Here is a 139,717-nt window from a genome sequence, read left to right as displayed (position 1 = left end):
ACAAACCGCGAGATCATGACCTAAGCGAAAGTCGGACGCTTAACCGACTAAGCCACCCAGGCGCCCCAAGCGTCGGACTCTTGATTTCAGCTCCAGTCATGATCCCAGTGTCATTGGATCGAGTCCAGAGGCAGGCTCTGCAGTGAGCGTGGGGCCTGCTTAGGATTCTGTCTCTGCCCCTGTCCCTTTCTCGCTCAAACAAACAAAAAAAAATTAAGAAAAAAGAAAAGCCGGGGCGCCTGGGTGGCTTAGTCGGTTAAGCGTCCGACTTTCACTTAGGTCATGACCGTGGGTTCGAGCCCCGCATCGGGCTCTGTGCTGACTGCCAGCTCAGAGCCAGGAGCCTGTTTCAGAGTCTGTGTCTGCCTCTCTCTCTGACCCTCCCCTGCTCGTGCTGTCTGTCTCTCAGAAATAAATTTAAAAAAAACAAAAAAAACATTAAAACGGATTCTGTGTCTCCCTCTCTTTCTGACCCTCCCCTGCTCACGCTGTCTCTCTCTCTCCTAGAAATAAATAAAACATTAAAAAAAGAAAAAAAGAAAGAAAAAAGAAAAGCCAAAAAAGACACAAAGAAACACAGTGGAAGAAAGTCCAGTTTTTTCTCATCAAAAAGTCCTGCTTAGGTTGGGAGACATTCCACGTTTTCTTAAGTTTGGAATAAAGTCTACCCACTTGTACATGGGGTCTTTGTGTCATTCCCACTTCAGACACCAATCTAGACCATTGTCACCAGGATGGTGACATGGTCAAGAGAGCAGGGGACAGAGCAGATCTGCCTGGCCGACGTGCACGCCTTGGGATCATAACAACATTTATATACGTCATCAACACAAGAGAAAAGGCACCAATGAACCGTATCCTGAATGGAAAATGGCGCGTAACCACAGATGCAGTAATGTTTTAAAGTAATGGGTATTGTGAGTAACTTTATGCCAATACATTTGAAAGTGCTGTTGATGTGAACAAATTCCAAGAAAAGAAAATGACCAGAATTAACTCAAGAAAAGACGGAGAGTAATCAGAGCTCCTTCCAGACATGCGTCTGCCCTTGTTTCCTGGACCTTCCTCACAGCATGGCCCCCAACTGCCAGTCGTCGCTCCCTGGAAGAAAGAAACCGAGCCCGCCTCCCACCCCCAGGCCGGCGGAGACGTCCACCTCTCAGCACTTGCCGAAGAGGGAAACGGAACAGCAAGAAGCAATTGAACATATTGATGAGGTACAAAATGAAAGAGACAGACTTAATGAACAAGCCACTGAGCCGATTTGGAAAGCAGAATGGAAATGTGACAAACTCCGCCAACCATTTTTTCAGAAGGGGTCGGAATGGATCGCCCAGATCCCAAATTTGGGGGTAATGATGTTTCTCAGCCATCCACAAGTGGGTGCTGCTTGGGGAGGGGACTGAAGGGCACTGCGTTATTTGACAAGAGTTGAAGGACAGAATTCAAAGGTGTTAAATCAGGTTACAGAAGAGATTTTTATTTTGCTGAAAACCCTTACTTTGAAAATAAAGTTCTCTCCAAAGAATGTTATATGAATGAGAGTGGTGACCCAGCTTCCGAGTCCACTGAAATCCAATGGAAATCTGCCAAAACTTTCAAGTCAAATGCAGAGGCGAGCCAGGAGCAAGAGACAGCGTGAGGGACCAGAGGGCTTCGTCACCTGGTTTCCTGACCATTCTGCAGATGAGTTAGGAGACGTCATCCAAGATGCTATTTGGCCAAATCTGTGACAGCGCTACTTGGTTCCCGATCTGGATGATGAAGGAGGAGAAGGAGTGGAAGAAGAAGAAGAAGAAGAAGAAGAAGAAGAAGAAGAAGAAGAAGAAGAAGGAGAAGAAGAAGAACAAGGAGGAGGAGGAGGAGGAGAAGGTAATGATGATAAAGAAGAAGGACCGGAAGATATTGATGAAGAAGGAGACGAGGAAGAAGGCGAAGAAGACAAAGATGACGATGAGGGGGAGAAAGGAGAGGCCGGAAGAAAAGCTTACACATGCAACACGGATGGATTCCAACCTTCCTTTTCTACTGTCCTCCAGCCCCAGCGAGCGAGCGAGCGAGCGGCCATCTTTTCTTTTTCCCTCCTCTTGGGCTCTGACTTGTGAAGTCTCTTTTCTCTTCCTTTGTACCATGGTTCTCAAATTATTCTGGGGGGCGGGGAGATCCCTGGAGCAGGATACGGTGGGAAAAGAATCTGTTTTTCTGTCCCGAATTCATTTTTAGCCCTTCCTGGCTCAACACAAAAGTGTATGGAATCAACACCACCGCGCTCAGTGGGAAAAAAGAAAGCCCTTCTGCTCCCCTCACTCTGCTAGAAGCTGGAGGCTGTGACGGCCTTTGGGGGGGGGGGGGCGGGTATGTAGATACTGGCTTTCCCCTCCTTTCTCTGTATGTTGTGCTCAGAGATTACACTGTATCTCTATGAGAATGTGGACAGTTAGCACTTACCAACATGTATCTGCCTACTGTCTCTTCTTTAAAAAAAAAAAAGAAAGAAAGAAAAGAAAAGAAAGAAAGAAACCTTGGAGAACAAGGTCTTAGACAGTCTCCAAAGGGTGGGCTTGATATGCTTGGGTGAGTTAACTGGGCACTTGGACAGCAGGGCTTATTTAATTGTGATGTTTAGTAGACATCCCTGCAGTCGAAGGTGACACTTTTATTTATTTGTTTGTTTTGAAGGAGACAGAGCTCATGGGGAGGGGCAGAGAGAGAGGGAGACAGAGAATCCCAAGCAGGCTCTGCACTGTCAGAACAGAGCCCAACTCAGGGCTCGAACTCAGGAACCGTGAGATCATGACCTGATCTGAAATCAAGGTTCGGATGCTTAACCGACTGAACCATCTAGACACCCCTGTTCCTGTTTAAATTTAAAATTTTTCTTTTTGTTTCACTGAAAAGGAAAGATAATGCTGTTTTAAATGTTAAAATATACAAGTTGCCTTTCTACAATACAAATGTGCACACACGCACACACACAGACACACACACACAGAGAAAAGGCAGAAACCCTAAAAGAGTCATATAATCATAAAATTATTTTTACCAGTCAGTATCCCCCCCCCCCATAGCAAACTCCAGGCCCAGATGACCTTGTTAGCAAGATCTATCAAATGTTGAAGAAGAAACAGTTCTAGTTTTATACACATTATCTCAGAGAATAACCAAAAAGGATACAATTTTGTTAGAAGGTAAACATAACTCTGACACCAAAATGTGTCAAGGACCTTATAAAGAAGAACATTGTTGGCCAAACTCCCTTGTGAGCATAGATGCAAAAATTCCCAGCAAAATATTGGCAACATATAAAGATGGTAACACATGGAGACCAACTTGGTTTAACAACACAAAATTAGTTACTGGGGCACCTGGGCGGCTCCGGCAGTTGAGCACCTGACTCTTGATTTCAGCTCAGGTCTGCCGGAGACCGAAACTGCACAGGTCATCCCTGATGGCAAGGCCCAGGGAAGAGACTGCAAGGCAGTCAGAAGAACCCCCGGAAGAATAATTCTTCTCTACTTTGTCTGTGCCTTTTACTCTCACTTCTGCTGTTAGTCTATTCTAGGGTTAATATGAAACCAGAATCGCCCAAAGTTCCCCCCTTTCCTCCAAAATGGAATGTACCTAAATATCATGTCCGCCCCCTCAATCAGATGTTGTCTAATAAATATTGTAGCAATTAGCAAAATTGGAGACAGTCCAGTATGCATTGGGTCTATAAAAGACCTAGAATTCGTTTTCCTTGTATGAGTCTAATTGCCGGTAAGAATACATATTATGCCATACGCAGAGACAAAAACAAGACTTACTAGTTGTGGAGGACTTTCTCGAAAAAGTGTTAGAGAAATATTTGCGTGCTGACCTCAAGCCTGTAAGGCAACTTATGGATTGTTCTGGTCAAAGAATAAGATCGGTAAATGCAGAGACCAAATTCTAGTTGATTCACGTAAAACATTTCCATACGTCATCTATGATAAATGTTGACATTGTTCTTTCTTAGTAAGGGGTTGTGAGAGTCTGTTACCTACAACTGCGGGTACATGTATATCCTGTTTTTGCATGCCCACTGAATTTAAACAATTAAAGGGTACCGTGATCTCATGTATTCTGGCAATATACTTCACTTATCCTTAGATACCGTGTCATACGTAGTAAAGAATATGTAAAACTTTGTTATGACTACCTGGTTAAATTTTATTGGTTGAAGTGGAAATTACGTACCATGAAATCACTGTTGCCAAGAAAAACTTAGAAATGTTAAGTCCTATGACTGTACTCAAAAAATGTAAATTGTTTAAGCATGATTGTTTGTGAATTTGCTATATAAAAACCCTAAGCTGAAAAATAAATTTGAGCAGTCCACCTGAAGAGGCTGGCTTCATGTCTTCTTTCGCCGACGCCAACCATCACTCTCCGGGCCAACCCTGGCTTGCAGAGGCTGGTCCCCTGCACACGTCATGATCCTGGGGTCAGGGGGTTGAGCCCCGAGCCCAGCTCCTCACTGAGCATGGAACCCGCTTGAAATTCTCTCTCTCCATCTGCTCCTCCCCATCTCTCTCTCTGTCTCTCTCTCTGTGTCTCTCCTTCTCTCAAAAGTAAAAAAAAAAAAAAATTTAAAAATAAGTTAAAAAAAGATTCCCTCTTAAAATAGAAAATAATGCATTGTATTTAACCACATTAATAGGTTAAGGCAGAAAAATTACATGATCATCCCATTAGGTGCAAAAGAAAGCATTTGATAAAATTCACCATCCATTCATCATTAAAAAAACAACTCAGGAAACCGGAAATTAACATGAGCTTCCTTAGCAAAAGCCCTATAAAAATGATTATAGCCACCAGCACATTTACAGGTTCTAGTCAGGGCAATGGGGCAAGAAAAATAAGTAAAAGCTAAAGGCAAGGAAAGCCTGTCATTATTCACTGGTGATTTGATGTGTATTATGATAACACCAAAAAATCTAGAGGTAAATTATTATAGTTACTAGGAGAGTTTAGCAAGGTTGCTTGATATAAAGTCCATATATAAAAATTATTTGTATTTCTATTGGGAGCAAAGAGTTCAAAAATGAAAATTTAAAAATAATACGCCATTTGCAATAGGATTATATTTTTTTCAATGTTTTATTTATTTTTGAGAGAGAGAGACAGAAGAGAGAGAGAATGAACGGGGGAAGGGCAGAAAGAGGGAGACAGTTGATCCGAAGCGGGCTCTGTGCTGACAGCAGAGAGCCTGATGTGGGGCTCGAACCCATGAAGCATGAGATCATGATCTGAGCTGAAGTTGGGTGCTTAACTGACTGAGCCTCCCAGGCGTCCCTGCAATAACATTTTAAAAAAACAACACAAAATAGGGGTGCCTGGGAGGCTCAGTCAGTTAAGCGTCTGACTCTTGATCTCAGCTCAGGTGGTGATCCCAGGGTTGTGAGTTCAAGCCCTGCATTGGAGTCGGCGCTGGGCATGAAGGCTGCTTTAAAAAAATACTTAGGAATGCATTTATAAAAGATTTGCAAGCCCTTTGTGAAAGAAATTATAAAACTCTAATGAGGGACATTAAGGAAGAAGATCTAAGTAATGAGATGTATACATGACCAGACTGGAAGATTCAATACTGTAAAGGTATCAGTTTTCTCCAAGTTGATTTATTACACATTATTACACATTTGATGCAATGCCTATCAAAAGCCTAAAACGACAAGCCCCTGCTTGCACTCTGTCTCTCTCAAAAAGAAATAAACATTAAAAAAAAAAAACCTTAAAAAAATGCGGGGGGCTCAGTTGGTTAAGCGTCCAACTGCGGCTGAGGTCATGATCTCACACTTTATGGGTTCGAGTGGTGCGTTGGGCTCCGCACTGACAGCTCAGAGCCTGGAACCTGCTTTGGATTCTGTGTCCCCCACCCCGTGCCCCGCTTGAACTCTGTCTCTGTCTCTTTAAAATAAATAAATGTAAAAAAATTAAAAAGAGATATCGTACAGGCATGAAAATCAATTAAGTGCGGCTATATTTCCTAACGTAAACATAAAGGGTAGTGAAAGGAGAGAGACACAAACTGATGTAGACCACATTCCTCCATCCATATAGGCGCAACTAAACTCTGGTCTGGGCAAGCTTCGGGAAAAACAAAGTGATGACTATCACAATGGCGCTGGCTGGAGTGACAGCCAGTGGCAACACCGATCTGCTTCCTGTCACTGCGTGTTCATTTGCCTTTTCTAGGGCTTTCTGTGCACGGAGTCATGCAGTGTAGATCTTGTTCTGTGTGGCTTCTTTCACTGGGCACAAGGCCTTTGACACTTCGTTGACTAGCCTTCCCTCACAGGGGTGTAGCGCGATACGGTTCCCGTTCATCCTCGAAGGAGGTCAGCCCTGTCGCACCTGCTGAGGACACGGAACTTCTCCCTGGAGCAGGAAGATCCTGGGAGTGTCTCAGGCCTGTGTGCTCTGAGCGGAGACGCCGCCTCAGCCCCCAGAGCCGGGCGCCCAGCTGCGGTGGTAGCTGCGCCTTCTCCGGAGAGCTGGGGGGTCGGGGGGGGGGGGACTGGGCTTCGGGCCTCTCCTCCAGAAGCGAAGGCCTGCCGAATGCCACACGCATGGGCGGAAACGGGGACATCCTTCTAGATGCCGGAGGAAAATCACCACCAGCCGGGAATTCGATAGAGTAGCCGAATGATCACTGACATCTGAAGGCAGAATACAGGTTCCGGTTTGGGGGCGGCCGGTCTAGATGGCAAAAGCGTCAGAGAAAAGAGACACGCGGTCCCTGGGCCCCGTCGCAGCCCTGCCGGATGGCCGTCTGGGGGGCCCCGTTTCCCAGCAGCCGCTCCTGACCTTGCCCCCTGGCTTCCCCAGAAAGGAACTCCCAGGGAAGCTGAGGCCAGACCCCCCAGGCCCCCGCCCAGAAACTGCATCCAGCTTCTCTCCGATGATTCCGATGACGAAGTTGCCCTCTCCTCACTCACCACTCAGCTTTTATACTCATCCACCTTCTCGCGCCCCGGACGCAGCAGAGGCCAAGGTGCAGCCCTTCCACGGCCCTAACGGATAAATCCCCCCAAACACGGCAGCCGGTTCTCGGACGCGGCTCGGGCCGGGCGCGCACAGCGGCCAGTCCGGTCCAGGAGCCCCTGCGGCCGGGAGGCCCTGCTGCTCGGCCTCCGTCACGCACGGCCCGCTGTCTGGCAGCCCCGCGGCCCCGGGCCAATGACTCTTCAAACTAGTCCACCCTCAAGTGCTCCGCGCCCGCCGCCCTGCCGCTTCCACGGAAGCCCCAGCGAGGCCTCGGGCCCAAGGCTCCCCGCCTCCCCGCGGCCCTGCCGCCCCCCGCGTGGCCCTGTGCGGCGCGGCGCGCGTCTTCTCTTCGGGTTGCACGCGACTCATGGTCCCGTAAGAAAACAGAACATTCGCTTGTGCCCCTCCCTTTCTTTGCCCCAAGAGTAGGACTGTCCTATTTCCGCCCACTTCTTCGCGCATTTCCAGCGAACGGTGCTTGCGCTGCTGCACTGAGGTCCCGCTCGGTCCGTAAACATTCGTTACGCGGACTTCTTTGATCGCAGCGTGCTCTCCTTACTCACCCAGCGGAGACTGCGTGCGCGCTACTCACCGTTCTCTGAATTCCCCTCTGTCGGAAGCTAATATTGCTCTTTCCATTGATTTCAAGAGGAGGCAGCTGAGAGCACACCCGTCTCTGAAGGGTGCAGCCACTGCAGGGGCTGTTCGGCTTAACGGCCCATGCGAGGGACAGACCAGTGAGCCTTGGCTTTCGGTGCGACGCCCGGACCACGGACAGTGAGCATTAAGTCCCTGATGACCCACAAGTGTGACACACAGAGCCACGAGGGGACAGAAATGAGAGATCAGAGAATGCAACCAAGCGCGGAGGGAGGAGAGGCACCAGAAAGATTCCCAGATACCCCGAGCTCTCAACAAAATTGCTCTTGTCGGTCGATATTGTTCAGTGTTGATCAATCGGGTAGTAAAGCTTTGACTGGATTATTTAAAGGTGTAAATAAAAGCACTACAAGATCTGAAAGCAATGCCATAAACAAAAACGACGGCCAAGCGGCAGGCGGGGAAGGTGCAGAGATGGTGAGGATGATGAGTGTGCTCACTTCCTAGACTTTCATTTATTTGGTTGTTTATTGAGAGAGAGAGAGAGAGAGACAGAGAAAGCGTACGCATGCAGGAGGGACGGGAGAGAGAGACAGAGAGACAGAATCTCAAGCAGGCTCCATGCTGTCAGCGTGAGTCTGATGCAGGGCTCAAACCCACAAACCATGAGATCATGATCTGAGCTGAAACCAACAGTTGGACGCTTAACCGACAGAGCCACCCAAGCGCCCCCACTTCCGAGACTTTTCAAGTTCACCCACGGGCCTGTTTGTCTTCAGATCCACTGTTCACCTCTCCCTCACTCACCCTGTGGGGACAGGCCTTGCTGCCAGCCTTTCCCAGGCGCGGGACTTAGCTGGTTTCTGACAGGGATTGATCATGGGAGGCACGAGCAAGACTAGAGAGGAGGAGAAAGGGATGGTCCTCCTTTCTGTCTCGGGGGCGGCAGCTGCAGCTCTCACCAAGCGCCCTCCTTGATTCCGGGTCTTGTCCCCGTGCCCCTCCAGCCTAGGGGTGGCAGTGACTTCCTACCCAGGCGGCTCTCCAAGCTGCCTGCACATGAGCCTCCCAGTGCTCCTCGGTGCCCCTTTCCCGGCATTCAGTGCCCTCACCTGAAGTGGTTTCCGTTTTCCTGGGAGGAACTTAATGGCTAAAAGAGCCAGTTTGAGATCACAGTAAGGAAAAGCCCATGCTGGGCATCTTGGCGGAGGGAAGTGAGAGACAAACCTCTGTCCACATACTAAGCCAGAAAGGGTCCTGAAGACATTTCAAAAAGTAGAAAAGAATATGAACCCATTGTTAGGATAGAATGTTAACAACTAAAATGGAAAACAAAACAGAAGCCTGCATTTAGCATTTAAAACTCCCTTTAAAAAAATCTTTGAGGGGCGCCTGGGTGGCTCAGTAGGTTAAGCATCCGACTTCAGCTCAGGTCACAATCTCATGGTTTGTGGGTTCGAGCCCTGCGTCGGGCTCTGTGCTGACAGCTACCTCAGAACCTGAGCCTGTCTTCGGATTTTCTGTCTCGCTCTCTCTCTGACCCCTCTCCTGCTCATGCTGTCTCTATCTCTCTCTCAAAAATAAATAAAACATTAAAAATGTTTTAAAAAATCGTTGGTTAAAAAAAAATCAAAGAAAACTTGCAGAATGCCCAGAAAACAGGAATGCTGAGAACAGAAAGTACTGAGCTGGTACCCAGAGAGACCAGAGACCTGATAATCTCAATATGCTTCTTTGAGAACCCAAAAACAAAAGAAAAAGATAAAACAGTAGCCATCCTACGTAAGGAGTAAAAAACAAAACAAAACAAAACAAAACAAAAAAACTAGGGGAGCCTGGGCGGCTCAGCCGGGTAAGCCTCCAACTCTGGATTTCGGCTCGGGTCATCATCTCATGGTTCCTGAGATGGAGCCTCGCCTCAGGCTCTGCATTGATGGTATGGAGACTGCTTGGGATTCTCTCTCTGCCCCTCCCCTATTCAAGCTCTCTTTTTCTCTCTCTCTAAACAACTAAGTAAACATTAAACAATTTTAGAAAGGGGGCGCCTGGGTGGCCCAGTCGGTTAAGTGTCTGACTTCAGCTCAGGTCGTGATCTCACGGTTCGTGGATTCAAGCCCTGTGTGTGGCTGTGTGCTGACAGCTCGGAGCCTGGAGCCTGCTTTGGATTCTGTGTCTCCCTCCCTGTGTCTCTGCCCCCTCCCCTACTCGTTCTCTCTCTCTCTCTTTTTCTTACTCTCTCTCTCTCAAAAATGAATAAACATTTAAAAAAATTGTTAACTCAAATAAAAACACGAAAACAAAATTAAAAGCCCAAACTGGGAAATAACAACAGATACCGATGAAGTCTCTAATCCTCCAAGACCTCTCAGAAGGGCCATCAGCCCCCCGGGGGTCACAAACAACTGGTGTTGGCAACCGTTAACCACAGAGAAACTTCTCCTAAAGGTGTCCCTGATGCCTGAGTGAGCTACTGCCGCTGCGTCAGAGGTCCCCTCCAGACCCAGCCCTGTCCAGGAGGAGCAGAACGGCTGTGGCTTTCCAGAAGGCCCCGGAGGACTTCCCGGAACTTACGGTTGGCCGGAAGTCACTTAGGGGGCACCACAAGTTCCCACAGCAGGTTTTCTTCCTGCATCACACAAGGAGCAGGCAGCCAGAATCTAACCAGGACTCTACAAACAGAGGAAAAGGGGCATCTGTCCCCAGGGTGTCTGGGTCTCTTCAGGGCAGTACTCAGTCCCATTCATCATTTGCCTCTTTCAGCACCAGAGCTGTGCTATTTCATCAGTGGCATTTTGGAGGGCATTTGGATACCTGGTAAGGCCAGTCTTCCCGTGGGTCACCATTTCCTTGGCCCGTCTTGTATATTTGCTCTGACGAACCCTAGAATTGTATTGTCAAGTTCGATGGCCCTCAGGGGAAAATGGACATCATTTATTGGAGCCCCCCAAATCCCAACGTTTCTGTTCCCCTTGCGTCCACGCTTTCACTGTTTGCAGATTATCTTTCCATCTTTATCAGGATGAGATGTAAATGTAAGCTCCGACAGTGCAAAAGTAATGTGAAGCTGCTACCGAGTGGTCAAAGACACATTGCTATCGAAAGTTAAGAAAACAAGAGGTTAGAGTGTATTATTTATACCTATACGCAACTAAAGATAGCAGTATGACTATCAAATCCGGTGTGGCAGGGGTCCCCAGGGCCGCTCTCAGGAGCACCTGGGCCTGCTGAGGTAACCCTTTGCTACACATAAGGAGAAGAGGGCAGTGTCCCATCCTGCAACACAAAGCTATCCCTCTAAGTTCTGTGCGTAGGCTGACTCTACAGGTTGAAAACGAAACACATAAATGCACGTTAGGATGTTTATGTAAATATTTTTTGGTGCCAGATGAAGAACAGACGTGCAAGGATTGCATTTTCCTTGTGTAAGTCAAATCTGACGAGCCTGGGGCCATCGGGAAAGACTTGTTTCAGCATGAAGTTGTTTGTCTCTTCTTCCGCACCATCAGTTGATAAACGTATAATATGATTTGCTGACTTTCTTATTTTGATTGTAAATTCCCCATCACTTCTTTTTTTAACCTGTTTCTAGAGCTTTTTCTAGTTGCTTTTCCTGATTTCCTTGTACTAATGACCATCATCACATTCAGTTTTCTTCCAACTCCCGATGGCAACAGCTAATATGTTGACGTCACATACACACGCTCTTTCTATTTTCAATTCGTGGAGTCCTCTCTCCTAGAGCCTGCCGTTGTCCTGGTCCAATCTGCACTGATTGCCAATCAGGCCTTCTGCCCGCTTGGCATCCCCAGTATTTCCTATCACTGTGGGCCTGGATTAGCTCCACTGGGTTGCAGATCCCACATTTTCCTTTTTCTTGGCTTACACCCTTGTTTTGCTGGAGAACATCCTCAAGTAGATTCCTAAGACACTATATTTGAGAGGCGAGTTTTCTTAGCCCTTCCATATCTAAAAATATTTTACCTCTGTCACACTTGATGGATATTTTGGCTAGAATTCAAACCGAAAATCATTTTCTCTTGGAATTTTGCGACCATCACTCTATTACCTACTATCTTTTTAAAATTGTCGCCCTATTATCTTTTATCGTCCAGTGTTTTCATGAAGTCTGATGCTACTTATTGAGATTCCCGTTCTTTCTTCTCAGTTGTGTCTTTCAAGAACACTTGTTAGTTGCTTCCCAGACTTCCTAGATCATTCTTTGAAGTCCTTATATTTCCTCTCATATTTTTTTCGTCTGTGTTGTTTTGTTCTATTTCCTGGGAGATTTCTTCACTCTTGCCTTTTGATATTTCTATTGGAATTTTAACTTCAACAATCATATTTAATTTCCCATAATTCTTTCTTGTTTTCCACTCCTTTTACATAATATTCTATTTTAGTTTTGTGGGTACAATATTTTCTTTTAATTCTCTGAATATGGTAATTAAATATAAATTTTTCCTTATGTTCCATGCATTTTCTGAGATTCCTCTGAGCTCATTTTTTCCTATAGGTTATAGTTGATTATTTATGCTTATTTATTTCTGAGAAAGGAGAGAGATTCAGAAGTGGGCTCCACACTGACAGCAGAGAGCCCAACGTGGGGCTCGAACTCATAAACTGAGAGATCACGACCTGAGCTGAAGTCCGATGCTCAACCGACCAAGCCACCCACGCACCCTTATGCTTGATTTTTTTTCTTAAATAGTTTATTGTCAAGTTGGTTTCCATATAACACGCAGTGCTCATCCCCACAAGTGCCCTTCTCCATGCCCATCTCCCCCTTTCCCTCTCCTCCATACCCACCAGTCCTCAGTTTGTTCTCAGCATTCAAGAATCTCTCATGGTTGGCCTCCCTCCCTCTCCCCCACTATTTTTCCCCTCCTTCTCCCCCACGGTCCTCCGTTAAGTTCCTCCTAATCCTCCTATACGTGCAAACATGTGGTAGCTGTCCTTCTCTGCCTGACTTATTTCGCTCAGCATAACACCCTCAAGGTCCACCCATGTTGCTACACATGGCCAGGTTTCATTCTTTCTCAATGCCATGTAGTCTTCCATCGTATAGATGAACCACATCTTCTTGATCCATTCGTCCGTGGATGGACACGTAGGCTCTTTCCATGTTTTGGCTATTGTGGAGAGTGCTGCTATGAACATTGGGGTACACGTGCCCCTATGCATCAGCACTCCTGTATCCCTTGGGTAAACTCCTAGCAGTGCTATTGCTGGGTCACAGGGGAGTTCTACTGTTAGTTTCCCGAGGAACCTCCACACTGTTTTCCAGAGGGGCTGCACCAGTTTGCATTCCCACCAACAGTGTAGGAGGGGGCCCGTGTCTCCACATCCTCGCCAGCATCTAGAGTCTCCTGATTTGCTCATTTTAGCCACTCTGACCGGCGTGACGTGGAATCTCAGTGGTAGTTTTGATCTGCATTTCCCTGATGAGGAGGGACGCTGAGCATCGTTTCATGTGTCTGTTGGCCATCTGGATGTCTTAGTGTCTGTTCATGTCTTCTGCCCATCTCTTCACTGGATTATTTTTTATTTTTAATGTTGAAGACCTTAAAATTTCTGATGATCCTTTGTGGTTGGTTTATATTTAATAAAGAAGGGCTGGGTAGCTATTGTGCATTTAATCTGCTTTAGGGCAAATAGATCTGTTTTCCTGCCACGACTCTTCTGTACAGGACAGGGAGCTAAAGAGTAGTGTTCGTGTTCTGAAAATGCTAGAATGAGGACAAAACTGTTCAGGAGTTGCCAACATCCATGCTGGCAGCCCTAGGTCTCCACAGACATTTCATTCAATCTCTTTGGAGAACCGTCAGGTATTTTTCCTGCGGGCCTTACGCCAGCTGCCGGGCCAGCTATCTGGTGGGGGGGGGGGGGGTTCCAACCGTCTGGTAGACAGGAGGAGCTACAGTCGCTCGGCTTTGGGGGCCTCAGTTAATCCCCATGTGTTCGTTCCCGTCGATTTTGCCCTCGCACCACAGCCCCACTGACTCCGAGCCTGCTCTCTGATCTTATGTCTGGCAAACTGGCTCCCATGTCTCCTGGGAGTTCCTTATCCAATACCCTAGGCTAGGATTTTCCCACCTATTTTCTTCAACTAATTCCTACCTGCTTTCCAAAAACATCGTTGAAAGCTGTCCGTTGCTGACAGCCTCCCATCTTCACCACATTCGCTTCACTTTGATGGGTTCGTTTCTTTCTGTTCCTCAATACTTTTCTTATAGCGAGTTTCTTTGGGTAAAGAAGGAAAACTCTGTGTGCACGCACAAGAGTGCGCATGATATACCAGAGTCAGCTCGTTTCTGATCTATTTTCCTATTTTCTTTCTTTTTTTTTTTTTAATGTTTTATTTATTTCTAGGAGAGAGAGAGAGAGACAGCGTGAGCAGGGGAGGGTCAGAGAGAGAGGGAGTCACAGACTGAAACAGGCTCCAGGCTCTGAGCTGGCAGTCAGCACAGAGCCCGACGCGGGGCTCGAACCCACGCACCGCGAGATCATGACCTAAGCGAAAGTCGGACGCTGAACCGACTGAGCCACCCAGGCGCCCCTATTTTCCTATTTTCTGGTACAGGTACTTAAGGTTATTACTTTTTCTAGATGACTGCTTTGGTCACACAGCTTAGGTTTTAACACGTAGAATGTCACAGTCAGTCATTTCCAAGGACTTTATCGTTTTAGTTTTTGTTTCCTCTTTAACCAGAGAGCTGTTTTGAGATCCATTTTAACACTTCCAAGGGGAAAGTGGTTTTTCATTTTGTTTTATTTTACTTTTCCCCATTCTTTTGTTTCTAGTTTTCATTTTTTTAAACATTTTTTTTTTGTTTATTTATTTTTGAGAGAGAGACAGAGCACGAGCAGGGGAGGGGCAGAGAGGGAGGGACACACACAATCTGAAACAGGCTCCAGGCTCTGAGCTGTCAGCACAGAACCCGATGTGGGGCTCGAACTAACAAACCGCGAGATCATAACTTGAGCCGAAGTCGGACGCCTAACCGACTGAGCCCCCCGGGTGCCCCCGTTTCTGGTTTTCATTTTCTTGTAGTGTTGCCAGAGACCAGACTGTGCGCTTTCTACAGCTTGGAATTTACTGAGACTTTTGTTTTGAGGAGTCTAATTCATAAGTAACTTTGGGAAATGTTTCATAGGCTTGAAACAAATTCATGTTTTCAATTTTTTGTGCTATCATCTGAGATGCTAGTTCTAAACTTCTGGACCGTCTGTTTTTATCCTTCTAATTTTCCAGTGTCATTTTGCATTTGCTTTTCCAGAACTACGTACATTCCTATCAGTTCAAGGGATTTTTAGACAGAGTAGAAGTTGGTGCTCTGTCTGTTAGACCAATAAAATCCTTCCAGTTGCTGTTTTTCTGTCAAATGCTATCATACTGTATTTTCCCGAGTTTTATCTTGTACAGTCTGAATTTTAAGGGGACCCATTTAAAAAATAGTGTAACCCAATGTTTTAAATGACACATTTTTAATTCTATCAGTGAATATTTTATTTTTAAAAGTTTATTGAATTTTGAAAGAGAGAGAGCGTGCACGCACACACGTGAGAGGATAGGAGGGGTAGAGAGAGAGGGAGAAAGATTCCCAAGCAGGCTCCACGCTGTCAGCACAGAGCCCGGCTTGGAGCTGGAACCCACAAACCGTGAGATCACAACCTGAGAAAACCTAATACAGTTTTAGTTTTCAATGGCAAAATGCAACCGTATTATTCAACCCTCATTTATTCAAACTAAGGAGTTTAGCAAGAGCCTCTTCATTGATTTTCTCTTTCCAAAATGTCTTGACTTCTAGTCTTGTACACTTACTCTTCCCAATCTTGAATGAACTTGGTACAGTCCACAAAAACTCTCTGATTTTGACTTGGGAAAAAAAAGTCCAGATTAATTTCTGAAGAACTGACATCTTCTTGCGGCAGCAGCTCCAAAGCAGAGTATGAGCTGTGGCGGCCGGAGTCGGAGCAGGACAGGTGCTTAGAGAGTTTCTTCCCCTCTTTGACCGAGTTTTAGTTGAAAGGAGTGCAGCAAAACGAAAGGAGGCATTATACTTCCAGAAAAGTCTCACGGAAAAGTATTGCAAGCAACAGTAGTAGCTGTTGGATAGGGCTCTAAGGGAAAGGGTGGAGAGATTCAAGTAGTGGGTATGAAAGTTGGAGATCAAGTTCTTCTCCCAGAATATGAAGGCACCAAAGTAGTTCTAGATGACAAGAATTATTTCTTATTTAGAGGTGGTGACACTCTTGGAAAGTATTTAGACTGAAATACATCATTACTGAAATGGCTTCAAGTAAAGCTGCCCATTCCAGTGAAGTTGTGAACTCTTTCATCAGGTAAACAATTTTCGTGTCTCTCTCTTTTTTTTTTTTTTATAATAAACTAATGATATCCAGCATCTCTAGAATTTCGTTTTAGGGTACTGTTATAAACTTTACCAAATAAATATGCATAAATGAATGGTTCAAAAAATTGATATATTTATTATGTCGGCTTCCCTCTAGGAGTATGGTAGCTTCTTTTTCTTTTTTTCCAGGTCTTCTTTTATGGTTTTTTTTGGTAAAGTTTTATCGCTTTTGAATGTAGGTTTTTGGTTTTGTTGATTATTTCCTTTGCCGTGCAGAAGCTTTTTATCTTGATGGGGTCCCAATAGTTCATTTTTGCGCTTGATTCCCTTGCCTTTGGGGATGTGTCAAGTAAGAAACTACTGCGGTTGAGGTCAAGGAGTTTTTTTTCCTGCTTTCTCCTCTAGGGTTTTGGTGGTTTCCTTTCTCACATCCAGGTCCTTGATCCATTTTGAGTTTATTTTTGTGCATGGTGTGAGAAAGTGATCTAGTTTCATTCTTCTGCATGTTGCTGTCCAGGTCTCCCAGCACCTTCTGTTAAAGAGACGGTCTTTCTTCCATAGGCAACCGATGGAATGGGAAGAGATAGTTGCAAATGACATATCAGATAAAGGACTAGTTTCACCAAACTCCACACCTGAAAAACAAGTAATCCAGCGAAGAAATGGGCAGAAGACATGAAGAGACACTTCTCCAAAAAGGACATCCAGATGGCCAACAGACACATGAAACGATGCTCAGCGTCCCTCTTCATCAGTGAAATTCATATCAAAACCACACTGAGATACCACCTCACTCCTGTCAGAGTGGCTAAAATGAGCAAATCAGTAGACTCCAGATGCTGGCGAGGATGTGGAGACACGGGCACCCTCCTACACTGTTGGTGGGAATGCAAACTGGTGCAGCCCCTCTGGAAAACAGTGTGGAGGTTCCTCAGGAAACTAACAGTAGAACTCCCCTGTGACCCAGCAATAGCACTGCGAGGAATTTACCCAAGGGATCCAGGAGTGCTGATGCATAGGGGCACATGGACCCCAGTGTTCATAGCAGCACTCTCCACAATAGCCAAAACATGGAAAGAGCCTGCGTGTCCATCCACGGACGAATGGATCAAGAAGATGTGGTTCATCTATACGATGGAGTACTACATGGCGATGAGAAAGAATGACATCTGGCCTTGTGTAGCAACATGGATGGACCTTGAGGGTGCTATGCTGAGCGAAATAAGTCAGGCAGAGAACGAAAGACACTATATGTTTTCACTCATAGGTGGATTAGGAGAAACTTAAGGGAGGACCACGGGGGAGAAGAAGGGGAAAAATAGTTGGGGAGCAGGAGGGAGGCCAACCATGAGAGATTCTTGAATGCTGAGAACAAACTGAGGGCTGATGGGGGTGGGGGGGAGGGGAAGGGGGTGATGGTCATGGAGGAGGGCACTTGTAGGGATGAGCACTGGGTGTTATATGGAAACCAACTTGACAAACTGTGAAAGAAAAATAAATAAATAAACATTAAAAAAATAAATATAGGTTTTTGGCATTTCTTAGGTATTCCCAGCCGTTTTATAATTTTTGTAGCCAGAGTGAGTTGAATCTTTTTTAAATTACATTTTCCAGCTTTTAAAAAAATATTTATTGAGAGAGAGAGAGAGAGAGAGAGAGAGAGAGAGAAACAGCATGAGCAGGGTTGACATAGAGAGAGAGGGAGAGAGAGAATTCCAAGCTCTGCACTGTCAGAGCAGAACCTAACGTGGAGCTCAAGCTCACAAACCGTGAGATCACGACATAAACCAAAATCAAGAGTCGGATGCTTAACCAACTGAGCCCCCTGGACACTCCACATTTTCCAGCTTTTTCTTACTTCCTGGGGTCTTTCTCTACCGGGTCTAATGGGTCTTTCCTCTCACAGTGAAACACGAAGGACGAGGTTTAAAAGCGAATTGGGGGAGAACACATGTGTTTTATTTTGCACGAACGATGTTGCACCATAGATCTGTTCGGTTTTTGCTTTGTTGCCACTTAATACCATTAAATATCCTGTTTCCTCTTAAGTTTTTAATAGATACCTTGGATCAGATTGAGCAAGTTCCCTTCTATTCATAGCTGTCTAGGTTGTTGTTTTTCTCATAAGTAGTTGTATTTTATTAAACATTTTTCCTGTATCTATTGAAACAATCATATAATTTGTTCCCCTTAAATCTGTTAAGGTTGATTTTTAAATTTTATTTATTTATTTTTTTAATATTTTTATTTATTTCTAGGAGAGAGAGACAGACAGCGTGAGCAGGGGAGGGTCAGAGAGAGAGGGAGACACAGAATCCGAAAGAGGCTCCAGGCTCTGAGCTGCCAGTCAGCACAGAGCCCGACGCGGGGCTCGAACCCACGAACCGCAAAATCATGACCTAAGCGAAAGTCGGACGCTTAACCGACTAAGCCACCCAGGCGCCCCTCAATTTTATTTTTATTAAAAAATTTTTTTATGTTTATTTTCGAGAAAGACAGAGCATGAGTGGGGAAGGGGCAGAGAGAGAGGGAGACACAGAATCCAAAGCAGGCTCCAGGCTCTGAGCTAGCTGTCAGCACAGAGCCCGATGCGGGGCTTGAACCCACAAACTGTAAGATCATGACCTGAGCTGAAGTCAGACGCTTAACTGACTGAGCCACCCAGGCACCCCTGATTTTTACATTTTAAACCATCCTTGCATTCTTAGGATAAATCTCAACTTGGTTATTTCATTATATTCTGCTGGATTCTGTTTATTTGTCTAGCATTTTCACAGGTATGTGCACGTCCTGTCGCACATTTTCATTGGCTCATTATAGTAGTCATATCAGTCTCATAAAATAAGTTTAGAGTTTTTTGGTTTTTTTTTTTTTTTTCTGCGTATGATTGGAATTATCCATTCATTAACAGTTTGGTAGAATTCATCTGTAAAGCTCTCTGAGCTTTTTTTTTTTTCTTTTTTTGGCACGGGGTAGATTTCAAAAATACAGTATATAGTCAATTTCTTTGTGGTTATAGAGGGTCTCTCCAGGTTTTATGTTTCTAGGGTCGGTTTTGGTAATCTGTGCTTTTCTAGGCAGTTTTTCATTTTGTGTATGCTTTCCAATGTTCTGACATACAGTTTTCAAAATATCTCTTTAACAATGTATGTTTTATCTATTATCTATTGTATAATCTGTTGTATTTGTGGCTACAGTTTTTTTTTTCATTTCTAATGTAATTTGACTTTTCTCTCTTTATATGTAGACTGTTAAGGGGTTGGCTCTTTTTCCCCAGCTTTTCAAAGGATCAGCTTTTGGTGTTCTCAGTCCTATCATTTGTTCTGTTTCATCCATTTCTACTCATCCTTATTTTCCTTCCTTCTATTTTCTCCAGGTTTACTCTGCTGATTCTTTTATTTTTTTAAATATTTTAATGTTTTTTAATTTCTTTCTGAGAGAGAGAGGGAGAGAGAGAGAGAGAGACAGCGTGAGGAGGGGAGGGTCAGAGAGAGAGGGAGACACAGAATCTGAAACAGGCTCCAGGGTTTGAGCTAGCTGTCAGCACAGAGTCCGACGCGGGGCTCGAACCCACGAACTGTGAGATCATGACCTGAGCCGAAAGTTAGACGCCCAACTGACTGAGTCACCCAGGCGCCCCATCTGCTGTTTCTTTTATAGCTTCTTGAGTCAGATGCTGAACTTGTTGGCTTATTAACCCAAATGCCTACTCAACATCTCCATTTTCACATCTAAGAGGCACCCCAAGTTTACCATGGCCAAAAGAGAACTCTTTTTTAAAATTTTAAAAAAATTAAAAAAAAAATTATTTCTGAGAAAGAGAGACACAGCGTGAGCAGGGGAGAGTCAAAGAGAGAGGGAGACACAGAATCTGAAGCGGGCTCCAGGCTCTGAGCTGTCAGCACAGAGCCCGACGTGGGGCTCAAACCCACGAACCGTGAGATCATGACCTGAGTCGAAGTCGGACGCTCAACCGACTGAGCCCCCAAGGCGCCCCCAGAACTCTTGATCTATACCTCCAAAAATGTGTTTTCCTACAGTTTTTGCCATCATAGTGAAAGGTACCGATTCCTTCAGCTGCTCAGTGAAAACCTCAGGACTCACCCTGCTCTCTTCTCTTTCTCTATGCTCTACATCCAATCTTTTCTGCTCAATTTTGAAAATATAGCTTGACTCTCACAACTTTGCAGAAGCTCCACTGCTACCACACTCGTTAACGCCACTAGTGCCTGTCCTCGACTGTTGTCAGGGCGTCCTGACTGAGCTTTTCCTCTTAGTTTTGTCCCTCCATGGAAGTTCTCCACATTGCACCTGCAACATAGATCTGATGATGTTAACTCTCAGTTCAAAATCTTCCCAAGGTTTCTCATCTCAGATGATCCCAGTTCCCATGGTGGCTCTAGAGGCGTTTCCAGCAGCACACCCTACACTCTCTAGCTACATAAGCTCCCCCGCCCCGCATTCCAGGCGTAGTATCTCCTCAGGGCCTTTGAACTTGCCAAATGGATATCTCTCCCCAGGTATCCATATGGGGGGTTCAAATGAGGGCAAAAGCCTATAGATATCCAGATAGCTCCCCCTTCTCCCTTGTTTTATCTTTCTCAAAGCCCTTATCATTATGTGACATTATATGACATACTTATTTATTATATTACATGTTTATGTATGTATATATGTATCATTACGACATATGACATATTTATTGTATTATATCTTTATATATGTATAAATCTTTGTCACAAGAATGTTAGTTTACTGTCTTGTTCAGTACCGTGGATCCAGAACTTGGCATATAGCAGGTATTTAATAACATAAGTTTCCTTGTTAAGCATAGAACTAGTACAAGGAGCATTGGATGAATTGGAAGATGGCTGGAATCCGAGTAAGGTTGCCTTGAGAAATAGTCCTGTGCTGAACACCCCATTAGATAAAACTTTTCTCATACTCTTAAATGTTTTTCTGACACAGAATTGCTGGATCTTAGCTCCCAAATCAGTTCCTCTAGGACGTCTTCCCTCTCCCTTCCTGGCAGAGCTAAGTGCTGCTTCCTTTGTGCTCCCATTGCCCCTTTTCCACAACTCCAGCAAACCATGTGATACAATGACAGATCTCAGTTCTCGGTGCAGCCCTGGCATGCACCGTCTTCTCCCACCAGAGTTTCAGGAAGGCCAGGGTTGTGGTTTGTTATTTATTCCTTGATCCTATGAGAGCGTGGCACACGGCAGGCTCAGATGAAAGAATACAACGGGCAGGCCCCTGAAACGAAGGTCCCTCGAAGGTCCCTCGTCTGGAACAACGTCAGGCTCCAGGGCAGGCAACTTTGCTGCTTCTACTGAAGGTGGTGATACTGAGAAAATGCGGGTGCGGTGAAACTCTCATGGTAGCGTAGTTTGTGCGTTTGTGTACAGAGGGTCAACGGCCCGGAAAGGCCACGCAAAAAGGCATGCGAAGCCTAGGCCTTCACTTGCCCCAGCATCCGCAAGGGCCTATTAATCCTTAATATTCAAATTCCTCCCACTAAACCAGCCCCTCCGCGCCCAAGCCGCCTCTTTTCCCCAAATGACGGTCGATGGCAACCAATCGGGAGCTTGACAGGGTTTCCACCCCCTTTTCCCTGGCCGGGATGGACACAAACTCCAGCCAATTGGTAGCGTTCTCGCCGAGGCCCCGCCCCACCCCGGCCTCCGCACCCAATGGCGGGCGGGCTTGCGGCGGCGCCGGGGGCGGGGCGCGGGCGCGCAGGTGCAGCAGCGCGCAGGCCGGCCGGGAGGGCGGGGCGCGACGTCGGCCGTGCGGGGTCCCGGCGTCGGCGGCGCGCGCGCTCCCTCCTCTCAGAGAGAGGGCTGTGGTAAAAGCCGTCCGGAAAATGGCCGCCGCCGCCGCTGCCGCGCCGAGCGGAGGAGGAGGAGGAGGCGAGGAGGAGAGACTGTGAGTGGGACCGCCGCGGCCGCGGGCGGGGACCCTTGCCGGGGGGCGGAGGGTAGGGGCGGGACGTGGCGCGGGAGGGGCCCGCGGGGTCGGGCGACACGGCTGGCGGATGGCGTCCCTCCTCTCTACCCTCCCCCTCCCGCCGCCACCGGTGACGGCTGCCCCCTCGGCCCGTCACCCGCACTCGCGGTGACCGTCCTCGGCGCGATCTCCCAGGGCCGACTTCGCCTGGCGCCCTCCTCCCTCCCGCCTCCGGCGCGCATCCCGGCCCCCGGGCCCGCGGGCGCCCCTGTCGCCGGGGTTTTGCCTGTCGGGGCTGTGCGCGCGTCGTGCCCTTCTCGGGGCTTCGGGCCCGCGGCGGCGTCGCGCGCCCGCCGCCCCGGCCTCTCCCTGGATCGCGCTCTTCCCTCTCCCTCCCTCGCGCGCCCCCTCTGCCGTTACTCGGCCCCCCCACCGGCGCGCGTGCGCAGTCCGCCTCCCGTCGGGAGAGTGCGCCACAAGGGCTCCTGCGCTCTCACCCCCATCTCCAGGCTTTGCCTCCCCCTCCTTCTCGCCCATTCCATGACTTTCTGCCCCCATTGCGAGCGAGTCGGTCCACCATCTCCTTTCCCTTCTAGCAGGAGCAAGTAGGTGGGAATTATTGCCCACCCACCAAAGGGACTAGACATTGTGTTCCTGGTCCCACAACTCATCATAAAGAGGCCGTTATAGTTCCCATCAGGAGCCGTAGGTAGGGGACTGCGTGTCCGGGAGCACCAGAGGCTCTTCGGTGGGAGTGCGCCCCCAGGGTCTTTGGGGGGTTCCGTGGCCTCAGAATGTGAGCGCCCTCCCATCCTCCCCGCCCCCCTTCGCCGGAGATCTTCCAGTTACATAAGTGGAGTGGGACATAGTATGTAACCGGCTCCGATGGTCCTGGAGCGCGCCCCGCTCGAGATCATCATTACCAGATGGGGCAAGTTCATTGCATTGCTGTGGTTCCTGTCAGTTACCCCTGAAAGTTTATTTCCTTTTTAGTTTGGTTATAACTGAATCACCCAAACTGAAACTCAGGTGACTTTTTCGCGGTGTGGCAATGTTTCTGTGGATTTTGCCCCGAAGACTTATTGTCATCGTAAAGAGTCTAAAAAAAACTGCTTTCACCGAGAAGACCGTTGATGACCTTGCTAAGTGGACCCGAGGCTGGGAAAGCTTGCTCTGGAATACCTACCTCTGTGGTGGTCGCCTGTGTTGTGAGTGTGTTCGTTGTGGATTGGTCACAGCAGAAATGGGCTCCACCACAAAAGTGATATTCCTGACTCATGGTCAGGCAGCTGTGTGCTTTTTGTTGTTTTTCCAGGAACAGGAATGGACTCTGCAGAGCCATTCACACGTTGTGTCTCTGTCGTGTGGGATCAGTACCCCAAATTGTGAGATGGTAGGCTCGAATTCAGGGGGGTGGTTGGTGATGGTGGAAGCAAATCTAGCAGCGCGTGATGCCAAGTGGCTTAGACTTTGGAAGACTCTCACAAGTTTTAGGTGTTTTGTTATACTAGAAAAATGAAGCTTATTTGTGCCATAGTAGTAAAATTCACTGTTGTTAATGGGCAGTTATTACTTGCGGAGAGATTTGGGGTTCGTGGCCAGAATTTTCATTTGGATCTCAGCGATTTCAGTTAACAAGATTAAGCTGGCCTCTTGGGTATTTTGAAACATGCTGGGTCCTTATGAAAACAAAAACAGCGTCTGGGTTTTTTAGGTGTTTTAGGAATTTCCACCAGGGATTTAGGGAATAGGCTTATTTATGGGCTTTTTAGGACTTCTTTTTCAAACTGCAGCCAAAGACACGGAAGAATCAGTAGAGTATAGTTGGTTAAATAAGTTGCCACAAGATACCGATGTGTGGCATGTCAGCTTCGTGGCTGATCACTGAGGTACATTCCTATCCACACACACAGACACACAAAGATTCCAGGGTTTGTGCATCTGAGCCTCTGACGTGACAGGATGAGGACTCTGTTTTGTTTTGCATCATTGGCAATGCGCTTGCCTCCCCGGCTGCCCCTCCAGTTAGCTGCTCATCATACCCCTAGCCTTCTAAACAGCGCAGGCAGCTTCCAGAGTATAATGTCTCTGAAAAGTGCCTGGTGGCATCTGAAGTCAGAATATTCCAACAGCTTGATTCTACGGGGCTTTTTTTTTTTTTTTTGCTATTAGGAGCCTATCGCACTGTCCTATTTCTTGTTGTTACAAATGTGCCTGGAATGCTTTAAACCTAGAGTAGCAAGTCTTTATTTCACCTGATAGAGCGCGATGTACTCAAACCCTACTCCCACTTTTGTGCTGTTCCCCTATTGGGAGGGTTAGGATACAATTTTGCATTCTATTTGCAGTCTCCAGCTAGAGTCATTGTTTCTTCTTTGCTCTGTCTGTGTAGCCAAATCTAGAGGGCGGGGAGGCCGACTGCTGAGTTTGGCCAGATAAGTCCCATATGTGGATGCACGTAGAATGAGAAGAGAAGAAGTAAAATTGTTAGTTCCTTACTCCAGCTCTGCCTCCACCGCTAATGGATCTGCCTGGCACTATTTGCGTGATAAATGTGCGTCCTGGAACCTGTAATCTTTTCAAAAGGTGACTGTCAGTAGACATCTTTTAATCGGCTAAGAGCAGTTTGTCCTAGGCTGCCTGAGTTCTCTGCGAGAATACCTACCTATGCGGTGGTCGTCAGGAGAAAATCACAGAAAACATTTGTAGTAACTACAGTTGACTTTTGAATGATGCAGAGATTAGGGGCCCCGACCCCCACCCGAAATGCAGTTGAAAATCCGCATACAACTTTTGACTCCCCCAGAATTTAGCTACTAATAGCCTAGTGGTGACCGGAAGCCTCACCGTTAACGTAAAGAGTTGATTAACATTTTGTATGTTATGTGTATCTTATACCGTATATGTGTATCTTATACCGTATTTTTACAACACAGACAAATAAAGAAGACGTTTATTAAGAAAATCACAGGGAAGAGAGAATACATTTACAGGACTGGACCCAAAAAAATCTGCACATAAGTGGACCCGCACAGTTCAAACCTGTGTTATTCAAGGATCAGCTGTAGTGTCCGGAGCGTTTTAAGTGTACGGGATTGGAGGGATGGGGGGAGCCCAGTCCTTGACTGGTGGTGAGTCTCAGGGAGTATGGCAGGACACCTGCTTGTTGTCACCCCCCTCTACTTCGGTGACATGCGTGCAGACCAGCCTTCTGTGGCTGGCACACCCAACCTTTTTTCTTTGCTAGAGCGTTATTGCTGCTCCAACAGAAGGACCTTCTCCAGCCAAACTGCCGTTGTCACCACTGGGCCTTTACCTCGTATCCAGCAGGACAGACGTAAATGGGTTCCTCTTCCTTGGGCTCGCTTACACAAAAGTTAGGCTCTTCGGCCTTTATCTGTTCTCTTCTGCCTTTCTCTTGCAAGGACTTTCTTCTTTTTGAAATCTTGATTGGCATGCCATTACTAAATACTTGGTTCTATCATTTTTGATGGTAGGTAATGGTGTTCGGGGGGGGAACTGAGTGGGAATTTCCTGGCAGGCAGGGCACCCCCACTCCCGTATCAAAGGAGGGGTGGCCATTCTACTCATGAATAAAGCCTTGGCCTTTATAACTTCTTCAAGGCACACTTATGTTGGGTCTGCTGGCATAGGAAGGTGTCCTCACCGTGGCGGTTTTGCAGTTACTACAGATGTCTGAGCTGTCAGGATCGAGCCTTAGGAAGGGTTCACTTGTCTTCCTCGCCTCGGAGCTGGGGCCATCATATACATGCACCTGCAAATTACTGCTTTATTGGGTGTTTGCCTTACTGCTTTCATTTGCTGGCTCTTTTTTTCCCCATTAGAAATAGTGAGTTAATCAAAGATCTTAAAATTTTAGAACTGAAAGGAACTTTAGTCCAGCTTCCTCAGTTTACAAGTAAAAAACAAATTGTGGCTGTGAGAAGTTGTGGCTTTGCCGGGGCCTCCCAACCAGGATACCAGTTTGATTTTTATTATATAGCTGAGTAGTACTGTTACCTTGACTTCTGGATTTCAAAACATTCTGTGACTCGACTATTTAAGGGAATTGTAAGGCCTCACTGCACCTCGACAGATAATTCTAGGTATTATCCTGGTAGTTATAGACCAGAGGTAAGAGACTTGGTTGGTGTTGCCCTTCCTCTGGGTTTAATTACATGAGTGATCGTTTGTGTGAATAGTCTCCAGGTTGTATACTCTAGGCTTTTTTAGCCTAAAGATAAAAGTGCTGCTCTTGGGCCAGTAAGGGTACCAGAGATTAGCTAATAGTTTGGGTTTTAACAAGGAAATGATGGTTATCTTGATGAAAAAAATGTAATGACAGAAGTCTTTGGATATGTTCAAAATCAAAACAGAAATTGTCGAACTAATAACATAGTTTGTTGAACATCGCGATTTACTGATCTGAGAGGCTTGACAGGGATCACTCTGAAGTGCACGTGCGTATTTTGGAGGAGGGTTTTGGATCTCCCAGGGTGCTTGGTTGGTGCTGATCGATCTCTCTCTCTCTCTCTCTCTCTCTCTCTCTTTCTCTCTCTCTCTCGATCTCTCTCTCTCGGTTCAAGCTCCTTTAAGTGATGTTACAGCAGCTCATTTCAAATTCAGCTGCTTGAAAAAGAAGGGACACTTTGCCTCTGGATTTTGCATGTTCTTTTTGGGATGACATTTTGATGTTGCATGTTCTCTTGAACATGTGTCCTCTCCCTGAGTATTTCTGTATGACATAGTGCAAGAAATACTTACTGGGGATCACCACTAACAGTATACTTTATAGTGTTGAAGTGTCCTCAGAGGCGACAAGACTTGTGATAGTGTTGATTCTAACACACATGAATCTTTATTTTAGTAATGTGTGTTATGTGCTGGTAATCGGTTTATCCTTCGTTTCTAGTAGGTAAGCTGGGAAACAGTATAGTACTTTGTCTATATGTTTATCTTCAGAATGTCCCAAATAGCCCTGGGAAAAAGGTCGTGCAGCACAATGGGGGCTTTCAACTTACGATTTTCTTTGTTTTAGGCTCCATAAAAATACAGACTCACCAGTTCCTGCTTTGATGTGACATGTGACTCCCCAGAATACATCTTGCTTCTGTAGACCAGCTCCAACAGGATTCCATGGTAGCTGGAATGTTAGGGCTCAGGTAAGTAACCTTCCTTTTTTTTTTTTTAGTATATGTCCTGGTTTGGCCATCTGTTTTTAAAAACAAAAACAAAAACAAAAAAAACAAAAAAATAAAACAAGGAAAAAATACAAGATGTACTACTCTTGGACAGTATAAAAGTACCCCAAAGACTAAAGATATAACTGTGCCAAACTGTGCCATATAATAAAAAAAAGTCACTTCCCTGAGCCCTGAAAGGTCAGTTTGGGTAGGGTTACTTGGTAGCCACAGCGTGATCTGGGGGCGGGTGTCAGATTAGAGCCGGAACTGGTGATCTGCAACTTCAGTTCACCTTGAAGCAGATCAGCTGAGCTGAGAGCCCTTTGACTGAGCTCTTCACCTGCCACCGCTGCTGTCGCCTAGCGGTCTTCAGCGTGGTGCTTTTTGTGCTTTGGTCCTGGGTAAACGACTTCCTGGTCAGTGTTAGTGCGCAGTGGGAAAACATGTTCAGTTATGGGAACTGGTGAGTGGTCCCCTAGAAGGCCAGCCTCCGGAAAGCTGTCACAGGGCAGCAGAGCCCAAGGCTAGTAGGGTGTGCTTGCTGAGCTCCTCCCACGGGAACTGAAGAGAGCACCCGGGCATGGGTCTGGCTCTTGAGACTCTAGAGCAGAATGAATGCCTTTTGAAAAGCTGAGGATCCAAGCCACGCGAGGTCTGACGTGCAGGTGCTCTATCAGCCACACTTTGGGCTCCTTTGGCGCCATGGTGTGGACTTCAGATTTGTAAAAATGAGTGGTTCCTTAATTTCTCAACTGTCAGGCTCAGTATCTCAAGCTTTTTTAAAATCAGTGTTCACTCCCCGTTTGATATTTTGACACCTGGATTTCAAACATTCCATGTGGTAAGGCAGATCATACTACTTGAATTTTTCCTTTCCGTTCCTTAGGGAAAAAAAATGTGAGTTTACACATACGCTTCCATTGTGATGCCAGCTGAGACCCCCAAGTAGCACTTTGTTGTGGCTCTCTGGTAGTTTCGGACGCCTCAGTCTAAAGCTTTGTGGACATCCATAACGTGGCCTGTTTGGGGACTGTGTAAAGGGTCAGGGCTTTGGTGGAGAGTAGAAGGTATGAAGGAAGTGAAGAACACTGCACTGCCTCCAGGTCCCACATTTGTTCCGCTCCTGATCCTGTGACTCAGATTGTCATTTCTCCTTTACTGCCTGCGGGGTGTGCTCTGGGCCCTGCTGACAGGACGTTCTTTGTACGCCACGCATTTGTGCTGGTGGGAGTTGTGTGGCTGGCGCTTTGTGCATTGTCTCAGAAATTGTGTGGACTAAATGTAATATGGGCGCTGAATGGGTTTCCTCTGGTGGATGTTAGGCCTGGGGGTGGTTTATGTTTTTAATAGTCTTTTTCTCAGATTATGAATGGATTTTATAAAACAGGCAGTGGTCACTCTGTCTAGTTTCTTCTAAGAAATGTAAAAAATACCTCTTATTACTTATGAGTGGGAAAGACACAGCCATTTGAGCTTCAAGAAACTTTGAAGGGAATTCTCTAAGGACAGAACCTGTGTTTAGTAGATAAGTGTTTGATATCTTGCTATTTTCCTTCTCCTTTTTTAAGAAATTGTAAAAATAACGCATGCTTTTATAGAAAACAAACGATTTTGTTTAAAAAAAATTTTTTTTTGTTTATTTTTGAGACCGAGAGAGACAGAGCACGAGTAGGGGAGGGGCAGAGAGAGAGGGAGACACAGAATCTTAAACAGGCTCCAGGCTCTGAGCTGTCAGCACAGAACCTGACGCAGGGCTCAAACCCACGAACTGTGTGATCATGACCTGAGCCGAAGTTGGACGCTTAACCGACTGAGCCACCCAGGTGCCCCAACAAACCGTTTTAAAGCCTACCGTGTAAAAAGATGAAAACTCCCCATTCCTCACCGTGCTCACTACCCAGAGTAACCACTGTGAATGTAGACGCTTCTGAGTCTTCTCAGGCTACACAGATAGGCGCTCTGCGTTTTTAACAGAATGAGGATGATCTACATATTCTGCATCTATCCAAATCCATGTGATCCGTTTCTCTCTGCCTCATTTCTGTTAAATAGCAGTGTGATCCGGTGCCAACTTACGGTCACGCGTTGCCCCCTGTTGGTTTTCCTACTGGTTTGCTATTAAAGATACTACTGGCTTGAACTTCCCCGCGTGCCACTCTTTTTGAAGAATGGCTACCTAGGCTTTGAATTGCTGATGGGTACCCCCGCATTGCCTTCCAAAATGGCTGTCCCTGTTCTCATGACAGTCTGACAAAGTACCACTTCCTATACCCTCCCAGAATTGGATGCCCATCTTTTAAATTTGTGCTCCTTGGGGGCGCCTGGGTGGCTTAGTCGGTTAAGCGTCCGACTTTTGCTTAGGTCATGATCTCGCGGTTCGTGGGTTCGAGCCCCGCGTCGGGCTCTGTGCTGACTGCCAGCTCAGAGTCTGGAGCCTATTTCAGAGTCTGTATCTCCCTCTCTCTCTGACCCTCCCCTGCTCATGCTGTCTCTCTCTCTCTCTCTCTCTCTCTCTCTCTCTCTCTCTCTCTCTCTCTCTCCCCCCCCCCCCTAGAAATTAAAAAAAAAAAAATTTAAATTTGTGCTCCTCGGGTTATTACTGAGGCAGAACCGCAGTAATCATCAGCCATTTGTATTTGGTCTTTGTGAATTGCCTATTCATGTTCTGCATTCATTCTTCTATCAGGATATTTCTTTTACGTTGATTTGTAAGAACTTGTAATGTATTAAGGATATTCTTTTGTCATTGTGCAGATGTTTTTCCTACTTTGTCATATGTCTTTTGATTCTGCTTGTCTTTTTGCTGTATACAGTTTCTGTTACGATTTCTTTTGATTTTGTACTTAGAACGTCCTTTCCTACTTTAAGAAATGTGTCTATATTCATCTATATATTTTTTATTCCTAAAAAACGTGACGTACTGTATTGATATATACAAAAGAGTCTTATAGGTGAGTTGTCCCATGTTTTTCATATGGTGATTAAAATGCCTGGTTTTATATTGAACTTGGGGAAGGGATGAGATCTAGAGCCCACCTAGCCACTTGTGTCATAGCCGTTTGGTGATTCAGTCGGTCATCTTGTCTTCACCTTTATCATGTCGATTTCAAGTAAACAAACATCTTGTACATTTTTCTTTCTGAAGTTTTTCTTTGTGAGACTTGATGGCAAGCCTCTCAGCAGATAATCATTTATTCATTCATCCAACAAATATTTGAGCCCCTGATTCAAGGCATGGGCAGTATTGGGCCCTGCAAGTGCCCCTTCTCCTTGACGTGGGGCAGGGCTACAGGGGTGGCAGTGCCAGTGGCAGTGACTGCAGTGCTCATTCCTGAAGACTCGAAAGGACAGTGGATCTTCACAAAGTAGGTTTTGGATAAACTAGGAAGAACCCAGAGGGTGTGTGTGTGTGTGTGTGTGTGCGTGTGTGTGTGTGTGTGTGTTTGTGTTTTAAATTCTGACATAGAAGTTAGAGCTTAGGGTAGGACAGAACCATAAGCATGGTTTGTTTTCTGTCTCATGTAATTGCAGGCTGATTTTTGTCTTGAATTATGATGAGGGCTTTTTGCTTTTGAAACAGTTCTATATTCAGCTATCTCGGTTGTGATGGAATAAAAGTTGTGTACTGATAAAAATGGTAATTTTCTTCTATGATGATTTTGAAGCATTTCTGTAATAGCTGATAAAAATAAAGACAGGGTTTTGGTGAATATATTCTTAGGGGGAAAAGTGTACTTCTTTGCAGCTTGCATCATTTAAATCTAATAAATAACCTTAAAACTGAAGTGGAATCCTGGTTTGGAATGAGAAATAATTTTTACTTAGAGAAGGGATATGAATGACTTATGATTAAGGAAAAGGCTTCTTGTATGAGGCTGTTTTTTAAATGAATTTTAAAAATAGGTGTAAGATACAGAATGAGAAAGGTTGTGTGAAAGGTTATATGGTTAAAGAGCTCCTTGCCACCCTGTCCCCAGATACTCATTTCTCTCTTTGGAGGCAGCCGTCGTTCCCCGTTGTTTCTTATTAATCTGCGAGTATGGGGGCGCCTGGGTGGCTTAGTCGGTTAAGCGTCCGACTTTCGCTTAGGTCATGATCTCGCGGTTCGTGGGTTCGAGCCCCGCGTCGGGCTCTGTGCTGACTGCCAGCTCGGAGCCTGGAGCCTGTTTCAGTCTGTGACTCCCTCTCTCTCTGACCCTCCCCTGCTCACGCTGTCTCTCTCTCTCCTAGAAATAAATAAAAATATTAAAAAAAAAATCTGCGAGTATGTACATGTATATGTGTGCGTGCGCAGTTTTTAAATTGTGGTAAAATATACAGAACAGAAAGTTTGCCATCTTAGCCATTTTTAAGTGGACACTTCTGTGACACTGAGTACCTTCCTGTGCAGCCACCCCCGTTATGTATCTCCTGTGCATCTCCAGGACCCTTTTTGTCTTGCAAAACGGAAACCATCTCCTTTAAACCTCGGCTCCCTAGAACTCCCTACCGTCCCTTTCCCAGCCCCTGGCAGCTACCCTTCTCCTTTCTGTTTCTATGAAATTGACTATTCTAGATACCTCATATTATTAAATATTTTATAGTTGTGTTTATATATTTTGTGGGGGTATACACACAAATAAGGGTGTGTGTATGTGTGTGTTTACACAAACAGTGAAATGCCGTGCACATTTCCAAAATTTGCTCTTTTTAGTGAATGTGTCTTGGAGATTGGTTGATACCAGTTTCTGTAGAACCATATCATTCTTTTTAAGGGTTGCTTTACTAGTATAGAGGAAATTCCTGGAGGTGGGGCTTGCTGGGTCAAGGGGGATATGCATTTGAAACTTGGAGAGAGATTGCTAAATCAAGGGGGAGTGACTTTTTAATTGCATAGTTTTAAAAGGCTACGTAGGAGATGAGCACAAGAATTTATGTCTGCAGTGCTGTTTGTAGAGACTGGAGAACTGTTAATTAGGCTAGGAAAAAATACTTTTTAGAAGTTAGCACTAGAAAGCAAAACTTTGGAAGCTTCCATTTCGTCAGACGTGACCTTATGTGAGCTGAGCCTGTGAGACAGGACCCTTTACTTGGCAAAGGGAACTTTAGCCCGTTCTCATTTGTGAATATTGAAGAAAATGGAGCATTTTTATTTTGCTACTAAGTTGCAGTGGCCCCTTGGGACTCAGAGTTAGTCTCCTGAAGCTGCGGGCCTTCGGTCCCCCTTGTACGGGAAGTATATGCATAAGGGGCGTCCTGGAAGCGTTCGGCCCCAGGTTGCTGTTGCTTCATTTCTCTTTGACTCTTGTGTTCTTTATAGAGCAGCACTTGATTAATTTACCCTATACCAACTGAGTGTTTGTTAGGTGTCACTTACTGTACCAGACGGTACAGACTGCCCCTGTCCTCAGTGATCCTCTGATCCAAAAGAAGATACAAATAGGCAAACAGACCGTTATTTACAAGGGGCCAAATACTATGATGGAGGAGTGCTAACCACCGAGGGAACACACCAGTGTTAGGGCTCGCCTAGACTTAAAAGTGAGGTCAGGGAGGAGGACTTCTTTGAAAAGTGACCTCCACAACCTGAACCATAAGGCAACATTAGCTAGTCTGGGAGAAGGTGGAAGGTGTGAGTGGGGGAGAGACCAGCATGTACAGAGGCTCAGACAGGAGAGAACTGTTGGGCTGGGCCTGGGGCGTTTGGAGTACAGAGATGAGACAGGTGCAGCAGGCCAGGCCTGAGGGCCAGGAGCAGTTTGTTTGCAGAGTGTGCTGGTAGGAAATCAGACCCACCTCACCAGCTGTGCCAAGTAGGCTCTGCTCTCCTTCTAAGTTACATCACATTCCGAGATGTTCCCACGCCCCCCAAGGCAATGTAAGGAGCTCTGGCCATCCGTCCTGTCCCCTTTCCATCCGCACGGCTCTGGAGGCCATCTGCCCTGAGCTGGTTTCCCACCCACCCATCAGGGCCCAGGGCTCTCACTTCAGGTCTCTTTATGGAACCTTCCTTCCCTTTACTTCTGCCGCAGGAGACCCATGAGGAGAGGGCTTCCCCCTTCTCCAGCACACTTCGTTCTCTGATAGTCCTGAGAGGAGGGCAGCAGGTTGCGTGGTGTGAGAGTCCCCTCTGATGCCAAACTCACTGCTTAGTTCTTCTGATTATTTATTTATTTATTTTTTACCAAGACTTTCATGGGGAAGAAAGCAGCACGTAATCAAGCTCACTCTGTCTTGTCAAGGGCCAGGTCCACCCTGATGAGCCACCATGGACGCACTGCTGTAATCCCCACAAGCCTGAGCTCAGGAGGCTGGATCAGAGCCCTCTTTACCTCTTCTCTGTGCGGCTACTCCTCTGCCCTCCCTTAGGCCGTCCTGACCCTTCCGTCCTTGAGCTCTTGCCTTCCTGCACTCCTCCCTGCCCTCTTCCTCCCCAGCCTCTGCGCTCTGTGCTGAGGCGTCAGCTACTCAGGTGCTTTCCGCTTGGACCTCGGGAAGGTTAGAGTCTGCCCTGTTCACATCAGCCTCCTTTATGGGACTCCATGTGACGGCTCCCATGGAATCCCAGGCCCGGTTGTACTTGCTTGCCCTGCTTCCCTGAGGTGGCCTGCCCTCTGCTTTATGCTGTGTTACACGTGATCGTATATCACGTTCAAAGCTGTTCTTACAGGTTTGCAGGAGGTGATCCTACTGGATGTAACGTTCCGCAGCTCGCTCTTTTCACTCAGCACTTGGCTTTTGAGTTGGGTCCATGTTGCTCTGTACAGACCTTCATTCAATATGTCTCCCTGTGCTGTAGAAACATCTTTACAACAGAAGCCCCACCAGAGCCCAGAGGGAGAATGGAATTTAGAGAAACGGGGATTGACATCTGGTTTATGTTTACATCCTTTGGTCCTATTAACCAAGAAGATATTTTTATTTCTTTGTTTGTGAAAGCTTTCCACACAAAAAAAGGCATCCATTTTCTAGATTTATTAATAGGGCAGTCCAAAGGTTTTATTTTTAGATTTGAAAGAAAGCAAAGCAGGCTTCTGATACACACGTTTCCCTTTGTTCCCGTCTTCTTGCAGCATTCCACATTGCTGCTAAAACACAGACTTGAGCACTTTAAAGCACGAGCTAACCTTCTCTACATACGGATTATTTTTGAAAATATTAAAGTATTTTGGTTTTTCTGGGGCCTCTAGCGGTACTCAAGTTCTGACAGTACTTTGATAAGTTATATTTAAAATTTGCCTATACATGTTTAATAATATAGTTTTAAAATACAAATTTCTGTGTGTTTCTGGTTTTTGTGTTTTTGTAAACAGCAGAAGGTATCGGTCCATATTAAGTACTAATTTGCTCTAATATTTTCAGCTGTTTTTGGAATTACACTTGGCAAAAAAAACCAAACGTCTGCAGTTGTGACAGTTTGTCTTTTTGTTCCACTTAACTCCAGAGTAAATAATTCTAGTGAATTTTTTTCTAGGCTCATAAGAACACGGGAATGATTAAAGTCGTCATAATACTTAAAGGAGTTAGGGGAAATTGAAAGGTCTTTAAGTGGTCACCGTATAAAAAATGTTAGTGTAGCTTGTAAGCAGCTGTCTCAAATTGCTTAGCCACTCTTCTCAGTTGCTTAAGACTAACAAAAATGTAGTATATATTAAACTCTTTATTTTTTAGTTCCACAAGTAAATTATCGTTGTAGAAAATGCATGTGGAAATCACTCTGGAAATTCCACCACGCGGAGAAAACTGCTCTTACCGTTTGGTCTGTATGTTCCTAGACCAAGGGTTCTGACTCAGGGTTGAAAATCCACGGGTTTCATGACCTTGGATGGGAAAAAGACTTCATCTTGATCTTCACTAACCTCTCACTGAAAATTCCGTTTTCCTTCGATGACAAATGTAGGCCACAGACCATGGTAGTATTAGGTGAACCTGGGACTTTGTCACCAGGAGAGATGAAAGATGCTTTCTTACCACATTACAGTCACAGATATTTTGGAAACCTCGTTTGTCCTTATCATACTTCAAACTTAGGGTAGTTATTAGACCTAGTTGTTTAATGGTTTCCTAAAGAAGCACAGAATACTCTAGCACCATCTCGATGTGCGTTATTCGTCAGTTTCTATGCATTTAATTTTATGCATTTCAAAACATTCTTCTGAGGAGGGTTCCAGAGAGCCAGAAGGGCTGGTGGCGGTAGGAGGTTCAGAACACCCAGTGTGTCCAGTGCATCACGCCACGCAACTACAGGTGTCAGACCCGCCAGGCCTGGAGTAATCAGTGTGGGGGGGAAGCGTAAAGAAAGCCCTAGAGCACAAGTGCCAGAAAGGGAGACAAAATGACATTTAAAGCTTACTTCAGACTATTCTGCCAAATATTTTTATGAACCCATTTAGTGTTTTTACAGAATCCATGCAGAGTGAAATGCAGCTAAAACTGTTTAAGAATACTTAATACCACATAAATTTCTTGATAAATACAGTCTAAAAGTTACCTTTGCTGTTGGCCTTTTAAACATTCTCCTTGGGCTGCCTGGGTGGCTCAGTCGGTTAAGCATCCGACTTTGGCTCGGGACATGATCTCACAGTTTGGGAGTTCAAGCCCCGCATCAGGATCCGTGCTGACAGCTCGGAGCCTGGAGCCTGCTTTGGATTCTGTGTCTCTCTCTCTCTCTCTGCTCCTCCTCCATTTGCACTCTGTCTCTCCCTCAAAAATAAACATTAAAAAAATTCTTCTAGCGTCTTCCTTATGCACCCTTGTGTATATATACATATTGTTTTAAATAAATGGGATCATATCATAAATGTACTGTTATAACTTGCCTTCTTTTCTCAGTGATATGTTGTAGGTATCTGTCCGTGTCAGTAAAAGTAGATTGATAACACCACCTTTCTCTAAGGTGAAAATAACTTGACTTATAATTTATTATAATTACGCTAATTTACTAATTATAAAAATAATATCAGTTCAATGGATAATTTTTTAGAAAATAAAGAGGAAAATTAAGAATTGCTCATAAACCTGGCATCTCCAAATAACGTCTGGATAATGTCTTCACACCATCATTTTTGATGATCACATGACATTTCATTGACGCCTGTGCCTTGATTTAATTTGGGACATATCCATTGTTTATTCGCTGGGTTCAGCTGTGTGCTGATGATTCCACTCTGTTTTTGCCTCTCTAGCCTCCCTCTTGAGCCCCACATTGGATGGCCTCTTCAGTACTTCCACTTGAGTTCCTCATAGACATTTAAAACTTAACAAGTCCCAAACAGTTCCCTTGCTTCCCCACGCCCTTCAAATCTGCTCTTCCTCCTGTCTTTTCTAAAAATTTTTTAATGTTTATTTTTGAGAGAGACAAGAGACAGAGCGTGAGCAGGGAAGGGGCAGAGAGAGGGGACACAGAATCTGAAGCAGCTCCAGGCTCTGAGCTGTCAGCACAGAGGCCGACGCGGGGCTCAAACCCATGAACTGTGAGATGGTTAGCCGAAGCCGGACGCTTAGCCCACCAAGCCACTCAGGCGCCCCTTCCTCTTGTCTTTTCCATCCCAGTAAATCGCATCAGTATCCATCGGTCAGTGGTGCAGACTTCCAGGAGTTGTGCTTTGATTCTGCCCTTTCCCTTACTAGCAACTCCTGTGAGCGTTCACGTTTGAAATGCGCCTCGCGGCCGCTTCGCACCGCCCTAGTGCTAAGGCCTCAGTCCAAGCCACAAGTCACCTCGGTGGATGAAGCAGGACTCTGGGTGACATTGAACAGCTTCCTCACTGACACTCATGAAGCACCACACATTTCATAGGACTATTTGTTATACTGACACTCAATTCTGAATGATAGGATTGTTCCATATTTAGTAACTTTGTCATCTGGCCGATACAGTTCAGTTTAAATACTGAATTCCTTGCTGCTCCATGCTAAAGGATCTGCACTTCGTCAGGCTGTCCTCCGGCCGCCCATCCCATGGTGGAGTTAGGTGTCTGCGGTGCCTCAGGCACTGTAGTAGGCAGGCTGAGACAGATTGGTACCTTTCTTCGCAGAACTTAAGTTTGGCGGGAGAAACAGACTTAAATAACTCACAAGTGATTATGTAATTATAGCAGGTTAAGTGCTCTGAAGGATGAGTGGCGTGGGGGGAGGGGGGTGGTTACTCACCATGCTCACAAGTGACAAGTGACGGGGGAACAGTTAAGCCTTGGGAGGGATAAGGAAACCGGTGCTAGGGAGGCAGTGCCGAAGCCAAGAATTGAGGGGTGAACAGAAGTGGGCAAGACACAGAGTGGAGGAGGGCTTTCCCAACTGAAAGGAGCATGTGTGACGGCCCCGAGCCTGGCAGGAGCTTAGCCCACTAAGGCCCTCATGCAGCCCTGTGCGGCCCTGTGCAGCCCTGTGCGGCTGGAGCAGAGTTGGGGGTGGGGTGGGTGACAGTGATGCAGGCAGAGAGGTTGATGGGCTGGGTGCAGGGTTTTTCATGTTAATGTCGGAGCAATAGGAAACTGTTGCAGGGTTAGGTTGTTTGGGGTTTGAGTTTTTATCAAAATATTACAGCCGCTAACTAACGATACAACTCCTCAGAAGAGGTTAGGGTGAAAACAACAGCCTACCCCTCCCCCTTCCTGTTCCACAACCCAGATATGACCGACAGCTTTTAACTGTTTCTACTTTCACTTTCTTTGATGGTTACCTTCAAAATTAAATCATATGGTTATACATCTTTCTTGATTTACCAACTTCGGGGAATTATATTAACTGCCTAAAATGAAAGAGAATGGCTTAGCTTACATCACCTCCCATATTGAGATTCACATTCACAATCTCTCTCTGACTCCAAACAGTGGTTCCTCTTCTGTCAGCTTGAAGCCATATGGCACTTCCCCTTAGGGTGAGGACGCTACTGACCCTGCTTTTCCTCCCACCTTTTCCCTGCTTTTACCTCCGAAAGCCATACTTGACCTGGGCACCTGGCCGGCTCGGTCGGGGGGGCATGCAACTCTTAATATTGGGGTTGTGAGTTCAAGCCCCAGAATCTCGAGTGTAGAGCTTATGTAAAAAAATACACATTAAAATAAAATAACCTATACTTGACCATATTGATTCATACAATTACTGACATTTGTGCTCTGCCCTACAACCGCATGCAGGTGGTGATAGATTAATTCTAAAGTTGAACACCTGTCAACATCCTTGACACTGTTACACATATGTGAATATTGTTACCCTGAGGCCAAGTCACAAATGCTAGGATTACATTTCCTTCTCTGTAGGTCTGGATTCACAGTTGCGAGGCCACTCAAAGGAGAATGACCAAGCAAGATAAAAGGGATTCTCCTTTCTTACACTCTCATCACCTGCTTAAAATCCTTGCCAGAATTTAACGTGCTTCATATTTGGACCTTGGCTTCCTTGTACAGATCTTTGTTTTTCCCACTGTTTCTGATTGTCATTTGCTCTTCCTTAGTAGTATTTCCTGGTCTTGTAAAATCTTTCCAGCCATGCTGTTTCTCTCCTGGAGTTCTGCGTCATCCTCTCTCCTGCCCCCCTTGCAGAGGCCTGTCCGCTCCGAGCTCCCTGTCCCCCTCCTGCAGTGTGGATGAGCCCTTGCCACCTGGCTCTTCTCTTCACTGAGCTCTCGGGGTGGAGCCACTGTTTCTCAGAAGCCATGTCTTTTACATGGTTTATTCCTTGTTTTCTGGAGTATGGCTTTAAATAACTTACTAAGATAGGGTGTGTGGGTAGTAAATTGTAATGGACATGCTTGTTCCTTAGCATATCCGTTCCCTCTTTCCCATTCCTAATAGAACCCTGATATCATTTACCTTTCTACCTCGCTCCCACCACCAGCAAGGATCCTTAAGTCGTTCCACACATTGCATTCCCTTGGCAACTGTTACTGTTTTTTAAATTTTTTAAAGAGAGAGTGAGTGTAAGCGGAGGAGAGGGGCAAAGGGGGGGAGGGAGGGAAGGAAGGAGGGAGGGAGAGAGGGAGAGGGGGGGGGGAGAGAGAGAGAGAGAGAGAGAGAGAGAGAGAGAGAGAGAGAGAATCCCAAGCAGGCTCCATGCTCAGCGTGGAGCCCACCCAGGGCCCGGTGCAGGGCTTGATCCCATGATCCTGGAATCATGACCCAAGCTGAAACCAAGAGTTGGACGCTTAACCGAGTGAGCCACCTACATGCCCTTTGGCAGCTGTTATTGATCCAGCTTAGACCTATGTTCTCAGTCCCCTCAGAATGAAGGGAAGGGCTTTGATGACATGTTCAGGGTAAACTGTCTTTCCCTCACTGGATGTAAATAAGATGCTGTTGGCAGCTCTGGTGTAACCTCAGACTGAGGGACCACGCCTGAGGACGGCACTTCCTCACCAAGGATGGTGGACCAGACGGACAGGAGGAACCTGCGGCCTGCCCCAGCTCTGGGCTTCCAGTTGGAGGAGAGAATACATCTTCTTATTGAGTAAGCCAGTTTGAGTAGGCTTCTCTGTTCCTTGCAGCCAAAAGCGTTATAACAGGCAAGTCTTCTGAGTCCCTGCACATTTGAAATGCCCTTCTGCTCTTCTACTCAATTGACTGAGCATAGAATTCCAAGTTGAAAATCATTTTCCCTCCTAATTTTGAAGGCATTGCTTCCATGGTCTTCTAGCATTCAAAGTCACTAATGGAAGAAACGTCTGATATCAGTCTGATTGTGGTTCTTTTGTAGGTGGCCTTCTTTTCTCTTCTTCCCTGGAAAATTTTTAGGATTTTTTTCTTTTTCTTTAGTGTCTTGAAATTTCATGATAATGTGTCTGCAGCTGTATCTTTTTCATTCATGGTGCTGGGGTCATTCAGTCAGAATACTTTGGCTATTGTCAACTCTTTTCTAAAAAATGTTTCATTTTTCCATTTTCTCTTTTTTATGGAGATTACTCTTAGCTTAATTTTGGACTTCTTATATTGGTCTTCTCTCTCAATCTTCTCTCATATTTTCTTTTTGTTTTCTTTCACTCTGAATTTTGGAAGGTCTCCTAGACTCTATTTCCATCCGTTCTGTTAAATTCTTTATTTCAGCCAAACCTTTTTTTCTACTTACTGTGAAGCCTGTATGCCCACTGCGTAGATTCAACAGTTGTTAACATTTTGACATATTTGCTTGGCCTGTTTAGATATGTGCATTTTTAATGGCGCCTGAGTGGCTTAGTCAGTTAAGTGTCCGACTCTTGATTTCAGCTCAGGTCCTGATCTCATGGTTCGTGGGATCGAGCCCTGTGTCGGGCTCTGCGCTGACAGTGTGCAGCCTGCTTGGGATTCTCTCCCCCCTTCTGTGCCCCTCGCCTGCTCATGTGTAGGTGTGCTCTCATAATAAATAAACGTAAGAAAAAGATATGTACATTTTTATATCTTTTTGCTGACCATTTGAAAGGAATTCTCAGACATCATGACATTTCATCCCTAAGTACTTCTGCATACATCTCCTCAAAGTAAGGATATTTTCCAGTATGACACAGTGCCCTTAGCACACCTAAAAACATTAACAGTTGTCTGATGTTATCATCAGACAGCCATTCTAAATTCTGATTTCTCCCCAATGTCTCTTATAGCTCTTTGGGAAGAGGGGATCTAGAGAGCAATTCAGATTTATACATTACATTGGAGTATGTTTCCGTTTTCTCTTTTAAGAAGAACAGCCTCCTCCCCACCTCCAGTCCACCTATGACATTGGCTTTATAAAACAACTAGCCCACTTGTTTTACTGAAAGGCCACACTCTAGATGTGTCCTTTTTCCTGTTTATCTTTCATATTGATTATAAGTGAGAGGTTAGATTTTGGGACTTACTTAGGCAAACATTTTGGGCAAGAGTATTTTGTATTAGTATCAAGTTGGGAGGCACACTCTGGTTATTTCTCCTGTGGCACCTGATGCTGTGCTTTAGCGCTCGGCTGAAGAAGCGGCCGGCTGCCAGGTCTCTCCATTGCAGGCGTGCAGCCGGCCTGTTGTAACTGATGAGTAATGCGGGGGGCACTTTGACACCGTACAAAGGTCCTGTTGCCCAACAACTCACCGACGATTCTAGCATTCGTTGATGATTCTTGCCTCAATCCATTACTTCACTGGCAGTTACGAGATAATGGATTTTCTGATTTTGTCATCTCTTCTACATTTAGTATTGGCATTCTTCTGTAAAGAACTTTCCCTTGTCAAGTAAGGGGGAACTATATTTCCTCCTAAAAAGATAGCATAAGTGCTAAATCTTTGCCTTTAATTACTAAATTAATTACTAAATTGCAGAGCAAGGAGTTTGTGTCATAGCCTCCCCCAGGTGGTGGCAAACTCTTCGCTGCTGTGTTTTCTCTGCTCTTTTATGTCAATACGGACTCATGGATTTTTATTGAATGTTTTGCAGTTCAGCCACAGTCACTATCTTTTTAATAAAATCATTCCGGATTTGGTCAGTGGGAGTCCCTTCATGCTGGCGCCTGTGTCCTCTTGCCGTACTCTTGTTACTTAGTCTTTGAGCGATCCTTTGCTTTCTGGCACAAGACATTCCATGTGTGCTTTTCCTGACCCAGAACTGGTTCCAAGAGCTCTGATTCTCTTTAGTGGAAGATGGTATTTAGGAGCCAAGCTTTGGGTGCTAGATGTGCTCATTCTTACTGGAGTGACATTCTGTCTAGGCTCTCTCAATGGACAAAGCTAAAAGATCACGCTGAAAACAATTCTTAAACTCATGAATACAAAATGATGTCTTTAATGGAAATTTAACATTTGAGAGTTTGTATTTATTTAACTTTTATTATATCCTTATATAGCAGCTGAAAATGTTAATTCCTAATGAACATACTTGTTTGTTTTATCGAGTAATATAGGTAGTTATAACATTATAATACCAATATTACTACTAACCTGCAGTCTCAAGGGCTGAAGAATCACAGGACAGAGTTCACAGCAACCACGGCAGCTGAAAACCAAGAGCAGAAATCCTGGAAAGCAGATAGCCACAGGCAGGGGGCCCAAATTCTTCATATAACTCTGCTAAATTCTAGCTAAGGCAAAAGAAATGAACAGAGATTTCAGATGTTGCCCACCATAGGGAAGACAGTTTGGAGTTTGAATTCTACTGAGTTGACTGCCTGTTAAATCTGTACTCTTCATTGCGAGATAACCGAATGCAGAGTCTGACAGTGTATCACTCACGATGTCTAGACATTTGAAAAAATAGGAGAATGTGACCCTTACTCAGTAGCAGGGGTAAGCAAATTGTTTTCTGTACATAGTAACTGTTTTAGTCTTTGCCAGCCATATAGTCTCTTAGAACTACACAACTCTGCTGTTGTAGTGTGAAAGCAGCCATAGACAGTACGTAAATGAATAGGCATGACCACATTCCAATAAAATTGTACTTACAAAGATAGGCAGTGAGTCAGATTGGACCTGCAGGTGATAGTTTGCCCACCCCTGTTCAAGAGAAAAGGCAATCAATGACCACCTACCCCAAGGTGACCCAGGTGTTGGAATTAACAGGATTTTATTTTATTATTTTTTAAATGTTTTTCATTTCCTTTATTTATTTTAGAGAGAGAGTGCATGTAATGTGGGGAAGGACAGAGAGGGAGGGAGAGATGCTGTCTCTCTGTCAAGCCCCTCACTGTCAGGCAGAGCCTGATGCAGGCCTCTATCTCAATGACTTGTGAGATCGTGATCTGAGCCAAAACCAAGAATTGGATGCTTAACCAACTGAGCCACCCAGGTACCCCTAGCAGAGAAGGATTTTAAAGCAGCTGTGGTAAACTGTGCTCAGGATGTAAAAGAAAATATGCTTGTAGAGGCGCCTGGGTGGCTCAGTCGGTTAAGCATCTGACTTCGGCTCACGTTATGATCTCCCGGTTCGTGGGTTTGAGCCCCGCATCGGGCTCTGCTGACGGCTAGCGCAGAACCTGGAACCTGCTTCAGATTCTGTGTCTCCCTCGCTCTCTGACACTTCCCTGCTCGTGCTGCCCTTCTCTCTCTCTCTCTCAGATGTAAATAAAAACATTTTTAAAAATTAAAAAGAAAAAAGAAAACATGCTTGTAATGAAAGGACAAACCAGTAGTCCCAAATCTACTCATATCAATAATTACATTAAATGAAAGTAGATTAGACATTTTAGTTAAATGACAGAGATTGTAGGCTGGATTAAAAAGCGAGGGCCGGCTATATGTTGTCTATAAGAGTAGCATTTTTTTAAGGTTATTTATTTTGAGAGAGAGAGTGAGCACACGCAGGTGCACACGTGCATATGGCAGGGGGAAGAGAGAGAAAGAGAATGAGAATCCCAAGCAGGCTCTGAGCTGTCAGTGCAGAGCCCAATGTGGGGCTCAATCCCATGAACCACGAGGTCATGCCCTGAGCCAAAATCAAGAGTTGAATACTTAACTGTCTGAGTCACCCAGGCACCCCCGTAGGAGAAGCAGTTTTAATATAAAGACACAGCTAGATTGAAAATAAAAGGATGGAAAACGATATACCGTGCAAACAGTAAGCATAGGAAAGCTGGAGTAGCAACACTACTATCAAAAAAAGAGACTTTAAAACAAAGGATATTACCAGAGATAAAGAGACACATACTTCATAATGAGCAAAGGGTCAGCTCATCAGGAATACATTAACAGTCATAAATGTGTATGTGCCTAATTATAAAGCTGCAAAATACATGAAGAAAAACTGACAGAATTGAAGCGAAAAAGACAAATTTCATAATCATACTTGGCAATTTTAATGCTCTTCTTTCAGTGATTGTTAGAACTAGACAAAAGAATTAGGATATAGATCTGAACGTTACCATCCATATTGACCTAATTGATATCTATAGAATAACACACTCAACAACTGCAGAACATGTAGTCTTTTCAGATGTACGTAATATAGTTCAACAGTGTAACATTTGCTGGACCATAAATAAGTCTCAATAAGTTTCAGAAGTTTGAAATCCTACAGATGTTCTTTGATCAGAATAGGATTAAGTTAGAAATCATAACAATAAGATCTAGAAGAAAACCCCCAACTATTTAAAAAATTAATACATTTCTGAATAGAAATAGAAATCAAAAGAAAAATTAGGGAAAATTTCAAGCAGTAGCAAATTACAATGAAAATAAAACATGTTAAGATTTATAGGATACAACTAAAGAAGTACTTAGAGGGAAGTTTATATGAGATGTGAATGGCCAAAGAATAGAGATAATAAAGCAAAAAGTTGGTTCTTTGAAAATATCAACAGATAATCCACTGGCCAGACTAATCAGGAAAAAAAGAGAAGTATGTAAGTTACCTACATGGGGCATAAAAGAGATGTTACTGAAGCCTCTTCAGATATTAAAAGGATTATAAGGGAATGTTATAAACAACTAAAGTTGGCAAATTGGATGAAATGGATAAATTCCTTGAAAACCAGGACATATCAAACTGACAGAATATGAAGTAGAAAATATTTAATAGCCCTTCATCTAGTAGAAATATTTAATTCATCGTCAGGGCGCCTGGCTGGCTCAGTCAGTAGAGCATGTGACTCTTGATCTTGGGGTTGTAGGTTCAAGCCCTACTTTGGGCGTGGAGCCTACTTAAAAAAAAAAAAAAAGATTCAATTCATTATTAGAAAATTTTCCCACAAAGAGAATTCTAGACCTAGATGGTTTCACTGGTCAATTTTACAGACATTTAAGAAAAAATACCAATTTTAACATAAACATTAGCTTTTAGAAGATAGAGGAGGAAGAAGAAACACTTCATAGTTTTATGAGTCCAGCATAACCCTGGTACCAAATCTTACAAAGATATTACATGAGAAGAAAATACAGACCGATATCCATCATGAACATAATGTAAAAATCTTAATAAAATATTAGCAAATCAAATCCATCAGTATATAAAAAGATAACGCATCACAACCAGGTGAGGTTTATCCCAGGAACACAAATATGATTTAACATTCAAAACCGGTCTGGGGCGTCTGGGTGGCTCAGTCGGTTAAGCGTCCGACTTCAGCTCAGGTCATGATCTCACGGTTCATGGGTTCAAGCCTTGCGTCGGGCTCTGTGCTGACAGCTAGCTGAGAGCCTGGAGCCTGTTTCAGAGCCTGTGTCTCCTCCTCTCTCTTACCCTCCCCTGCTCACGCTGTCTCTCTCTCTCAGCAATAAATAAAAAACATTAAAAAAAACATTCAAAACCAGTCTGTAATTCACCATATTAAGAGAAAAAAGGAGGGCGTTGCCTGGCTGACTCAGAAGAACATATGATTCTTGATCTTAGGGTTGTGAGTTCAAGCCCCATGTTGGGTATAGAGATTACTTAAATAAATAAAACCTTTTTGAAAAAGAGAATAAAGGAGAAAAAATATAATTATCTCAGTAAACATAGAAAAAACATTGACAAAATTCAGTGCCCATTCATAGTAGAAACTCACCAGATTGGAAATAGAAGAGAACTGTCTTATTTGATACAATGCATTTATGAAAGCTATAGGTAAACTATTTAATGGTAAATTATTGAACACGGTACCCCTAAAATCAGGAAAAAGGCAAAGATCTTCACTCTTTTTTTTTTTTTTAATGTTTTACTTATTTCTAGGAGAGAGAGAGAGAGACAACGTGAGCAGGGGAGGGTCAGAGAGAGAGGGAGTCACAGACTGAAACAGGCTCCAGGCTCTGAGCTGGCAGTCAGCACAGAGCCTGACGTGGGGCTCGAACCCACGAACCGCGAGATCATGACCTAAGCGAAAGTCGGACGCTTAACCCACTAAGCCACCCAGGTGCCCCAAAGATCTTCACTCTTAATACTTATGTTCAATATTGTACAAGAGATTTAGGCCAGTATAATAAGACAAGAAAAAAGATAAAAAGCATTAGTGTTAAAAGGAAATAAAACTGTTTCTTTTTGGCGGTAATATAGAAAACTTGAAAGTCTATAAAAGAAAGAAAGAAAAACTTTTACTAAAACTAAAAAGTGAATTCAGCAAGGCCTGAGGACACAAGGTCAATTATATAAAAATTAATTGGAAAGTGAAATTTATAATGCAGTACCTCTAGGAATAATTTAATGAAAGGTGTACAAGGTCTATACACTGAAACTGAAAAAGTTGCTCAAAGAAATTAATGACCTAAATAAATGGATATACTATGTTCATGGATTGAAAGAGTGATTGATCTTTGCAATGTTAGTTCCCCCATATTGATCTGTAGATTAAACATAATTCCAGTCATAACTAAAGGCTTTTTTGTAGAAATTGACAAGCCAATTCTAAAATGTATGTGGAGGGGCGCCTGGGTGGCTCAGTCGGTTAAACATCCGACTTCGGGTCAGGTCATGATCTCATGGTTTGTGGGTTCGAGCCCCGCATCGGGCTCTGTGCTGACAGCCAGCTCAGAGCCTGGAGCCTGTTTCAGAGTCTGTATCTCCCTCTCTCTCTGACCCTGCTCACGCTGTCTCTCTCTCTCTCTCTCCTAGAAATAAATAAAAATATTAAAAAAAAAATGCATATGGAAATGCAAAGTACCTAGAACATTCAAAGCAGTCTTGAAAAAGAACAAAATTGGAGCATTTATAGTACCTGATTTTGATTTACAATAAACCTACAGTAATTAAGACTGCTTGGTACTTACATTAGGATAAACACACAGTTCAGTGGAATAGAATAGAAAGCCCAGAAATTGACTGGGGTTCTATGATTATTTCATTTTAACAGAGACACCAGAGCAGTTCAATGGGAGAAAGGAAAGCCTTTTCACCAGATGGTTCTGGATGATAGCCAATGACATTTATACCAGACAAAAATGAACCTTGACCCTATCCATATTAGTTTCCCAGAACTGCTGTAACAAAATACCACAAACTGAGTGTCTTAAAACTCAAGGTGTCAGCAGAGCCATGCTCCCTCTGAGACCTGTAGAGAAATCCTTCCTTGCCTCTTCCTAGCTTCCGGTGGTTTGCTGGCAACCTTTGACGTTCCTTGACATGCAGCTGGATAACTGCAGTGTCTGTCTTCCATATCACGTGGTGTTTTCCTCATAATATCTGTCTCTTCACATGGGTCTTCTAATAAGGACACCAGTTAGGGTGGACTAGGGGTCCACCCTGTTCCGGGACAACCTCATCTTAACTGACTGCATCTGCAAGGACCCTATTTCCAAATAAGGTCACATTCTTAGGTGCTAGGGGTTAGGAAACTTTAACGTTAAAATTTAAAACTTCTGGGGCGCCTGGGTGGCTTAGTTGGTTAAGCGTCTGACTTTCGCTTAGGTCATGATCTCGCGGTTCGTGGGTTCGAGCCCCGCATCGGGCTCTGTGCTGACTGCCATCTCAGAGCCTGGAGCCTGTTTCAGCCTGTGACTCCCTCTCTCTCTGACCCTCCCCTGCTCACGCTGTCTCTCTCTCTCTCTCCTAAAAATAAATATAAGACATTAAAAAAAAAAAAATTAAAAAAAAAAAAATTTAAAACTTCTGTTATTCAAAGGCTACCATTAAGAAGATGAAAAGACAAATCACTGAGAAAATCATTGAGACAAGTCACAGAGAAAAAAGAAAGTCATACATTTGGCAAAGGACTTGTGTCTCGAATACATAAACTACAGTTCAATAATGAAAAAGGGAAAGATTTTAATAGATACCTCGCAAAGGAAGGCATCTGAATGATGACAATGAGAAAGTGCTTGACAGTACCCATCAGAGAAATGCAAATTAAAACCACAACGAAGCACCCTTGCACACCCACCAGAATAGCCAAAATTGAAAATTGACAGTGCCAAATGTTGAAAAAGATATTGAGTGTACTGAATCAGAAGTGGAACCAGGGAACTTTCTGTGGCCATAGTGATGTTTTTTATCTTAATAGAGGTTTGGCTTATACAGAGGGATGTACTTGACAGAACTCATTGAATGATTTTGTCATTTCACTGGATGTAAATTTTACCTAAAAAAATGAAAATGAGTTTTCAATTCTAGTTAATGATATGCATGCCAAAGTGTTTGGGTGTACTGGTGTGAGAACTTTGAAATGCATCAAAAATAAGCCGGATTGATGGATAACTGAAGGATGTTAACAACAGAAATGAGGTGATGAGTATATGGGTGTTCTTTGTGCAGTTCAATTTTTCTGTATAATTGAATTTTTTCTTTATAATATGTTGGGGAAAAGTCACTTGGCATAGTTCTTTTCTGTGTGGTTATACTATTGATTTGATATACAGCTAGGTTTATTTGTTTGGAATGTTGGTTGCGTTTTTCTCTGTTTTTGGAATATGTAAAGTATTTAATGGTTCAGAAGTCAAGCCCAATTTATTATGAGGATTGCTGCTTTACTGAATGAACCTTGTTTAGTTATGGTTGTAGAATAACAAAAAGTTACGGTTGTAATAGTGATTCTTTACATTAAGGGTTTATATGCACATGTGTTACGTACATGTAAACAACATTAAAATGCAAGGTGATGTCTGTTGAATCTAGTAGAATAGAGTTGAATTTTTTTTAAAGCCAAGCCTATGTAAGAAACATACTCAGAAGTCATATTTCCATTTTATTCCCTTGATTCCCTTATAGGTGATCATTTTTAAATTAAAAAAAATTTTTTTAATGTTTGTTTATTTTTGAGAGAGAGACACACACAGAGCCTGACGCAGGGGTCAAACCCACGAACCACGAGATCATGACCTGAGCCAGAGTCGGACGCTTAACCGACTGAGCCACCCAGGCGCCCCTAGGTGATCATTTTAGTAGTTTTTTGCTCATCCAACTAATGCTTCCTTTTACAAAGATAAGTCAATGGACATGTATACTTATTTCTCCTTTCTTACACCGAAAGTTAGCATGATGGATATACCATTTTGCATTTTGTTTTTAGTTTCCGCTTGGTCTATCCTGGAGGTCAATCCCTATCAGTGTAAATCCCCTCCTTTTTTATGGCGGTGTGGTGTTTTCCCTTCATTATTCTTTTTGTTCCTGCTGCATGGACTCCGTTGTATAGATGAACTATGCTCTAGTCGCGCAGCTCCCTGTGGATGGACATTGGGATCCTTTCAGCCTTTTCCTATTGTAAACAATGTCACACTGTTGTTTTGTATTTGTAGCTCGTCCGTTTTTAATCTCTGAACTCCTTTATTGTCTGTTTCTTTGTTGTTTGCGGACACTTCTGCTCTGGTTTTATGGCTGTATTGTCTTCTACAATTTCCCCCAGAATATTATATTTCCTCTAGGGACAGAATTGGTCTCTCTTCCATGTTGCTGGATCTCTTCCCCTGGCCCTGGCCAGCTACTCAGGTAGGGGACAAGAGGCCTGGGTAGCTGGCATGCTGCCTCTGCTCTGGTGGAGTCCCCCATTCCCCGCCGGGTCTCTCCCCCAAGGAGGATTTGGAGCAGGAGTTGTGTGGAGGCAGGTGGGGCCGGTTAGCCGGCAAGGTAAGCAGGTAGGAGTCCGCCCTCATGCCGTGGACTCTCAGAGGCCAGATAGAGGCAGGCTTCACCTGGGCTGCTGTCAGCCATACTGGGAGCCTTGATGGGTGGAAGGGAAGGTTCAGGCCACAGATTTAGAAAAGACCCTTGGTTTCTTCCGCATGGGAGAAAGTGGCACCTTGCCACTCAAAGTGTGCTCCACTGACCAGCCCCAGTATCATTAGCCTCACTGGGAGCTTTCTGGAAGTGCCCTGCCCCAACCTTCTGGATCACAGTCTGATGCTCAACAAGCCCCCTAAGTGATTCATGTGCGTGAGAGTTTGAGGGACACTGCTTGTCCCTGGTCTGCCCTGCTCTGAGAGCCTCTTTGGGGTTCTGACTGGTGCATGAGCACCCGTCTTCTTTGCAGTACATTCTGCTCTGTCCCATTAGTCAACACATTCCTTCTACTTCCAGCACTTAGAAATTTGTGAAATGTATCTGTTCAAAAGCCCTTTCCTGCTATCATCTCCGTTGGAGGTTTCTTTCTCTTCATACATCTGTACTTTGTTTCTTCAAGGTTTGAAGGGCTAGGTAACAAGTGCATGTATGTAGTTGGTTATTCTCTCGGAGTGAAGGATTTTAGGCAGGGACCTAGCTGCAATATGGTGAACTTCATCAGAGGTGATGGAGACAGAAGCCAGATTGGAGTGAGTGGGAGGTGACACAGTAGAGAGCAAGCATAGACAACTCTTCTTGAGCAGTTGGCCTATGGTGATAACCAGAGAAATGGGAGTGGGGTTGAGGGTGATGGGGTGGCAGGGGGTCTTTTTCAGGTGGATGGCTATGAGAGCACGTTTGCATGAGGAGAAGACCGAGCCCTGGAAGACCAGAGTCCTTGCACGGAGGGTGGCCGTTGGAGGGTGGGCTTTGGGTGGGAACTTACTCTTTGGTAAGAGTGGGGAGAGTGGAAGTCACGTGGATCCTTGGTTAAGGCTCAGGGGTCTAGTGAGACTTCCTAGACTAGAGCTCACACAGTGCTAAAGGCCAGAGGTCCAAACTTGCAGTGTCGCAGGGCCGCACTCCTTCCTGAGGCTCTAGTGAAGAATCCTTCCTGCCTCTTCCAGCGGCTGGCAGCTGCCTGGCAGCCCTAGACTTTCCTTGGCTCGTGGTCACATCACTGCAACGGTACTTGCATTCGCACTTGGCTTCTCACCCTCATCCAGGAGGAGCTCATCTTGAGACCTTTCACTTAACCATGTCTGCAGAGACCCTTTTCCCAGATAAGGTCACATTCACAAGGTCCAGGGGTTAAGATGTGTACATACCTTTTTTTGGCCACCCTTGAACCCACTATAGAAGCCTGTCCACCTCCAGGGCAAAAGGGCCCAGGGAAGGCCAGGAGTCCCCACAGAACAGTTTTCACTGGAATCCAGGCTATAAGCAGAGGGACAGTGGCTTTTCAGTTCTGTTTTGTGTAGCATGACCCACAGTATTTTAGCTAACGGAGTTCATGGTATACTTAATGAGATGTTTATCTTGTCCTGAGTAGTTTTCACAGGGCACCCATGTGACTCTCCCGACTGTCTGGAAGCCACAGTTTGGGAGTTGTAATGGGACAACCTTGTTCACTGGAAAGTTTGTGTAGTTACAGTCAAGGGTCCCTTTAAGTCTGTTCTCATACTCCTGTGCCTTGTGCTGTGACTAGACATGGAGATGGAATATAAAAAATGAAAGTGCTGGAGCACCTGGGCGGCTCATTCAGTTAAGTGTCTGACTTTGGCACAGGTCATGATCTCACCACAGTTTGTGAGTTCAAGCCCCACGTCGGGCTCTGTGCTGACAGCCCGGAGCCTGCCTCGAATTCTCTGTCTCTGTGTCCCTCCCCTGCTCATCTCCCCCCACCTCCAAAATAAATAAACATAATTTTTTTTTAATGGAAGTGCTGGGACACCTGGCTGGCTCAGTTGGTAGGGCATGTGACTCTTGATCTCAGGGTTGTGAGTTTAAGCCCCACAGTGGGCGTAACACTTACTTCTAAAAAAAAGCGGCTGGAGGGGTGGCGCCTGGGTGGCTCAGTCAGTTAAGCATCTGACTTCGGCTCAGATCATGATCTCACGGTTCGTGGGTTCGAGCCCCGCGTCTGGCTCTGTGCTGACAGCTAACTCAGAGCCTGGAGCCTGTTTCAGATTCTGTATCTCCCTCTCTCTCTGACCCTCCCTGCTCACGCTATCTCTGTCTCTCGCTCTCGCTCTCTTCAAAATGATTTTTTTTTTTTAGTTTATTTATTTTGAGAGAGAGAAGGACTGTGTGAGTGCATGGAGAAGGGATAGAAGAAGAGGGAAAGAGAGAATCCCAAGCAAGCTCCATGGTGACATGGGGCTCAGTCTCACAAACCGTGAGATCATGAGGTGAACTGAAATCAAGAATCTGACACTTAACCTAGGCAATCCTAAATGACCTTTTAAAGATGCATGTGCTCTGAAGGATAGCCACACCTTTTTGTTCTTTCTCAAAGTCAGACAACTTTTACAGTAACTGTTGGTGCCAAAAAATGTAGCCCTAATCCTCTCCATCATCTGCAAAAACAGAGATTCTTCTATGTGTCCAGCCGACTGCCTCTGTCCCTAGCTCCCGTAAGCCTTTGTCTTTGCAGGCACGCAGACGCCAGTGAAGGCCCCATCTGTTCTCTGGCCCAGGCCTCCCTCGCATCTTCGTTCCTGTCCTTCCTGGCGTGAACAGCACAGGCAGCCATCATAATGCTCTGGCACACCACCTCCACAGCCGCGCTGCTTTTGTGCTTTGCCATACTCTGTCTCGAAGCCTTAGCCCTGCTGAAATGTAGTCACCCCCTGCCCCACACCTCTTCTGCCATGCAGCTGAGGACAGCCACCCGACTCCTCCAGCCAGCGTACTGCAGTTCCCTAGTCTCTCTCCCTGCCTTCCCCCCCGCCCCCCCCGCCCCATCAGCTTTCTCACCATCTCGAAGCTGATACCTCATTTCCTAGTTCCTGGAATGCAGGGAAGCAGTCCAGAGAGAATCAGTGGGCCCTGCATCTCCTCGCCGGCACCCACCCCCTCCCACCCCCACTCCCCTTCTGGGCCCTCGCTCCTGCTCGGGTTCTGGGCCACCTCTGCAGCCCTGTCCTGCGCCAGAGATTCCTTTCTCAGTGCTGGAGCCTTCCCATCCACCTTGAAGCATGTGGCTACTTCTGTAACTTTGACAGAAGCGGCCCTCGACCCCACCATCCTTCCAGGTTTGCTTCCATGTCCCAGCGGGACTCCACTTTTTCTGTCTGCACACTCTTTTGAGCTCTCTCAGTCGGCCCTTTCCTGACATGAATGATGACCTTTGTGTTGTTAAATCCAGGAGCCAGTTATTACTTCTCTTCCCTGAGCTCCGGTTATCCACGCCAGTCGTTCCCTTCCTTCCCTTGAGGCTTTGTGCCAATGTGTACTTTCTCCGTGGGGCCTACTATGACCGCCTGCTTTTTCCCCCAAACCACAGCTTTGGTCCCTTTTTAACAGAATAGGTGACTGACCATATTTGTCTGTTCTCTCTGCTGGACCAGAATTGTGCAGGGCGAGATTGTCCACTGTATTCATTAGAGTCCTCAAGAGGTCCTCGATGAGTATGTGCTGGGTCTTCCTCTGCACCCCATGTGATACTGGAGGGCCTCGGGCTCATACTTCTCCACCTTCACTCCTGAGGTGAGCTTATCCACCCTTGGGGTTCCCTATCCATTTGCAAACTTGTGGCTACCAAATTTATGTCTCCAGGCTGACCAGGTCCTCTGAGCTCCAAACCCATGCTCCCGGTGCCAGCTTAATACCTGCTCGTCTTCTAACGAGTCTCTCTAGCAGCACTTGCTCAAGACTGGGCTTTGACACCCACCCCCGTGCATTCATTTTCCCTGTTCTTTCCCTTCCTCGTATACAGCAACTCCCATCTTCTTGCTCCTTAGGCCAGAAACCTGGTGCTAGTTACCCACAGTGCTTTCACATTAGGTCCTCTTCGTCCACAGGCCCCATTCGTTCTCCCTGACGAGTTCTCCCCAGCTTTGCCGCTCCCATCCTGGTCCAAGCTCCCAGCCCTCCTGCTTGCTACCTGCATCTCTGTTCAGTCCTGCAACGTGCAGTCCAGAGTGTGGCCCTCTTCTGTTAAACACCCACTGCAGGCTCCCCTCTCACTCAGAATCAGAGCCACAGTTCTTACAGCCTGATCACCTCTCCTGTCAGTCATCCACTGTGGCCTCCCTGACCCCTCCCCGCCGGACCCTCTGGTGATTGCCTCTCTCGGGGACATTCTTCCCCCAGGTATCACATGGCTCCCTTTTTGGTCTCCTTCAAGTCTGCTCAAGTGTCACCCTCCCAATGTGGCCCTCCCTGAAGGTGGAAGGCTGCCTCCACCCCACCAGTTCTCCCTGCATAGCCTAGCACTTGTCACCATCTGCTGTATGCTTCTTCACTCATTGGTTTTCTTTGTGTTCTGTCTCTCTCTGTCTCTTCCTCTGTCCTTCCCACTAGAATCTAAGCCCAGGAGGGCAGGGATTGTTTTGTTTTGTTTTGTTTTTTGTTTACCTCTTTCCCTGCTGTATCTCCAGTGCGTAGAATCCTGCATACTTCTTGCATGGATGGATGAATGGATGAATTCTGTAGTGAGACCCTGCCCTCAGATTTCATCTTCTGCTAAGAGGGGCAGAATAGAATGCAGGCTGCTCTATTATCTTCTCTGTGGCCAAGAGGAATGATTTTGTTTATGGGTTCATCAAACCTGGAGTCAGAAGGGACACATAAAGGGCAGGTGTGTGGAGTGGTTAGTTTGAGTTACTTTTTGGGGGGTTGCAGTTATCAGAAACTTGGAACAAGTTGGTGAAAGTCTACTGAACACCCACACAGTTCCCCCGCTTTATAAACATACATCTTCTATGAGTGTACAATTTAATAGCATGGTTTTCCAGCGCAGCTTTGCAAAACAGGAGAAATGAATTTTAAAGCCTGTCAGGTATCTTTGCAACCTGTGGCTTCGTATTTGTGTAACAACATTTGTGTTTTACCAACAGATGTGCTGCTTAAAGTGCCCATGAGAATGGCCTTTATGGTTTTCTGCCTGACTAGATGGAACTGATTCCTGAGGCTGACCCACCCCCCCACCCAGGCTCCCAGGCCTCAGGAGCGTGGCTGCTCCCCTCCTTGGGTCCTTAGCGACCCCTGCAGACATCTGATGCAGCGCACATAGCTGAAGGAGACCGTGGTTTCCTGGCACGTTGCTCTTTCCCTAGTGGGCTTCTGGAGCAGAGACCCCACGTGTAGCACAGCGCCGGGCATGAGCAGCTGGCAGGGTCACTCACATCTCCCAGGGGCGGTAAGGGGCAGAGTTTCCGGCTCAGCACGTGGCCTCTGGGCACGTGTGCGTGTATGACTGCTGCCTGGGTCTGGTGTCCAGGCCCACTCGGGAGGCGAGGCTTGCTCCTTTTCCTGCTCGGTGGCTGTAGTTTGGGAGAGCGGCATGACCCAGCTAACTGCACTTTCTTGAGTGTCGGCAATTTGAACAGTTGTTTTTTTTTGTTCTGGTCAAGTTCTGGCACCCACTACTCTGAAGGCAAGGCAAGGAATCTGGTGTTGTAGGAGGTAGTATGTTTTGTCATTAATTGTTTTACTGTTAGGTTTTTGATATTTTTTCAATGAAGCAAGTTTTCTTTGAATAAATAATGCTGAGAGCTTATCACATAGAAAACACGTGTGTGGTCCTCGGTACATTCTCAACTATTTGGGTTTATTTTTGTCTTTCGAATTCACTTATAAACAAATCAAAGGCTGCATTTCTAGCCAACAGGAATAGGAAGAATCTCAGCATTTATTTCATCAGTTTTCAGTAGCTTGAATTGATAGTGATTATAACTTCAGTGAAAAAGCCATGTAATGAGTAAACCTCACATATGGCTTATTGTGAACATTTGGTTGTGGGTTTTGTTTGTTTCTAAGCACCTCGATACCTTTTTTGGTGTTACATTCCCTCATTTTGTGGATCTTGGGTAGAAGTAGACCTGAGTTAGCTTCTACTTAAGAAAGGGATTGTCTTCTCTCCTGTGCCCTGCAGTCTGGAGGCAGGTTGCCCACGGCCATTGCAGTGGCCCCAGAAGTATCTGGGATCCCTCAGTCGTTTTCCTCCATCGCCCTCAGCAGGTGACTTCTGTCCTCGGGGTTGCCTGTGGTCACAGGGGGGCAGCTGCGGTTCTAGCCGTTGCATCCTCCTCTCCAGGTAGGAAGGAGGAGGGCCTGGAGGAAGGATAGAAGAGCAGCTGCAGACTCACCCTCTGGTCCTGTTTAGTGACTTCTGTCTCCATCTCCACATCTGTCAATTTTCACCGAAGAGTCAGCGGCGCCTGGAACAGCAGTCATTCCTTTCTCCCTCACAGGCCCGGGTCAGCTGCCAGCTAGGGTTCAGATCCGTTCCCAGGCCTATCGTTCCAGGACCCGGGAGGGAGAAACAACTGCCAGGGACCGTCTCTTCTCAAGTAGATGTCATGCCCAAAAGGAATGTGCAGGGACACAGAAGCCGTTTAAAGTCTCTTCCTCCTCAGTCTCATCAGTGGAAGCCAGACATGTGAGCAAGTGCAGAGCCACAGTTCACGGGACAAGGGCAGGCATGAAGAAGAGGATGGGCAGTCTCGTGGGCCAGTGTGTCATCCCAGCTCTGCCAGGAAGCTGGAATAGGTCTTTCCCGAGCACAGGGTCCTGTGAGGAAGGCTGATGACCAACCTGGGTGTGGAGAGGTGGCTGGCAGTGCCTGCTGCAGGGGACAGATGTTCCCTCTCCTTGCTCCCTGGAAGCTAGGGGATGGTCGCAAGACCTAGGCTTGGCCAAACCCATACTGCCCTCGGGCACTTCGACTCTTGAGGGACAGTGAGAGATAAGTCATGGTGGTGGCACATGCATCAGGAAGCCAGCACGAGGGGTAGTCCAGCGACGAGGTGGTGGTAGCGGTGCCCAGGGTTGGGGGGTCCCAACTGAACAACCCCTTTAGTATAACTGGCTGTGTTTTCAGTTCTACAGTTACTTTTCTGGGCTTGGTTCTCTAGTCTTCAGTTCCAGATCTGCCAAAGAACTCCCTTGTGATTGACATTGACTAGAGTTAGTTTCTGTTGCTTGCAACACAGGACCTTGATGCAATGCATGGGGTCTAGGCAAGGTAAAGTATAGTAGACAAGCGTAGGTTTTTGAGCCATATCACCTTAGGATTAAATCCCAGCTCTCACCTACTAGCTGTCAAGTCGCTTCTCCCTCCTTGAGCCTCAGTGTTGCCTTTGGTAACATTGCTTTGCTGTGTTGCTGAGCATACGGTGAGATTGTAAAGTGATGATTGTGGAAGTATTGGGAAAATGTCCTGGTCTGAGCTTTTCGATAGACTACATATTGTCTGGGTAACGGCCTGGTAACTTCAGAGTACTGGCGGCAGGTCAAAGGGCCCTTCTGGAAAGCAGGTGAGGAGGGGTAGGAAGCACCAGTGGTGCCCACTTCAAAAGGCCCTGGCCTTCATCAAAGCACAGTGCTTGACACACAGAGGCTAGTTGGTGAACGGATGCATGTGTGCCCGTGTGTCTGGGTGCCATTTTATGCGATCTGGGGGAGTCCGGAGTGCTGGAAGAGGTCAGCTGCAGATCACCATCCAGTGAATCATCGTAGGCTCTGTGCTTCCAGCTGGACACTGGGAACAGTGACCCTGAGCTAGTCCACACAGCTGCTTATTGTGAGTGCACTTGGGGAGATTTTTAAGTTTCCTTTCCAGTCTAGACTTGAATGCAGCAGCTCTTATTACAAACTTACAACTAGTCGCCACTAACAGTGAAAGAGTGTGAACAGGACATTTATAAAAGAAGAGGCACAGGGGGCTCCTGGGTGGCTCAGTGAGTCAAGTGTCCAACTCCTGATTTCAGCTCAGGTTGTGATGTCACAGTTCATGGGTTCGAGCTGCATGTCGGGCTTTGCACTGACGGTGCGGAGCCTGCTTGGGACTCTGCCTCTCCCTCTCTCTCCTGCTGTCTCTCTCAAAATAAATAAACTTTAAAAAAAAAAAAAGAGGTACAGGTGTCCGGTGAAGATAGGAAAAGAATTCTACCTCAGTTGATAACCAGAGACACAAGTGAAAACAAAGAAGATGCCATTTTTACCTACCAAATTTGTAAAGGTGACAAGGAGCAAGACGACCTAGTGCCCCCTAATATTGGGGGTTTGCTCCTGCCACACAGCTCACTCCCCACCAACCTGCACACTCAACCAGGCGAGGCCTTTCCCTGTCTCCCGGCGTGTTTGGGTCCACTATTGAGTGGGTGACCCATTCACACCGTTCATAACTCACAAAGTGCACGCTCTAGGGTGACCCTTGGTCTGTGGGTGTCCCGGCTGCCACCCTGGCCCCTCTGCAGGGAACAGCTGCTTCCAGGGTCTGATAAAGTTCCTGTGAGGTGTTCTGTGCACGTACACACAATTTGAAACCTCATTTGATTTTCCCTGCGCCTGCTCGGGTCAGTGTGGCTAAGGTATATTTTTGTTCATTTTGTCTATTGCTAAATTTACTAGCATGAAGTTGTGCATAACTTTTATAAACTTCTGTAACATCTGTATTTATGTCCCCCTTTTTTTTTGTTCTGGTATTATTTACCCATTCCTTCTCGGTTTTCCCTGTCTTGTGGAATTTTGTTCTATTGCTTTTTCAAAGAGCGAACTTGTGAGCATTAATGCCCTGTATTGCCGCATGTCTATAGTTCATTACATCCTGCTTTTATCTCTGTATATCTCTGACCTTCATGGAGTACATTCTCTGGTTTTCTTTTTCTTGCTTCTCAAATTTAAACTTCGTCCACTGATTTCCTTCTTTCCAAATACAAAAATTTGAAGCTGACCTGCAAATGATCTCACCTGTATGCATCAAGTTTTGATATGTATCACTTAAAGTCAACTAAAAGGGTTTTTTAATTCCCTTTATGATTCTTTATTTGACTCCCCCAGATTATCTTTTAAAAATTTTAGGGGTGTCTAGGTGGCTCAGTCGCTTCGGCTCAGGTGATGATCTCACAGTTGGTGAGTTCAAGCCCCACATCAGGCTCTGTGCTGACAGCTCGGAGCCTGGAGCCTGCCTTGGATTCTGTGTCTCCCTCTCTGTCCCTCCCCTGCTCATGCTCTGTCTCTCTCCCTCTGTCTCTCAAAAATAAACATTTAAGTTTTTATTTAAAATAAAATTTTTGAGAGAGTGAGTGAGCACACACAGGCAGGGGAGGAGCAGAGAGAGAAGGGGAGAGAGAATCCCAAGCAGGCTCCATACTGTCCACACAGAGCCGGACGTGGGGGCTCAATCTCATGAATCCATGAGGTCATAACCTGAGCCAAAATCAAGAGTTGGATGTCTAAGTGACTGAACTACCCAGGTGCTCCCCTCCCCAAAATTATTTAGACTATTTAATTTCCAAGCATGTGGTTTTGTGGGGTTTTTTCTAGTTGCTGTTGTAAAAAAAAAATCACGTTCTAGCTAAACTGCACCATGGTCTGTTTGCTGGGTGCCCCGTAGTCAGTGGCCCACGGCCTGGCAGTCTGCTGAGAAGCACATGGCTGCCCAAATGGGGTGTGGGGCTCCCAGGTGGGCGTGCAGGGCCCCTCTGAGCTCGTCTCCTTGGTCTCGGTCATTGGCTTATGAAGGTATCCTCTCTTCTTACTGTCATTTTGTATGCCTGATTTGCCCACCGCTGGGGACTGTGTCTCAGTCTTCTGCTGCGCCGGTGGACACATCAGTGTTTTCATAGGCTTTGTTAAACTGCGCTGTGTTGTTTATTCTGAGGCCAAGTTTTTAGTTTTAGAAATTGTTTTATCTTCCTGGTGAATTGAACCCTTTGACAGTATGAAGGGACTGTCTTTACAATTAAGAGTGCTTCTGGCTTGAATTTTACTTCATCTGACGGCAGTAGCACTGCACCACCTGTATTTTCAGGCAGCACTGCCGCTTTCCATTGCCTTCACTTCTGTGTCTTTTTTTCAAATTTTTAAAAAATTTTAATAGTTTATTGTCAAGTTGGTTTCCATATAACACCCAGTGCTCATCCTCACAAGTGCCCTCCTCCATACCATGACACCCCTTCCCCTCAGCCCTCAGTTTGTTCTCAGCATTCAAGAGTTTCTCATGGTTTGCCTCCCTCCCTCTCCCCCACTATTTTCCCCCCTTCTTCTGTGTCTTAATGGGTTAGATGTAGCTCTTGAAGAAGGCACATAGCTGGATTTTTACGAAGTCTGTTTCATTCATTAACATCTATTTAATTGCTAATGTATTTAGGTTTATTTATGTCGTTTTACTTTGTACATTCTGGTTTTTACACATTTTCTGTTCTTTATTTTTTCTTTCTTTCTCTTGGATTGAGGGTTTTTTTTTTTATTGTGGTGAGATACATATAAGATCATCTTTACCATCTTAACCGTTTTTTAAAGTATTTATTTATTTGGAGGAGAGCACAAGCAGCGGGGTGGGGAGAGGGACAGAGAGAGGGTACAGAGGACCCAAAGCGGGCTCAGCGCTGACAGGCTGATAGCAGCTAACCCGATGTGGGGCTCGTACTCCTGAACCATGAGATCATGACCTGAGCTGAAGTCAGACGCTCAACTGACTGAGCCACCCAGGCGCTCCCCTCCCCCCCTTAGCCATTTTAAGTGTACCATTCAGTGGCATTAAATACATTCACATTGTTGTACTACCATCTCTCAGATTGAGCTTTAATTGATGTCACACAGTACACATAGTGCCATACACTACCTTCTCATCTTCCATTTAACAATAGGAAATATCCCCATTGTTATGGACTAAAGTGTCCCCTCCCCCTAGAGTTCATGTGTTCACGCCCTAACTCCTAATGCGATAGTATCTGGAGGAGGGACGAGGGACCTTTTGGAGGTAATCAGGGTTAGAAGATGGCTTGAGGGTTGGGCCCTGTGATGGGGCTAATAGCGCACTCTTGCTCTTTTGCCATATGAATATGCAGCAAGGCGTGTAGCTCCTTCTGTCCCCAGTGCTAAGACTTTTCACTAGGAGATTGTTTTTTGCGTTCCCAAGTTTATAAACCTAAACCTAAAGGTGGCACATGAAACACAAGAGCTCAGCTAAGCTCAAGTGCCCCAGAATTTTTGTCCCACCAAGTAAGAGTTTCATGGATGACTACATGATGGTTCCCGCAGTCTACTTCAGTTTGATAGTTGATCCTGGGAGTACAGAGAAGTCAAGGTCAAAGCATGTCTGGGAAACGATCATAGGTTGAACATGGTATTTCTAATGAATGAGTATCTCTGTGAGCTCCAGGAACCTCTGATCTTCCAGTCGGGGGTCCCATGGCCCCTAGACGTGTTGTTACACATCTAGAGTTAGCCGGGCAGGCCCTTTTCCACCCAGATGCTGTCCCTCCCCCCAGCCCTGCTTCAGGAGCCTCCTGCTGCCCACTGGTCACTCTGCAGGGAAGTCTCTGGGTTTCGGTTGGCATCCCATTAGGTGGCGACAGAGGGCACTTTAAAAAGAAGTATGAAGGAAATAGAACTTGTTTTGCTTCATGTTAGAAAAGGTACGTGGGGTGTTTTTGCACATTAGTCAGATTTTACCACACAAGACATTTGAAGTTTTTTTGCCCTTTTTTCGCCCTCCTATTCTCAACGCACTGCCTGCCCCGCCACCTCCCCCCAAATAAAGTGGATAGATCAGAAGACCAGACAGCCAGATCCCATGTCACGGCTCATAGCAGCAGCAGTCATGCAAGCTGGGACCGTGCTCCACCCTTCACTGTCCACATCCAGGGAGTCAGCCCACCCTTGCCCGTTCCGTTTTTTCTCCCACCTCTGCCTTCTACATCCCTTCCTCTGCCAGCCCGGTGCCAGCCGTCTCCCAGGACTCCTGCGGTAGCTTGCCGACTGTCCTGCACGTCTGTCTTCCACGAGGCCCCGAGACCCAGATCTCACTCCCCTGCTTTAAACCCCGGAACAGTACCATCGCCTTCAAATGGCATCAGGGCCCCTGACACGAGCCCTGCCTCTTTCTGTCCCCTTCTGTTGCTGTTCTTTTTCTCATACGTGTACCCTTCAGCTGTACAGACCTGCTCTCATACTCCAGGCTGTGGCCATGGTTCCCTTGCCACATTTACCCCTCTTACTTTTTGAAGCTTATTTATTTATTTTGCGGTGGGCGGGGGGGGAAGCGCGCGAGTGAGCAGGGAGAGGGCAGAGAGAGAATCCCAGCAGGCACCACACTGTCAGCACAGAGCCCGACGTAGAGCTCCATCTCATGAGCTGTGAGATCATGACCGGAGTCTAAATCGAGAGTCGGCGGAGCGCCTGGGTGGCTCAGTCGGTTGAGCGTCCAACTTCGGCTCAGGTCATGATCTCGCGGTTCGTGGGTTCGAGCCCCGCGTCGGGCTCTGTGCTCACTGCCAGCTCAGAGCCTGGAGCCTGTTTCAGATTCTGTGCCTCCCTCTCTCTCTGATCCTCCCCTGCTCACGCTCTCTCTCTCTCTCTCTCTCTCTCTCTCTCTCTCTCTCTCAGAAATTTAAAAAGAAAAAAAATAGAGTTGGATGCTCAACCAACTGGGCCCCCCAGGTGCACCCTGCCCGCTTACTCTTGAAGACTCAGTTCAGGTGTCTACCCTGGGGAGCCCTTACTCAGCCCCCAGGCCTCATCTGGGTTACACCCTGCTCTTGCAGTCCTGGCTCCCTGCCAGTACCTCGTGCTGAGAGAACAGACTGTTGACTGCACATGGGGGTCAGTCGCATGGGTCACAGCCCATAGACCCCAGGGCGAAGGAGAGGCTGTGTCCTCTGTACTCAGGACCCATGCGCTCATAAAAAGCACGCTGTGATACTCATGCCAGTCCGCTTTCCAAGCTCACACACTCCCTGTCGCGGGCTTGTTCACTGCCCCCGTCTCCCTCTACTGAGGATTTGATGCCAGGCCCACAGCCTTTGTTCCTCTGTCCCAGTCCCTTCCGTTCCACAGGTGAGTTAAGTGTGCATGGAAGATGGCCCTTGACCTCCTCTGTTCCAGTGACTTTGGCCACCCACTGCCATAATCACAGCCTAGACGTTGTCACCACTGGAAACTCGTCTACCCACAGAGCTCTGACAGCTCTGCTGGGAACGAAGACTTCCTGTGCGCCCGGCTCACGGTCCCCACTGTCCCTAGGACCCTGTCAGTTTTCTCTCTCGTGACTCGTGCCTCTTGCCATGCAAACGTGTCTTAGAATTTCCCATCTTTACTTCCCATCTTGCACTCCCTCCGCAGCTCCCACCCAGTTTTCTGTTATTCCTTTGACCAAGCTCTCCAGCCTTGGCTACTCGCCTTCCCCCTCTTCACTTGCCACTCTCCGCAGCCCAGGCATGGAAGTGTTTCTTCCCCCACAGTCCACGGAGCAGTCGTCTTAGCCTCCAGTGGATGTCCCCCCGTGGGTGTCCATGTTGCCGTGGCCCGTGGCGAGTCTTCCTCTTGACATGGTTGTTCCCTCTTGAAAACCCTTCCGTCCTTGTGTCTCTTTGGGGACGCCGCTCTTTCCTGGTGCAGCGTCACTGGCTTAGCTTTATTTTTTAGACACCTTACCTCACATCTGAGCCCCCTTCTTTGTTTGAGGGACCTCTCCCCACACCTTATGAGTTTGATGGAAGGCCAGGTGACCTGACATGTAGTAGTCACTAAAATGCCAGATGCTTCCCTTTTTAGTTTCCCTTTCAGCCAGGGCAGCAGTCAGCAAACTATGTCCCAAGGTCAAATCTGGCCCACTGGCCTGTTTTTATAAATAAAGTTTTTTTTGCAACTCAGCCCCACCCCTTCCTTTATGCATTGTCTGTAGCTGCTCTCCCAGTATACCAGGCAAGTTGAGCATTTGTGACAGAGGTCATGAGGTCTGTGAAACAGAAAATATTTATTATCTGGCTCTTTACAGAGAAAATGGCCTTAGCCGTGCACAGAAGTACAACCGTGTGCCCCATACGCTGGTCGGACCTATCCTCAGAGGGGATCAGCGCCAGGACAGGAGCCTTTGCTCGGCATCTGGGCTGCAGAAAGGACAAGTCCCTGGGCCACGCATTGGCCGTGGTGCTGGTGGTCAGTGCTGCCCTGCACCAGCCTGGCAGCCCCGGGACTTGCAGTGTTGTTCCTGGCAAACTAGACTCCGACATGTGCCTCCAGCCTTCCAGGGATAGTCTGACCTCCCAGGAGCCTTCTTTCCTTAACTTTTATTATTGTGGTAAAATACACATAACAGAATTTACCATTTGAACCATCTTTAAGTGTATACTTGTGTGGTATTGAGTACATTCTTGTCATGGAAACGTCACCACCTCTGTCTTCCAGCAGCCTATTAATCAAGTCCTCGTCTGCATAAATCAGCTAGAGCTGGTCTCTGTCTTTTGCCACCAGTAATCTGGGAAGGTACCCCTAATCGTGCTTCTTCCGCCTTGGTTCTCTTCCTCGGTCTCCTTTGCTGCCTCCTTCCCATCACAGCTACAGATAGGAGGAGGAGGGTCGTCCACACTTGGCGTCCAGGGTGCCCCTTTCACTCAGCTCCTCTTCACACTCTGTGCCGAGGACCCCCAGGTGATGGTCTCCAGCGCAGACCTCTCCCACAGACTGCAGACTCACATATCCAGTTGCCCTTTAGATCTTTAGAAGGCAAAGTGCCTCGATGTTGAAAACCTCAAAGTTGGAGGTCAGAACCCTGGATCTGTGCCCCCCCTGCCCCCAGCACACACATGCCCTCTGCTGCCCGCGCCTACACCCCACAGGGGCCCCTCAGCAGGTGCAGAGGCCACTACAGGGGGCGCGGTCCGTAGGCAGCTCCTTTGGGCTCTGCTGGGCCTCAGCCGCAGAGGCTTCCTTGCTGAGGTCCTGTCGCCGTTTCCAGGGCAGCATTGAGGTGACTGAGCGAGGCGGGGATACAGCCTCCCCTGCCCACCCCTGCCTTCTCTGTCCATGGCGCACAGGCACTTTGTGGGCCTGTGGTGCACTTCGTCTTCTTCCTCTGCCCAGGTCCACTTCCTGCCCCCATTTTTCACAGCTGTCCGTCCCTAGTAAACACTTACTATGCCAGACTGTGAGCTCGCCCCACAGCACCTTGTGTCTCACTGTCCCTGCACCTCCCCTTAGCACTCTCTACCTTCCACATCATTAGAATGATTTTTATTTTTGAGAGAGAGAGACAGCGTGAGCAGGGGAGGGTCAGAGAGGGAGATACAGAATCTGAAACAGGCCCCAGTCTCTGAGCTAGCTGTCAGCACAGAGCCCGATGCAGGACTCGAACCCACGAACCATGAGATCATGACCTGAGCCAAAGTCGGACGCTCAACCGACTGAGCCACCCAGGCGTCCCTACATTTATTTATTTTTGAGAGATAGAACATGAGCAGGAGAGGGAGACACAGAATCCAAAGCAGGCTCCAGGCTCTGACTTGTCAGCACAGAGCCCGATGTGGGGCTCGAACCCACAAACTGTGAGATCATGACCTGAGCCAAAGTCAGACGCTCAACCAACGGAGCCACCCAGGCATCCCTGACCAGGCTTGGTTTAATGCCATACTGTGGCCATCTCAAAATTCTCCATTTTTGAACAAGAGGTCAGAGTTTTCATTTTGCATTGGGCCGTACAAATTAGTTGGGCCAGCCTGTTTCATTTTGAGTTCATTTTCTCCTCCTTGCTCACTTGGCTCCAGCCCACCACTCTTGCTTTTCCTAGAACATGCCAGATTGTTCCTGGGTCAGGGCCTTGGCTCTTGCTGCTCCTTATATCTGGGCCCCACTTTATATGACTCACTCCCTCATCCCTCACTTCCTTCCAATCTGGGTTCAGACTCCCCTCAGAGAGGGGCCCATCTCTCTGACCTCACCTCTGACCCCTGTGCTTGGTACCTGGGTACACACATGGACACAGCACAGAGGGCCGTGCCAGGATTTGAGCTCATTGCAGGCTGCCCCCCAAGCCTGTGCTCCCACCACTGCACCGAGCCACCTTGGGATTGTGTAGATGGTACGTGTTCCCGGTCTGCTGATGTCTGCCCCTTGGAAGTCGTTTGCTTTTTCTTTTTCCCTCGGGATACCGGAAGCATTCTTTCTTTCATCCTTGAAGTTGAGGAGGTTGAGCAGAGTCTGTCTCACTGTTAAGTGTTCCTTATCACGTTTTCCGGGGAACACGTTGTGTTCTTTCAAGGTGCAAATGTAGCTCATCTTTGTTTCAGGTCTGTTCTCTTACATTTTTGATAGCTTCTTCTGTTCCATTTTTTTGGGTTCCCTGCTACAGTGACACAAATTACCCTTATGTTGGATTGTCTTTGTCTCTCTTCCAATACTGTTCGCTTTGCTCTAATTGCTTTAGCTCTTGTTTTTTCCATCTGCGTTCACTTTTGTCTGATTTGATTTTCAGCTATGTATATTCTATTTCTGGCTCTTTGTGAATGTATTTATTAGTTCTGTAATGGTGTGTTTTAGTCTGCAGTTTGTCTAGGTTGGGAATTTGTCCCTTTCATATTACGGTGTTTTATCATCTCATCTTTGACTTCTCATTGAGAACATGTTCTTACAAAGTTGTGAGGCAATTCCTTCTCTTCCTTGCAGTGTGTTCTCTTCTTGGTGGGAGATTTTGCCTTTCCTGAGCCATCTCCCTCCCTATTCCTTTTCTCCCCCCTCTTTTGGCCACAGTGTGTTTGCAGAGTTACCATGTTGTTTCCAGATATTCTGTTTGCTTTGGTACAGTGGGGGAGCTCTTGGCTGTTTCTTCCTGGTCCCTTGGCACCCTTTCTCACTGCTTTCTCTCCTCTGGGATGTCATGGGCCCAATATTGTGTGGTCAGCGAGAAGTTGCACACTGGGGGAGCTGTGCCCTGGGGTACTCTTTGGCAGTGTCTAGATTCTTCTCTCTGTCCTGAGAATTGTGTTAAATGTCTTATACCAGGGCACCTGGGGGGCTCAGTCGGTTGGGCATACAAGTCTTCGTTTCAGCTCAGGTCATGATCTCACAGTTGTGAGATTGAGCCCCGTGTTGGTCTCTGTGCTGACAGCGTGGAGCCTCCTTGGGATTCCCTCTCTCCCTCCCCCCCCCCCGCCCCATCCCACCTGCACACGTGCACTCTCTGTCTCTGTCTCTCAAAATGGATAAATTTTTTTAAAAAGTCTTATACCAATATCAAGGTTCACTGTAGCTGCTAGAGAGACATCTATGCCATTCCTGCAGGGATGCACGAGGGGCGCGCCTCAGGCTCTGGGGAGCTCCTTGGGTTTGTGTATATTCAAGAGCAGGTGAGCCCCCACCCGCTTTGCTGGGCACCTCCCAGCAGGAGGTTCTGTGGTTCCCTGGGTCTAAAAGGAAAAGTGACAGACTTCCACCCAGTTGCTTCTCTCCAGCTTATTGGCTAAAGTCTCTGGGTGTTTGTGGCTCCCCAGCATGGCCTCTGGGGTTGGGGCAGGTTCCTGCCCCCCCCCCCCCCCCCGTCCGAGGCTGCCTGCCTGGCAGGTTTTCTGACCCTTTCCTTTGTTTGATGGAGTCTTCCCTTCACCCCTCCTCCCACCTTTGTTTCTCCATGGTTTTATTCGAGATTGGGAGAGAGCAAGTCTGTTGTAACCAGCCATTTGACGCTAATTCTCTAATCCACGTGGACTTGATCCTGTGGTGTGGTATGGTGATGCGGTGGTCACAGGAAGCAAGTCCCAGCCCCGTCCCTTGTTCTTGCTCTGGCTGTTCACAGGTGCTCGTTCCAGGTAAATGCCAGGCTCCAAGAAGGGAGTTCCGGTGGGCTCTAGACTGGAAGAATAGTATTCAGTCTTCCCATTGTATTTTCTCCCTGGTTAGTGTTTAGACACAGGGAAGTGACTGAATTTGCTGGAATTTTTCTTGTCACCAGGTGTGTTACTTTTTTAGCCAGTACCCAGAGTTGTTTGTGGGATAGAGGTTTAGTCCCTGCTGCTTGCCCCCTGGTTCCCCATGACTTTGAATCCCTATCATCCAAAGCCAGGGTCAGTGTAGGGTGGGGGCCCAGGCTGCCACTGGGGAGGTTGCTGGGAAAGGTGGGACCTCCGTCCGCATCTGTGTGTCTCTTTCTGGGCGTTCCAGCAGTGCAGGGTCACTGCGGCCCTTCCCTGCAGAGCCCGGGGAAACCCCGCAGCCTATTACCTTTCCGTGTAAGGCACTAATGGTATTTCAGGCCCTTCCATTTGCCCCCAGCAAACTGCACTTGAGCCAGCCTGCCTCCGAGGCCCTGTTGTTCTGACCTTGAAGACTTCTTAGGGCTGTTGGGGAACGCTGTGTGCAGACCTCCATGGCCAGTCCGTCCTGCGCCCCTGTATCTGAGCAGGGCAGAGCCGTGCAAGCAGTACCTTCCTCGGCCAGAGCGGTCGGCGTCGCATCTGCCAGTCCCTCAGGGTACCTCAGCCGCTGCTGGCCCCCTTCTCTGCCAACACTGATAGACAGGTTTCCCTTCTGTTTTCTGTTTTGCTGGCCATTTTGGTGGGCTCAGATGTCATCACTGGGAAAAAGAAGGTTGTCAGGCATGCAGATAGGACGTGACCTACCCTAGTGAGATGCACAATGAGAAAAGCAGTGAGCTGGCTCTTAGGCAGGGTTCTCTCATCCGTTACTGGAGCCCTCCTTTCTGCCCTTTTTACCCCCAAACGTATATTGCTTCTGTTGAAAATTTATTTTGGCAGATATTCTATTCTTCAACAAAAGCAGCCAACATTCTGATAAAAGTCTGTCAAACTTAAAGTATACAAAAGTAAGACGAAAACAGTATGAACAGAGAGGTGGGGGAAGAAGTAGCTGTGGGAATGCACTGCTGGGGACAGTGTGACAGTGTGTGCAGACTGGCTGCTGCTGTGTGAAGACTGGATATTGTTGGGGCACCTGGGTGGCTCAGTCAGTTAAGCATCCGGCTTCAGCTCAGGTCATGATCTCGCAGTTTGTGGGTTCGAGCCCCGCATCAGGCTCTGTGCTGACAGCTTGGAGCCTGGAGCCTGTCTTCAGATTCTGTGTCTCCCTCTGTCTCTGCCCCTTTCACTCTGTCCCTCTCTCTCTCTCTCTCAAAAATAAACATTAAAAAAATTTTTTTAAAGACTAGGTATTTGTCATGGGGCCACTGGAGGCCCAGGGTCCAGCCACTCGTGCAGAGGGTCACCGTGAGCACCCTGCAGCATGTAGGAGCAGAGGCACTGGGGAGCACGATGGAAGAGAAGTTGCAAGATGTGGAAGCTGGAGAATGGAGAGCAAATTCAAACAATATGAGCTTTCCAGGGGAAGAGACAAAATAGTAGAAACATCAGTAATGAGGATTGGGTTCTTGGTTTTCTCCTGTCCTTATCTCCTCTGGCCAGCTCCCTAGACGGTTGCCCTCATGGGGACAGCTGCTGGTGAAGCCACCCTGCTTGGTTTTCGGTCCTGATCCACCAGCTCTCCCGCCTCGGACCCTGTCCTCCCCCCACCGCCAGCAGGCTCACATCCTCGGGTCATAGTGTTGCCATTCCATCCATATTCTGGAGTTCTTCCCCTCCCTCCCAGGGTCTCCCCTTTCACAACACTCCTGATTTCGGGACCATCTGCTTAGAAGATGGTCGGCACCAGGAGAAAGAGGAGAAATGAATGCAGGTAGAAAGCTTGTCTTTTGCTGTAGCACCCCCAGCCCTAGCACAGCTCATCCTCAGTACCTAGAAGGGGCTTGAAGGATGTTAGCTACTAAATGAGTGAGCCGGTGAGATGACACCTTCCCCCATGCCACTCCCAGCGGTCTCGCTGTGACGACTTCTGTTTAGAGCTTGCCCCCACCTGCTAGGCATTCCAGAGTGGAAGCAGTTTCTGCTGCCCTACTTTACTCCTGTCTAGTTCCAGACCATTGTCATCAACTCCAGAGGAAACCCTGTGGAAAACAGCCCGGCAGTTCCTCAAAAGGTTAAGTGTAGAATTGGCACAGGACCCAGTATTTCCACTCTAGGTATAGACCCAAGAGAATTGAAAACATGTACCCATATAAAAATTTATATGCAAATGTCATAGCATCACAAGGTGGAAATAGCCCGTGTGTTCATCAGCAGACATATGGGGTACGCAAAGTGTGGCATTCCCATACAATGGAATGAGACTTGGCCCTCAAGGGGGATCAAGTCCTGAGACGTACTGCAGCGTGGATGGGCCCAGAAACCATGCTGAGCAGAAGGGCGGCCGTATGCTGTGTAGCTCCAACTGTGTGAAATGTCCAGAACAGGTAAATCCATAGAGACAGAAAGCACATCAGTAGTTGCCGAGTGCTGAGAGTAAGGGACCTGGGGGATGATGCGTAATGGGTGTGGGGCTTCCTCAGGGGGTGATGGAATGTTCTGAGACTAGATAGTGGTGAAGGTTGCACAACACTGTGAATGTACTAAGTGCTGCTAATGGTAAATTTTATGTTACGTGTGTTTTACCACAATAAAAAAAAAAAAAATCAAACACCTTCAGAATATTTAGCCAACAACCTTCGACGTGCCTAAATGCCTTGGTTCCGTGCTGGCCTCTTCCTCAGCGGCCGGCCAAGGTTGCTCGGAGACAGCTGCAGGTCCAGAGTCCTGCTCGGGCGTCAGAAAACCTGCCTTTACGATGTGGGGTAATAGGCAAAGCCAGCTATCGCTTTAGTGGGGTGTTGTAAAAATTGGGCTATAATTCACATACCATGGAATTCACCCATTTAACGTGTACAATTCAGTGGCATTTAGTGCATTCAGTGTTCTGCAGGCATCACCTGTCTGGTCCCAGAACATTTTTTATCCCCCCTAAAAGACCCTACCTGAGGAGTCACTCCCTATTACCTACTGTTCCCAGCCTTTGGTAGTGACTAATCTACTTTCTGTCTCTGTCTCTGCATTTACCTGTTCTAAGCATTTCATATACATGGACTTGTATAGTATTTGTCTTTCTATGACTGGCTTATTTCACTCACCACAGTGTCCCCAAGGTTCATCCATGTGTCACAGTCCCTTTTTTTTTTTTTTAATGTTTTATTTATTTATTTCTGAGAGAGAGAGAGAGACAGCGTGAGCAGGGGAGGGCCAGAGAGAGAGGGGGAGACAGAATCTGAAGCAGGCTCCAGGCTCCGAGCTGGCTGTCAGCACAGAGCCCGACGTGGGGCTCAAACCCACGAACCGTGAGATCATGACCTGAGCCGAAGTCAGACACTTTAACCGACTGAGCCACCCAGGCGCCCCACAATCTCCTTTTTAAAGGCCGAATGACTTTCCATTGTATGGTATGGATAGACCGCATTTTGCTGACCCGTCCATCTGCCAGTGGACATGTGCGTTGCTTCTACCGTTGAGCTACTGTGAATCGTGCTGCTGTGAACGTGGGCGTATAAATATCTCTTCCGGTCTCTGTTTTCAGCTCTCTTGGGTCCGCACCTAGAGTGGAATGGCTGGGCCCTATGGGAACTGCATGTTTAGCCTTCTGAGGAGCTGCCTGCCTGGTATCCGCAGCAGCAGTGTTCATGGGGCCCTGCATTTCTCTGCCCGCGGGTGGTGGGCTCGTGCTACGAGGAGGTCTAGTGTGCGGCCCCGGGGGCCTTCATCTGGGGAAGGCTCCCCCGTTGACTGTGAAGACCTGTATTTTGTTTAGCTGTTCAAAACATAGTTTCTCTTGCATCTTCTGAAAACTGGATTCAGAGCCGCTGAACTTCAGGTTCTCCAGCTATAGCCTTTGAGCGGAACCCCATTTGCCCTTTGGCTCCCCGGACACCACTGAGACTGTCTTCCAGGGCCCGTGTGACTCTTCTCAGATCTCTAAGGGGGCTGAAGCTGGCGTCTCAGAGTGCTGTTGCCTGTATCAGTCTGCGCAGAGAAGCCTCCTTGCTGCTGAGATTCGGCAGCTCAGACCGAAGGTAGGAAGGATTGGAGGCACCAAGTGAAGGACGCCGCGGGACAGAAGGGCCACTGCAGGAGGGCCGTCTCTGTCTCCTCTGCTCCCTGACCGGTCGCCTGGGGCGTCGCACCCCCTGGCCCTTAGTGGTCACGGCTTCCCTGTGGTGCTTGGGCTCCATCTGCAACTCAGGGGAACGGGTGACTAGAAATGAAAGGTGCTGAGAAATGCTATATCCTGACATTGGCTTCATGCGAACATGACTTGAGATTGGGCCAGGATGTTACTGGGCCTCTGGAAGTTTCCCTGGAGCTCCCTTAGGAGGGGGTTGAATTCCATTTCAAGTGAAAAACAGCTTTCAGCTGCTGCTTTCACCTGGCTTCGCAGCCTCTTTTTTTTAATCTGAAAGCCTCGGGAAGTGGGAGAGTAGTCCCTCCTCAGGCAGAGTCGTTGGGCCAGCTGCGCCTGCCAGCTGTGTCTTGGTCACCGGCAGCCCTGTTGCGTACAGGAGCCTGGGGTCACGTGAGCGCCAGGTACAGCTTCTCAGGGCTGCCTTCTGCAGGATTCCTGTAGGTTCCGTTCGTTATGAGCGTACAGGCGCCTCTGTCCATCACACCCCTTGGGATACAGTGCTTTGGCTGGAAAACGAGATTCCTAAACTCTGATTTTCCTTCGCTCGATCGGAGAAAAGATTAGATCTGATGTTAGCGTCCTAGCAGCAAAATTACTAGATGATGTTTTATTACTCAAGAGCTTTTCATGCTTCATTGATACTTAAGGTTAGTGAAGGTCTTTGTGTTTCAGTGTGATATGTGCATTTCTGAAAAATCCCGTGTTCTACAAATGACATGATAAAGAGAGTTGTTATGGGAAAATGGGTGGGGTAGACCACGCCACACCTGTGCGATTTGGTAACCAGAACTCGCTAACAAAACCAGGGATGATTCTGGTTAAAATTTTCATTAAAAGGCAGAACACCAGGGCACACCAAGGTCTCCGTCGGCGTTGGTGCCCACCATTGCCGTCAGCCAACCCTTGTCGCTGTAACCTCCAGATCTGTGCTGCTTTCCACATGAGGATTTTTTTTTTAACACAGGAAACTCTCTTGACACCTTCCCTTCATTCACACTCACAGCTTCACCGTATAGAGCAGAACACCGTGGGAAACGTCGTGGGCCTTTGAGCCACTAAGCGAAGGCACTTCCACAAGGATTCCAGCTGTCCCTCTTCATGTGTTTGTGTAATGTGACAGTGTTCCCTTTGATTGTTAGAAAGCTCGCCCGAAACCACTTCGGGACATTGCTGTCGACATTCCAGTGACATGGACGTCGTCCGCACACCCTTTCTCAGCCACGCTGCCCCGTCGGTGCCATGCATGTCCCCGAGTCCCGGCTGCCGCACCACGCTGCCGAGAGCACGCGGGGCCATCTCCCATTCCCCCATGCCCCGTCGCGGCCCGCTCAGTGTCCTTGAACCCGGAGCCGCACTGCTTGTTGCCTGGCGCCGTCCTCTGGAGCTGGGAGCAGCTCGTGAGCTTTGTCTTCTGTGCCACAGACACTTCTGAAGAGTCCGGGCCCACAGTTGGCCGGAATGCCCATCCCTTTGGACTCTTCCAGTTGTTTCCTGCTGAGCTCAGTCAGCCCTTCTGGCAGGATGGGACAGTGCTGGCGGTCCTCACGCACGGCTTCTGCCATGGTCTGTGGTGCTCAGTTTGATCACTTGTTAAAGGGGTCCCTGCCCGATTTCTCCATACATCAGGATCCCCTGCCTTCCTTCCCTTACTCTTTAAACTGTGTATTCCTTGCTTTTTCACCAGCTTGTGAGTGCAGGTCAAACTTTTTAAAGTGTCTTCTATAGTACCTTCTAGAAGATGTTCGGTCTAGCATTTTTCATAGTTCGCACAGGAGGAGTCCTGCAGACCTGATGCTGATCCTCTGAAGCCTAGAGCCTGTCCTCCCCGTGTAGCTATCCTGCACACCACTGCCCCTGTGACCCTACCCTCCCTGTCACCATAGACTGTCACTGCTTGTGCTCCCAGGCCCCCACTGACCGCCCCAGCCTCCTCTCCTGCCAGCCCAAACCCACCAGCGCTCAGCAGGCTACAGTAGCACCCAAACTCATCGTTTATTCACTTACTCAGAGCGTGCCTGCTTTGGGTTCTAAGCTAGCCTGTGCTCTTCAAAGCTGTGGGTCGTCAAAGGGATATGGCCACCAAAAGAAGCCTAGGTAGTACAGCATCTAGGTTGTGATTGTCACTTGGCACTCCTGTGCCTGGCCCTGTGCATCACGTGGAGAGGTGACAGTTAAGAAGGCACACACTGTCACGGGGCGGGGTGGGGGTGGGGGCAGTTGACCTACATAGTGGTGTATTCCAAGTACACTGGGGTGCGTAGGGTGCTCTTGCTCATGAGATGGTGGGGGGGTGTGCAGGAGCAGGGAAAGCTTCTCAGAAGTGCCATCTTAACTGAGCCCAGAAGAAGATGGGAGAGGGGCCAGTCCAGAGCCACTGGTCACACGGGGAAGGCATCGTTGGTCGCACCTCCTCCTAGGGACGGGGCTGTTGCTATCACTGGCTGCTGTCACTGCTGTCCTGAGCCCTCCTTGCCAGCCGGTGGAGCCCCATCAGCCCTGAAACCCAGCTCAGGCCTTCCTCCTCCGGGAAATGCCCATCTCTGAGCTGCCCCTGTGCCTGGAACAGGGAAAGCTGTCACTCATTTTTTGTTACTTCTTTGTCCCCCTGACTGAACTGAGGGCTCTTAAAAGACCAAAGAATGATGTTCGTTCTGCCCTGGCATCCCATCCTCTGGCAGAGTCTCGCTCAGGGCAAGGGCGGTTCATGAACACATGTCACTTCACGTGTGACCTCAGATGAGTTCCCTTGTGTGGTTGGACTTCCTTTGCATCTGCAACACTGAAGAGTTGGATGGGTGGCTTTTCTGAGGATACTCTCAACTCCAGAATATATGAACTTGAGAACTAGGTGCTCGCTCAGTTCTCATACCTCAAGGTTGTGTGTGCGCATGCATATATATGTGGTCTGACTCAAGGGACAATGAAGAGGGCTGTTTGGTGTCTGAAAAAGTGTGTTTCAACAAACTCATAAGCCCCTGGAGGGGAAGCCTTCAGGAGTTGGGGCTCCCTAAGACTGGGCAGGTGGGTTACTTGTTTTGCGTTTTTACCTCCAGTCCACGCCCAGTGGAGTGGCTTCCAGGCTTCTTTGTGGGCTTTTGTCATTTGTTTTTGTAGAGAAGTAGCAGTCAAACTAAAGTAACCAACACCCGAGTGCACCTCACTGCACAGAATTAAAAATCACCGTATTGTCATAGCTGCTTCACGTAATTTCAGTTTAAAAGAACTAAAATAGGGGCGCCGGGGTGGCTCAGTTGATTAAGTGTCCAAGTTTGGCTCAGGTCATGATCTCACAGTTTCTGGGTTCGAGCCCCTGCTTCAGGTTCTCTGCTGCAAGCACAGATCCTGCTTCAGATCCTCTGTTTTCCTCTCTCTGCCCTTTCCCTGCTTGCAGGTACATCCTCTCTCTCTCTCCCTCTCCTCCCGCCCCTCAAAAATAAACATTTTTCAAAAATAACTAAAATATTACAGATGGAGTTAGAGGCCATTTCATTCCTCATCTTGGGTTGCTATTAAAAGTTCGTTTATGGGGTGCCTGGGTGGCTCAGTCAGTTAAGTGTCCAACTCTTGATCTCTGCTCAGGTCTTGACCCCAGGGTCCTGAGTTCAAGCCCCCCCACTGGGGCTGGGCGTGAAACCTACTTTTAAAAAAATAGTTTGTTTATTATGCGTTTACATAGGATTTAAAAGGTAAATTTTATGTTATAAATGTTTTATCACAATAAAAAGCTTTTTTAAAAATCCCAAACAGTTCTCTTAGGCCCAAGTCAGAGTCTGGGGACAGCTGGGTCTCCCCTCTGTGACTAGTACCAAAGAGCTACATTCTTCTCTCCTTGAACCTCCAGCCATCAAGGTGGCTCCAACCCCCTGATCCTGGCCCAGGATTTCCTGTCCTCAGTCAGTGGCACCACCTTCCTCCTAGGCATCGGCTGTGGTCCTTAATTCATCCCCTCTCCTCCCCCACACCAGCCTGTCTGTCAGCACTGTCACTCCACCTCCTGATCACATCCCAAATCCTCTGCTATCCGCACCCTGGGCCACAAAAAGACACTGCAAGAGGCAGGCTTCTTGGGGCACCTGGATGGCCCAGTCAGTTGAGCATCCGACTTCAGCTTAGGTCATGATCACTCAGTTCATGGGTTTGAGCCCCAGGTCAGGCTCAGCTGACAGCTCGGAGCCTAGAACCTGCTTCGGATTCTGTGTCTCCCTTTCTCTCTGTCCCTCCCCTGCTCACACTCTTGTTTCTGTCTCAAAAATAAACAAACAACAGAAAAAGACACAGGCTTCTCACGGGTCCTCCCTGCTTTCCTCTCTGGCCTCGCAGCAGTCGGCTCTGGCCCGGAAGTAGAGTGATCCTCTGAAATAAGCACCCTCGTCCCATCCCCCAGCCAGGGCTCCCCAGGAGCAACCTGACAAAGGCCTCCACATCTCTCTTGAGACCTCCCTGCTGCCCAGAAATTTCTTTCTTCTGCACTACAGCCATATGACTTGCCCCCTTGCTTCCTATAGGCTCTTCTCTCTCTTGTCCCTCATTGTGTCCCAGTCAGTTTGTTCTTTTGGATTCTCCCCTTGTCACAGTGTCGTCTAGTGCAAGGAGCCCTTCCAGCTAGCCCCTGTGCCTTTTGACTTTCCCTTTCTCCTTTTAAGCACTCCCCTGCCTTTCCACCCCCACAGGCCACCTCAGCACCACAACGACCCGCTTCTCCTGGGGGCCAGCCTCGTTCCCTCCATGGACACTGGGTATGTTCCCTGCCCCTGGGGTGTCTCACTGGGTCTTAGATATGTCCCATCAAGGACGTGCAGAGCACTGTGGTCAGAGATACTTGAAATAAATCTTTTCTCTGTGGTATGTTGTCAGTTTGATACACAGTTAAATTCATTTGTTTGTGTTTGTATTCAATATAGTAGGGTTTTGTCACCTTTTCATTTTCATTTTGGTTACGTAAGCTCGTACATGACTCAGAGAGGTCTTACCTTATGCCTCCACTTCCTCACCCCCACGTGCCCGGGGACTGGGAAGCGCTTCTTCCCTTGTGGCTCACACGACAGGTGGCCTGTGATCTGTAGGTGGTCCGCAGGTGCTCTTCTTCCACCCTCTCCGCGCCACGGGCATGGTGTCGTCCACCCCTCAGGTCCTTGCTGGCAGCTCTCGAGGTGTCTGCAGTATCAGGCCAGGAACAGTAACGCCATTACTAGTAACATCCTACACCTATGGTTTTGCATTTCTGGGAGTGTCTCTTTAGGGTAGAGTTCTAGAAGGGATTGCCATTGATGGCATTGACACCCTTGATTGTATCTAAGAGGCATTCTTGGGACATGTGGTTTGTACTTGACCTCATGGTGGTTAAACTATTTGGGGCATATACAGGAGCATCCTGAAGAAGCCAGACCTTTCCCACAGGTGCTGGCCTCTGACTCCAGGACTGTCCTGGTGCCAGGGAGCAGCCCTGGCCTTCAGCGGTGCCCCTGTAGACTGCGTGGCAGTGACTGTCCCAGTCCGTCCACCACTCCGCTGCTGGCAAGCTCCCCTTCTCCCCTCTGCGATGACGATGACAGGCTGCAGGCCACACCCAGCTTCCCAGGGTTCTTCCTCATTTCCTTCGGGGAAGCTAAGACTGTGAAAATGGAAAACTAAGCTCTGTGCTGCAACAGGCTAGGGACCTCACTTTTCAGCAAGAAAAAGTCTCCTACGGGCCTTGGACTGAATCAGGGTGACCATGAGAGCCAGGCTCAGAGCCCTGAACTGCTAGAAAAGACCCAGGATAGGGAAGAACGCAGGGGTGAGTCTGTCTCCCCACCCCTGACCTGAGCTGTTCAGAAAAGCCATGTCCTAATGGTGCCGAGTCTTGATGCTGACGTGCCTTTGGCAACTTCCCCGCATCATTTGAGTCTGGTTTCCAGTGCACACCACAGTGCCTTCACTGGGGTCTCCCCAGTGTGAACAAGGCGGGGTGTTGCTTGGGGTAGACCCGCCGTGAGGCAGTTGACCAGTGCTGACACAAGCCGTGTGGGACAGGGCAGCTCTAGGGCTGAGATACTGAGGACAGGAATAGTCCAATTCTTTCCTAGAACGAATTGCTGAGAGACTGGCAGACAGCTGGTTCCGAGCCCACAGTTCCTCCCAAGACTCCCGGGCCCGGGTCGTATTCCTGGGCTCGTACCGCCGCCCAAGAGCATCGTGGCCAGGCTCCGATTCCAGGGTCCACACACAAAAGGAAGGGACCCTGCCAGGTGGACCCGAAATATAGGGGAGGAGCTGCTCTGTCGGGGTGAAAAAGTGGGGAGGCGCGGGCCCCGGAGCGGGGAGGGCGCTCTTCTGCGCCTGTCTTCGCTCTTCCCTTCCGGTGGTCGTGGTCGCTGGTGGAGGCTGAGGTGGTCACGTGTTGTAAGGGAACGGCTGCTCATACAACGTTCGCGGACCCGGGATGGCTTCTCTCCTCACCCTAGAGCCCGGCAGTGGTTTCTGATTGCCCGAGTTGGCCGCTCTTTATTATAGTGCCTTTGTAATCTCTCTCCGTCTGGGGTGTCGGTACCTATTGTCAAGATGAGAAAACTGAGGCACGGGATGTTGAGGTCACTTGCTCAGGTCCATGTTTAGAAACTGCAAAGTCAGGATTTGAGCTCAGGTTGGCTGGCTCCAGACCCACGTGTTCTGTCCACAGCACTGTGCTATGCGCCCCCTCCCCAGGGAGTAGTGCTAGGCTGTGTTACCATCAGTGAGGCATCCTGTGCCCCACAACAGCTTTTTATCAAGCACACGTTGGAGAAAACCTAAAATACAGAAGCCGTAGTAACACCCAAGCCCGGCCTGCTCAAAGAAAGCCCGGCCCACGTTTTGGGGGTGGGCAGCTCCCTCTCCAGCAGTGAAGGGCCTTTTGTCAACCAGCAAGCCCAGAGGCCCTTGGGCACAGCTTGTAAAGTGGCCTCTTCCAAGGCACTGTACTAAGAAGCCACATGGTGTTTCTATCCAGAAAAATGCCACCTGTATAGGCTGTTCAGTGTCCTGCATGCTAGGGGTGGGACTTGGGGCAGAAGGACTCAGAGTGGTCACAGGCAGGTGGGGCAAACCCCAAAGCCCAAAGCCTCTAAGGAAATCTGTGACGGGGAAGGGCATCGAGATCTGAGCGAGCAGCGGCCGGGCAGCCCTGTCTCTCAGAGCCCTACTCGGGCTGGGATGCTCCAAGCCTGCCACTGCTCACTCTTTCTACAAACTGGTGTGTGTTCCCTATGATACTTACATGCTTATTTAACACTTCAGGGAAGAAAAGTCAGAAGACCAGGATCTCCAGGGCCTCAAGGACAAACCCCTGAAGTTTAAAAAGGTGAAGAAGGATAAGAAAGAAGACAAAGAGGGCAAGCATGAGCCCCTGCAGCCACCAGCCCACCACTCTGCTGAGCCAGCAGAGGCAGGCAAAGCGGAGACCTCAGAAGGGCCAGGCACAGCCCCCGCCGTCCCGGAAGCTTCTGCCTCCCCCAAACAGCGGCGCTCCATCATTCGTGACCGGGGACCCATGTATGATGACCCCACTCTCCCTGAAGGTTGGACCCGAAAGCTTAAACAAAGGAAGTCCGGCCGCTCCGCTGGGAAGTATGATGTGTATTTGATCAAGTAAGTAAGGGTGGCTTCTGTATCCACAGAGCAGGGAAGGCTGAGTAGGCAGGAGGTCGGGGACAGGTGCTCAGAAACTCCTGGGGCCCCCTTCGGGGGGAAGCTCTTTGTTGCTTGTCGATCCGGGAAGTATGTGTGCATAAGCCTGTCGTGGATCTGGGGGGACGTCCCTAATGAACACCACTTGCAGGCCCAACCAGGTAGGTTTGGAATGACTGTGGCCAGAGATCACTGCCCCGAGTGAGACGTGCGCACAGTAGCAGGGCGTGACTCTATCTCACCAGCCCTTGAGGTCTCGTCTGGTGATGGTGATGGCGTCGCAGTAGGGCGTGCCCAGGGCCACAGTGAAGGTCGGAGCTCATGGGGTTCGGTCCGCACTGCAGACCACATCAGGAAAGCTGGGCGCTCTGACAGGGCCTCCGGGGAGAGACACAAATGAGCACCATGTGCCTTTCCAGCTGTCCTTTGTACGTTTGTCCGGCGTTGGGCTGGTCCCTGGGCATTTTCTGTTGAAACAGAGTAATTCCAAACCAGAGCCTCAGGGGAAGACTGAAGAAGTAGTGCATTTGAGTTCTGGCCCTTAGATGATCCAGAAAAGGTTAGCAGTCTTTGAAGGACATTTGCAGACAACCTCATTTGATCCCAACAACTCTGAGAAGGGTGAGCAAAGCATTATCCCATTGACAGATGAGGAAACTGATCCCAGAGAAGCTAAGCAGCACGCCCAGGTTCAGACAGAGGAGTGCTCTTACTGACTGAGCCCGGGCCCCGGCTGGCAGAACGGGCCCCAGCCTGGTGGCTTGAGAGGCTCCCTAGGCGGGGCCCCTTGGGGACCAGAGGAAGGGCCTTGGTGGCAGACAGACCCTCAGGCGTGTCTAGGCAACAGCTAGAGAGCAGCCAGCACCGAGCTTTTCGGTCATTGGAGCACGCCCTCACGGTGGCCGCCACCACCCAGCGACCGGACCATGTCATGTGTGGCTGTGGCTGCACCCCTCTCTTTTAACCCGTTTTGGCTTTTCTCTAATGTGAGTGGACCCTCGCTTAGTAGTACCACCAGGCAGGCCCTAGCGGCAGAGCGTCCCGTTGGAGAGTTCACCGCCTCCTGCTCTGCCCCATATCTGACATTACTGGGGAAGCTTCTAATCATCCTTTGTGTCTCTCCGTTTGTTCCCACAGTCCCCAGGGAAAAGCCTTTCGCTCTAAAGTGGAGTTGATTGCGTACTTCGAAAAGGTAGGCGACACCTCCCTGGACCCTAATGATTTTGACTTCACGGTAACTGGGAGAGGGAGCCCCTCCCGGCGAGAGCAGAAACCACCTAAGAAGCCCAAATCTCCCAAAGCTCCAGGAACTGGCAGAGGCCGGGGACGCCCCAAGGGGAGCGGCAGTGCGAGACCCAAGGCGGCAGCATCAGAGGGTGTGCAGGTGAAAAGGGTCCTGGAGAAAAGCCCTGGGAAGCTGCTCGTCAAGATGCCTTTTCAGCCTTCACCGGGGGGCAAGGCCGAAGGGGGTGGGGCCACCACGTCCGCCCAGGTCATGGTTATCAAACGGCCCGGCAGGAAGCGAAAAGCCGAGGCTGACCCCCAGGCCATCCCCAAGAAGCGGGGCCGAAAGCCAGGCAGTGTAGTGGCGGCCGCCGCCGCGGAGGCCAAGAAGAAAGCGGTGAAGGAGTCTTCCATCCGGTCCGTGCAGGAGACTGTGCTCCCCATCAAGAAGCGCAAGACCCGGGAGGCCGTCAGCATCGAGGTGAAGGAGGTGGTGAAGCCCCTGCTCGTGTCCACCCTCGGCGAGAAGAGCGGAAAGGGACTGAAGACCTGCAAGAGCCCCGGGCGGAAAAGCAAGGAGAGCAGCCCCAAGGGGCGCGGCGGCAGCGCCTCCTCGCCCCCCAAGAAGGAGCACCACCATCACCACCACCACTCGGAGCCCCCGAAGGCGCCCGCGCCGCTGCTCCCGCCCCCGCCCCCGCCCCCGCCGGAGCCCCAGAGCTCCGAGGACCCCGCCAGCCCCCCTGAGCCCCAGGACTTGAGCAGCGGCGTCTGCAAAGAGGAGAAGATGCCGAGAGGAGGCTCGCTGGAGAGCGACGGCTGCCCCAAGGAGCCAGCTAAGACTCAGCCCGCGGTCGCAACCGCTGCCACGGCCGCAGAAAAGTACAAACACCGAGGGGAGGGAGAGCGCAAAGACATTGTCTCGTCCTCCATGCCGAGGCCAAACAGAGAGGAGCCTGTGGACAGCCGGACGCCCGTGACCGAGAGAGTTAGCTGACTTTACACAGAGCGGATTGCAAAGCAAACCAACAAGAATAAAGGCAGCTGTTGTCTCTTCTCCTTATGGGTAGGGCTCTGACAAAGCTTCCCGATTAACTGAAATAAAAAATATTTTTTTTTCTTTCAGTAAACTTAGAGTTTCGTGGCTTCAGGGTGGGAGTAGTTGGAGCATTGGGATGTTTTTCTTACCGACAAGCACAGTCAGGTTGAAGACCTAACCAGGGCCAGAAGTAGCTTTGCACTTTTCTAAACTAGGCTCCTTCAACAAGGCTTGCTGCAGATACTACTGACCAGACAAGCTGTTGACCAGGCTTCTTAGGGTGTGCCTGCACCTCCCCTCCCACCCAGACCTCCCCCCTGTGTGGTCTTTAGGGACAGAGAGTGCTTGAGAGGACACGCCCGTTTTTGGTGCCATTGGTGCCCCAGTCTGCCCTCTCGGCTCCCCCTCCCCTGCCCCACCACTACCCCCCAGCTCCCCCACCCACATTGGGACAAGGAGGTGTGAGGCAGGAGAGACAGTTGGACTCTTTAGAGAAAAAGACAGAGATGGCCAGTGGCTACAGCCCGTGTGAACTCACCCATGGTGGCACAAATCTGGCCCCACGCCAGCCCCAACCCAAAACCGACTAGGACATTTCACGGGACAGGAAAGCGAGCACCTGTTCGCTCCAGTTCTGGCATGGCTAGGAGGGAGTCAGTCCTTGAGCTGCTGCGTGTAGATTGGCCTGAGCCAGAGGAGAGGACGGCCCGGGGCCGCGCTCCAGTGGGTGGAGCTCGAGAGAGGCCGCGGAAGCAGCGGGACGAGGGACGAGGCGCGGGCAGGCTGGCCCCGGCTCCTCCGGGTGGCAGAGAGCGGTGGGGCCGACAGAACTCCTAGTCGCTCAGAGCAGTCTGTGACTGGTAGATTGAGGCCTAGTGGACAGGTTGGGGGGCCAGGGGAAAGGAGGGGAAAATGTTCTTCCAAAACTTTCCAATTCTACTCCTTTAGGGACAGCTTAGAACTATTTGCACTATTGAGTCTTCATGTTCCCACTTCAAAACAAACATGCTCTGAGAGCAAACTGGCTTGAATTGGTGACACTTTGTCCCTCAAGCCACCAGACATGATGGTGTTTAGAACTACCTGGATCTGTATATACCTGCGCTTGTTTTAAAGTGGGCTCAGCACATAGGGTTCCCACGAAGCTCCGAAACTCTAAGTGTTTGCTGCAATTTTATAAGGACTTCCTGATTGGTTTCTTTTCTGTCCTTCCATTTCCGCCTTCTTTCATTCACCCTTTCATTTCTTCCCTCCTCATTCATCCCTTTTGCACCAGGCACCCACAGTTCCCAATTTACCCAAGCTGATGCTGGTCAGCTCAGGCCCCCACCTCTCACCCTGCCCTTGGCCTTCCCACTGCCAGCCCCGGCCCCCTCCGCACCTGTTCTGAGCCCTGAGGAAGCCCCGGGCTCTGCCAAGTCCACCTGGCCCTAGCACCTTGGCTTCTCGGCAGGGCAGGAGGGCAGCATGATCTTGCTCTCTTAGGGAGCTCCCTTCCCTGGTTAGACCCTGGATTCTGGGCCTTCTGAACCTTCTACTTGAGAGAAATGGGCAGGAGAAGCTGGGCGGATTTGGATTTGGGAGCTGAGGGTAGCATAGAGGCCCCCTTGGCCTGCCAGAGTCATTGAGTAACCCAGGCCTGACCTTGGCCCCTGCCAGACCCAGCTAGCACAGTGCAGCGCGACAAGGCAGCAGGTGGGAAGGAATGTGGGTGCCCCAAGCCCGGGCTGGGACCAGCACCTGGGCCCCTGGCCCCTCTGCTCCTCCTTTAAATTAACCACGAACTCTCTTCTGATGGAGAAGGTGTGGCCTTTGCTTGCCGGAGACTGGGCGGGGCCAGTCTACTCCCTGTGTCCACCTCTGCGCCAGGGCCACGGTGCGGGGGGCTTAGAGGCTTGGCTTTGCTGCGGCTGTTCCTCGATCAGTCTCCATTTAGGGCCCCATCCCCTCATTCTCTGTTCAGGAAGTCCTTATCTAGCTGCGTATCTTCATCATATTGGTATATCCTTTTCTGTGTTTACAGAGATGTCTCTTATATCTAAATCTGTCCAACTGAGAAGTACCTTATCAAAGTAGCAAATGAGACAGCAGTCTTATGCTTCCAGAAACACCCACAAGCACGTCCCATGCGAGCTGCTGCCATGAACTGTCAAGTGCGTGTCGTCTCGTGTATTTCAGTTATTGTCCCCTGGCTTCCTTACTGCGGTGTAACCATGAAGGAGTGAAACATCCTACAAACCGTCTAGCACTTCCTTGCCAGTCCTTAGTGATCAGGAACCATAGTTGACAGTTCCAATCAGTAGCTTAAGAAAAAATCGCGTTTGTCTCTTCCGGAACGGTTAGAAGCAAGGGAGTTTGCCCCCATTCTGTTCGCAGAATCATAGTTGGCTTTTGTAGCGCTTTTGTACCCATTTCCCTATGCTGCAAAAGCAAGTCCCACAACCAGGCCCACTCTGCTGTCGACCCTCTGGGCTTCCCTTCTGACTCCGCCCCAGGAAGGGAAGGGGGGTCGGAGGAGGAGGAGGCGAGTCCTTCAGGACCCCTCTTCCTTCAAGGACAAAAGGCTCCTGACCCCAAACTAGCCTCACACTCCCGGCACCAACGAAGGATGCCTATCCACGCGATCATAGCGTCCGGCCAGTTTGTCATGGAGACGCCTTCCGTTCTGGTCGGTCGGGTTTTTATGCATTACACTTAGTCCAGTGGGATGTGACTCCTGGAACCAGAGTCAGGGGCTGGCCTCCCCATCAGCTTGGTACCATCTGGTCCTGGGGAGACGAGTGCAGGGCCCGCCATACCCCCCTTTCACCCAGGACCGTCCAGGGACTGACTGGGCATTGGTGGTTGAGGGCACAGCGTTTCAAGTGTCGTTTTCCTTCGGCCCGGCCCGACCTGCAGCCCCTCGCTCCCCAGCTGCTGCTCCGTCCGACTCCAAAGCTGCAGGCCACGCCTGAGGCTCCCCAGGGTTTCTCTCCGTCCCCGTTGCCTCCGCTTTCCCTCTTCTGCGCCTGAGAAAGGCACTGCGAGGCAGTCACCATCAGGCAGGCCGCCTTGATGGTTTGTCGCCCTGACCGGCCGGGGCCCTGCAGCTCCCACACCAGCCCTGTCCTGGGTCAGGTTGGCAGGAGGTTGGAGGGAAAGCCAGGCCATGGGATTCTCACCAGCTGTGTCCAGCCCAGTTTGGGGATGTGACCTCGATTTTGTGTGTACTTGGCCACCCCGAAGATTGGGGGCATCTTTTAGGGACTGTGTGAAGAATAGAGAAATTAAGCAACGGCTTTTAGATACCTGTTTGTGGGGCTAGGTCGCAGAGTCCCTTTCAGTCACCCCAACCCTCGTCCCGGTTGTTAGTCACTACCTCCTCTCCCAACAGAATGCCGGAGGCCCTCGAGCTCCTCCCACAATGCCCAGCCCAGCTCCGCCCCGCCCTGCCCATTGGTGGGCCTGCCCTAACCAGTGGAATTTCTGGCCTTGCCACTGTAGTGAGGCAGGGCACCGAGCCACAGCCGGGCACAGCTCCCTTCTGCCGCTGCTGAATTCCCACATCAGAAGACACAGGAGACACCTAGACATGCCCCGTTCCCCAAGTCCATCAGTGCCAAACTATCCGAGACCCCAACCCCCCAACTCCCCGGAAGGTGAAAGCCGTGGTGGTGGCCTGGGGATGCTGGCCGCAGCCGGCACCTGGCTTCTACTCCCGAGACCCCTGCAGGTGTGGGCAACAGTCTGTGCAAGGGTACCATTCCAGGCTAGAGGCCACCAATGGTGGCACTAGGACCTGGAGCAGCCCCAACTTGTCACCTGCTCCTCTGCCCAGCTCTTCACCGCTGTGACAGGTTGTGAAAGAGGGTAGTAGCCTGAAACAAACTGCCGTGTTTGGAGGGAAAGGAGTTTGTTTAGCTGACAGAACCTGTGCATTTAAGTAATTTTTAATAAAGCAGCTGAAGCGCAGGAAGGAGCACAAGGTGGGAACTGAATTCACCAGGTGGGGCCGGCTGGGTCTTGCAGGGCCCAGGAGAGCCTGGCCGCCGAACTCTGTGCCCCCTTTCCAGAGCATTCCCGCCCGGCTCTCTGGGCTGATGGAGCCAGGGAAGGTCGCAGGGGCCGGTTCTCAGAGACGCCTTCTGTGCACCCGTTCCTAGCCAGTGTCCCCCCAAATCGTTTCCTGGTGGGAGCTTCACGCACAGATTGTAGGACTGATGGCCCAGAGACCTCAGGAAGCAAGCTATGTCCAGAGCCCCGTGGGCCTTTGCCCAGCCAGTTCCCCGAGGCCTGGCTCATGGTGTTGGGGGGCGGGGGGGGGGGGGCAAGCATGGCAGTGTCGCCCAGCCTGTGGTAGAAGCCCTGCTCCTGTGCCCCCGCAGCCCCACCGTGTCGCGTTCCTGAGCTTGCTCTGTTCTCTGTAAGGACCCCCCTTGCTCTCTTCATCAGTAAACTCGTCCACTCTGGAGGGGTTTGTTGAGTCTCCATTTTTGCGTCTTTCTCTTTCAGATACTCTATCCATCTGTACAAGAGGCATAGTCTCATTGTTATACATCGCTAGGATACTGCCTCCCCCAGGGTCTGAAGTCACATATTAAATGGGGGGGAAAAGTGAACACTGAAACCTGTTCTTGACAATTCAGAAGGAAAACCTAGAAAACATTTGGCAGAAAATTGCATTTCGATGTTGCTGAATGAATAAGAGCAAGCTTTTGCAAAACTGCTGATCTAAAAATACCTGGAGCTCGGCCTGACACGTGGCGAGTGCCGCAGGAAGGGGGGGGCCGGCCTGAAGCTGCTGGGTCTGAGACTTGGGGCTGGCCTGGCACTGGACAGCCCCCTGTCCCGTGGGGCCGCCCGCCTGGTCCCAGGCCCGTAGGAGCCCGACGCTCCGTGTGGGAAGCAGAGTGGCCCCAGTGACTCCAGAGGCCTGCGACGTCCGCACCGCCGAGCGCCACCTGTACCCTGCTCCTTTCTCATCTCAGCGGGGCCTTCCCCAAGTGCTCATTTTTCAGGAAGAAGGGAGTTCTGACTAGAGCTCAGGCAACTAGGAAGGTGAGGGGGAGGGGTCCCTTTCGGCCTCGGCCGGTCCCCTGAGGACATTGCCCCCCGCTCCGCTCTCCCTGGGGCCCAGGGCCTAGGTGAAGCGGCGCTCCCTTCCGCGCTCAGGGGTGAAGCCGGAGGCCTGAGCAGCCGTCGTGGTGTGTGTCCCCCTGGCCCCCCACCAGCGAGAGCCCCTGGGCCGGAGGGACAGCAGGCACAAGAACAGATGCCAGGCAGAACCGAGACCCTCCCAAAGGGAAGTCCGGCCATGGAGTTCGAGAGCATTCGGGAAACCTGCAAACTGCCTTTGCTCCCCAGGCCCCGCCTAGCTTCCCTTTCCCCAGGTCCTCGGCAGCAAGAGGCAATGAGGTGGAAAGGCCAAGAGGTTTGGCTCCTGCCCGCTGGCAGTCCCTCGCCCTGTGTTTGTGTGTCCAGTGACCGAGCTGTCCTTCCTGGTGACCCTGATTATACCAGTATCTTACGAACTAGACGCATAGGCCTGCTTGGTCTCTATCCTGGGCTTTTGTTTTGCTTTTTAGCTTCGCTTTTAGTTTTTCTGTCCCTTTTATTTAATGCACCTACTAGACACACAGAGCAGTTGAATTTTTATATATATATATCTGTATATTGCACAGTTATAAACTCATTTTGCTTGTGGCTACACACACACACACACACACACACACACAAGACCTGTTAAAATTATACCTGTCGCTTAATTACAATATTTCTGATAACCATAGCATAGGACAAGGGAAAATAAAAAACAACAACAACAAAAAAACACAAAAAAAACAAAAACAAAAAAAAAAACCCCTACAAATCTGTCTGCTGGTCACTTCTGTCCAAGCAGATCCGTGGTCTTTCCTCGCTTCTTTCAAGGGCTTCCCTGTGCCAGGCTAAGGAGGCCCCAGGCAGCACCCGGGTTTTGCACTGTTTCTCCCATGCTCGTGAGAGAGGTCCCAGGATGCTGGTGCGAAACCGTTCCCGTCAGCGGGTGGGCGCGTGAGCGCTTCCTTGCCCCGGCAGAGCCTGGAATGTAGTGGGCACCGCCTGGCCCCCTTTGACATCTGGGGGGACAGCTGGAGTCCGCGGGGAGGGGGGGGGATGACCCAACCCCCACCCCACCCCTCCCGGTAATGCAGTCAGAGTGATCCTACGGATGGTGAGCTCAACAGGCCTCCCCACCAGCAGGGCTTCCACTTTGCCGAGGCTGGAGGGGAACGGGGAGGCCCGTCACGTCTCCGAATGTGTGAGCTGCATCAGGTAGCGCACCAGGGACCCCAGAACCACATACGAGAATCCACTGGGTCCCCTCTAGGAGGTGGCAAAGACTCCCAGAAACATCCCTTTCTCTTCTCCCCCATCCTACGAGTAACTGCATTTGCTTTTGTAATTCTTAACGAGCAATATCTGCTAGAGTTTAGCCGTAACCATTCTTTTTGATCGTTTTTTTAAGTAAAAAACACCAAAAAAAAAAAACAAAAAAAAAAAAACCCACAAAAAACAAAGAAAAAAAAACAAAACCCAGAAACTTGTTCTTCCAAAGCAGAGAGCATTATAATCACCAGGGCCAAAAGCTTCCCTCCCTGCATCAGTACTTCTTCTGAGGCCTGAACCAAAAGAGAAACGCTCAAGGCCTTCGGGTGGCCAGGCTGGCTTGTGGCCCCTCGGACGACCTGGGCCGCGGCGGCCTCTGGGCCCGGCGCGGGGCCGCTCCAGCCTGCGTTCAGTATTAGCGGTGGGTCACAGCGTCCTTTCCCGCCCAGCCCGGGATGGGGGCGGACGAGGCGAGGAGGCCGTCGCTGCCGATGTCTGCCACTAACAGGTGGGTGTCCACGTGCGTCCACGCATGTGCTTTCTGACTGAAATCGGAAATCAGCGCCCGAGTTAGCCTCACCCGGTGACCTCTCGCCCGCCCGGATGGAGCGGGGCCCATCCAGTTGAGTGTTTCTGGGGAGCCGGACGGTGGAGTGCAAAAGGCTTGCAGAACTTGAAGCCTGCTCCTTCCCTTGCTACCAAGGCCTCCTTTTCCGTTTGATTTGTCACTGCTTCAATCAATAACGGCCGCTCCAGAGTCAGTAGTTGATGAATATATGACCAAATATCACCAGGACTGTTATTCAATGTGTGCCGAGCCCTTTCCTCGCGCTGGGCTCCCGTGTACCCGGACACTGTAACGTGTGCTGTGTTTGCTCTCCCTCCTCCCCCCCCCCCATCGTTCTGGGGTTTTTCTGTTTGGGTTTGGTTTGGTTTTTATTTCTCCTTTTGTGTTCCAAACATGAGGTTCTCTCTACTGGTCCTCTTAACTGTGGTGTTGAGGCTTATATTTGTGTAATTTTTGGTGGGTGAAAGGAAATTTGCTAAGTAAATCTCTTCTGTGTTTGAACTGAAGTCTGTATCGTAACCATGTTTAAAGTAATTGTTCCAGAGACAAATGCTTCTAGACACCTTTTCTTTACAAACAAAAGGATTTGGAGGGAGGGGATGGTGACCAAGATGAGAGGGGCTGTCCTTTTTCCCCAGGAGGGGAGATCCGAAGAGATGACCCCTGCCCAGATCAGCCAGAAGCCACCCAAGGAAGTTAAGCCTAAGCCAACGGACCAAATAGCTGATGTGTTGCCATTTTCAAAGTCAGAGTAAAACCAGGTTTCGTTCCACCCAGTGGATTCTGTTGCCTTTTTTTCCCCTGAGACTAATTAGCATCATCATTACTTTTAAGGACAGACAAAACTGGTGTCCCTCTGAAGGGAGACAGGAGGGGTGTGAGCAGAGCTGACCTCGAGTCGTAGGGAGGAGGATAGGGCAGGCCGGAGCAGCACAGCTCAGATGAAAGGTGGTCACCTCCCCGGGGACCTCCGCTGTGGCCACAGAGTCAAGTGTGTGTTCGCAGGGCAGATGGCCATTCTCCGCCCGGTTCGGCTCTTCCTGGACGGGCCAGGTGGTGGCGATTACCATTCGGGACACCTCCATCACATCCCACCCTGTCCCAAAGTCCACACCACTTAACGTGACCTCTAGATTCTTCAGCATCCCAGGTGATCTGACGATGGGGGAGGGGGTGCACTCTCTTCGCCATCATCTGATCCCCAGCAGAATTTGGGCATGAGAAACCCCACTTCCCTTTCCTTGGCAAAACCAGATCCTTCTGAGAAAAGCCGTTACCCACACCATTGTTCTGGGCTCACAGAGCAGGGACAGATGTGTGCTCCCTTAGCACCCAGCCCCCCCACCCCGAGGCGAGGACAATGCTGACTGTCATGACTATTTGCACATGGGTTTAGTATCGGGAAGAACCAGGCAGGGTGGCTGCCCCCTCCTGAGTCGCAGTGACACCTGTCGCCCTAGACAGAGGAGCTCCAGCCGGAGCCTCGGCTGAGGATGGGAGAGAGGTGGGGCGGGGGGAGGGGGGGGGCGGGGGCATGGAGCAGCCCGGGACAGACTTGGCTAGAGATGTCTCTAAAAGCCCTCCATCACATTCACCTTTGGTTTTTGTGTTTTGGGACAATTACTTTAGAAAATAAGTAGGTCGTTTTAAAAACAAAAAATATTGATTGCTTTTTTGTAGTGTTCAAAAAAAGGTTCTTTGTGTATAGCCAAATGACTGAAAGCACTGATATATTTAAAAACAAAAGGCAATTTATTAAGGAAATTTGTACCATTTCAGTAAACCTGTCTGAATGTACCTGTATACGTTTCAAAAACACCCCCCCACTGAATCCCTGTAACCTATTTATTATATAAAGAGTTTGCCTTATAAATTTACATAAAAATGTCCGTTTGTGTCTTTTGTTGTAAAATCAAGTGATTTTTTCATAAGGTTCTTTTACTATTTGAAAAGATGGGCAGCACGCAGTTTTATTTTATTTTTGTAAGTTTTTTAATACGTGTGAAAGCAAAGAATACTCAGCATGCCTTTCTAAGTGACGCGTTTGCACCTTTTGTTGGGAAGTACTGTATCCTGTGCTGTTAGCATTCTCGATAAATCTCTCTGTGAAAGTGACTCAAGGTCTGGGCTTTCATTATCAGACAGCTCACAGGACAGTGGCTGGTGTGTCTCCTGACTCCATCCGGCTGCCCCTGAGCACAGCCGGCCGCTGTCAGGACTGCCTCCGGGGGCAAGCCCAGCCTCCTCCCCACACGGCCTCCCCTTGGGCTCCAAGGCTACACCTACCAGGCACACTGCTCCTGCGCCTGATGGGAAGCTCTGGGGTGGCAGGCCGGGAAGGGCCCGGCCCCGGGGTGGCCCGCCGTGCCCCAGGGCCAGGGACCAACTTCCCTGCTCCTGAGGGCTATGGCGGCGGCGCCTTCTCTGTCCAGGTGCTTTGGGGAGCACCCAGCCATTTCCCGCCTCCGCCTCCCCCCCCCCCCCCCCCGGGCCCCTGCCCGCTCGCGCTCCTCCCGCGCCTGCCGCCTGAGACCCCCCCGAGGCCTCTGCAGACCTGGCCCCCAGCCCAAAGGGGCCGCTGTCATCGCTGTGCGGTCTGCAGACCTTTTGCAAACCCGGTCCGGGAGCTGCCTGCCCGGCCACCTGCCACAGCTGTTCTCAGCAGGCTGTTGCCGGGCTGGAGGGAACGACGGCGCAGGCCCCGACTGCACACGCAAGTGTGGACACAGCTGCTAGAAGGCGCGCTCGAATATCCCGGCCTTGAACGTTAGAACAAAGGGTTGAAATTCAACCTGGGTATCCGGGGCACTTCTGGCGTGCGAGCCCGCCCCGGGAGCCGCTGTCCAGCAGCGAGCGAGCAGCGAGCAAGGAGCTCGCCGCCCTTCCCTCGGGGCTCCCTGCGCGTGCAGGCGGCTTTCCCCGCGCTGGCGTCGGCGGCCCCCAGGAGAAGCCGCCGGGGCTCAGGGCGCGCCTGGCGACGGCCGTGGCTTCTGGGAAGAGGCTCCCGTTGGAGGCCCTCGTCGGGAGGACAGCCTGGAGGGGAGCCCTCCAGGGGCGGGACTGAGGGGGGCGCGGGCGGTTGGGGAAGGAGACCTGTGGCCTCTCAAGCACGCATCCATCTGGCGAGGAGAGGAAGGCGCGGCTGCTGCCTGCTGGGGTCTTCCCCCATCTAGTGGGGGAGCCCGACACGCGCGGAGGCTCGGAAAGGGCGCCCCGCACGTGCCAGGCCCAGCAGGGGCCGCGGGCAGCTCTGCCCAGACGGAGCCAGGGGCCCCCGGGAAGGAGGGAGGAGCGAGGCCGCTGGGCCTGTGGGGAAGAAGTGGACTCCGGAGTGTTCAGGGAAACGGCCGGAGGACAGTGGCCACGGGGATGGAGGGAGCGCCAGAGAATCCAAGGAAGCCACGGCTGCAGAGCACTGTGGGAAGGGGCAGGGAGCCTAACGTGGCGAAGACATCGAGGAGGCCTGGAGCCGCGCCTGGTGCCCGGGAGAGGCTGGACCCGGCCGCCCTCGCTGGGGGGAGCGCCGAGCGAGCCAGAGGCACGGCCACCAGAGGGAGGAGGGACAGCGGAAGCTGAAGGCCTGTGTTTAAGAGGCGTAAATACGTTTTATGGGCTAGTGGGAAGAAGCCAGCAAAGGAGGAAAAGCTGCAAACAGCGCAAAGAGCCAGCGATTGCTGGAGCAGGTTCCCGAAGGAGCGGGAAAGATGGGCTGTAGGGCAGAGGAGGTGGGCAGCAATGCCCCGAGCTGGCTAGGCTGCCCCGCAAGCTTCCAGACGCTTCTCCCTGCACCCAGCCTCCCGGCCGCCCGACGAGACTCGGCGGGGGTCCTCTGTGTGGCCCGCAGCTGCCCCCGCCCTGCCTGGATCTCTGACGACTCTGCACTGCCTCCCACGTAAAGCCCGAAGTTCCTGAGGGGCCCTCCCGGTGACGCTCCCAAGGCCCGGCTCTGGCCCGGTCTGCGGTGTCCCGGGCCGTGCCTCGCCCTTCGTCCCACGGCTCCGAGCCGCGCTCCCGCATCCCTCACGGCCCCACTCAGGCGGCCCCTCCTCCGGGAAGCCCGCCCGGACGCCTCACCGTGCGAAGGGGCGCGGCCTCCGCTGGGAGACACCACGCGCGGCGCCCCCGTCTGGCCGAGGGTCGCGGCGGCGGCAGGCAAGATGGCGGCGGGCCCGGGCCCCGCCCCTTCCGGCCCGCCGGGCGCCGCACGAGGCCGGCTTAAAGGGGAAGTGAGTCAGTGTCCGCGGCCCCGGCCGGCCAAGGCCCGCGCCCGCCGCGGCCCCGAGAGGCCCCAGGAGGCCCTGGCCCGGCGGCGGCGGCGGCGGCGGCGGCGGCGGCGGCCATGGCCGGTGGGCCGGGCCCGGGGGACCCCGCGGCCCCCGGCGCCCAGCACTTCTTGTACGAGGTGCCGCCCTGGGTCATGTGCCGCTTCTACAAAGTGATGGACGCCCTGGAGCCCTCCGACTGGTGCCAGTTCGGTGGGTGGCGGCGGGTGGGGTAGGCTGGGACGGGAGGCGCGCGGGCCCCGGGCGCCCGGGCCTGATGCCTCCCGCCCCGCAGCCGCCCTGATCGTGCGCGACCAGACCGAGCTGCGGCTGTGCGAGCGTTCCGGGCAGCGCACGGCCAGTGTCCTGTGGCCCTGGATCAACCGCAACGCCCGCGTGGCCGACCTTGTGCGCATCCTCACGCACCTGCAGCTGCTCCGCGCGCGGGACATCATCACAGCCTGTGAGCGACAGGGCCCGGGGACCCCGGGGCCCCGGGCTGGACCCAGGACTTCCCACGGGGCTCCTCCCTCCTCCCCCTCCCTCGCCTGGGCCCAACCGCCCTTTTCTTCCCTGGCATCCCAGGGCACCCTCCAGCCCCCCTTCTGCCTGCCGGCACCAGCACCCCGAGGCCCAGCAGTCCCCCTGCACCCTCCGAGGCCCAGGCCCCCCGCCCCCGGAAGTTGCAGACGTCAGCCTCCACACTCCCCTCGCCAGGTAAGAGGGCCCGGGTGTCGGGCTTGATGGTCTTTTGGAAAGGTCCGTCTTGACCATGGCCACTGCCGTACACTATGCCGCCGGGCTCTCCCTGCCTCTCACTGGTGTCTTTATGAAGTTCTTCCAGGCTCCCAAACCCACTCTGGGGCTGAGCTGGGTCCTGTCCCAAGCCCTGCTGCCCTCCAGCCACCACCAGCGTATCCAGACCCTTCCTCTATCAAGGTAGGTGGGTCCTGCCCCCAGAGAAAGAGTCAAGACAGGGAGCAAACAAGGTGGCCTTTCGTACACCTGTGAACCCGGGCAGCCAAGAGGGCGAGCCAGGAGGCAGCTGGGGGGAGGGGGGGCAGCTGGGGGAGGGGGGCTTGTGAGTTTCGGGCCCGGGGGAAGACAGAGGACTGCACCCGACCCAGGATGTCTCCCCACAGCCTGCAGAGAGCCCAGTGCCCCTCCTGCAGGGGCCCCCCCACTCCCCGTTCTGCTGGCCCCTCCCGGAGATCTCCCAAGGCACCCACAACTTCTCGGAGGAGCTGAAGATCGGAGAGGGCGGCTTCGGGTGTGTGTACCGGGCTGTGATGAGGAACACGCCGTATGCTGTGAAGAGGCTGAAGGAGGTGGGTGTAGCGTCCCCGCAAAGGCCCTGGCGACTCGCCAGCAGACCCTCGCTTTTCTGGGCCTTCCCCCGTGCTTACCCATGGACCTCCTTCAGCCCTTCGATTCCCCGGTTCAAGGTCCCCAGCCCCTTGGTTGTTCTGGGCGCAGGACAGGTGGCAGTGAGAGTGGCCATCAAGCCTTGGCTGCCAGAGCTTCACGCTGCCTCCCTGCCCTCGTTTTCCTTGGGGGCCGCAGGGGGCAGACCTGGAGTGGACCACCGTGAGACAGAGCTTCCTGACCGAAGTGGAGCAGCTGTCTCGGTGAGCCTGGGGCCATCCCTCCTGGATGGGGGCAGAGGGAGAGACACGCCGGGGGCCCCCTTGGCCTCCGGGACCGCAGATCGTGGCGCCTGGCTCCCTCCGGCCCCCAGAGCCTTGCCGGGCCCAGCCAGGACTGCCCACCGCCACGATGGCCAGGTGGAGCGGGCGCTGGAGGCCGGAGGCCAGAGCACTCAGGTCCCACTTTTTCAAGCAGGTTCCGTCACCCAAACATTGTGGACTTTGCTGGCTACTGTGCTGAGAGTGGCTTCTACTGCCTCGTCTATGGCTTCCTGCCCAATGGCTCCCTAGAAGACCGCCTCCACTTCCAGGTAGACTTCCTGGCCTGGCACACTTCCCCGGACCCGCATACTCTCAGCACCGGGGCGTTCGGGCTCCGCCAGCGAGTCCCACCTGCCGGCACCCGTGCCCAAGGCCTCTCCCGAGTTGCCCCCTGGGTGCCTGGGCCACGGTGCCTCTGAAAAGGGGGTCACTGGGGCACCCAGGTAGCTCAGCAGGTTAAGGATCCGACTCTTGATTTCAGCTCAGGTCATGACCTCACGGTTCGTGGGTTTGAGCCCCGAGGCAGGCTCCGCACTGACAGCAAGGAACCCAATGTTTGGGATTCTCTCCCCTCGCCCTCTGCCCCTCCCGTACTCGCTCGCTCGCTCGCTCGCTCTCTCTCTCTAGCTAACTAAATAAATAAACTTTAAAAAATAATAAAATAAATAAAATCAAAAGGGGGTTACTGATGCAGTGAGTGGAGTCAAGCTTCTCCCTTTTGCAAGCAGAGTAGCTGAAGGGTCTCGTCAGCCTTGCCCCTGGAGAAAGGGGACCGCGGGCAGTGACGCGCCCACGAGACACACGTGCTGACGGCACATGGGGCACTTCAGCTCCGGGGATTAGCACACCCCCTCCCTGCTGTGCTTTACAAAGCGCTGGAAGAGCTTGGTCCCGACCGTCTTGGGAAGTAGCTCGTGGACATTTGGCTCCTGATTTTCCAGAAGGGGAAACTGAGGCCCAGGGAGTGAAGCGGCTTGTCTGGACCCCCGCAGTGACAGGCAGAGGGAGGGTCAGGGTCAAGGACGGCGGCCTCCCAGCCTCTCCTGCGCCCCTCTGCTTCCTCGGCCAGGCCTGCCCGCCCCTCTCCTGGCCTCAGCGACTGGACATCCTCCTGGGCACAGCGCGGGCCGTTCAGTTTCTACATCAGGACAGCCCCAGCCTCATTCACGGAGACATCAAGAGGTGAGGAGGGGACGTGGCCAGGCCCCGCGGCCTCTGAGAGCTGCCCGAGTGGAGTCCGCGGCAAGGGAGTGACGCTCCGCAACCTTCATCCGGCAGGGAGCGGTGGCACTCGCTCTCCGAGTCCCAAGGAGCCCTGCTCGGGGTGTCCCCCATGAGAATAGGCCTGCCCTCTCCTGCTTGAGGCTGAGGTGAGGGACGGGCTGCAGCCCTGCGGCCCGGGCCATCAGAGCTGGGGGCCCTGGGTCACCGCGTACCGTACCGGGCACGGGCCAGGCGTGGAAGCAGGGGCCGACCGGCGCGCGGGAGCCCCCGGGTAGCGGTACCGCCGGGCAGCGCCGGCCGCTCTCTGCGGGCCAGGTGCGAGCTGGTCGCGCCGAGTCCTGTTTCCTCGGGGCCAGGCAGGTGTCGGGGTGCGGAGCGGGCTGGTGCCGTGCTGACACTGCTCCTCCCCTCCCCCCAAGTTCCAACGTCCTTCTGGATGACAGACTGATGCCCAAACTGGGAGACTTTGGCCTGGCTCGGCTCAGCCGCTTCGCGGGGGCCAGCCCCGGCCAGAGCAGCACCGTGGCCCGGACACGGACCGTGCGCGGCACCCTGGCCTACCTGCCCGAGGAGTATGTCAAGACGGGGAGGCTGGCGGTGGACACCGACACGTTTAGCTTCGGCGTGGTGAGCGGCCAGCCCGTCTGCGGCTTTGGGGGACGGGGCGGCGTGGGGCTGGGGAGGGGGCGGGACACTGGGGCCCAGCAAAGGCACCAGGGCCTGGAGAGCTCCGCGCGCCGCCGGGCCAGAGGCCAACCTGGCGGGAAGCTCTCGGGGCTTCGGCTCCGGGGCCCCTCCCTCCCTGCCCCGGGCCCCTCCCACGGCCCTGCACCTGACTCCGGGCTGCGGTTCCTCCTGGCTCCTCCGGAGCGCTGGTCCCATAGCGTGAGGCTCTGTCCTTGCCGCCAGCCAGTCCCCATCTGCCCTTCCGAGGGCCAGGCCCCTGTCCGCCCGGATCCGTGCCTCAAGCAGCCTCCCTGAGCCGGGCCACCTCGTCCACCCCACGAGCCCCCCTGCGTGTGGCCCTCCCTGCCATCCCAGAAGCCACTGCCACACTCTCCGTCCTGCCCTCTCCAGGTAGTGCTGGAGACCCTGGCCGGCCAGAGGGCCGTGAGGACGCATGGTGCCAGGACCAAGTATCTGGTGAGCCTCCCGAAGTGGGGCAGCGAGGGGGGCAGAGGAGGGAGAGAGGGAGAGAGGCGAGGAGACCGCAGGGAGGGAGGGAAGCGCTACTCCTGGTAACCAACAGGTGCAGCCCTGGAGGGTGGAATGATCTGGAATGCAGTGCACCACAGAAGCCAGCCTCTGCTACTGCTGACTCATCTTTGAAAGTAGGCAGGGCTCCAGACAGCTTCCCTTGACCTTGCCGAGGAAAAACCTGTCTGTCTTCTGGAGATGCCGCGGGCCTCTGCAGACCCCACCCGGGCTGGGAGCGGGGAAGGGGCCTCCCAGCAGGACAGCCCCAGCGCTCTAGGACAAGAAGCTGTAGTGGGAAGAAGAACACGGGGCCCCAGGGGAGGCAGCGGCGGGAAGTCGGGGAAGCCGCAGGGGACAGCAGGCCTGCCTTCTAGTCCCGGCTCTGTGGTCTCGGAGCAAGTCCCTGCTTCTCGCTAGGCCTGTCTCCCCACCTGCAGAGAGACTTTTTTTTTTCTAATTTGAGAGAGATAGAGACAGTGCAGGGAGGGGAGGGGCAGAGAGAGGGAGAGAGAGAATCCCAAGCGGGCTCTGCTCTGTTAGCGCAGAGCCCGAGGAGGGGCTTGAACCCACGAACCCGCAAGATCCTGACCCGAGCCAAAACCGAGTCGGACGCTAAACCGACTGAGCCACCCAGGCACCCCTCACGGGCGAACAGACCTAACACACGGGCCCAGAACGTGTCCCATCCGAGTTTGTTCTGTGCGTCCTGCCACTCCTGTTTCAGACTGTTACCCAGTTTCACCGGGTCTGGGCTGGCACCAGGGGACCGGACATGAGCCGTGCTTGCTTTGCCGGGGCACCGTGCACAGCGCCAGCCCCAGCTTGGGCTGCCCTCCACGATGTCATCACTGCCTGGCCTTCTTTGGACCGTTCCTACCTTTTTGTCCTCCGTGCCACAGCCAAAGCGATATTTCAGAAACAGAAAGAGATCGGGGAAGCCCCTTTGTCTCCCTACTGTGCTCAGCGTAAAGGCCCGATCCCTCGCCACGGCCACAACTCCCCAGAGCTTGCTAGCAGCAGCCTTCCCTCTGTCCTCCAAGCTCAGCTAGCTCCTTGCTCTCTGCCCCGGGGCCTTTGCAGGAGCCCTTCCTTCTGCCTGAAAGACCGCCCCTCCCCAGGTGCTTCCTTCTGGTCCTTCCCATGTCAGAACTCAAGATGGCCTCCAGTCCTGTTTGCACCCCTGGGTACCTCTCTGTGGGCTACTCCCTTCCCTTCTTGGCTCTGACCTCTGGCTCGTTCGTGCCTTCAGATCCTAGCCCGAGTGCTGCTTGCTCAGGCCCTGGTCAGCAGCCCCCTGGGCCTGTCCACTGAAGCGTTTCCATTGCTTTGTAGGCTTGCTGGTGTCTCCCCCACACCAGGAAGTCAGTTCTGTGAAGGTGGACCCAGAGTGCTCCGCTTGTCACTGTGTCCCTAGGGCCTCGGGCAGTGCTGGGCACACAGCGGGTGCTTATTAGTAAGTCTGAAGAAAGACCGCGGGAGTCAGTAAGGAGAGCCTGGGGCATGGGGCTGAAGGCATGACCTCCCCCCAGTGGCCACACTCCTAGTATCTGTCCCACAGAAAGACCTGGTGGAAGAAGAGGCCGAGGAGGCCGGGGTGGCCCTGAAAAGCACCCAGACCACACTCCAGGCGGGTCTGGCCGCGGACGCCTGGGCTGCCCCAATTGCTGCCCAGATCTGTAAGAAGCACCTGGACCCCCGGCCCGGGCCGTGCCCCCTCGAGCTAGGCCTGGCGCTGGGCCAGCTGGCTTGCTGCTGTCTGCACCGCCGGGCCAAGAGGAGACCCCCCATGACCCAGGTAGCCCTGCATGGAGGTGTGGCGTGGGGAGCTCTCGGGCTCTGGCTGCCCGGGGAGGACAGTGGCGTGTCGTACTCCTGGTGGGGCTCCGCGGTGGGCCGGACGTCCTTCGATGCCGCCTGGGGTGGCTGGAGTCCTACGGAGCCCCACCTGCTAGACAGAAGCGAAGGGCTTTTGCTGCGCCCCCTCCTGGGCACACTGCGCCACTGCATCTGCCTTTTCCCGTCCCCTCCCTGGCCCTCCCCTTTCCCCCTGCCCATTTGAGGGCGGGAGGGCCGTGAGGTTTGCTTCGTAGAAGAGAGCGAAATGCTGTTCTCGGTCCTTTGTTTTAGGGGCCATGACTTCGTGGCATCCCTTGTGACAGGGACAAAAAGGCAAAAGACAGACAGACGCCGGGCACGCCAGTTCAGTGGTCCTCACGGCCCCCTGGGAGGCCTGCGCCCCAGGGCAGGGCCCTCTTACGGGAGGGCTGTGACTGGTCCGCGTGGCCAGTCCTGGCCCCCTGCAGAGAGCCATGGAGACACCCACCCAGGCCACCCCCTGAGAGCGTCCCTCTGTCCTCACAGGTGTACGAGAGTCTGGAGAAGCTGCAGGCAGCCGTGGCAGGGCCGGCGCGGGCGCCCGAGGCTGCGGGCCACAGCCCCCCTTCCCCGCAGGAGAACTCCTATACCTTCATGACCGGCAGCACCCCAAGCGCTGCCGGCCCCCTGCGGCCCCTGGCGGTTCCCCCGGGAGCCCCAGCCCAGCCTCTGGACTGGCTCCAGAAAGGCCCCAACCAGCCCGTGGAGAGTGACGAGAGCGTGTCCGGTCTGTCCGTGGCCCTGCAATCCTGGCACCTGAGCCCAAGCTGCCCCCCAGGCCTGGCTTTGCCGGGCGGCCCTGGGCAAGGGGCCGCCGGGTGGGGCCCGAGCCCCTCCGGAACGGCCAGCGGGCCTCAAGGGGGTGCCGCCCAAGCACCGAGCTGGGGGAGCGGCGCAGGGCCCCAGCTGGCAGCCATGGAAGGTAGCTGGGGACAGGTGCCCAGAAGGGGGACCGGGGGCCTCCTTCGGTGACAGTTCCCCGTATTCCCCACCCCCAGCCTTTTAGGAGGACAGATCCGGGGGCCTGCTCTTAATCTCACTCTGCCCTTAGCAGGCGCCAGGCTGCGACCGCCGGGTGGGCGAGAAGAGGCCACGAGCTCACTTCCTGAAAGCCGCGAACAAGGCACGCTTTACCCGGGACAGGGTTCCGGCCCGGCCAGGCCTTCCCTCAGAGGTGGCGCTGAGGACTTGAGTTCCAAGGGGCAGGGAACTAAGCTAGGGGCTGGCCCGAAGCGTCACTGACGAGGCCCCGGGGACGGCAGCCCCCGCAGCTAAGAGGTCGCTGTCTCCACCCCAGGATCGCTCGTGGACAGCTCTCTGTCATCGCAGCCACCGCAGATCATCATCAACCCAGCCCGGCAGAAGATGGTACAGAAGCTGGCCTTGTACGAGGACGGGGTCCTGGACAGCCTGCAGCTGCTGTCATCCAGCTCCCTCCCAGGTGCCTGCTCCCCGGGGTGGGGGGCGGCCCGAGGGCAGGCCCCCCCTCGTGACGATGGCTCGCGGCGGGCCTGCCCCGCACGCCTCGCTCGGGAAGTTGGGCGTGCTGTGCCTCGTCCCAGCCCCCTCACCTTCTCCTGACCGCAGCCCCTTCCCTCAGCCTGGGGGTGCCGGCCCCACCCCATGCTTCCAGAACATACGAGGCCCCAACGCGTATGTTCCGGTCCAGGTGCCATTTGAAGAAGTACTGCTTAGGGCTAGAAGCCCCTATAGCTGCCGAGGACGCCCGGGAGCCGAGATGGGAGCGCGGCCTGGCCCTCGAGCCAGGCCTTCTGGCGGTTGGAGAGCCGCCCCCGGTTACTAACTGCCATTTCCTCCTTCTGCAGGCTTCGGCGTGGAGCGCCCACACACGCAGGGGCCGGAAGAGAGTGATGAGTTTCAGAGCTGATCTGTTCACCTGGCACATTCCCCAAACCTGGAAGTCAAAGTTCTCATAGTTAGAAGTTCTCATGGCTCTCGAATCCTCAGCAGCCCGTGGGCGGTGGGCGGTGGGGGTGTCCTCCTCGCAGGGGACGGCAGGCGGTGGCCCCAGCTGCTCTAGAGGTGTGGGCACAGGCTGGGCTCGGAGCCTCCCGGGCCGGCTGCTGGAAGCCGTCAGCGGGGCAGGGCACCACCAAGGCCCGCCTTGATTCCGGCATCTGGGGGTCAGGGCAGCTGCTCTCACCGGAGCGGTGCAGGGGTGTGGGAGGAAGGCGCGTCCGAAGGCTGCCGGCCTCGCAGGCCGGGGAAGAGACGCGAGTGGGGTTGCCGGTCCGATCGGACGGAGCGGGAGCTGGCTCCCCCCAGAACGGGCCGGGGTGGCCCTCAGCCCTTCCCTGCAGACTCTGCGAAGCCCTGCGGGGGACGGGGCCACTCTGTGGGACAGAGCAAATGAGGCCGGCCGCCCCCCCCGCCCCCCAGCACTTGTGATTTGGAAAAGTGAGGCGTGGCCGCCCCGAGGTTCAGTTCGCCAGCTAGAATGAGAGTTCAGAGACACCCCAGAGAGCCCGGCAGCGCTCCTCCCCCATTGGGCTGGGGGTCTGTAGGCTTCACCAGGGACCCGGGACCCAGCCTAACACGACCACCTGATGGCCCAGGGCACTCCCAGGTGCGCCCCCCGACGGGCTCCAGAGGCCACGGGCTCGGCCTCAGGCCCGGGCACCGATGGTGACAGAGGGGCCGCTAACCCAAGACTGGGCTCAGCCCAAGCCCTGTGTGACCCAGACGGTGAGGAGCCCCAGGAAGAGGGGGGCGTTGGAAGCAAGGCGGGGAGGCAGGAAGAAGAAAATGGGGACGTACGCTTTTAAAGGCAAGACAGGTTTCATGTAATCGCATGTCTTTGAAGGTAGCACAGGCTTACCGTGATCTTGTGTCCACAGTCATGAGCCACACTACATGCCCCACAAAGCTAGGCACTGGTGAAGTCCAAGTTGTCCTGGAGGAATAAAAGCTCAAGTTTTGATCTCTGCCTGCACTTGTGCCGTTTTTCGCCCTGATAGCCTTGCGTTTTTCCGATGCCTTCCTTTCGTCTTGGGGGTTCGTAACTATCCAACCCGGAACGTCGGACACACTCCCCTGCCCTCCCCACCCGCCAGAAGTCCCCTGGAGCCTCTGGTTTCCACTCTGGTGGATTTTATGGGGTTTGATGCTACTGTAAATGGCATCTTCATTCCGTTTCTAATTGATCATTGATAGTTTCTGGAAATGCAATTTAGTTTTGAATAATGGCTTTGTATTATGAGCTTTGCTTAAACACACTTATTAGCTCTAGTAGGCTTTTTCTTTTCTGTTCTTTTGGTCCCAAAGCCAAGGAATGAACCAAACTCCAGTTGTTTGGTGGGGGTAAACACCTTGCAATGGTCTACAGACACAGTCCGTTCTTCTGGAAGTAAAGGCAGTTACTGCTGCTTTTCCAATCTGTGTGCCTTTCAATTCTTTTTCTTTCCTTGTTGCACTGGTTAGGGCTTCTAATCAGATGTTGGATAGAAGTGGTGGAAATGGACACCCTTGCTTTGTTCTCAAACTTGGGTGCAAAATACCATCTTTCACCACTGCTAATATTTATGCTGATGAAAGATACTGACCTGCAGTTTTCTGGGTCATAAAAGAAATTGGAAAGTGTTCCCTTCTCTTATGTTCTGAAAGGGCTTGTGCACGCTTGGTGTTACTTTGGTCAGTAACTGAGGATTCACCAACGAAGCCATCTCCACCCGGGGTTTTCTTTGTTTTTAGTTACAAATTCAATTCCTTTAGGGGCGCCTGGCTGGCTCCATCAGTAGCGTGTGTGACTCTTGATCGCAGGGTTGTAAGTTCGGGCCCCATGTTGGGGTACAGAGATTACTTTAAAATCTTTAGGGTGGCTCAATCGGTTAAGCATCTGACTCTGCATTTCCGCTCAGGTCATAATCTGACTGTTTGTCGGTTCGAGTCCCAGGCTGGGCTCCATGCTGACAGCATGGGGCCTGCTTGAGATTCTCTCTCTCCTTCTCCCTCTGCCCTTCTCGCCGCTTGTGCTGTCTCTCTAGAGAGGAAGAAAAAGGCAGGGAGCCTGATGGAGGGCTCGATCCCACTGCCCTGGGATTGTACCACAAGCCGAAATCAGATGCTCAACCGACTAAGCCACCCAGGTGCCCCAATCTTTTCCAGCTTCTTACAGTATAACCTCAACTCATTTATTTTAAACCTTTTTTGGGGGCGCCTGGCTGGCTCAGTCAGTGGAGGGTGTGACTCTTGATCTCAGGGTCGTGAGTTTAAACCCCATGTTGGGCACAGAGCCTACCTGAAAAAAAATTTAAAAATTTCTTTTTCTAACCTAAGCATTTAAAGCTATAAATTCCCGGGGCGCCTGGGTGGCTCAGTTAGGCATCCGACTTCGGCTCAGTTCATGATCTCACGGTTTGTGGGTTCAAGCCCCGTGTTGGAGTCTGTGCTGACAGCTAGGTCAGAGCCTGAAGCCTGCTTCTGATTCTGTATCTCCCTCCGTCTCTGACCCTCCCCTGCTCACGCTGTCTCTCTCTCTCTCTCTCTCTCTCTCTCTCAAAAATAAATAAAACATTAAAATTTTGAAAAACAGTAATAAACTAAAGCTATGAATTCCCGTTAAGAACATCTTTAGCTGCATTCTATGCACTTAGATATGTTCTATTTTCATTATGATTGAATTCATAATGGTTTTTTAACTTTTTAAATGTTTATTATTTTTTGAGAGGCAGAGCACGTGCAGGGGAGGGGCAGAGAGCGAGGGAGACACAGAAGCAGGCTCCAGGCTCCGAGCTGTCAGCACAGAGCCCAACGTGGGGCTTAAGCCCACCAACCTTGAGATCATGACCTGAGCCGAAGTCGGACGCTTAAGTGTCTGAGCCGCCCAGGCGCCCTGAGTTCAAGTTTTCTGATTTCCCTTGCGATTACTTGTTTAACCAATGACTTCCTTAGAAGTGTATTTAATTTCCTGCCTATATCTTTTAGTTATGTGATTTGTTTTTTGGTTTTTTTGAACATGTATTTCTTTTTTTGAGGGAGGGCGACAGAGTGCGAACAGCGGAGGGGCAGAGATGCGCAGTTCTCATTGGCTGCATGCACATTTAGGACGATGCTATGTTCTTGATAAGTTGACCCTTGAGTTATCAGAAAATGCCCATCTTTTCCTCCTGGTAATGTTCCTTCTTGTGACATCTGCTCTGGTGTGGCCGCTCCGATTTCCCAATGCTTAGTTTCTTTCTTGGTGTAACTTTTTCCAGTTCTGTTCTTTTAACGTGTCCGTGTCTTCATTTAAAGTGCGCTCGCTTTTGTAACCAGTGTCATAGTCTCTGCCTTTGAATTGCTCTGTTTAGGGGCACTTGGGGGGCTCAGGCAGTTGAGCATCCTACTCTTGATCTTGGCTCTGGTCACCATCTCAGAGTTTGCGAGTTCAAGCCCCAAGTCAGGCCCTGTCCGCGCAGAGCCTGCTTGGGATTGTCTCTCCTTTTCTCTGCCCTGCCCGCCCCCCCCGACCTGTGCCCTCACTCCCTCTCTCTGCTTCTCTCTCTCAAAATAAATAAATAAATAAAAGAAAAAAAGAGTCAGATGCTCAACTGCCTGAGCCACTCAGGTGCCCAACCATTTACACGGAAGGCTTGGGTGAAAGTCCACCATCTTGGCACTTGTTTTCCATTCTTCCCATCTGTTCTTTGTTCCTTTTGTCTTCCATTCCTGAGTTCTTCTGGGTTAATCAAATGGTCCTGGTCTTCGAGTTTTTCTCCACTATTGGCTTGTTAGCTTTAGTTACGGAGACCACCGGGCCTGCTCTGGATACGCCTCCTGCACCGTGATCTGCAAAGTGCCTTGAGGCAGAAGTCCAGGCCGCTCATATGGGCCACTGCATTCGGGTTCCTTGTGATCACAGCCTGGCACAGCCTGTGGGCTTCAATATTTTGCCTAGTTTTCTAGTTGTTTACAGCCAGAGGGCTATTCTGGTTACCCCGCCACGGCCAGAAGCACAAGGTTCTCCTCTGTTCTCAGGGATTCTTCCTCCTCCTGCAGCCTCGGAGATGTCCCAGTCGCGCGTCCGTTCTTGACGAACTTTGAGCCAACACCTTTCTCCAATCATAGCCCCAACGCCTTTTTTTTTTTTTGTTAACAAATAGCTTATTGTCAAGTTGGTTTCCATATAACACCCGGTGCTCATCCCCACCAGTGCCCCCCTCCACGCCCATCTCCCCTCCCCCCCGCCACCCCCATCAGCCCTCAGTTTGTTCTCAGCATTCAGGAGTCTCTCATGGTTTGCCTCCCTCCCTCTCCCCCACTATTTTCCCCCTTCTCCCCCCTCCCCCATGGTCCTCCGTTAAGTTCCTCCTAATCCTCGTATACGTGCAAACATGTGGTAGGTGTCCTTCTCTGCCTGACTTATTTCGCTCAGCGTAACACCCTCCAGGCCCATCCACGCTGCTGCACAGGCCCGATTCCGTTCTGTCCCACTGCCGTGTAGGATTCCGTCGTGTAGATGAACCGCGTCTTCCTGATCCATTCGCACACCCCAGCTCTTTGCTCCTCGTTACAGGCAAGCCCTCCACACGGCCGGCTGTTCTTTCCTGCTACTGCCTCTGCGGCCCCTTGCAACCCGGCTCCTCCCCCGCCGCTCTGCCAACCAGCGGTCATGTCGCCCGCTCCCTTTCTGACTTTGTCCCACGGGCCCCTCAGACTGCTTTCCTCGTCACCTCTGCAACACTGCCCCGTCTGTCTCTTCCACGAGGTGGCAGTCCCTGCGGGGGAGGGCCCGGGCCCCCTCCACTACCTGCGCGCACTCCTGTGCCGACCTCACTCACTCCCGTGGCTCCAAACACCACCTGTGTGTTCCCAAACGGCACCTCCAGCAACGAACTCTCCCCCGAGCGCTTCCCCCGCGCTTCCAGCTGCCTGCCGGACAGGTCCTCCGTGCTGTGTCACAGACCTCACGAGCCCAAGTGACAAAATGGAACTTTGGCCTCCCGGTCACCACGAGCTTCCTGTCTCAGTGTGTAACGCCACCTTCCATCAGCTGTCCCAGCCCGGCGCCCCAGAAGTTAGGCTTTGTTAACAGACTCCACTAGGGAGGTACAACGTAAAGGCGGGAAAGTACTCGAAGTCCACCTGCACGACTCAGTGACTTCTCATAGATGATGTTACACAGCCGTGTGACAGACAAAGCCTGGACCGTGCTACGTGTGCTCCGTTGTCTTGCTATGTAGCAGACCACACCAAAACTCGGGGGTGAGGCAATGGCATGTATTTTGGCCACAAACCTGCCATTTGGGCGGGGCTCAGGCGGCGCAGCCCGAGGCTCCACTCAGTGTCAGCCGTCTGGAGGCTGCCTGCCTGAACCACCCGGAAGGTGATGCCGGCTGTCAGCAGACGACCCACCGGGGTAGGACACCTAGACATTCCATGTGGCTTCTTCCTGAGGGAGCTTCTGTCACCTCTGGTGACCTGAACTGTGCTGCAGTCCCTTCATCGGAAGCAAGTTGCTAAGGCCATCTGTACCCAAGGGAAAAGGAATTAGTGTCGAACTTTGGAGGGAAGAGGCCCAAAGAATTCACCAGCATGTTTAAAACCAGCACAGGGGCACTTTTGTCATTCCAGAAAGATCCCTCACACAAAAGAAGCACACACATAGATTGGTTTTCCATGTTCTTAAGCTTCACCTAAATGGAATCATGTCACGGCGCCTGGGTGGCTCAGTCGGTTAAGCATCTGACTTCAGCTCAGGTCATGATCTCACGGTTCATGGGCTCGAGCCCCGCATCGGGCTCTGGGCTGACAGCTCAGAGCCTGGAGCCTGCTTTGGATTCTGTGTCTCCCTCTCTCTCTGACCCTCGCCTGCTTGCACTCTGTCTCTCTCTCTCTCTCTCTCTCTAAAAGATAAATAAACATTAAACTGTTTTTCATGGACTCATGTAGCATGTGTCTGGCTTCTTTCACTGGCTGAGGTGCCAACTACTGTTGGTTTTCACTCCCGTGTAGCGGCCACTGTGTGACTCGGACACGCTGTGTCCCTGCGTTGTGTTCAGCTGCGGCTGCTGTGAGTACAGCTGCTGCGGACATTCTAGTGCATGGTGACGGCCGCCCTCTTTTCTTTCAGGTGCTTTATCAGGCAGCACTCGCTCTGACAAGTGGGGCCGCACAAGAATAAACACGGAGAGGGTCAGACCTGGTGGGTCGCCTCAGGCTGTGACTTCCACACCGCCGGTGGGCCATGGGTCAGCAGCGCCGGTCCCTGGAGGGCGGAGGCCTCCAGCAAACTAGCCCAGGTCTCATCTGACGAGCAGGCACCTCCATGGCAGACCTGCACACGCCTCGGGCCCGGAATTCCAAGCCGCTGGAGTTGCTGCTGGTGGCCACCACCCAGGCCAGCGTCACATCGGCCCGACACCGGCCTCTGAGGCGGGAGAGTGTGCGCTATGGCGCTGTCGCTCGCCAAACCCCACACGGATTCGTGGCCGTCCCTGCCCCAGGGCCACCCGGGGAACAGGGTCCGGAGGAACGGGGCTTCAGCTCAGCTAAACCGACACGGCTTAACGGCAGCACAGGCATCTACACCGGCAGTGGGAATGCTGGTCATTGGGGCGGCCCGGCGGGCCCCTCCAGACCCTTCCCTGTTCCCGCCGCTCCGCACCCTCAGCAGCACTTGGTAGCGTCAGCGTGGCTGCCCTTGGCATCTCTGTGATGAGCGGCGACTGTGAGCAACGCCGCTTGGCCGTCGCTGTGTAGTGAGTGACACGGTCATCCTGGCTAGTACGGGACACAAGGCTCGGACGATGTGTGTACTGTAAACGTCTTCTGTCGCTCTACAATTTACCGTTTCACTCTCCTAATGCTGCCTTTTGATGAATACTTAATTTTAGGGAAGTCCAATGTATCAATCTTTTCCTTTTTGGTTAATGCTTTCTTTCTGTTCTCTCTTTAAGAGGCCTTTGCCTATTCCAAGGTCATGAAGATACTCTTCTTTGACTTCTAGATGCTGCCTCACTTTCCCTTTCATATTTAGGTCTATGCTACATCTCCAGTTGATTTTTGTTTCTGGTGGTAGGCGGGCAGTGAGATGCCTCCCCCCCCCCCCACCCCGCCGACGTCCAATTCATCCCATACCAGCTAGTTGAGCCCTGCAGCTCTTCCTGAGCTCTGTTGGCCGGTCCGTTCTTCTTTATCATCTTGCCTATCATGGGCCTTTTACACCTGCGAGCGGATCGCAGAGCAATCCACTGCCCGTGGGAATGCTAGAGGGTTTGGCCACTTTGGAAAATGGTTTGGCAGTGCCTTAAAACGTTACCATCCACCCCAAAATGTTACCATCCACCCTGAAAGGTTACCATTCACCTATACTATTTGATACAATATTGCACTTGCAGGACGTGTGCCGGAGAACTGAATTCATACAGGCACACAAAGACCGGTGCTCACAGCAGCTCCCTTCACAACAGCCCGACGACAGAAAGGACCCGGATGGACGTCAGGTGCCTGGAGAGACAAGTGGCGAGGCTCGCACAACGGAAGACTGCTCAGCAGCACGAGCGGAAGGGCTCGTGCTCTCAGCATAACGACGCTGAGTGAAAGGAGCGAACCAAAGCGCACACACACCCGGGTCCGTCCGTTCCTGTTGCTCTTGTAGGCGGTGCACACTTATCTCTCGGGACAGAACGCTGGTCAGTGGCGGCCTCGGAGTGGGTGGGGAGGGAGGGGCTGCAGGGAGAGGTCTTGGCTTGGAAGAGCCTCGAAGCTTATTTTGTATCCATTCTACCTCCATAAGGCTGGTTTTCAAAACTGCAGTGTGTCTTTCAGGCAGCATTTTGTTTCTTTTTCCTCTTCAACCCAGCCTTGCAATCATTGTTTCAATTGACACGTTAACACATTTACGACTTGGTTGTGCCCTGTGTTTATTGTGGCAAAACATACACACAATACTTATCATTGCAACTATTTGTGTACAGTTCGGGGGCTATATGACTGTAGCCTCTGCCTGTGAGATGTTGCATCCAAGCAGGAGCCCTCCCCCCAGGCAGGAGTCTGAGCAACCCCCCCCCCCCCCCCCCCCCCGGCAGCGGCTCCTGGCTCCCTCTTTTCTCCTTTTTCATCGGCCTCCAGTTACTCTCACACACCCGCGTCTACCCCCCCTGCCTTTGACACTGGTGTTTTCATATATTTTAAACCCCCAAAGATATTACTGGTGTTGAACACTCCACGTTTGCTTACATTTACTCACAGATATGTCCTTTCTGGGGCCCTCCGTGCCTTCCTGGATCCCGCCCTCCTTTTCTCTCTCAAATTATTTCATTTCTTGGCAGCGACTTGGGTCAGGAAGAGAACGGGACGGCAACCTCAACTAGAGGGAACACTAACGAATATTCTGGTCTTGACGACTCCTACAGGAGAGAGAGCGAGAGCATGAGAGTGGCAGAGGGGCAGGAGCCGGACGTGGGGCTCGATCCCACGACCCTGGGATCACGACCTGAGCCAAAACCAAGAGTCAGACGCTCAACCGACGGAGCCCCCGGCCCCCCTTGCCTCCGCGCGCAAAGGTTCCTCTGCTGGGTACAGAACGCCGGCGTGGCCGCCTTTCTGTTCCAGACACTGAGCCATCGTGTTTGGGTTTCTTGCGGCATGTTGACAGGCAATGTCATGTTCTCCTCTGGCTACTCTGAATGGCCCTTCTCTGCCTGGGACCCCCCACACTTTAATCCTGTTGCAGGATTTTTTACCTCAACACCCCGGATTCGTTGTCTCACAGCTTCAAAGGCTGAAGAGACACAGAATGAGCAGCAGGCCAGCTTCTCCGAGTATAAGATCAGGAAGGCGGAACGGTTGGAAAGCTCTCTCTACAGAGAGGGGACATTCGAAAGTGAAGACCAGCGACAATAGGCATGGGTCCCTGTTTTGTAAGGTTCTGGCCGGCCCTCCGCCTTCCCCTTCCCTTCATTCCTTCTCTGGTTCCACCCGTACTGGCTCCAGCGCCCTAGAAGCCGATGGTCCATTCCCGATGGGCTTGTTGGGGGGGGGGGGGCTGTGGCCCTAGCTTCCTTGTGGGTCACGTGGTCTATTTATTTTTAGTCAGGTCTTTGGTTCCTGAGGGGAGCCTGAGGGGAGTAGGGGTGAGTCTCTTACGTCCTTAAGAGGAACCTGAAACCTGAGGGGTCTGCAGACGTCAGGCACTCCCAGCCTTGTTCCAAGACCATTGTCCCCCCCTCCCCCCCCCCCCCCCCCCCCCCCCCGCCAGCGGACCTCAGGTCCTGCCCCTGCCCTCTCTGCCTACTGAGTGTAGCGCTTCCTTTCATTTCTGTGCATCTGAGCTGTTTGATATTTGTGACATCGTGACCTCCTCAAGTCTGGGGTTTAGGAAGGTTCGCAGACATTCTCTCAAGTCCTTATCTCAAGGGTCGTAGTTCCTCAAGTCATGCTTCCTCGGCCTGTTCTCCAGAACATACGCTGTCTCTGCCTTTCGTAACTGCTTTCTGCGAGGGCGCGTGTAAGACGCTCTAGCGTGGCCTCCGGATACTCAGAAGTATCCACAAGTGACTCTTCACGCCTCCCACAGCAAAGAGCCAACACATCCCGTCTTCTCCCACGCGCCTCGCCGCCCCTCACCGCCCCCGCCCCTGCCCGGGGCCCAGGCCGCCATCCCCGGGGAGCTCCCCAAACTAACACGTTGCGCTCCGCCCTCGGTTTACCCGCGTTTAACCCAGATCTGGGCCTGGCTGCTTTATGAACCAGATTAGGCGGGTGGGTTGTCTCGGTTTGCTTTCGATTTGGTTTTTTTGTTTTTTGTTTTTTGTTTTTTGACGGTCTCCAAGGGCCAAGCCCACGAGCCTGGGGAGCCTGGGGAGCAAGCTTTGTGCTGACGGCCTCGGCCTCGAAGGCAGCGCCCCGAGTCAGGGCCCGGGCTAAGTACAGCCGCTGGGCGGCACCGAGCAGGGACAGTGGTCCCCCCCGCCCCCGAGGACGGGACAGCAGACACGCGACGGTATCCCCTCACGACACTGCCAGTGTGATACCGGAGGTGCTCGCCAGCTGCTGTTTCCCTGGAAGAGACTAAGAACGGAGACCTCCCTCTCGGGTCGGGTTTTCTGCTGAGTCACTGCCTCCAGGGCGGCCGAGATCACCGCTCGCCCACTTCGCCCCGGTTTCTAAGGCAACCGGCGCGCAGGCTGGGAGCGGAGCCAGCCCGGGATCAGACGGAGTCCCGCTCCCGGCCACCGGGTGTCCCCCCCGCCCCCCCCCCCGGGTTTTTCCCCTAGCCAGAACATTTTTCGAGAACGTTTTTTTAAAACAAACTTTTCCTTTTAAAAATGCCTGCCCGTTACAAAGACAGGCAAACAGCGCAGAAGTGAGTGTACCGTGCGGAGCCAGAAAACCGTTTCCCCCCCCAAGGTGGCCCCACAGACCTCCCCTCCCCTCCCAGGACTCACGCTGCAGCACAGAGGGACCGCACTCTCCCAGACGCCGTGCGAACGTGCGACACACACATTGCGCGGGAACTCTCCAGGCGGTCACCCAGTTTTTGTTTCTCATAAATAATCTGGAATCCTTGCACGTGCGTTTTTGCACACTCAGGCACGGGTATCTTTAGCGGGGACTTCGAGGAGCCGGATTGCCGCATCATTTTGCCATGTGTAGCCGAAGTGGCCTGTAAAACAGCAGCTTTGGCCAAAAGTTTCACCTTTGCAAATGTCATCAGCAAGAAAGCATAGCTTGCTTTTTATTTGCATTGCTTTCAGTATGAATGGGAGACATGTCTTTATTATCTTCATTGGCCTCTACATTTCTTTTCTGTGCCCGATCTAGTCCTATCTGTGCTGAGACTTCCACGACTTTTCCTTTTTTTAAGTTTATTTATTTATTTTGAGACAGAGAGCACGAAGAGGAAGGGGCGGGGTGAGGGCGGGGCCGGGGGGGGTGGGGGGGTGCGGGAGAGAGAATCCCAAGCAGGCTCCACAGTGTCGGCGGCGGCGCCGAGCCCTACGCTGGGCTCAAACCCATGAACTGTGAGATGGTGACCTGAGTCGAGCTGAACCGTCAGAGCCCCACATAAGCCCATAGTCAGGATCACAGCTGTGATCTATCCCCATATATGTAGCGAATATTCTATCCCGCTTCAGGATGGAATAAAGTCTTTGACTTTGTTCATGGTAGTTTCCACGCACAAACTTACTAATGTTTTTCTTTATGGCTTCGGGCTGGCCGTATCAGGCTTTAAATGGCTTTCCCACTTCGTGATCATTTTGAAATGTCACTCATGTTTCCTTGCTATGACTTTATCTTTTGATGTGTAAATGCTTTATGCAAAAGACCAACATTGATCTGATACACAGGATACACACTTTTCAAACATGTACAAAACATTAAAAAAAACTACCGTGCTGCGGGCCCCAGAGAAACTGTCAACTGATAGCACCTCTTTCCTGTAAAATCTCCCACTGGAAATTCTTAAAAAATATTTTACTTACTTTAATAGGCTCTGCGTGTAGTGTAGGGCTCAAACTCAGGACGTCAAGAGTAAGAGTTGTGGGGTGTCTGGGTAGTTCAGTCGGTTGAGCATCCGACTTCGGCTCAGGTCATGATCTCACGATTCATGGGTTCGAGCCCCGCATCAGGCTCTGTGCTGACAGCTCAGAGCCTGGAGCCTGCTTCAAATTCTGTGTCTCCCTCTCTCTCTGACCCTCCCCTACTTACACTGTCCCTCTCTCTCTCAGATGAATAAATAAAACATTTTTTAAAAAATTTTTTAAAAAGAGTAAGAGTTGTGCGCTCTACCTGCTGAGCCGACTGGATACGGTAAAACAGCCTTCTCAGTAAAGTTCAGGTTGAAGAAGAAATTCAATACTAAAAAATACTAAATACTAGTGATACCCATGCCAATACCTTTTAGATGAACGGCTTTCTTTGCAAAAGAGAGATCTCCAAAATTGTCTCAGAAAGAAGTAGAAAAATCGAACAGGGCAAAAATCAGTTCACTTGCAGGCCCTGCCACGTGACGGGCACAATCTCTGCTCGCGGTGAGCCAACTGTCCTTGCCTTTCAGACGACAGACCGTCCACCAAGGATGGAGAGCCCAGGAAGAAAGGAGCTCTTCCCACACTCACAAAGCCCGCGCACAGGCGAGGCGTGCAGGGATCGGGGCCACGTGCGGTCCCACCCAGGGCACCCAGCTGGCCTCGGACGCTTTTCCTGCGTCTTTGGCTGATTGACTTGGGGACCAAACACAACCTAATTTGAAGACGTGTGTGGTCTCTTTCTACCTTGTGCACAGCCACCAGAGCCACCAGGCCCATCAGAGGTAACAAAGAGGATCCCCACGTTTCCCAGTTGTAGCTATTGGTCATGGGCCCCCCGAAATGACCACCGGAAAACCCTGTTGAGCAACCAAAGCTGAGCCTTCTGGAGTCAGTGCCGTCGAGACACACAGAGCCATAGAGCCCATGGCGATTTCAGGGTGGGGACCGGAGGCCAGGCGGAGGCTACGACGTCAACACCCTGGACCGGTGGCCACAGACGAAGGGCATGACTCAGGAAGGGCCAAGATGGGGCTCCACGAAGTGTTGGGTCACACTCTTACCTTCCGGGAGTGAGTGAGTATGTTCTGGGGCCAGAACTTAGTTTTCTTTGGTCTTACCCAGTTTGACGCTGGAATGAGAAAGGACACCCCGTCCCGGAACTGTTTCTCGTGGGGACAGGAAGTCAAGTCTGCCGCCAGTGTGGTTTGACACGGGGCTAGGAAAGGATGTTGGTTTCAGATTTCCCGGCCAAGACCCCTACACCCATGGTGGCTCCCACTCCCCCCAAAGTCAGGAAAATCAAGCTTCTTAAAAGTGCGGGGTCAAGGGTGGAGTGTTTTCAATTAGGTTTGTGGAATCTGGTTTAAGGCAGGACTTTCGAGGATGACATCTGATGGGGGTTGAGCGAAGTTGTTTACGATCAGTGGCCGCCTCAAAGCACAGGCCTCGGAGGGAAGCTTCGAGAATAAATGGCGCCCCGAACAACGCACAGCAAGCCAGTGTTCTCAGGCGGGGGCTCTTGCCCTGATGACGGCTAGCTAGTTGGCTAATTCAAATTTCGTGTTGGGATAAATGGACTTTGGGGAAGTTCCTGAAATAAACAATCAAGTTACTTGCAACTTCCTCTTCCTAGACAAGAATTTCCTGGCAGAGTAAAGACATGTGAGTGCTGGGACCCCAGAAGCTGGGTGACTCTCTATGGTTTCGGTTCTCTGCTGAGTAGCTCACATTCTGAGGTCAAAACCTGCCACGTGCGGGGGAAGGCACCGCTCCCTGGAGCTTGCTGGAAGACGTACTGGAGCAGAACCGGCCCTCCCCGAGACCGCCCACCGTCACACTCGCGCCCAGGCAACAAGGGGCACCGGCCAGCGTGACATTTGAGGGGGAGGCCTGGGGGTCTTGTCCTGCACTCATCTGGACGAGGTGGAGCCCCCAGCGGGCGGGGCCGGAGCGAAGAGTAGCCAAGGAGGGCCCGGCCCGGGCAGCCTGCTTGCCAGCATCGGGCACAGCCAGGAGGTGGGCCTTCCCGGGGGCTTGTCTTCCTTCCGGCAGGAAAGTCTTGTGGGCTGCCGGCAGCAAGGATGCTGCGGTAGACAGGGCTGAGGGGCCGCTCGGGAGCCCTCGCGCAGGGGAGCACTTGAAGTGGGTACAAGGGTCATGCTTGAAAATGAACACCATTGTGAGTAAGAGCTAGAAGGATAGTAACTACAGGAGTCCTGGAAAACCATGAATTTGGCCTCCGGTATGGTAAGGGGAACTTGGTACCACCGAAGGGGGGCGGGGCGCAACTGCTGGTAGAAAGAAAATCACTGCGTGTGTCTGTTTCCATGGTGTTGAGGCCGCTCCCGGGACCGGTTAAAGGGATGAGCCTGATGCTACAATCAGATGAGCCCAGAGGGAAAGTGGGGCCAGTGTCCAGCGAGGATGGCCAGGCCGCTCCGGCAGACGAGACCGCAGGACCCTTCCCTGACTGGCAAAGGGGCCGGCTGGGCTCTCGGCCACCATGCTGTCTCCCTACAGTCAGAGCTGGGGCCAGGGACGAGGCCTCTTTGGGGTGGCGCCTGGTCACCACAAGGAACAGTAACCGACATCTCAGCAAATGACACTTTTCCCCGGTGCTGATGTCGTTACAGGAAGTGGGTACCAAACAGGGCTCTCCACTGCATCTTCTAACTTGACCTGGAAACCCGCTGTTTGGCACGGTGTGACCTCTGACTGCATTCGCTTATTTCTTGGAATTCTTTCGTGCTTGATTCTCTTGGAATTTTCAGTTGTACAATCATCTTACTAGCAAATAATAAGAACTTTGCTTCGTCCTTTCCAACATGTATTCCTTGTATTTCTCGTTTTCTTTTCTTTCTTTTTTTTGTTTTTTAAGTTTTTTTAATGTTTTATTTATTTCGGAGAGAGAGAGAGACAGCGTGAGCAGGGGAGGGGCAGAGAGAGAGGGAGGGACAGAATCTGAAACAGGCTCCAGGCTCTGCGCTGGCTGTCAGCACAGAGGCTGACGCGGGGCTTGAACCCACGAGATCATGACCTGAGCCAAAGTCGGACGCTTAACCGACTCAGCCACCCAGGTGGCCCTCGTTTTCAATGTTAATAATGACACCGTGAGGACATCATCTTGTTTCGGGCTAATGAAAGTGCTCCTGGTGTTTCACGATTCGACATAGCACTGCCTTTTGCATTGTGGCTTGAGATCTATTTATATTTGAGGAGAATATGGCTGGGATAATATTTCCCATCCCACTTGCTCTTCTAGAACATTTCCACTACCCTATCACGTGGTGGGGCGTCCTGGACCCTGGGTAGCCCTGTCTGTGCCGTGACTGGATGGGGTCTGGGAACAGGGGAGCTAGTGGCCTCCAAGGCCGGCCCCCTCACACGGGAGGCCCTGCCTGGGAACCGAACACCATGCTGTGAGGAAGGCGACGTGGAAAGGCCCATAGGCAGAGGAATCGGTGCCCTCCGCTCGCGGCCCCAGCCGAGCTCCCTACCGACGTCCAGCACCAACCTTTTTTCTTTTCTTTTTTGTTGTGGTAAAATATGCATATAAAATTTACCGTCTCGGGGCGGCTGGGTGGCTCAGTCGGTTAAGCGTCAGACTCTTGATTTCGGCTCAGGTCATGATCTCACGATCGTGAGACCCAGCCCGCGTCAGCCTCCGCCTTGGGCATGGACACTGAAGTTCAGATCATTTGTATTTTGTGACCACCGCCACCATCCATTCCCTGAAGGTTTCCCACACTGAACGGTGTCCCCATTAGAGACTCATCCCCCAGCACACACCCCCGGCCCCCCTCCACGCCCACCACCCTGCTTTGTCTCTCTGCCTGCCTACTGCAGGGATCTTATGGAATGGAGTCATACTCGATGCATCCTTTTCTGTCTTGCCTTATGTCACTTAGCAGCCTTCCAAGGCTCACCCATGTTGAAAGATGTATCAGAATTTTAACCCTTTTGGGGTGCCTGGTGCCTCAGTCCGTGGACCATGCAAGTATTGACCTCGAGGCTGTGAGATTGAGCCTCATGCTGGGTTTGGAGCTTACTTGAAAATAAAATCTTTTAAAAAGTAGAATTTTAGTCCTTTTGAAGGCTGGAGAACATCTCGTTGTTTGTCACAGTTTATCCATTCATCGGTGGATGGACACTTGGGGGGCTCCTGCCTTTTGGTTGCTTGGAACCAAAAGGCTACCCAGGTCCAGGGCGCTCCACCACGTGATAGGGAGGAAATGTTCTGCTGTGAACCCTGGGGTACAAATGTCGGTTCCAGTCCCTGCTTGAGATTCGTTTGGGTTTACACCCGGATGTGGAATTGCTTCAAATACCTTTGAGACATCTACTGATGTCATGTTTTCCTCCTGTGACACGTTAATATTACTGATTATAGCAACATAATTCTTACTTGAATTATCTCTGCACTCTTGAAATGAACTCCACTTGATTCATTCTTTCTCTCTCTGTCTCTGTCTCTGTCTTCTTTCTTTCTTGCAATAGGGCCCTTTTATTATTCTTTTTTTAAATGCCTACTCACTTATTTTGAGAGACAGCATGAGCAGGAGAGGCACAGAGAGAGAGGGAGAGAGAGAATCCCAAGCAGGCTCCATAATGCCCAACACAGGGCTCAATCCCACAAACCAAGAGATGATGACCTGAGCTGAAATGAAGAGTCAGACGCCTAACCGACTGAGCCCCCAGCCGCCCCCCGCCTTTTATTACTTTTAAAATTGTCGTTCTGTAGATAAATTATATGGGCACAGTTCAATACAATGAAGCTACAGTTATAATTTCTGTTGTGTAGGTGAAAAGGGGGAAGGTTCACAGAGGTTAGCTGACCTGCTCAAGGTCACATCGCTAAGTGTGCAGAATTTGCCCACGTAAAACACAGGTGCATAGTGGCGCCTGGGTGGCTCAGTCACTTAAGCGTCTCACTTCAGCTCAGGTAGTGATCTAGCAGTCTGTGAGTTTGAACCCTGCAGTGGGCTCTGTGCTGACAGCTCAGAGCCTGAGGCCTGCTTCAGATTCTGTGTGTGTGTGTGTGTGTGTGTGTCTCTTGCTTTCTGACTACGTATTTGTGTGTGTGTGGTTAATTATTTTTAAATTAAATGCCTCTCCTTGGGGCACCTGGGTGGCTCAATCATTGGAGCAGTTGACTCTTGATTTTGGCTCAGGTCATGATGCCAGGGTTGTGAGTCGAGCCCCACGTCCACACTCAGCGTGGAGCCTGCTTGCTCTTTCCCTCTGATCTTCTCTCCTGCTGCTCTCTCTCTCTCTCTCTCTCTCTCAAATAAAATTTAAAAAGTTAAATCCATCTCCTCTATTGGATCAGGAGTGCCATGGGAGCCCAAACCAGATGGGTCTCATTCACGACTGTACTGCAAAGTATATTCATCTCTTGATCTGCTTTGGGGTTATATTAACCAATATTTTTATTTTCAAAATGTGCATTAATGTTTATCGGTGCTAATGATCTGCAGTTTTCCTTGAGGTGGGTAGGGAGGTTGTTACCTTTGCCAAATCTGGAAATCCGTCAGGTCCATTCGTCAGCCCTTGGAACAAACCCACAGACAGAACATCTATGCGCCGCTAACGTTCTCCTGAAAGGCCTGAGGCTGTCGCAGGGGTGGCTGTCCGACGTCTCTCCCCATTTTCTTCTCGGCTCAGCTCTTCTCCTTATTCTGGGGCCAATGTCGGCCATGTCCATTTCCTTGCGTCCCCAACTGTCCCACTGTGGGAGATGCCTTAAAACCCGTGGCCCCGAGCCCCCCCCCCCCCCGGGGCCATCAAGGCCCTCCCTCCAGGGCCAGGAAGCCCGGAGCAAAGCCACAGAGGCCTCGCCCAGAGCCCGGGGCTCTACGGTTGCTCAGACCCAGAAAGCATCTCTCCTCGGTTTAGGCGGATCAAGAGTGAGGAACCCGGCCCCTTGGCCCCCTCGGGCCCCCAATACTTCTCCCAGCTGGTCTCTGGCCCTCCCCCTCCCCATCTTGCCCTGCCCTTCCGGCACCCGTCTTCTCCCTGTCGGCTGCCCTTGCCTCTGGCTCTGCCCACTGAGGCGGACGCAGAGGAAGAGCTGGTCTACCTCCTGAGTCAAGGGGAAATGCGAGAGAAGCCCACAAGACAGTTCCACACACCCCCTGGGATGACTGGCACTAGACGGACCGCTCGTACCGAGTGTCGGTAAGGACATGGACCCCGGGGGCTGTGAGGTGGGACAGCTGCTGTGGATGCCTGTCAGGCAAGTCCTTATGAACTTGAACTTCACCTATCCTAAGCAATTCCACCGCTAAGTTAGACCAAAAAGACACGAATGCATCTGCCCCTACAAAGACCTGTGTGCGACTGTCCGTAGCAGCTGCAAAGAAAGCAAATGTCCGGAGCGCCGCAGGCGGGCTGGGTCCGAGGACTCAGAGGGGCTCCCGCCGCAGCAGCCGAGGCGTTCCTTGGTTTCGCACAAGATAGAAATGAAATGAGAGGCAGAGGAAATGAGAGTGGACTTGATGGAGAGAGAATGTAGACACAGACAGAGTGTCTGGGACACTCGGGGGAGGGGGGTCTCATCTTTGCTTGGGGCCTGGCCTTTCCACTGAGGAACAAAGGTGAGTGTGGCCGTGTCCTCGAGAAGTCACCGGTGGGTGCCCCGGCGCCAGGGGTCTTGATGAGTCAGTGGTCTGGGAGAGCCTTTGTGACGACCCTGCCCGGTCCCTCCTTAGATGTCACCTGCTGTGCTGGAAGACTCCAAAGAAAGCATTAGCTGTTGACTTTCACCAGGAGGACGCACACTGTCTGTTCTGCAAGGCATGTGTGAGGTGGGGGTGTCAGTCCCAGCAAGAACAGGAGCAGGGAAAGCAGGAAAAAGAGAAAAAAACCCCCAGCAGTGTGTCCCGGGGTCCCTCTAGTCCACCTATCTCGACATCCTGGGACGCCCCTCACCACGAGGAGGGAATGGATGTGCTGTTATAAGTACGAATGTCACAGGTCATGTGCTTCCATTTAGATGCAGCTGTCACACATGCAAAACCAACATGTCGGGATAGAGGTCACAACGGTGTTTTCCTTCAGGGGCTGGTGTGACAGGGTCTTGGCTGGCTGCGCCCGGAAAGGTCAGGAAGCACACTTCATAAGCTTCCGCTCAGTGGAAACACTTGATGTCAGCTTGTAATGCCGTAAGCCCCGCCTGAAGCACCGTCACGCACCCGTTGCTTTTAGTAATGGGGTTCTAAGTATTTTTAAATTCTCATTATGATCTTTAAAACTTTCCAACGTATGGCAATCGTGTGCGTGTGTGTGTGCGTGCGTGCGTGCGTGTGTGCGTGCGTGCGTGTGTGTGTGTGTGTGTGTGTATGAAACTGAGTCTGCGAACGTACTCGCTTCTTGCTTTCTGACCACAGTGCTGTCACCGGCTCCGGCTGCTACTCGTAGACATGTGGGGACGTGCAATGACAGCAGCCTCTCAGAGGGCCCCAAGTCACAGACTCGTTCACATTTTCTGCAACGTCACAGACGGTTTCCTGTGTGACCTAAATACCTTCAAAGGAAGTGGAGTTCTGTCGATTTTTGCTTTATATATTTTCAAACAATTTTAGCATTATTCCTCAAGTGCTGTTGTTTTGTGCCAACGTCTATTCTGTCCCCTGGCCTTCCAGTTCTCTGGGCCAGCAGGTGCCCAGCTCTTTTTCCTCATTCTTTCACACGTAACCTTCCACAGTCATGTGTTAGGTGTGTCTCTAAGTCAACAGCGCATGCCTGCAATGTTGTGGTTTTGATACGCTATGACAGTCTCTCACAGCGTCCCCATCTGAAGTCCCCTCAGAGGTGACATCTGTTGGGCCTCCCTCGCCCGCACCTGGCCCATTACCGCAGTTCTCATTAGAGACGTGCAAAGGAAGAACGTGCTCTCAAAGCCTCACACCCACTAGACTGGCCATGATCAAAAAGCACTAACAAAAGGTGGCGAGGGTGTGCAAGACGGGCCGCTCCCACGGGCAGCGGTGTGGCGGCTTCCCGCACAATCACACATGGAATTAGCGTGTGGCCCGGCATTTCCCCCGCCAGCTATGCACCCAAGACAACGGAAAACATCTGCGCAGTCGGTAGCGTGATTCACAGGGACCAAAAGGTGGAAACAGTCTCAGCCGATGAACGGCTAAGTAACGGCTGTCTGTGCACACATCGGAGTAGTCTACGGCCATTGCAAGGAGGAGACACCCTACAAAATGGATGAGCCGCGCACACGTGCTGAGCTACCCACGGAGGACACACGTTGAGTGATTCCATTGCTATGACATATCCATATCACACAAGTCCACGGAGGCAGAGCGCAGACAAGAGGGTGTCAGGGGCTGGGGGGGAGGGGGCCTGGGGAGTGACTGCTCATGGGTCCACGGGCTCTTTTCGGGATGATGGAAACGTCCTGCAGGGAGACCGTGGTGATGGCTGCACGGCCCTGGGAATATACCGAAAACCGGTGGCCTGTGCCCATTAACAGAATGAATGGTAAGGGATGTGATGATACAGTACTCAGTTTAAAACTGTATTTTCAGGGGCGCCTGGGTGGCTCAGTCGGTTGAGCCTCTAACTTCAGCTCAGGTCATGAGCAGGGGGTTTGTGGGTTCGGGCCTCACGTCGGGCTGTGCGCTGACGGCTCAGAGCCTAGAACCTGCTTCGGATTCTGTGCCTCCTTGTCTCTCTGTCCCTGCCCTGCTCACGCTCTGTCTCTCAAAAATCAATAAATAAGCATTTAAAAAATAAACATTTAAAAAATTTAAAACATGAAAGTGTATTTTCAAAATGAGACTTGGATTCCCAAGTCAAGGTGGCGAGGGCTTCAGTCACAGACAATTAAGTAACAGCCAACAGCAAGGGAGGGAAGTGTAGTGCCCCAGGGCAAACCCTACCTTGATTACTTCCCACCTCCACGAACTTGAAGATCATCAACTTCTCTAAACTCACTTTCCTAGACAGTAAGCCGTCGAGAACTGTTAGCATCTCGCCAGTGAGATGCGTGTTTCTTCATCTCTAAGGCGGCCCAAGTAATGCGGGCAAGGCAGCCATGAGGGGCTGAGAGTCCTGCCTCCCGGGAGCACCCTCGCTGCGCCGCCCGCAAGCACCCTCCCTGCCGCAGGAGAGAGGAGCAGCAGGCACACAGAACTTCCAGAGCACACCCAACTGGTGAATGGCGGAGATCAACACTGAGTGCTATTAATGTGGCTAAATACAGAAATAAAGTTTTATCATTTGAACAATGTTGAAGTGTACAGCTGTGTGGCATATAGAACATTCACATTTTGGGGCACCTGGGGGGCTCGGTCGGTTGAGCAGTTGACTTCGGCTTAGGTCATGACCTCATGGTGTGTGGGTTCGGACCCCATGTCAGGCTCTGAGGGCCTGGAGCCTGCATCGGATTCTTTGTCTCCCTCTCTCACTACCCCTATCCTGCCCAGGCTCTCTCTCGCTCTCAAAAATAAATAAACATTAAAAAAAAAAAAAAAAAGAACATTCATATTCTGGGCAGCCGTCCTTTCCACCCATCCCTAGAACTTTTCCATCTCCCCAAAGTGACACTCTGTCCGCATTGGACACGAACTCTCCCTCTGCCTCCCCTCCCCCTGCCCCGCCCCACCATCCTGCCTCCTGTCTCTATGAATCGGACTCCTCCCGGCACCACGTAGGCATGGAATCCGCCGGTGTCTGTCCTTTCGTGTCTGGCTTCTTTCACTCAGCGGTGTGTCCGAGGCTCGTCCACGTTGTAGCTGGTGTCTGTCTGCCCCTCCTTCCCTTTCTTTCTTTCTTTTTTAATGTTTGTTTATTTTTGAGAGAGAGAGAGGCACATAAGCTGGGGGGGGGGCGGGGAGGGGGGGGGCAGACACAGAAGCCAAAGCAGACTCCAGGCTCTGAGCTGTCAGCACAGAGCCTGACTCAGGGCTTGAACTCATGAGCCATGAGATTATGACCTGAGCCGAGATCGGACACTCAACTGACTGAGCCACCCAGGTGCCCCATTTCCTTCCCTTTCAAGGCCACGTTAGATCAGCAGCTGGGAAATCCTCCAATGGTACCCGGTGCTGGTGAGGTCGTGGAGCACTGAGAACCTGGGTTGGCAGTCATTTCAGTAACCTCTTCTGCGAGCCGTTTGGGAGAAGGGTCTGGACCATTGGTGCATTTACAGAAAGTTCCAAGGCTCATGCTGCCAGGGTGTGCGCTCAGCCGCAGGCCAGGTATGACAGCGTGAGCGGCACAGGGTGTGCCCACGCCTGCGCAGTGCGCTCCTCCGGGCAGCAAGGCAGGGATGGCGCTCCGATTTAATCTCTCGGGCTTCCCATCCTTCAAAGGAAGAGATCTGAGCCGGCGAGATGGCGGCCACGCATACTGCCTGGCAGAGGCCCCCGTGGAAGTGAGGCAGGGCCGAGAAAGAAGAGGCAGAAGTAAAACCAGAAGTCAGCGCTTCTGAAGACACACAAGAGAGCAAAGATCAAAGCGGAAGGACAGGAAATGGAAAAAAAGACTGAAAAACCCGACCACGGTTGGAAGCACCAGGCTACAAAGAGCAAGCAGGCTTGAGCGGCTCATCAGACCCACGGGGACCGGCCCCAAATCAGCGAGCCCGCAGGCCTGATGCCTGCGGTGCTCGCCTTAACGATGGGCACCGGGCCCACAGGAAGGACCCGGGATACAAGCCTCCACTCAGAAGGGGAAGAGATGCTCCCTAATCACATGGGTATTTGGGGGCTCAGTGGAGGACATATAACCCAGTTTATACTCCTCCAAAGACTTCAAAAGAGGAGAGATGGAAACAAACCATAAGAGACTCTTTTTTTTTTTTTTTAATGTTTTTTATTTATTTCTGAGAGAGAGACCGCGCGAGCAGGGAAGGGGCAGAGAGAGAGGGAGACACAGAACGTGAAACAGGCTCCAGGCTCTGAGCTGGCAGTCAGCACAGAGCCCGACGCGGGGCTCGAACCCACGAACCGAGATCATGACCTGAGCCGAAGTCAGATGCTCCACCGACTGAGCCCCCCAGGCGCCCCAGGAGACTCTTAACAATAAAGAACAAACTCAGGGTTGATGGAAGGATGTGGGTGGGGGGATGGGCTAGACGGGGGACGGGCACTAAGGAGGGGACTTGTTAGGGTGCAACTGGGTGTTGATGTAAGTGATAACCACTGGGTTCTACGCCTGGAAACAATATTGCAGTACTTGTATGTGAACTAAAATCATTTGTAAAAAGTTTCAACTTCCAGAGACCTTCCGAGGTGAGAGGGGAAATGCTGTGTTTTGGTAAACTGTCATGTTGGCAATGTCAGCTGCTCAGTTTTATTTCTGAATGCAGGTTTTAACTGTTTTTATACTTACTATTTTTAATAATTTTTTAATCTTTACACCCAACGTGGGGCTCAAAGTCCCGATCCCTAGATAAAGAGTCGCAGACTCCACCAACTGAGACAGCCAGGTACCCCTCTTTTGAATAATCTTTGAATAAGTTTGAATAATTAAAATTTTATAATTTGAAATTTCTATCTTTGAAAAAGATCTGAAGCAGCTATGGGAGATGTTAAGATTTGACAAGTATAATCTAGGCACCTGGAAAAAGGTTTTCAGCAAGAGCGGATACCCAAAAACCACGTAGAAAAAGACACACATATAGACATACAGGACTCCGTAAATCAACCATGTTACTTTAAAAGATCTTCGAAGTCAAAAGACAAATGGTAGATTAAGAAAACCTATTTACCGTCTGTATGACAAATGAATGGTTACGGTCTATAATATAAAAAAGAGCTCCTACAGATTAAGAGGAGACAGTGCGGAACAAGGGAAGGATAGCAACAAGCAACTGACAAATCCAAACTTGCAACAGACGAGCCCATGAGCACTACTTGCACATGTGCGTGTACGCATGCGTGCCAGTGTATGGAGGGGGTGGCAGGAGTTAAAGTCACGATGAGATCTCGCTTTGCCACCATCAGACTGGCACAAAGTGACAAAGTGTGCTCACACCTTTCTGGTACGGGGCGGCCGGGGGTGGGTTCCTTGTCGTCGCTGGTAGACACGTGAATCATGAGCGTCAGGTGGAAAGGCAGCCCTTCAATCACACTCCTGAGACGGACTCGGATAAAGGCGGCTCGTTCCAGGGCGCGGAGGTGGAGGGCTCTTGTGGGGAATGAAAGCTGGCAAGGAACCGGCACACTAGGTGAGGACCGGGTGAAGGAGCCCATGAGCGGCCACAGCCACGGGCACGACGTCACCAAAGCACAAGGGGCCCTCAGGCAGTGTCTGCACCGGTCACGCACGTGCACAGGCCTGCGTGTCCCGCGGCACGGCCGCCAGAATCCCGACAGTCCTCTCGGCTGGCTCGTTGTCCGTCCCCCACCCCCACCTCGACGCGCCCGTATCCCATCCACAGGCAGCAAAGCCAGTAGTACTCTTTTCACCGGGGGGGGGGGGTTGTAACCCCCAGGCCGTGGTATGGGAAAGCGTGGAGGAGACCAGGCTGAGACAGCACCGTCGCCCTTTCTACGGACAGGTAGAGCAGCGCCGTGGGTGGGGCTTTGGACGCGGTGGTGGGATGCCTGCATTTCTGACGCAACTGTCAGCCAGGCTGGACTTCTAGACTTTCAGTGTCCATGAAACGAGGGGGCTGGGGCAGATGGTTTCCCAGACCCCTCCCAGCTTCGGGACCTCTACACCATTTAGGCCCAAACCAGGGAGGGGGCCCCTCTGGTGACCACGGGCCTCTCGGCCCTGCAGCGGGAAGACGGAGACGACACTGACAGCAGGGCCAAGGAGAAGAGGGAAGGGCAGCAGAGCTGAGCGGGCGGGGCCGCAGCCACCTGCCTCCTGCCTCCAGTCGCCCCCCTGCCCCCGAACCCAGGCGGCGGGCTGAGGAGCAGCCGGCTCCTGCCCTCTGGCTTTGCTTGGCTCAGCTGATTTAGCAAATAAAAAGACAAGATACCTAGTTAAATGTGAACTTAGGATAATGAAACGATTTTCTTCGTACAAGCGTGTCGTATTTGGGGCAGGCTGGGACCGAAACACCGTTCGTGCCGCCGCATGTCATCAGATAACCTTGGACAGAGACCAGCAGGAGAGAGGGGCTCGGGTTTCTGGAGGTCCCCACGCCCTCCCTTGTCCCTTTGCATGCAGCCCCCCAGGGCCCCGCGTGGGTGGCGTGCATAGCATAGTTCTCCGTGAAACCGTCCTGAATCACCCGAATCTGAGCCAGCCACCTGCTTCCTGTGGGGACCCAGCCTGACAGGAGTGGAATGGAAACCAGAAGGTTCTCAGGCTTACTTATTAAATAAGTATTGGTAAAAATGAAATGAAACAAAATGAAAAGTTACTGCTCAGAGGTGTGGGATGAACGCGGCTGTGCAAACCCCCTACACTTTTCTCCCCCCCCCCCCGTCGGTGACGGTAACAGCAGCTGAAAGGGCAACACTAAGAGGGCGGAAATAACTCAGATTCTAGGTGGAGGAACACGCCCCCCGCCCCCGCATAACACCCTGGTCCCCTCTCCCTCCACCCCCCCCATGTCTCAGCGAGCCCCCCAGGACGGAGGTCTTCCCCTGCTCCCTCCCACCCGCCTCTCTGAGGGAAGGGCGGCCGCCCCGGAGACACCCAGAGAGCCCCGTTCGTCTTAGGCACACAGAGCCTTTAAGACACCGTCACGGAACAGAGCTGTTTCCCCCGGCAAATGCCAGCCTCTTCCTCACCCACCGGCACGACCCCCACCCCCCCAGGCCCCAGACCCCGGGGCCAGGCCGCACCGGCTGCCCAGGCAGGAGGGCGGGGCTCGGCTGGCCGCCGCCAAGCGACGGCCCTCACGCGCAGCGTTCTCAGATGGTGGCCCGAGGGGTGCTCGGGTGGGACAGAGCATCCAGCACAGCACAGGGACCCAGTTTCCAAACTAGTCATCCACCTGTCAACCCACAGGCTCCGGGGAGGCGGGGGGACACTTGTGGGTGCATGTGAGCAGCCCGTCCTGCGATGCCATTTGGAAGGAACACAGTGGCCTCTTGAAGTCTCCCTTCACCTTTGTTTTTAAAGACCGGACGCCTGTCGGACGGCACGGTCTTCAAGGGGCCAAAGAGGACATTAACCCCGAGTGGCAGCCCTGGGCTCACTGCTTCAGATACTGTCAACTGCGTGAGAAGCATGGTGGGGGCTTTCAAGACGCCCATGCCAGGGCCCTGCCTGACATGTCATCAGGAGACTCTGGCTCCTGAGGGCCCAGGGCGACTCATGCCACGCCCTGGGTCTCTCCCGGGAAATAGACCCCGTGACCCTTCAGTGACCCGTGCTGCGGAGGACATGGGAGCCACACCCTGGCTCTGAGGGCAACGCTGCGCTGAGAATTCAACTTTTGACATCTGTGTTTCTTCATCTGGACGCGGCCCGCCTTGTCCCGCGAAGGGTCTGAGGTGACGTGGCTCCTTCCATGTGACCTGCTGTCAGCACAGCCATCGCTGATGTCACAGCCCGGCATGTATTCGACGTGACTCAGTCTCCCCGTCCGCAGCCCGCGGACAGCACCCGAGTCGGGAAGCTACCGTGGACAAGCATTTCCCTGCTGCGGTGAGCGTGCCGCACCTCTCACGCTCGTTTCCCCCACTGTTTTATTTTAAAGAATTTGAAAATACAGCAAAGTTGGGGCGCCTGGGTGGCTCAGTCGGTTAAGCGTCCGACTTTCGCTCAGGTCATGATCTCGCGGTTCGTGGGTTCGAGCCCCGCGCCGGGCTCTGTGCTGACTGCCAGCTCGGAGCCTGGAGCCCGTTTCAGTCTGTGACTCCCTCTCTCTCTCTGACCCTCCCCTGCTCAAGCTGTCTCTCTCTCTCTCTCTCTCTCTCTCCTAGAAATAAATAAAACATTTAAAAAAAAAAGAAAATACAGCAAAGTTACAAGAACAGGACAGTGAATCCCTGCATCCCCTGCACTTAGATGTTTGCTTTATCGCTTTGAGACTAAGTTGCAGACAGCGTGACATTTCACCCCTAAATAGTGAAGCCCGAAGCTGCAAAGGAAGGACGGCCCGCTGCGTGACACTCATATCTTATCACACGTGGCAGATTTCACACTGGCGACGCCACGGCCACCAGCCGTCGGAAGCGGCGTCTTTTCTGCGCTTTAATGCGTCTTCCTGGCACGAGGAGGTGTTTGCCGGGTGCTCAAGTCGGTCAGAAACAAGAAGGCACAGTGGAACTGGAGCACATCACACACTTTGGACCAGAAGTGGCCCGTGAGCCTCTGGAAGAGACGCCACTGTGCCAGCTGGTGGTCACACAGCTTGAGGACCACGAAGCCCGAGCAGGAAAGCACGCCCAGCGCCAGGTACCTTCCGGACGAGGGGCCACCGTGGCGCCTGTGGGCGTGCAGAGCCTGGCCCACGACGGCCGCGATGTGCACGCCCAGCGCCGCCTCGAAGCCGCGGGGGTGCAGCCGGGCCAGGCCATAACTGCCGAGGGAGAGGCACTCGATGGCCAGGAACAGGCAGGGCCGCCAACCCCTGTCCAGCGACAGGCACCAGGCTATGGGCCACGCAAAGATGGGCAAGGTGAGCCACTGGTCGAGCACGGCGGCGGGGTGCACCTGCGTGGCGATCCGCAGCCACTGCACCGGGCCGTAGACCAGGGCCATGGCGGCAAACACATCCTTGAGGTAGCGCGCCCTGCGCAGGGCCTCGGGGTGCCCCGGGCCGCTGGCCCGTCTCCGCAGCCAGTACGTGCCCAGGAGCACGTAGGCCACGTTAATGAGCGAGTTGAAGGGCATGGCAAGAAAGACGGGGAGGCTGGCTACCGGGGCTTCAGCGTAGTGTTCGTAGCCCACTTGAACGGAGACGCCGTCGAACACCCCTGCGCAGACGACGGCCATGCAGAGGCAGCTGGCCACAGCCACGTGGCACAGCGCCTGCGTGGACTCGGGCTGCATGCAGAACCGCGGGCACGACTCGCTGTTGGTTCAGAATTCACACACACAGCTTCCGCCAAGCAGCGCTCCTTGGCCTCCCAGCCGGGCCGGCGGCGGTCCTGCTGACGGGCCAGAAGGGGAAGGGCGCTCTGCCTGCTTCCTCTGTGGTTACAAAAAGAGGGTGGTTAGAAAGAAAACCACCCAGGAGGCGCCTGGGTGGCTCAGTCCGTTAAGTAACTGACTTCGGCTCAGGTCATGATCTCACTGTTCCTGAGTTCGAGTCCTGCGTCAGGCTCTGTGCTGACGGGGTGGAGCCTGTTAGGATTCTCTGTCTCTCCCTCTCTCTCTCTCCCATCCAAGTACTAACTAGGCCCGACCCTGCTTAGCTTCTGAGATCAGATGAGATCGGGCGCGTCACGGTGGTATGGCTGCAGACTCCCACTCTCTCTCTCTGCCCCTCCTCTGCTCACTCGCATTCTCTTTCTCTCAAAAAATAAACTTTTAAAAAGATAAAAAAATAAAAGAAGGAAAGAAGACCATCCAAAATAGAGTCTCCATTCTCCCAACTCTCAGCTTCAGGACCCACCAAGAAGAAAAAACCAGAAATAAAAGGGAAGCGATACCCACAGTATGTGCACCTTCTTACTCATGGCTTGTAGAATCATCTAGATCACCTAGAATCATCTCTCCCCTGGAGGTTTCATGCCTTTCTCTCCTGACGCCCACGTGCTTCGTCTTTCATCTGTGTACCGTGAAACCCAGCTCACTGCCATACTTCCCTTAGAGCCGCTGCATTTAGAGACTTCAACCTTTCCTGGCACTGTTGCTACCATTCAGAAAGGACTTCCCTGCCTCAGTGGTATCATAAGTGAAGTTTCCAGCCAGCCCCAGGCCCTTTTAACCAAATACCCAGTTTGACACCGTTCACTGTGGTCCAAGTTCTGGAACCAAGCAAGGGGTGGGGCGGTGCTGGAGGAGGGGGAGGAGGAGGGGAGGGGGCAGGACAACAGGAGGGGGTTAAGGGAGGGAGGAGGGGCAGGGGGCAGGAGAAGGCGGGGAAGGAGGGGGGAGAGGACGACAGGGGCGGGATGAGCATCTGGAGCATCTGCTGGCTCTCCTGCCCTGCCCCCAAGCGCCACATCATCCCGAATCCCTTTCTTCCCTCGGCCCACGATAAACCTTCCATTTCCTGCAGTCAGAGAAGCAGAGAGTGTAAAATGAACATGCAGTTATCATGACTGTCAACTGCTTTGGGGCCAGCTGCACTGGGAGCTGGCCCAGTGGCCTGGAAGCGTATTACCACGAAACAGAGAAAAGGTTCAGCGCTCTGAAAATGACTCAAAGCCAAAACGGCAGGCAGGTGGGGAAGAGAGAGACTGTGTTCAAACCCTGGCTCCCCCAACCTGCTAACTCTGTGACCTTGGGCCTTCACTGGTCTGGGCCTCAGTTTGCATACGTGCAGAATGGTGGTGCTGCCAGTACCTCCCCGCACAGTCCTCGTGTGGATTAAATAAGTTCTTACGGGTGGAGACCACTCAGCCCCGTTTATCTTCGAGGCACAGCGTCCACCTCCCCTCCTGCAATTTAGGCCCTGAAAGGGCAGAGCAGGGTCTGATTCTCCGCTCTCCCTCCCAAGCTCTGTCAATACCTGCTCAATTTCAGCTCGATGCAATTCAAGCACAGAGCCAGCACCTCCCTGTCCTTCCTTACGCTTTTGCCCATTGGCACATTACCATTTCGCTTTTCACGCGGCCCTGGGCAGCCACCTGTATTTTCTAGGGACGCTGCTGCTGGGCTTTCCTGCTCCCGTCCTGCCTTGGGGGCCCATCATTAAGGAGGACCACGGGGCCAGCACTTCCCCCAGTGAACTAAAGCCCTCATCCTGACTCTGCAACTGCTCATTGACCGTGAGCTGCCATCTCGGCTTGTGGCCCTGTCCCACACCTGTCCCAACTCTTTGTCTAAGTGCTTCCCAGTCCAGGAGGCCACGTCTGCCCCCGGGGTCCCATTTCCATGCTGGCCACTGCTAACGTGGTCCGCGTACAACTGCCCCCAGCGTGTTCCCCAAGCACCCCTAGAGTGGACTGTGCCAGTCTGGCTTAAAGCCGTCGGGGGCTGGCTCTCCACTCCATGTGCACTCTCATCCCAGTCTCTCGGCTGTAGGTCCAAGTGCCGTCCCCCTGGAGTCTGGAGAGTTCCGCAGGCCCAGTCTGTCCTGCCTGGAATGAGACTCTGCAGGCCTCACTCCCTCCTGCCTCAGGTCTGCTGACACTTTCCACTTGGCTGCCATTCTCCTGCAGCGGCCTCCCCGCCCGGCTGCTTGACTCCAGCTGGGACACCTCGCCTGCACCCGTCTGGGGCCTGGCTCTGCGGCACGAAGTGCCAGGCCTTTGGGACCTGCGCTAGCCTGACCCTCCTGTCTGCCAGCAAGCATGGGTGAGACCAGGGCACGGGAGCCACACATGGCCAGCCTGATAGAGAAGGAGGTCCAGGAAGGGTGGGGACAGTGACTCCTCTCTCTGGCTCCTGGGCAGAGTCCACCTGAGCCCTTGTGCAAGCTGAAAGTGACATGTCGTCCAACCAATTTCCCGAGTCCACCAAGGAGACCAGGCTGGGTAGTTTATGGCCTAGCTCCTCCGTACACTTGAACTGCCATGACCCTTGATACAGGGCACTCAAAATTCTTCACGGATTCCCCCAGCACCTGGCACACGAAGGTCAAAGGCATTGGCCCGCGTTCTGGAGTCTTTTGGAAAAGTTCTGCAAAGCATGACAATATCCTGGCTAAGGGGCTAACACATGTTCCTTAGACTCTCCTGTCACCTCTCACAGTGCTGCCTTCTTTCCTGTAGCACTTATGACAACTGCTTGTTGTGTCCCTGACTATCCCGACCACCCTTGCTGCCCTGCTGCCGATGAGGGGGTGCCAGCTTGAGGGCTGTAACATGGGACATCCCTGGCGGGTGAGGTCACTCTGGGACACCTGGATACCCAAGAAGGCTGGAGCGACCCCAGTGATTCCTGAACTCCAGGGAGAGAACTGCTGACCTCAGAGAAGGCCCTCGGAAGCCGGCAGCTCGCCTTCCTTATTTTACAGGGACGGACTCAGGGCCATAGAGGGGAGGTGAATGCCCAAGGTCATTTAGGGCAGTTAGCGGCACACCCATATGTAGGGGAGGACTCTTGTCCTCGGGCTGCCACAGGTCTCTGTGGCCTTTCTCAAATACTTCCAAATACATAGAAACAGAATGACAACACAAATTTAGCAAGTTGAAAGGTGGTATGAAAATATTTTTGAAAATGTGTGATATGGTAATATATGTGCTTCTTTACTAGGAAGCTAAATGACAGGACGTACGGGCAGGTCTTGTACTTGAGTTAATTTCAAGATAACTACAACAAAAGCTAAGTGATCTGAAATGTCACTTCCATTGGCGACCAAGACACCAGGCTAACACTCTGTGTGTGCTCTGTAGCCTACATGCGCAATTGCGGGAAACGCCAAATTTCAACTAGGGGTTGGTGAAAATAAAGACGAAATAACGCGGAGAGAAAGTGGAAAAATCCTCTGTTGTAGCCTCAAGCTCTCAGACACCAGCGCAGGGCCCCTGCACTACGGCCTGGGTCTGGCAGTGCACAGGACCGTATGGCGACGGGTCGGCCTCCTGCAAGATTTGGCACATGGGGGCGATGCCAGTACCCACCCCTTAAGATTGCTGCGAGAACTTACAGTATTGGCGCGAAAAGGCCAGCGATCACCATCCGGGTATTTGCCTCTCTATCTTTGCTGGGGAAAATTCAAATCTCGGGAAAGGGCGGACCCGAAAAGCGGCCCTGCGCCTGCGCGCGGGGCGGGGCGCCGGGCTCTGGGAAGCAGGCGGAGCGGGGTGACGCGGGGTGACGCGAGGTGACGCGAGGCGACACGGAGCTCTCCCGTGCCCGCCCGCTCGGTTCGGGTACCGCCGGCTTGGCTGCCCGCCCTGCAGCCGGCGGGGCGGGGGACGGGGAGCGGCCTCGGGCGCGCGGCCGGTCTCCTTTCCTTAGAGCGCGGGCGGCGCTCGGGGGCGGGGCCGGCGAGCCTGGGAGCCGGCTGCGTCACCGCCCCCTCGCCCCGCCTCCGACCCCCCCCCCACCCGCGGCGCGTCTTGGGCCGCTTCTCCCACGGCCGCTGGGTGTGGGGAGCGGAGACATGTCCACTTTCTGGCCCGGGCTGCAGCTCTAATGTCTCTCGTCAGCTTTTCCCAGCAGCCTATGCCCTGTCCCCACTGCTGGATAAAGGCAACTCCTCGGGCGTGTGTTCCCTAAGCGACCCGGGGGAATGTTCCCAAGGGGGGCGGGGCTGAGCTCGCTTGAGGCATCCTCATCCGGGCATTCACCAGATGTCTCAACCGCCATCTTTGTTTTGTGCTGAAAGTCGCTCTTGACGCCCGTGGACGGCCGGGCGAAGGGAAGTGGCAAGATGGCGGCTCCCAGGGCGGAGGCGTGAGGGCGCAATGGGGGGGGAAGGGGTGGGCCGCGGGGCTGGGCGCGCCTGCGCCTGACCCGAGAGCGGCCTGAGCCCTAGCTAAGCGCGCGGTGGACCTGGGCCTTCGCCGCGGGGCAGCGCGGGGGTCCTTTAAGAGGGCTTGGCTCCGAGAAGCCGTGCGAGGGCGGGGGGGGGGGGCGAACAGTGACGTCGCCTGACTCCGCCCCCTCGCCCGACCGCCGCTGCCGCCATGTTTAGTTGTTACTTCTTCACACAAGATGGCGGCTCCCAGGGAGGAGGCATGAGCGCCCTGCCGTTACCGCTCCTCCTGCCGTACAGTTGCCACTCCGGGGCCTAACTCTGGCTCTTTGGGGCGGCTCCTGTGGGAAGGAGCCATAAAGAGGGAAGCGAGGATCGGACGCTGCCTTGCGTTTGGTTTGCAGTGGAAGAACTGACTCAGGAGGAAGAGAATAGGGGGGAAGGGGGAGTTAGTCTCAAGATGGCGGCTCCCAGGGCGGCAGGCGCAGCCTGAGCAGCAGAGGCGGACTCAGGGGAGAGGTTCGAGACTTCACGAGCTGTACGGCGCGAGTCTCGGACCAGCCCCCGAGACTTCGAGTTCGTTCCACTGGCCTCCGGCGTGCCTCTGTCCTTTACGAGTGTCGAGGCTGTTTCGGGAGCAGCGGCTGCACTAAGCGCTGGGCGGGGAAGCGGGACGGTCTCAAGATGGCGGCTCCCACAATTGTGGTGTGAGCGCCGGCGGGGCTGGGACAACCGCGGCGCTTGTGGCTCCTTTCCACCCGCCCCGGAAGCCGGCCAGTACAGGGGACTTGGGGGGTGTGGGAACCGGGCCGGGGCTCCGCCATTTCCGGCGGGGGAGGGCTACGACTGAGGAAGGGAGGAGAGAGAGGCGGCTCAAGATGGCGGCTCCCAGGGCCTCCCGCCCGAGCTTGTAAGCGGGAGCGCCCGGGCGAGTAGTCAGGGCGGCGGGACTCGGCGGCCTCCAGCTTCTCGGGGCTAGGCGCTCGAAAGTTTCGGGAGGCTCTTGAAGAGACGGGGTGAGCTAGAAGAAGGGGAAGAGCCGAAGGAAAGGAGGGTAGTTAAGATGGCGGCCTCCATGGAGCCGTCCACCGCTGTGTGAGGAACCGCTTCTCTGTGAGAGCTACCTTAGACGAAAGGGGGTGTGTGTGAGAGGAATTGGGGGGCTCCCTTCCCGCTTGGTGACTTCTACCCACCGCGGCCTTTCCCGTAACTATGGCTTCGGCCGTGTCGCCCGCCAACTCTCCAGCGGTGCTCCTGCAGCCCCGCTGGAAGCGAGTGGTGGGCTGGTCGGGTCCGGTACCCCGGCCCCGCCACGGCCACCGAGCCGTGGCCATCAAGGAACTCATCGTGGTGTTTGGCGGCGGCAACGAGGGGATAGTGGACGAACTGCACGTGTACAACACGGGTGAGTGCAAAGCCCGCTGGGTCCTGGGATCTTTCTCTCCCTCCCTCCCTCCCTCCCTCCCTCCATCTCCTCCCTCTCCCTCTTCCATCCCTCCCCTCCTCCTCCTCCTCTCCCTTTATCCCTCCTCCTCTCCCCCTCCGTCCCCTCCTTTCTCTTCCCCTTCCCTCCTGCCTCTTCACCCTCCTCCCGTTCCTCTCTCTCTCCCCGCACTGATCTCTCTCTGTTCCGAGACCCTTCGGTCAGCCCCGCTTCTGTGCTTTTTCCTGCTCTCTCCTGGTTCTTCCTCTGCCCGCCCCCTCCTGTGTTTGATGGGTGCTTTTCATTATCCGAGAGAATCCAGTCCGGTTGGTGAGGGGGCGGGGGCGTCGCCGGCGTTGACTCGAGACAGACACCGTTACCCCGCCGGGCGGGCGGGCGGGCTGGCGGATGCGTCCCTTTGGCGCAGGCAGAGTCCCACCCCCTTCCTCCCTCCTCCTGCGCCTGCTCAGCTCTTCATCTTTGATGCTTTTTCGGGAGAAATGACAGTTTCTAGATTACGGATTAGGGGCAGAGTTGAGCCCCCTAATCTCGACCTGGGAGGTTGTGTGCCCTGCTGGGTAACCGTCCCAGGGTTTGCGCACCAGCCTTGGGCACCCACAGATAGGGCGGCGTTGCTGCCTCCCCCTTTTTGCCATTTGCGGTGTTTTCTCTAAATTGTTTCTTTACTTGGTCTGGGGCCCTCCAGTGTAGGAGGTGAATTCCAGTGGTCCCATAGTGGGGTGGGTGGGCCCTCGCCTCTTTCTGTGAGGCCGAGGTTACCGTGCCCACGTTTGTACCTTCCCCAATCGCAGGGCGCTGGTAAGTGGGAGGAACGAGATTCCTTGGGTCACACAGAAAGCTGCGGCGTGCGCCCCTTGCCCGGCGTCCTTGCCAGGTCCCACGCTTGGCGCAGCCTCCTGCAGCCTCTTGCCCGTGGCGGCCCCTTGGCCCGGTTTGCACACCGAGCTGCTGCCTGTTGAAGGGCGGTTGGCTCACGTCGCCTCGCCTTGCTCAGAAGGAGGGGCTAGGCGTTCTCCCTGAGGCTAGTGGGCCTGCTGTGCACTGCGTTCTGGAGGAGAGCTGGAGAGAGCCTAAGTGCGGGGGGGGGGGGGGGGGGGGGGGGGGGGGGGGGGGGGGGGGGGGGGGGGGGGGGGGGGGAGCACAGGCTGGCTGCGCCCTGCACACCCACACACCTGTCAGTGGTCTCTCAGGAAGTCCCCCTCTGCGGCAGGGGGATGCGTTCGGGTTGGTGGTGGCCGGGAGCTGTTTTCCAGCTCTTTTCCCAGGCATCACATCTAGCAGACTCCGTTTGCTCCAGCTCCATCCTTTCCTGGGGCTCTGGCAATACCAGCTCCTTGAGTCTGGGCCCCGCCTCCCACCTGTGAGGGTGCTATGGGGTTGGGAGCTGGCGCCCAAGGGAGAGAGTGGTCAGAGCGGTGAGGGCTGGGTGCTCTCCTCCCCCTCCCCGGAGGCAGAGAGTGCAGTTTTCTCCGCACCCTGCAAGCTGGGCGCCCCTACCGAGTTGACTCTGAAAGGCTGGTGGGTTGCTGGTGACCCTTTGCATTCCGGTCCTCGGCACCTGTTGCCTCCAGCGAGGCTGGGCTGGTTGGCGGTGCTCCCTGCCGGCGTAGACAGCTGCGGTGGCTGCAGTTAGCCTGGTAAGGTGAGGCTGAGGGGCAGGGCTGTTTTCAGAGAGGCCGTCGCCCTCAGCAGAACCTTCTAAACTCCGTGCACTGTCTTATTCTCACAAGGCCCAGAGCAGGCTCCTTAACAGGGAGATCCAATTTTAGAAAGTAGGGCAGGGGCCTAATTACCATCAGCTCTAAAGTCCACTGCTTCCAGGGGCTTCTGCATATTCATTAGTTTATGAAAATGGACCGGCCACTTTGGCATGAATTCATTCCCCATCTGCGAGCCCGTCTCGTGTAGTAGATGGTGGTTTACTTCCCGAAGGGCCGCGGCCCTCCGTTCACACCGTTAGCAGTTTGGAAGCTGCCCGTATTGACTCCTTAAGCAATTTCTCAGGAGAGCCACCAGCAGAGCCGACTCCCCGCTTCGCACCGAGCGTTGTACATTATCTGAAGGCGGCAGGAACTTGTCCGCTGTCTGTCCGGGGGTTCTGGTAGCTGCAGGGCCCGTGCGCTCCCCTCGGGCCAGATGGGGCTTGGTGTTGCCCTCCTGCCGCCTGGCGGCCCGGCTGCCCTTCCGCTTGCCTTTCCACTTGCTGTCGTTTCGTTTTAGGGCAGGGCAGGGCCTCCCCGCGCCTCTTCTCTCACCCTGTTCCTTCTGGGCCATGAGAGACCCATTCCCTGTTGCTAAGATCAGTGGCTCCAGGGGGCGCATTTGGGGCGCTCGTGAGCACCTCGCTGTCTTGGTTAGCCCGGTGATCTGGGGGTGACGGGCCGGAGGCCAGCAGGGTGTGAGTAAGAAAGCGTGTCCTTCCTCTTCGGCGGCGGTTACCACGGCGGCCGTAGGAGACTTGACTGGCCTTTGGGAGTTCTTAGGCTGGCTACTGCCCTTGGCCTTGGGGAATTTTACCTCAGCCCAGCCAAGCAGATTATGGAGAGGACCTGGCACGGAGGGGAGGCTGTGGCCGGGCACCAAATCAGCTGCCCAAGGCTGGTCTGCCTCAGTGGTTCTTTAATGTCCAGTGACTGTTACAGCTGGAAGGAGCCTTGGAAAAACATCTAATGGAACTTCCTTGTTTTTTGCACACGAGGAAATTGGGGTCTGAGAGGGGAAGTGACAGGTCTAGGGTCACCCTGCCAGCTGGTGGTAGGGTCACGTGGGAGTGCCTGGAGTACAGCTCTTCCTGGATGCAGTTGGGCTGTCTCTTCCTTCAGTTAACAGGCGCAGGCTGCCACCTCGGAAACGCCTCCCCGTTCTCCGTCCCTGTAGCTAATCAGTCACTAAGTTGAGCTGCTCTCAGATCCGTTCTCCTCCGTTCCGGGACCTCTCCTCTTCTCACTTGGCTTTTGCAGTCACTTCCTGATTGGCCCTCTTGGTTTCATTTGTCAGGAAATCCTGTTCACCCTTCAAGGCCTGGCTCCAAAGTCACTTTTTCTAAGAAGCCCCCTCTGCCCCCCCCTCCCCCCGCCGCCGCCGCCGCTTTCCCCATCGTGGGGGGAGGGCGTGGCAGCTCTCCTGCCAGGTTGGGAGTTGGAGGATGGGAGCAGTCTACCCCCTGCCTCCCCGCACTTGGCGTTGGGTCTGCCACACAGGAAGCGCTCGGGCATGACCGAACAACGCACAGAAAGGCCACCAGCGGGCCGTCTCCCCAGCTGTGTGGGTGCGGGTCTCTAGGGCACGATGCGTGGAGCCTGACAGGTTGGCGGGAGCAAGTACAGATGGATTCGGCAAGGGTGGCAAGGGGTGGGGGCAGCTGGTAAAACACAGAAGCTGCGGTTTCAGGCTTGCTGAGGACAGAGAAGGCGGAGTCACGTTTCTGGTCATGACGCGTCCTGTGTGCAGGTGGCCGCCTCTTCTCAGACCACCCTCCCAGCTGTGAGCTTTGACAAGCCCGAGCGAGAATGAGGGGTCCCCCTAGATGCGCCACAGACAACGTGACTAAGGGGCAACTGGGAGCAGCTGGTGTGTTCCAGGCAGCGGCCGAGCCACCTCGAGCACCGCCGCTGTGGCTTCGTACCAGAAAGTGCCCGACAGACTGCTCTTGACAGGGGTGTGGGGGCCCACTGCCCTGTGTTCTAGGACAAGATCAGCTTCTCCTGAATGAGGGTGCCCCGGGTCATTTCCAGCCTGGCCAGCTACGTCAGTGATGAGAGCGGGCTGGGAAAGCCACGGGTCGGGCCTGTTTGCCGGGTAGCTTTGTGCCGGCCCTGACCGCTGGCCACGTGGGGGCCCGTGGCTGTGGCTGCAGCCAAGAGGCTGCTCAGCTGAGTGAGGACAGCCGACGCCTCCCTGTACGTGGGGCTCGTGGTGGGCACCTAGCGGTCGCTTTTAAGCTGGTGACAAGGTTCGTGTCCATGTCTGTTTTGCTCTGTGCCCTCAGGTAAGTCGCTTCCCCTCTTGGGTTCCGTTCCTTTATCAATTGAGGGAGCTTGGCCTAGGCGGTCTCCCAAGTTTCTTTCAGCTTTTTATCCTGGTAAGTTGGGTGAAACTCCGTCTCTTCCAATTTGTGCATGGGTGGTTTGCCTCGGCACGGAAAGCTGCTGCTTTTCTTGGTTCGTTTTTGCACCAGGAATAACAATGAGGCAGTGAGCTGGGACCTGGGGTCTGGGCGCACGCGTGTGTGGCAGGCGGCGCGACACCACACCTGCACCCGGAAAATGGCAGAGAGGAGGGAGGAGAGGAGGGGGTGTTGCTGGGTGGCCTGGAGTCCCAGTGACCCCACCGACCCGTTGGGGTCGGTGAGGGGGGGTGGTCAACAGCCTGTTCCAGAGCAATCTGTAGAGTTGGGTAGCCGAGAGCGACGGGAACGCTCGCCGCCCCCCCCCCCGCCCCGGGCAGGGCTGTCCTTGTCTTGGGGGTACGGGTGTGATTTTACATGAAGGCAGACGGGCCTCTTGGCCGGTGCGCACGTGAGGCCTTGGGGTGCCGACAAAGGCCTTGTTACCTAGTGCGCTGGAAGCATGTGTCAGTGCCCAAGTGTGCGCCCGTGTGGAGAGGCTGAGAAGTGGTGGAGCAGCCGGGGCCTCCCGAGGCTGTCCCCGTGGGACTCTCCTGACCCTCATTTGGACTCCAGGGCAGCCCCTTTCAGGCTCCGGTGCCTCGGTCTCAAGTCACTCACGTCTGACCAATACCAGTTTAGGGGCACGGAATCAGATTTGCAGCTGGCACCCAGTTTGAGGTTTTTGGAGAGAACGTGGCATGTCGTTTAGTGACAGTCCTTTAAATAATGTGTAGTGAGGAGCACCTGGGTGGTTCAGTCGGTTAAGCGTCCGACTTCGGCTCAGGTCATGATCTCACGGTTCGTGGGTTCGAGCCCCACGTCGGGCTCTGTGCTGACAGCTCAGAGCCTGGAGCTGCTTCAGATTCTTTGTCTCCCTCTCTCTCTCTGCCCCTCCCCTGCTCACGCTGCCTCTCTCTCTCAGAAAGAAATGAAAAAAAAATAAAATTAAAAAAAAAAGTTCTTTAATAAGTAAATAAAGTGTAGTGAGAAGGACCCCTCAAAAAGAGGAGGATGTGTGCCCCGTGGCTCTTCTGGGAGGCCCTGGCATGGCAAGTGTCGGGGAGCTGAACACAGGACATGAGCATGAAGTGAGGGGAGGAGCTGGGTGCTGGGTGGGAAAGGGTGGGCTTCTCGTCACCCTCTTCCTTGCTGGTGGCTTCCCCACCCCACCCCTAGTTAAAGGGCATGGGTTTGGGGGAACCCTCTGCCGCCATCAGAGGCTTGTGGAGGCTGCCTCAAAAGCTGATGCTACTGCCACCACTTCTGGGTTTCAGGAATGTTCTAGATCGGTGTGGGTGTGACATGAGGGGAGGGGTGGTGTGGAGCATCACCTAGGAGACGCCAACTGAGATGGAGTCTTGCCCTCCCGGGCTCTCCTCAGCCAGCAGGCTGGACTGCCGGAATTGGCCTCCCTCACCTGCCCGCCCCCTGCCGCCAGCACCCGCAGGGAGGGGGGGAGCACTGGCTGGTCATGGTCACTCTTTGAACCACTTGGAGGTGCAGTCCTGTGCCCCTGGGAAGAGGTGCAAGGGGCCACTGAGAGGGTATTTTGGGTGTTAGATAGACCTTTCTTTACAACGATCCACTGAGCAGTCAGGGAAGGAAGTCAGGGCCTACATTTCCAGAAGCTAGTGAATTATCTTGGCTAGTGACTTCCTGCTTCTTAAGATGACCTTGAGGGACGCCTGGGTGGCTCAGTCGGTTAAGCGTCCGACTTCGGCTCAGGTCATGATCTCATGGTTCGTGGGTTCGAGCCCCACGTCGGGCTCTGTGCTGACAGC

General features: G+C 51.8%; 4 protein-coding genes and 1 pseudogene across 12 annotated transcripts in view; 4 read left to right on the top strand and 1 right to left on the bottom strand.

The window, feature by feature from the left end:
* The first annotated feature begins 1,058 nt into the window (after positions 1-1,058).
* On the top strand, positions 1,059-2,105 carry LOC120221724 (annotated as a pseudogene).
* A 19,659-nt stretch (positions 2,106-21,764) lies between these two features.
* On the top strand, positions 21,765-87,851 carry MECP2 (methyl-CpG binding protein 2). Of its 2 annotated transcripts, none has more exons than XM_039219232.1 (3): positions 21,765-21,890; positions 78,694-79,044; positions 80,221-87,851. In XM_039219232.1, the coding sequence occupies exons 1-3, from the start codon at positions 21,829-21,831 to the stop codon at positions 81,302-81,304; spliced, it is 1,497 nt and encodes a 498-aa protein (XP_039075163.1). In that variant the 5' UTR covers positions 21,765-21,828; the 3' UTR covers positions 81,305-87,851. The 2 variants fall into 2 exon arrangements, with proteins under 2 accessions (XP_039075163.1, XP_039075164.1); XM_039219233.1 differs by lacking the exon at positions 21,765-21,890 and having other exon boundaries at positions 79,028-79,044; positions 80,221-80,275; positions 80,385-87,851.
* Positions 87,852-92,553: 4,702 nt separating this feature from the next.
* Positions 92,554-101,446, top strand: IRAK1 (interleukin 1 receptor associated kinase 1). 3 transcript variants are annotated; one of them, XM_039219266.1, is made up of 15 exons: positions 92,554-92,734; positions 92,817-92,984; positions 93,107-93,238; positions 93,357-93,460; positions 93,664-93,849; positions 94,085-94,149; positions 94,364-94,478; positions 95,279-95,391; positions 95,853-96,060; positions 96,511-96,576; positions 98,189-98,425; positions 98,992-99,427; positions 99,557-99,628; positions 99,803-99,946; positions 100,332-101,446. In XM_039219266.1, exons 1-15 carry the CDS (start codon positions 92,599-92,601, stop codon positions 100,391-100,393), a joined length of 2,244 nt encoding a protein of 747 aa, XP_039075197.1. In that variant the 5' UTR covers positions 92,554-92,598; the 3' UTR covers positions 100,394-101,446. The 3 variants fall into 3 exon arrangements, with proteins under 3 accessions (XP_039075197.1, XP_039075200.1, XP_039075198.1); XM_039219267.1 differs by having other exon boundaries at positions 92,555-92,734; positions 99,560-99,628; XM_039219269.1 differs by lacking the exon at positions 99,557-99,628.
* Positions 101,447-126,866: 25,420 nt separating this feature from the next.
* Positions 126,867-131,852, bottom strand: TMEM187 (transmembrane protein 187). 2 transcript variants are annotated; one of them, XM_039219228.1, is made up of 3 exons: positions 131,611-131,852; positions 129,337-129,471; positions 126,867-128,042 (listed from the first exon to the last, which is right to left on the bottom strand). In XM_039219228.1, exon 3 carries the CDS (start codon positions 127,899-127,901, stop codon positions 127,101-127,103), a length of 801 nt encoding a protein of 266 aa, XP_039075159.1. In that variant the 5' UTR covers positions 127,902-128,042; positions 129,337-129,471; positions 131,611-131,852; the 3' UTR covers positions 126,867-127,100. The 2 variants fall into 2 exon arrangements, with proteins under 2 accessions (XP_039075159.1, XP_039075157.1); XM_039219226.1 differs by lacking the exon at positions 129,337-129,471.
* HCFC1 (host cell factor C1) overlaps positions 131,096-139,717 on the top strand; it is a 26,748-nt gene continuing 18,126 nt past the window's right edge. For 4 of the 5 annotated variants that reach the window (XM_039219224.1, XM_039219223.1, XM_039219222.1 and 1 more), the window contains exon 1: positions 132,597-133,789. In XM_039219224.1, coding sequence (XP_039075155.1) covers positions 133,597-133,789 — 193 coding nt within the window. In that variant the 5' untranslated portion in view covers positions 132,597-133,596. Of the gene's footprint in view, positions 131,647-132,596; positions 133,790-139,717 lie in introns of those variants that run through there. The other variant, XM_039219225.1, reaches the window with a different exon arrangement.

Source organism: Hyaena hyaena, unplaced genomic scaffold (assembly GCF_003009895.1).
Source record: "Hyaena hyaena isolate Hyena2069 unplaced genomic scaffold, ASM300989v1 scaffold_808, whole genome shotgun sequence".
NCBI classification, from domain to species: domain Eukaryota; kingdom Metazoa; phylum Chordata; class Mammalia; order Carnivora; family Hyaenidae; genus Hyaena; species Hyaena hyaena.
This window is presented reverse-complemented; position numbering and strand designations above follow the sequence as displayed.

Coding starts and splice junctions, on each gene's coding strand:
- TMEM187 (XM_039219228.1), bottom strand. CDS start 127,901: ATGCAGCCCGAGTCCACGCAGGCGCTGTGCCACGTGGCTGTGGCCAGC.
- IRAK1 (XM_039219266.1), top strand. CDS start 92,599: ATGGCCGGTGGGCCGGGCCCGGGGGACCCCGCGGCCCCCGGCGCCCAG. Junction 92,735..92,816: donor CTCCGACTGGTGCCAGTTCG/GTGGGTGGCGGC, acceptor CCCGCCCCGCAG/CCGCCCTGATCGTGCGCGAC. Junction 99,629..99,802: donor TCCTGAAAGCCGCGAACAAG/GCACGCTTTACC, acceptor TCTCCACCCCAG/GATCGCTCGTGGACAGCTCT.
- MECP2 (XM_039219232.1), top strand. CDS start 21,829: ATGGCCGCCGCCGCCGCTGCCGCGCCGAGCGGAGGAGGAGGAGGAGGC. Junction 21,891..78,693: donor GGAGGCGAGGAGGAGAGACT/GTGAGTGGGACC, acceptor TTAACACTTCAG/GGAAGAAAAGTCAGAAGACC. Junction 79,045..80,220: donor TATGATGTGTATTTGATCAA/GTAAGTAAGGGT, acceptor TTGTTCCCACAG/TCCCCAGGGAAAAGCCTTTC.